Below are 144179 nucleotides of genomic sequence, written 5' to 3'. Positions count from 1 at the left end.
AGGGACATTTTAGCAAAAAATTACGAAATGTGCTCTTTGTAGGACGGTGGCCTGAAACAAGAATAAAACGGTGCTTGTGTTCGCGTGCGTGCACTCTTTTATTCTTGTTTCAGGCCACTGTCCTACAAAGAGCAAGGTGTGCCTTGTCAGGGTTCATTTCTGGAATTTCTTCTTAATGGGGCTGGGATCATCAGTTGTGTTGTGCAAAAGTCAAGTTGGCACACAGCTGACAGCCCTATTTGACAACTGTTAGAATTCATATTATAACAAGAACCAGTCACTTAAGAAAAGAGAAATAACAGTCCATCATCACTTTAAGAACTGAAGGTCAGTCAGTCTGGAAAAGTGCTAAAACTTTGAATATGTTCCCAAGTGCTGTCGCAAAAACCATCTAGTGTTAAACGACAAAACTAACTCACATGACTCATATGAGTGGCTCACCAGCCTCAGACATCGCAAGTTAACGGCACCTCAGATTAGAGCCCAGATAAATGCCACACAGAGGTCCAGTAGGTTCAGAGGAGACTTTGAGAATCAGGCCTTTATGGTCAAATAGCTGCTAAGAAACCACTGCAAAAGAAAAACAACAAGCAGTTGACATTTGTTTGGGCCAAGAAACACTGTGCTAGATGGTCTGGCCTCCACAGTCACCTGACCTAAACCCAATCAAGATGGTTCAGGATGAGATGGAATGCAGAGTAAGGGCAAAAGGGTCAACAAGGGCTCAGCATCTCTGGGAACGCCTTCAAGACTGTTGGAAAACCATTTCATGAAGCTCATCGAGAGAATGTATGCAAAACAGTAATCAAAGCAAAGGGTGGCTATTTTGAAGAATCTGATTACTACATAATTGCAAATGTGTTCATTCATACTTTTCATACTTTTGATGCCTTCAGTCAGACTCTACAATGTAAATAGTCATGAAAACAATGAAAAAACATTAAATGAGAAGGTGTGTCCAAACCTTTGACTGGTCGTGTATGTGTGTGCATGTGTGTGTTTATATATTTTAATTTAATTGAAACAATTTTGCTTTTTAGTCTTTAGTCAAAAACAAAACTGATGTTACTGTTTAGATATGATAATCATTACCTGCCAAGACAAACATGTTTTCATTTGATATATGTTAATTATAAGGCAGCTTTGACAACTTTACATTGGGATTTGCATGGTAAAAACTATTATGATAAATAGACAATTCTTCACTGAACAAAGCATCAAATAACATTAAAATTGCACCTCCTTATTTATAGCCCAAATACAACAGAATCATTATTCTGCCAGAAGGGGGTGCTGGTAGTTCTTCAGTGACCCAAGAAATTCCCTGATCAGGCACATTCATCTGCTACTTCAAGAAGTGGCACATTAGTGACACAAAAGAGTTTGTTTGTTTTTTAATACAGATGTTTCAAAAGTCTTTCTCACTTGGTAATTTTCATTTGGACCTCAATTTATAATAGCAGACAAGATTTAATAATGTGATTGTCTTCTAATGGAAATTTAGTATCCTAGCATCCTGACAATAGAATTAAATTAGTTTGCGGTTTTTAATTTATTTATTTATTAGAATGAAAACATTTTTCATAATCCATTCCCACTGTAAATGTAATCACTCAAATGCATTCATATTGCCCTTCCATCCAGTGGGACTATCATTCAGTTGAAATTCAGTGGTGTTTGCAACATTTCTATGTGTGAATTCAAAGAATGTAATACTACCATATCCTGTGATTGTTTTATTGCATCTTTTAATCAGTTTGACTTTTCTATTCTGACTTATAGTAATTAGGGGAAAAAAAGTGCTAGTCAAATGCACATTTCACTGAAATGAGAAATGTGTGACACATGTATCCAACACTGGAGACACACCATTTCATTGCAATGAATCTCACTGGACTGAGCTAATTAATGAATGCAATTAGTATTTAATGGTCAGGTCAGTGGCTGATCTTCTAAAGGACTTGAATGGACCATTATCAGCATGTGTATGGTCTTAGGAGGATGCTTCAATGTTGTCTCAAAGTGGTAATAATGCATTTTTATATATAAAAAACCCCATTAAGAACTCTCTATGAAATGAAGTTATGGTCAAAGCCCACAAAATTGTCCATGAAATCTAATCTAACAGCTCCTGAACAGCCTAAGATTTTCAATCGTGTTCGATTTTTTTCACAATAATTACTGGTCTTTGGCACCTTTTCTTTTCAGGCATATTCTGCCAGAACAAATAAAACACAAACTGTATTCATCTTTTGGCTGATTAGATCACCTTTCAGGACTGCGTGGTTGACGTCTTCTGTACTCTTAGTTTTTTACTGGTTTACACCAACACATCAATAAAATTATCTTATGTTATACTACTGATTGAAACACTCCGCTTTTCCTATTTGTTACAGTGGGGCAAAAAAGTATTTAGTCAGCCACCGATTGTGCAAGTTCCCCCACCTAAAATGATGATAGAGGTCAGTAATTTGCACCAGAGGTACACTTCAACTTTGAGAGACAGAATGTGAAAAAAAAAAAAATCCATGAATCCACATGGTAGGATTTGTAAAGAATTTATTCGTAAATCAGGGTGGAAAATAAGTATTTGGTCAATAACAAAAATACAACTCAATACTTTGTAACATAACCTTTGTTGGCAATAACAGAGGTCAAACGTTTACTATAGGTCTTTACCAGGTTTGCACACACAGTAGCTGGTATTTTGGCCCATTCCTCCATGCAGATCTTCTCGAGAGCAGTGATGTTTTGGGGCTGTCGCCGAGCAACACGGACTTTCAACTCCCGCCACAGATTTTCTATGGGGTTGAGGTCTGGAGACTGGCTAGGCCACTCCAGGACTTTCAAATGCTTCTTACAGAGCCACTCCTTTGTTGCCCGGGCGGTGTGTTTTGGATCATTGTCATGTTGGGAGACCCAGCCTCGTTTCATCTTCAAAGTTCTCACTGATGGAAGGAGGTTTTGGCTCAAAATCTCACGATACATGGCCCCATTCATTCTGTCCTTAACACGGATCAGTTGTCCTGTCCCCTTGGCAGAAAAACAGCCCCATAGCATGATGTTTCCACCCCCATGCTTCACAGTAGGTATGGTGTTCTTGGGATGCAACTCAGTATTCTTCTTCCTCCAAACACGACGAGTTGAGTTTATACCAAAAAGTTCTACTTTGGTTTCATCTGACCACATGACATTCTCCCAATCCTCTGCTGTATCATCCATGTGCTCTCTGGCAAACTTCAGACGGGCCTGGACATGCACTGGCTTCAGCAGCGGAACACGTCTGGCACTGCGGGATTTGATTCCCTGCTGTTGTAGTGTGTTACTGATGGTGACCTTTGTTACTTTGGTCCCAGCTCTCTGCAGGTCATTCACCAGGTCCCCCCGTGTGGTTCTGGGATCTTTGCTCAACGTTCTCATGATCATTTTGACCCCACGGGATGAGATCTTGCGTGGAGCCCCAGATCGAGGGAGATTATCAGTGGTCTTGTATGTCTTCCATTTTCTGATGATTGCTCCCACAGTTGATTTTTTCACACCAAGCTGCTTGCCTATTGTAGATTCACTCTTCCCAGTCTGGTGCAGGTCTACAATACTTTTCCTGGTGTCCTTCGAAAGCTCTTTGGTCTTGGCCATGGCGGAGTTTGGAGTCTGACTGTTTGAAGCTGTGGACAGGTGTCTTTTATACAGATGATGAGTTCAAACAGGTGCCATTCATACAGGTAACGAGTGGGGGACAGAAAAGCTTCTTACAGAAGACGTTACAGGTCTGTGAGAGCCAGAGATTTTCCTTGTTTGAGGTGACCAAATACTTATTTTCCACCCTGATTTACGAATAAATTCTTTACAAATCCTACCATGTGGATTCATGGATTTTTTTTTCCACATTCTGTCTCTCACAGTTGAAGTGTACCTCTGGTGCAAATTACTGACCTCTGTCATCATTTTAAGTGGGGGAACTTGCACAATCGGTGGCTGACTAAATACTTTTTTGCCCCACTGTATATTAGCAATGTTTATGTTAATAGGTGAGCATACATGTTTTTATTACTAATTTTAGAAATTAGCAGTGCCCATTTTACAGCTAATGCCATTTTGCAAATCAAACAAAAAAGAAATATAAGACATTTGAATGTAAATTGTATTCTTATAGATGCATTTTTATTTTTGTTGTTGAGTGTGCATGTGTTTGTATTTGTGTGTGAAAGTCTTCCCATGTGTTTATGGTTTCAAGTGACAGTTAAAAGGCAGAGTGAAGAGGCCCATCTGGAGAAGTGAAACATGAGCCATTATTTCACTCTCTTTGTCAATGTGTGTGAGTGTGTGTGTCAGCATGTGCATGAGCGACTGTCTGTTACTGACAATTCGGGTCAGTTATTGGCCAGTTAACATGTTGTCTTACACACTTAAGCAAAAACTGTATGAACACCTGCACAGCCTTACAAACATTTGCTTTGCTGCTCTACACCATAGACAAAGTTTCCATCCAAGTCTGAAGATGAAGAAAAACAGGCCATTCATCAGGAGACATGGGATATGGGACTGAGACATTGGTGAGCTCTGGAGACAGAGATGCATGATAAATGAAGAAAACCTGTTATATTATCTAACTATTAATATACCTTTGATAGGATATGTTCCTACCTGCTCATCCACGCTACTATCCTGAGGGGTTGGAAGATAATTATGTCTTACTGATGGACAATGTGATTGGGAGTGGAGGATCACATGAAAGAATATGGGGAGAGCACAGAAAAAGAAATTCAACCCTTTTGGGTATCGGGACATTAATGACTACTGTGGTCACTCAGAGCCAGATACCACTCTAATATAATGTAATCTACCTGGACACTAATCAGACTACGGTCTCATCATCAGTTGATGAGCCTGTCAGCATGAACTCTTAATGGAGTTGACCCAGAAAGGAAGAAATCTTTGTAGAACATCATTAACGGTGGATGAACAAAGTTTTGTAGTCTGGAGTTAAGTTTAGTTTCACACTTGTACATGTCATTTCTTCAAATTGTTAGTGGCATTTTTAACAGGCAAAAGTTTAACATCGTCTTGTGTGTGCACTGTCCAGTATCTGCAGTGGAATTACATTTCATTTTTACATGATAGCAGTATACTGCAATCTTCCAGTGTTACAAAATGTAATACAATAAAACAGCTCAGTCCACCATTTCAGTCCAACTGCTGCTTCATTGCCAGGCGATTTATGGTCTCCATCCAAATGATCCAGGTGATCTCTAAAATGCTGGTAAAATAAAAATTAAAAAAACTAAGGCAATATCAAAGTTCTTTTAAGTGCCACTTGACTGAAGGTCGGGTAGCTTAAGAGCAGAATTACTAAGTTAAAAAAAAAAAAGTTGAATGGCATTGGCTTCATACCAGTAGATATGGCTTCATCTCTTTGCAATCTCCTCCAAGACCATCAGTTACTGACCGACCAAATATGCACACAAGTACACTTATAAGGTTTTGGGGCTCTAGTGACAAGAAGTGCAGGTTAGTTATATATTTCCAAGGCCAGTATTTGCAATCAGCACATTTCTGATGTAAGCATGTGTGTTGAACAGATAACAGCACAATGCAACATCATCATTTATCACTATCCAGGTGTTTTCTGTCATCTGGGAAATGCCTGTCAGCTCTCTGGAGTATGATCACATTGTGCACAGACACAAAAGACCCAAAACCTCAATTATGAATCTTCTTAATTAGATGTGACCAAAAATAAGCTAATAAAATGTCTGTTGTCTGTTTTGCTGTTTATTTATATAGTTAGAACTGAATTAGGTGGTAAAGAAAGTTGTCTTTTAGTGCCTGAATTTGTAGCATGACTCAAAAACAGCCCATGGTGAATTATAAGTTGATTGGAGGCAAGCACCATCAACCCTGATTTGTGTGCGTGTGTAACACATTGTAAAGTGTTTTGAAGAACCACTGAGTTTAAAAAGGAGCTTTATATTACAACAACATTAATTTGAACAATGATAGGCAGAAAAAATATATTGTTAAAGTTCTGATGTAGAAGACAATAGAGAATATAAATGATGATGTTTTATATGCACATTATGCAGTTTAATGTGTCTTACATGGCATTTTCTATATACTGTATCAAACTTTGTCACCGTTTTTAACATATATAATTGGTGAACAAAACACTATTTTGTTATTTTGGCAAGACAGTGGCATGTATCAATAATGATGTGTCTTTTAAATAAAGAGCGTTTTTGAAAAAGAAAATACACAATAGAGAAGCAATTACATGCGGGTCCACTTCAGCTTTCCAGATAGTAAAAACACAAAGAAAAAGGCATTATTTCACTGTGACTGAGCATCTGTTATGGTGAATACAGGCCTATTTAATGAACACTGATCAGTGTCCAGAAGCAATTAACATGTTCCCAAAGAGAGATGGAGAGCCTTACACAGGATGGGGAAATTGAGAGCTCATAGGCAATTGCCAAGCCTGCAGAAGGAGGCAACACTCACCTGAGACACAGCACAACGTTCTATGGTGGAAATTCACAGTTTTCTTCACAGAAGCAGATAGAGAGGCAGGGACGGGGACAAAAAAGGATGAAACAAAGGGAGGAGAAATCGTCCCCAGATGGCAGGGCATACGGTGAGATGTGTAGAAGACAAAGCTGGCATGCTGATGTGACTTGGAGAGGAATAAAGGGACAAGGGATTTGTGTGTGTGTGTGTGTATATGTGTGTGAGTGTGTGCTGGTGATTTAATCACTCCTCAGAGAATCATTACTCGCTGTTGCACAATAAATGATGATCTCCACGGGAAGAAAAAAAAATCACACAGAGTTTACAATTACGAATAATGCATCTAAAAGGTATAATATATAATATCTGTTCAATTTATTGATGAAATAAACGGTGTAGAAGTTATAAATTTTCTTTTAAAGTGTTTATAGCAGCCTGTAGAGGGCAATCACAGTCTATTCTTTATACATTTGTTCAAACTGACAAATTCTTGCACATATAAAACTGAGAGGCAAGTGTTAAGGTGAAAGACTCAAACGTTTGTCTAGACAGTTCTCTAAATCAGCAATGTTTCCAGAGAAAAACCAGTGGAGAAAAGTCATGGACTGGAGATGTTATTATTCTTACTTTTCACCTTACAGTTTTCCTTTGTTGACCCAATTATTCTTCAGCCAGCAACCCTGTTTATTACCCACTCGTGCAGGATGTATTTATCAGTTGATGATGTCCTGCTGTTCTGTAAACAGAATATTTATAGACTGAACATTGATTTAACAACTGGGTAATTAATAACAGTGGTTGACTGCCGTGCTCTTAGGTGTTCTGGTTTGATAATTAGAAACAGATCTTGAGACCTGAAGAGAGAGGAATATTTATCATCACCAGATCCCCTACTTAGCTTAGTAAGACCTTTATCTAAATATAGGTCAGGTGTGTGTGAGGCCACTATTATCTGCCAGTCGAAAAAGGATACACGGCTCAATTTCCATGGTTCATACAAAATGTCTTGTGGTGTCAAAGAGGCCAGAAGACAATTAAAGTCAATTACTGATTAGCACAGGGAATTGGTAGAAATGTAGACACCCCAGACTGTGTTATGAAAAAAAAGATATGCACATTAGAAAAAGATAAGAGAGAACAGCTGTTTTGCTGTTTGTTTCTTGTATTGTTGACTTTAGTAGCAATGTTGCTCAGACACACAGTGACAGTAATGTCTGTAATGATTTGATGCTCTTAATGAGTAGCACTAACAACAAGTCTTGGTACCAACCCTCCAATTTGAGAGCTGTTTGTTTAACAAAATTGCACACCAGATGGAAGAACATGCGATTCACAGTGCAGGTCTCGCACACATATATTGCTGGTGCATATCAGCACGATAGTCCAACATCAGTCTACACTGGAAATGAGCAGAGAAAATTCCTAAAAGTCCCACTTGAAAATTTCAACCTATCGCATATTTCAGTTTGTGACTAATATGAACAGCGCTGAGATTCTGAACAGCTGTGCTTGCAGGCTGATGTAAAGCTAATATTTTTTGACAAACCCAGATGGTTTCACACCTGTTTCTGCAACCATGACAGATTTTATTTTCATGCCGTATTTGAATGGACAACACGTTGTAATTCTAATCTCAATATTAAACAAGCCCCAGTCAAGGTTTCATTTTTACAATGGGAAAGCAAAAGATGAGAAGACGGAATTTGATTGTTGATGTGGGCCACTGTACGTATGACATTAAAGTGTGGCTAGATGTGAAGATGTTTCCATAGGCAGAAAATCAACATGTATTCTGTCAAACTGAGCAGCTGTGAACATCATGCAAACTGTTCAAAGACATTTACAAATCATGAAGACCAGTATGTGAACAAAAATGGTGGGCAGGGGGTTTGTGGCTGTACAGTATTTGTGTTTCTGTTCAATTCATGAGACATCTGGCATCCCTAAACCCCCCACCCTCTAGTGCAACATACCACACACACACACACCAAGACCTGAATAATGAGGTGTCATGTCTCCCTCACACCCTGGGACCTCCATTCATGCCTCATCCATTCATGTCATCTTCCAAATCCGTCTCTTGTGCACCAACTCTTCCGTGTTATACACTCATTCTCTTCTTTTAACGCACATGCATACACACACACATACTCACAGTGTCAGGATGGAGGTCAGGTCATTGTGATGAGAGATGAGGCTTCTATTGAGAATAATTACAGTTGAGAGTTGGATGCTCCCTGGCCTCTTCAGTATGAACAGCTCCTATTGGTCAGTCTGGCCCATGTCTAGCCTACCAGCTGCCCTGTTTGTTTCGGGTGGTGGGAATGATTATTATGAATGATGAAGATATTATTTATCATAGCAGTTAATTTGACAGCAGGGCTGGCTCTGGCTGCTTTGCTACAATGGCTGACATTGTTGAGGTGGTCATTATTCATTTTGTTCATCTGTCTTTCAGTCTAGTATGAAAACACTGATGTGAAGTACAAATAATGCAGACTTGACAACAGTCATTTTGTCTTCTTGCTGCTCAAAAGTGATTTTTTTAGGCTTATTTTTACTTTCCACAGTTCAATAACAAGACATTTGTTAAGCAGACTGAGACAGCAATTAGAAATATATTATTTCTCTGTTGTATTAGAAGCTATTCCAAATATATATAGCCTTTTGTGACTGAATAACAAGCTGATGTGAATAAATCAGATACACTGTTGTACTAAATTGTGATGGAGAGACGTAAATGTATATCAATGAAATCTCATGTTCTGGTGTTTTATGACATATAATAAAATATAACTTTTAGAATGTAAAATGTAACTTTTAGAAAATGTTTGTGAGCAAAAATGTGTGAAAAATGTTGCAATAAACTTTTAGAATGGTGTTGAAAGTTTAAGCGTTTATCATAAACACAGAAAAGTTACATTATTAAAGGAATAAAGTGTCATCAAAACCCACAAAACCTGCTTTGACGCACGTCTCATTGCTACCTTCAGTGATTAAATATTCAGTTTTTTCAACATCAAAAATTCACAAAGAAAGCACAAATAATATATCAAAACTATGTCAACAGTGAGTAAGAAGCCATTAGATCTCAGCATTTTCTCCATCAGAAAGGGTTTTTTTTTTACCCATTTTCTTTTTAAGTATCAAAACTGTTTACGTTTAAGAGTTAAGACTTTGGCTCACTGACTAAGAAAGCCGAAGTGTGTGTGTGTGTGTGTCACAAGTGACACGGTGTCACTATAGTTAGGTCATCATGTTTAGGCTCATTCACTCCAAAATTATTTAGGCCAAATCTTTCAAATGGTGTCACTGCATACACATTTTCAATTCATTTCAATCACACAAATGCAGAAATAATTATTTGCAGTATTTTATCTGATTTATTATGAGAATGTCATGCCTTTGGTGCTTAACTTAAATGTACCAAAAAAATTTTTCCTGTTTTGCCTTCACAAGTCATTATATGTTTTGTCTATCCACATTCACTCTGATCCACATACTGAACACATAAAAGTGGTGAGCATACTGCATGCCTCGACTGTACATTTAATTCAGTTAGTTGTGAAGCTCAGATGAGCACAGACCTTTTAGATATTACATTCCTACTTCTTGAATACTATATTCAGCCACAGCTTCCACCTGGTGCATCTCTATTTTATATAGTTCTACAATATGACAACCTGCCAAAGTATCTTTGTCACTAGTTTGCTTGGAGTTATTTTTTTTCATTAAATCAAGCAAAAAAGGTTGTTTTCTTTACCCTCTTTGTTATGCCCTTTAGCTAAATATAGATATCTTTTTATTAGATACATATTCTTCAAATAATGCTCCCTTTCATAAAATTAGGATAATTTAAAAAACATGTATTATAGCTCTATTATGTAGAAAAAAACAAGTCTTCTTTCCAGTTGTTTGTTATTGCAAAACCAACATAACATTAGGGATGTTAGTGGAATTAATTTCTTAGTCGACTAAATGGGGTGGGGGGGTGGACTAACCAACTGGTAAAATAGTAAGTTAAATTTGAAAACAGTTAAAAAAAATATATATCCCCATTTCAAAATGTAATGTGATCTCATTGGCTTGCGCAGTGATGATGTCATAAGGACACCTTTAGAATCTTAAATCCTTTTAAGTTTTTGCATAAAGAGGAGTGAGAAGCAGCAATTTTTAATTCGTTTCTTCGCAGCAGTTGTGTTCGCAACCTTCAAACGTTCACCAGAGAAACATTTGGAAACCTTTTCAGAGTCATCGTATACAAACTCCAACATGTATCCAAGACAACCCGAACAAAGACAAAAAGATTATGCCACCTCTCCTTCCTGGCGTGGCTGGCCAATTTTCCCAAATGGCATCTTATCCCTCCAAAAGGCATTACAGGAAAGTAGGAAGGAAACTATCATCTCCAGAACAAAATTAAACAAACTGAAGACAAGAAACTTCAACTGGAGGAGAAGTGCAGACAAATCGAAAACCAAAATAAACACCTGGAAGAAAGACCGCAACACCAGCCTGACATTAAAATTATTAATGAGAGCTGGGGAATAAAGTTTGGTCAAGCCCGAGAGCAGATTGTGTTCCTGATTAAAGAAAACAAGCAAAAGAGCGCTGAACTAAAAGAAATGTCCGACCAGCTTCAAGACAGGAAAGCTACTATTGAAAGATCCAATGGGATCTCCAATACAGGGAGTGCAGAATTATTAGGCAAATGAGTATTTTGTCCACATCATCCTCTTCATGCATGTTGTCTTACTCCAAGCTGTATAGGCTCGAAAGCCTACTACCAATTAAGCATATTAGGTGATGTGCATCTCTGTAATGAGAAGGGGTGTGGTCTAATTACATCAACACCCTATATCAGGTGTGCATAATTATTAGGCAACGTCCTTTCCTTTGGCAAAATGGGTCAAAAGAAGGACTTGACAGGCTCAGAAAAGTCAAAAATAGTGAGATATCTTGCAGAGGGATGCAGCAGTCTCAAAATTGCAAAGCTTCTGAAGCGTGATCATCGAACAATCAAGCGTTTCATTCAAAATAGTCAACAGGGTCGCAAGAAGCGTGTGGAAAAACCAAGGCGCAAAATAACTGCCTATGAACTGAGAAAAGTCAAGCGTGCAGCTGCCAAGATGCCACTTGCCACTAGTTTGGCCATATTTCAGAGCTGCAACATCACTGGAGTGCCCAAAAGCACAAGGTGTGCAATACTCAGAGACATGGCCAAGGTAAGAAAGGCTGAAAGACGACCACCACTGAACAAGACACACAAGCTGAAAAGTCAAGACTGGGCCAAGAAATATCTCAAGACTGGTTTTTCTAAGGTTTTATGGGCTGATGAAATGAGAGTGAGTCTTGATGGGCCAGATGGATGGGCCCGTGGCTGGATTGGTAAAGGGCAGAGAGCTCCAGTCCGACTCAGACGCCAGCAAGGTGGAGGTGGAGTACTGGTTTGGGCTGGTATCATCAAAGATGAGCTTGTGGGGCCTTTTCGGGTTGAGGATGGAGTCAAGCTCAACTCCCAGTCCTACTGCCAGTTTCTGGAAGACACCTTCTTCAAGCAGTGGTACAGGAAGAAGTCTGCATCCTTCAAGAAAAACATGATTTTCATGCAGGACAATGCTCCATCACACGCGTCCAAGTACTCCATAGCGTGGCTGGCAAGAAAGGGTATAAAAGAAGAAAAACTAATGACATGGCCTCCTTGTTCACCTGATCTGAACCCCATTGAGAACCTGTGGTGCATCATCAAATGTGAGATTTACAAGGAGGGAAAACAGTACACCTCTCTGAACAGTGTCTGGGAGGCTGTGGTTGCTGCTGCACGCAATGTTGATGGTGAACAGATCAAAACACTGACAGAATCCATGGATGGCAGGCTTTTGAGTGTCCTTGCAAAGAAAGGTGGCTATATTGGTCGCTGATTTGTTTTTCTTTTGTTTTTGAATGTCAGAAATGTATATTTGTGAATGTGGAGATGTTATATTGGTTTCACTGGTAAAAATAAATAATTGAAATGGGTATATATTTGTTTTTTGTTAAGTTGCCTAATAATTATGCACAGTAGTGATGTGCGATACCACTGATTTCCTTTCCGATCCGATACCAAGTAAAATTCAGGGTGGTATCGGCGATACTGATCCGATACCGATACTCTGTACAAAAACTTAATGTTTCACTGCATTTCATAATACAATATATAATTTTATGATGTAATTGTAATAATAACATAACCATATTGCTTCATAATGATTAGAGGACATCAGACAACTTGTTTTTATTGCTTAATAATACAGAATAATCATATAGAAAAAAAAAAAAAAACTGAAGTTGTGCGCTATTTGAGCATGTTGCCTGCCTGCAGCACTAAAGGACTCTGCGAGAGACGTCTGTGTCCCTGTCCTCCTCTTCAGTTCGCCTCAACATAAGCTCATCATATTCTGTGATGTGATTTACTCCGAGGTGTTTGACGAGGTCAGTGGTGTTGCCACAACACCTCACTGTCTTGCCACATATATCACAAACCTGCGTCTGGGCTGTTTGTGGAGGTAAAACGCGTCCACACATGACTTTGTTTGCGCTCAGCCATTGTTGTGAGTGTGCAGGCCAGGGGCTGTGACACATTTATACAGCCGTATTTCACATATGACTATGAAAGGCGTAAGAGGAAGTAGTTCCTTCCAAATTAGACGATCCGAATGGTATAGTTTCTTTCCACTGCGTTCATTTTAATGGAAAAACTACAAATTTACCCCAGAGTACTAAAATATCGATATTATAATATGAGAATCGATTCTAGAACATAAATTGCTGGTATCGGAAGAATCGATATTTCAGTATCGATCCGCACACCACTAATGCACAGTAATAGTCACCTGCACACACAGATATTCCCTTAAAATAGCTAAAACTAAAAACAAACTAAAAACTACTTCCAAAAACATTCAGCTTTGATATTAATGAGTTTTTTGGCTTCATTGAGAACATGGTTGTTGTTCAATAATAAAATTATTCCTCAAAAATACAACTTGCCTAATAATTCTGCACTCCCTGTACATGGAACAAAAGAATCGAGTCCTCCAAGGAAAACTTGATGAAGCTGTGGAAAAAACTAAAGAGATCCTCCAACAGAAGGAAAAACAGTAGTGATGTGCGATACCACTGATTTTCTTTCCGATCCGATACCAAGTAATATTCAGGGTGGTATCGGCGATACTGATCCGATACCGATACTTTGTACAAAAACTTATTTTATTTATTGTATCTCAAATTATAGCATCATAATGATTACAGGACATCAGATTATTTGTTCTTATCACTTAATAACGCAGAGTTCATCATATAGAAATAAAAAAAAAGAAGTTGTGCTATTTGAACACCTTGCCTGCCTGCAGCACTAAAGGACTCAGTGAGAGACGTCTGTCTCGCCCTAGCAGCACCTGACTCTCTCCTCCTCTTCAGTTCACCTCAACATACGCTCGTCATATTCTGTGATATGATTTACTCTGAGGTCTTTGACAAGGTTAGTGATGTTGCCACAACCATACATGCCAACCCTCCCGATTTTTCTGAGAGAATACCGAATTTCAGTGCCCTCCCGAAAATCTCCCGGAGCCACCATTCTCCCGAATTTCGCCCGATTTTCAGGACAACAAAATTGAAAAATCATATTGCAGAATTCATAGCGCGGCCCAGCCAATTCCAGTTTCCAACAATGGCAGCAGCAACTTAGTTTTAATATTACTCTTATTTCTCTTTTTGGGTCGCAAAAAAACTTTTAACATATTTTCAGGTGAGAATGTAGCTGTGTAAACTTCAAATATCTGAGCCGACCGACACATCGTCTTCAAACCCCCCCGGTCTTTCGCTACTCGGGTTAAACATGATATATAAGTCACTTTGATAACTTAAAAATGTTATTGTTTGGCTTTTTCAGTGTTTTATTTGTTCGTGAGTAAATTGGTTTGGCTGAGATTAAAGTTATTAGATTTGATTAAATTAAATTTGACTTCATTAATCCTTCGGAAGGGTTCCTCCGGGGTTTTCACACAGCTGAATAAACGTCAAACAGAAAATGGTTAAACAGAAGTGTGAGACGGTCGAGAGTTTACGTCAGCGCCCGGTTATATTTTAGATAGAAAGGAGCAGACAGCAGAGTTTCACTCCACCAAGGGAGCTCGTGACGTACTACCCGGCTTTCTTTAGACCACAAAGGCCGGGTCCTCAGGTGGAAGCAGCCTCTGAATTTGGACACCCCCGCTGTTTCCGGGCCGGCCAATAATAACGGTGACATTTAACGTATTTTATCCGATAAATAAACCCTGTAAAATGTATTTACCCCCCCAACAGCCCTTTTTAATGTCTCCCTAGTATGGCCACAACACCTCACTCTTGGAGCACTTTTTTTGCCACATGTATCGCAAACCACGTCTCAGCTGTGTGTGGAGGTAAAATACGTCCGCACATGACTTCAATTACGCTCAGCTATTGTTGTGAGTGCGCACGCCAAGGGGCTGCGAGACATTTATACAGCCGTATTTCGCACATGACTATGAAAGGCGGAAGAGGAAGTAGTTCCTTTGAATGTAGACAATCCGAATGTTATAGTTTCTTTCCACTGTGTTCCTGTTAATGATAAACTACAAATTTACTCTAAATTACTAAAATATCGATATTTTAATGTGAGAATCGATTCTAGAACATAAATGATTGGTATCGGAGGAATCGATATTTCAGGATCGATCCGCACATCACTAAAAAACAGGATATCAAGCAAAGAGACATGCAGTGTCAAAAGCATGGAGGAAAAATACAAAATGCTGAAAATAAGGTTGGATTAAACAGTGCGCAAAAATCAAGACCTTCTTCAAGAGAAAGAGGAACAGCAAGAAAGACTGAAAGAAGAAGAACCTGTTCTCCAGAACTTTTTTATAGTAAAAATCTGAAACTGCAAGAATTTTGTAATGACTTGAAGAACAAAACAACTAAACTGGAAGGAGAAAAGGAAAAACTGGAAAAACGATGCTCACAGATGGAGAAAAGGATCAATCTAATGGCGAGAAACAACTCAGAGGTCATTAAGGGGATATTATTGTCCTTCAACAACTTGAAGCACGAACATACTGAAATGCAGGCGCAAAAGTAACAACAAGACAAAATACATGAAGACCTGCAGTGTACGCTCCAAGAAATCCAGAGAAGAAATCAGCAGTTAGAAGACATGCACAAAGAAGTACAACAGAGTAATGCAGACCTGCACAATGCAAAGCTAACACAGGAGGCAACATCCAAAGAACTGAAAGAAAAGCTTGAAGAAAAACGAGCAACATTAGAAGAAGTGGAACAACGATGCGAGAAACTTGAGAAGCAAAACGCAGAAACAATCGATGAGTTGAAAATCCTCATCCTGGAGAATAAAGCGCTCATATGAAAAAGAAGAAAAAATGCTTCCACTTGCTCCGGAGGAAGAACACTGCTGCTTCCTTACCTGATGTAGCCTCGTCTTCCTCCCCCTCTGTTCACCCCCCAACCAGTCCCGGCAGTTGACCGCCCCCTCCTGAGCCTGGTTCTGCCAGAGGTTTCTGCCTGTTTAAAGGAGTTAAACAGGACCAGTGTTGCCAACTCCTCAGTAAGGAAAATCGCTATTGGCTTTCCTAAAAGTCGCTAGAAGTCGCTAAATGACGTCATCGCCTAATTTGCATAATTGGTCATGCTAATCTAATTGTAACCTATGTTGTTGGAGAGAGAAATAACATCGTGGAAGAGACATAAAGTGAGTAAAAAAAGTTTTAAATGCATTTAGAGTTTATTTAGAACTACAAATTAAATTTCTTTTAGCAATTATTGTTTTTTTTAATGTCACAATTCCAACCCTGCTCCTTTACCCGGGCTTGGACCGGCAAGTGACCCAAAATAGGCACTCTGGTGGAGTTACTTTGTGTGTGTGTGTTTATAAGTAGTTTTAAACCTTGTGATCCACAAAACAGCATAAGAGTAAAAGAGTAAAAGAAGAACTAACTGCGTTACAGCACCCGCTGCTTGTTGAGAGTAAAAGAGATACGCGCTTTCACGTCTTTTTTTAGCGGGTCTGAAAACTCGCTAAATATAGCGACAAAGTCGCTAAGTTGGCAATACTGAACAGGACTGCTCCTCCCCACTGTCGCCTAGTGCTTGCTCAGAGAGGGATTGTTGGGGGTTTTGCTCCTCTTTCTCTTTTGGTTTTTACCTCATTTTACCTTGTTCCTCTATTTACTTGTTTCTTTGTTTAACTTTATTTTTTTCCAACTTATCTAACAAAATAATAAACCAACCTTAATTGATCTTTTGAGTATTGTGAGAAAACTCATAAATGGTGAACTAAAAACCCTGGAAAATGGTTTGAAACACAGAAATTGTTTCAGCTGAAACCGGCGAAGTCATACGTGCCTGCCTGTGCCTTTTGCTCATCAATAATAGCCATGCTTTTGGGTCCTTACCATGACAAGGACACGTGTGGACTCATATACACACCAGCACGTACAAGGTGCCATGTATCTTCTTTTCTATAACCTGGTTACCTGCTGGCTTCATATTGCTGATGACTGCTTTAGAACAGAACACTGCAAAGATCTCTCATCACTGTATGTGTCTCTTGCTCCATTACGGTCCATATTAGATCATAGGCTATAATCTAAAAAGTCTAGATTTTTGTTAATTTTTTTTATTTTAAACAGATAAAAAGCAAAATGGTGAAAATGGTAATAAAGACGGCAGGAAGTAGAATGTGCGAATGAAGATGTGAATTACAGATAAAGGGAAGAAGGCAGCAAATGCAGGTGTGGGAGGGTTCATAGCTCTGATGGCAACGATGAAATTTATTCAGTGAGTATGTAAATAGTGTGAAGTATAATGCTATTAGCTGTGATTATATTAGGCAGCTATTCCAGAACGAATTCGCACCCAGCTGCTATCACAGATGTTAGAGGAGAGTAGAGGAGACCTTTGACCAATCTTTTAATGAAAGTTTATTTACAGTTGCAGGGAGAAAAACTTAAATATGCTATAACATACAACTTACTTAACACTGTTGTACATTTTCATGACCTCACCCTATACCTGCCAGTAAACACTACAATAGAACCTTTCAGAACAAACTAGTGATGGGATTTCCAGCTCTTAAGCTTTAATTAATTTATTATTAACAACAATATAAAATTATGCACAAAAGGAATTACTAATGTAAAAAAAAGTGGCTTTATTTATATATGTTTATATATAAATATATACGGTGGCCCCTAGAGACAAAGCACGTACCAACTCCAAAACACATTTCTAGCGTTAACTGAACTTCCAAAACAGAGCTACCTAGATCACTTAAATTACACAATTGAAAGCATATGTGTATTGTTTGTGTATTTATACACAAGCATTCATTTATAGTCAAATAATTTTAAAAAAAATGTTCATTTACCTGTTACTACCACACACCAAATCCAGTCGTTGGTACTTCCTGGCTTGTGTAGCCACTAGGTAGCAAAAGCTCAACACTGGGCCTAGCATCCTGGAGCACTTCTGTTGTCTTTTATACGTGTTTTGGAGTTTGTACGTGCTTTGTCTCTAGGAGCCACCGTAAATATACTTTTATTTATTCACTCCACATAAAATGTAATAAATAAATCATATAATACAAAAACCAGCTATTCACATTTCAACTTTTAACTATTTAAATTTTCAGCTTTTTCCTTTTAAACAAATTTAAAGTGAAACAACACAAAACACTGCAAACCACAACACAATTAAATATAAATTCAAATATGAAAACAAAAAGAAGATGCACATTCTCTGTCATATGGGCCCGCATGAATAAACTTTCTGAATCCTTTATCATCCGCAACTGAAAATAGTTGTGGATGATTACTATACCTTTCTAATGTGACGTTGTTGTCCCTGGCTCGCTTTCTCTGTCTCTCCCTCCGGCTCTGTTCCTGTGCTACTGCGACTGTAACTACCGTCCTCCCCCTCTTCCCAGCGCAAGCACAAGGCTCACGTGCAGAGTGAAGCGGGGAAAAAAGTGCGAGAGGGAGGGTGAGAGAAAGAAAAAAAAAAACCCCACGGCTCGCGTCGTTCACGTCAAAGACCCGGCTCTAAGAGCCATTTCGTTCGCAACCGACACATCACAAGTCCAAACCAGTGGCTGAGTTTCTGCAGAACTTACAGTTAATGCTCACCAAAAGACACCGGGAATGCCAGCCATACCGTCAATTTTTTTGATCCCACAACCAGAGATGGGCAGTAACACGTTACAAGTAATGCGTTACTGTAATCAGATTACTTTTTTCAAGTAATGAGTAAAGTAAGGGATTATTATTGCAAAAAAGGTAATTAGATTACTGTTAATCTAATTATCCATCATACAAAATGATGGATAGCATAGCATAATCCATCATACAAAATGTAATCAAATGGAAAAGTCTCTTTTTAAAACTTGTTTTATCAGTTTTAATCTTTTAACTTTATGCATCAAGCAAAAATTTAATTATATGCAACATTCTCTGACTTGAAGAAATTAGTTTAACATTTAAACCTATTTTCTGCACATTCCAGCACATAAAATAAAATATTTTTTGTGTTTACACTCAGTCTTTCAAATAGATGCAAGTAAAACACAGCAGAAAAGAAATAACATCAAAGACTAGCGGTCCTTTTGCTCTATTTTCACCTGTAAAGCAGGAGTAGGGTAGGCGGAGGTTTACCCTGGTGCAGGTGTGCCGCAGCGGTCAGTGGAAGAATCCGTGAGTTTCTCTGTGAATTTCTCATTACGTCGTAGCGCACTCGGTGCTTGTTTAGGGTTTTTTTTTTCGCTGTACAAAGAAGTTTTCTTCCCACACACAACGGACACTAATGTTTTTGTCACTTTTTATGGAATCAAACAACGTCGCACTTGCTAACGTCATTGTCATGAGACATTCTCGCAAAAAAATCACGGTTTTAGTAACGCAGTAACGCAGCGTTCCTACGGGAAAGTAACGGTAATCTAATTACCGTTTTTGCAATAGTAATCCCTTACTTTACTCGTTACTTGAAAAAAGTAATCAGATTACAGTAACGCGTTACTGCCCATCTCTGCTAATAAGTACCACTCTGATTACAATTTACAGTTCATCAAGAAGCAGGTGTAAAGAATGAAAGTCAGAAAAAACATGCAGTCCAGATGTCCCAAGTCATCAGCTCCACACACTCACCAACAACCTTCATGCACTCACTCACATTCCCAGCATGCAGTGCAGTAAGGAGAGGAGAAGAGAGATTTATGTAACTTCCCATGCATGCGACCGAGGATTTATTAAAGTCAGATAAACCTCATGCAGAATGTATGAGTGTGAAAGTTTTTTATTGTGTCCATGCTACATAAAAACTGACTGTGTGCTTGCATCTCTTTGAAGAAAAGACGCTCTTCCCTATGGGTAACTGCATGTGTGTTTGCATCTTTGTTCTTATGTGTGTGTGTACTTAATGCAAACGCCCATCTTTTTATAACAAGAGCCTGTAAAATTGTATCCGCACATAAGTCTGCAGAGCCAGATTTGGTGTGTCTACGTGTGTGTGCATGTGCGTTGGTGCACCCTCACCACAGCTTCCATGCTCTCTTATCCCCCTCAGTTACTGCGTTGAGGTATCCTTGCTCTCTGTATTGTGATGTTTTTATCTGTGTGTGATTGCTACAGTTCCCCTCAGCCAAAACACACAGCTCTCTGTAGGCACACACAGTGCCAGCTTTAGCCGCCCTCTAAGGAGTTTACGTCAATAAAATATGAACTCCGCCATACACACAATCTAACAAACACTAACGCTAGCCCGACGACTGTACACACACCGAGGCATGCCTTAGCCTGTGCGTTTACACTGCTGTGAACATCAACACTAAGTGGAAGTTTGCACGCAAACATGGCGGCCACGGGAGTTACCTCAGGCCAGCTGCTCTGTCATCCGGTGAATCAAGCGGCCCTCTGTATTCACTGTCCATTATTATTCAATCCGATTTGGGTAGCTTTAATTAATGAGCAACGTTTCTTCTTTTATATCCTGCCCTGATCTTTTAAGACCTTTGCATCACTCCCAAGCAAGGAAGACAAAAGGGGAGGAATGAGGTAGAGGTATGGCTAGGAGGAGGGAGCGTTTTTCTTTTTTCACATGGGAATGAGGGTTGGTGTGGGAAATTTAGTGCATCAAGTTCACGCTTGATTATGTGAGCAAAGTTTTCCTAATATAAGTGTTATCAAATTGTTAAAGGGATCATTGTTTTCAGTGACTTGCAGTGATTAGGACTGCTCTGGTGACCTGTCCAGGGTGTACCCCACCTCTTGCCCCATGTCAACAAAAACAGGCTCCAGCTTCTGCTGGGACTCTAAATTAGATAAGAAGTTAAGAAAATTGATGGTTGGATGGATGCAAACATATGTGATCCTGTCAAAGAACAATGCCCCCGACTAAGCGGAGCTCCTAATTCTGTTCATTTTCACAAGATAGACTGTCTCAGAGGTCCTGCTGCATGAATCTCCAATGCTGGGATTACATTTGCTTACAGATGTACTGTAATGGGCTAAGTTTCCATTCAGCTTAAACACTCCCAAGAAAATCTCCAGGACTCAGACGATTGGATTCCAGAAGTTTTTACTGGGCACTTTTGTGAAACTGTAAACACAATACAATGAAATATACTGTAAACACAATACAATGAAATATATGAAATGTATTATAGATGCAATAAGCTCAAAGCATCTGGCTAATTATCACAGCTTGACAGCCTAGCCGCATAGCTTATATGAGACACAATAAAGTTAACCGAATAACAGACAACGGTTCAAAACGCTTCACCGCTTAATTGTACAAAATGAATTATACTCACAGACTATGCCTTAGCGAAGAGAAAAGGATTAATCCTGTAACGGCGGAGCTGGCGGTTGAATGAGCCCACACGCTAATATCCCGAGTCACACAGTAGATTCACTTCCTGACTCTCAGCGTAAACTGCTCTCGTGTTGTCATGGTTACGAAAATACACACACCGCTCTAAGCTACGATAGCGAGATAAAGAGAACACAAAGAACACATTTCTGGGGGCATAACACTCCCCGCTTGGGGTCTTTAAGAGCCCACATCAATTGGCAGAGTCAGACTTTGGAGAAAGAAGCAGAACTACTTCTGTAATGGGACGAGAGAATCCTCTTCTATTTCCATCTTTAACGACCTCCACTTCGACTCTCCGGACCAGACCGTCCTTCCCTGGAAAGGCTTTCGTGATGATGCCCATGGGCCACTCATTTCTCTCTGCCCGATCATCCTTTAAGAGAACTACGTCCCCTTCTTGAAGATTCGGCTGTTTCCCTTGCCACTTGTGTCGAAGTTGCAGTGTTTTGAGGTATTCACGCCTCCATCTGTTCCAAAACATGTCTGCCAGGCCCTGAACTTGTTTCCACTCCTCCCTGAAGAGATCTGCTTCCTCGAACTTGCCTGACGGCAAAGGAGGCGCGGAGCCTGTTTTGAGAGTCAGGAGCATGGCTGGTGTGAGGATGCAGGGCGACTCGGGGTCGGATGACACTGGAATGATCGGCCTTGCGTTCATAATTGCTGCTACCTCGGCCATAAGCGTGGTCAGAACCTCGTGCGTCAGGCGAGACTTTCTCTGTTCAAGCAGCATGCAGTCCAAGATACGGCGGGCAATGCCGATCATCCTCTCCCATGCGCCACCCATATGGGATGCATGGGGTGGGTTAAACACCCAGGTGCAGCTCTGTTTACTGAGGTACTTCTCCACCCTGTCGAATCCTGAGTTTTCCTTGTCCATCCCCAGCTCACGGGAAGCGCCAACGAAGTTAGTTCCGCAGTCCGAGCGTATCTGCTTCGCGGGGCCCCTGACCGCAAAGAATCTCCTCAAGGCGTTAATAAAGCTGCTGGCACTCATGGCTTCGATCACCTCAATGTGCACTGCCCTGGAACACATACACGAGAACATCACCGCCCATCGCTTGGAGTTCGAAACTCCTCCTCTTGTGCGGCGTGAAACGATGCCCCACGGTCCAAAGACATCGACACCTATGTAGGTGAAGGGAGGTGCTACTTGTAACCGTTCTGCCGGCAGGGCTGCCATCCGTTGATGTTCGGCCTTCCCTCGCAGCTTCTTACAAGTGATGCATCCGTAGAGCAGACTGCTGATACAGCGTTTGGCTCCCACGAGCCAAAAACCTGCGGCCCGAACGGCACCTTCAGTAAGATGTCTCCCCTGGTGTTTTACTGCTTCGTGATAGTGGGACACAAGCAGAGTTGCGAGGTGATGCCGGCCAGGAATGATGATGGGATGAGTCTCGTTCATGCCTAAGCCTGACTGCTCGATCCGACCTCCTACCGTGAGTAGTCGATCCTGGTCCATAATGGGATGCAATCTCCACAAGCTGCTGGAAGATGGTATGTCGACTCCAGAACCGATACACTTGAGCTCTTCCGCGTAGCACTCACCCTGGACACTCTTTACGATGCACACTTTGGCTTTCAGCAGCTCCTCTTCTGTAGGACGACAGATGTGCCAGCCTCGACATTCGCCCTGCGTCGAGCGAGCGAAGGAGCTAGCTACGTGGATCAAATGTGCAATGGCTGCATGGAGTGTGCTGAACTTGGAGAAGCGTTCAAAGCGTTGAGGGCGTACCACGCCTTTAGCAACATGGGTGAGTTTCGTTGTCACCTGTGGACGCACTTCGGCATCGATGTCGGGGTCGACAAGATTGTACGTCTCTTGAAGCTCGGATGGATGCCCTGATGCATCGCAAAGAAAGGCTGGTCCTTTGAGCCATGGTGTACTGCTGAGCAGGGCTGATGCTACAGCTCTTGACCCAACGTCAGCTGGGTTAAGATGCGTTGGAACGTACTTCCACTGGCCGGGACAGGGTGACTGAAGGATACGTTGGACCCTATTGTGTACGTAGACATAAAATCTCCTTGACTGGTTATGGATGTATCCCAGTACGACCTTACTGTCTGTGTAGTAGGTGATGTTGTCATACGTTGTGTCCATCTCTGCGACTATCATCTCGGCGATCTCGACGGCGAGCACAGCAGCACAAAGTTCAAGTCTAGGGACAGTTAGGCTAGGTTGGGGAGCCAACTTCGATTTCCCAAAGACAAACCCAATCTCAGTTTGTCCCTGCTTGCCAGTTACCCTGATGTAGGCTACGGCCGCTATTGCTCTGACGGATGCGTCGGCAAAGACGCAGAGTTCTCTCCTTAGGGCTCCTGTGGTGGAGAGGGACGTATAAGGCCGTGGTATTTGGAGCCCCTCCAGGTCTTGAAGAGACTGTTTCCATCTAGTCCACTCGGTCTCCATGTCTTTGGGAAGGGGTGCGTCCCAATCTTCCGCTTGCAAGGTGAGTTCTCTTAGGATCCGTCTTCCATCAACTGTGATGGGTGCTAGAAACCCTAGGGGGTCGTATAGACTGTTCACGGTCGAGAGTACCCCTCTGCGGGTGAACGGCTTCTGATCGATCTCGATCTGGAACGTGAAAGTGTCCGTGCGCATGTTCCAGAACAGTCCCAGGCTACGCTGGATAGGCAGATCATCGATGGAGAGATCCAGGCCATTGAAATCCTGAGAGCGATCCTGGGAGGGGAATGCTCTGATGACCGCGGAACAATTTGATGCAACCTTGTGCAGCCTGAGGTTGGAAGCCGCGAGCATCTTCTGCGCTCGCTGGAGAACTGCGATGCCTTCTTCCTCTGTACTGAAAGACTTTAAGGCATCGTCGACGTAGAAATCGCGGTCGACGAATCTCCTAGCATCGCTGCCGTAGTCGGCCTCTGCTGCCTTAGCCGCCCGCCGCAGGCAATACACTGCGACGGCAGGCGAGGGGCTGTTACCAAAGAGATGCACCCGCATCCTGTAATCCACGACGTCAGAGGTAGGGTCATTGTCTCTATACCACAGGAAGCGGAGAAAATCCCGGTGGTCTTCTTTCACGATGAAGCAGTGGAACATGTGCTCGATGTCGGCGGTGATCGCAACCTGTTCCTTCCTAAACCTCATAAGAACACCTAGTAGGCTGTTATTAAGATCGGGACCACTGAGTAAGACATCGTTGAGCGATACTCCCTCATAGGATGCACTGCTGTCGAAGACCACGCGGATCTTGTCCGGCTTCCAGGGGTGGTACACGCCGAACAGGGGCAAGTACCAACGCTCCTGACCGGGTTGCAAGGGAGGGGCAGCTTCTGCGTGCGCCTTCTTGAGCGTCTTCTCCATAAACTCTAGGAAGTCGGCTTTCATCCGTGGTCGTTTTTCCAGTGAGCGCCGAAGTGAGACGAGGCGTTCGAGAGCCTGTTTCCTGTTGTTAGGGAGTCGCTGCCTCGGTGACCTAAACGGCAAAGGTGCGACCCAACTGTTGGAGCTGTCTTGGCAACACTCGGCTTCCATTATCCTTAGAAACTCCAAATCTTCCCTGGATGGAGCAAGTTTGTGGTCGTTGGGAGTGCGAGCGAAGACGGTTTGCCCCAAATTGCCTCCGATTAGCGTCGTCGGGGTTCGCGCTGGATGTTGTTGATAGTCACGTGCTTGTTCAAACACCTCTGTTACTTTCATCTGGTTGTTACATGGCTGGAGATGGCTTGTACGACCGTTCCCTAGAACGGCTGTTTTGTAGCTTCTCACCTCCGGTGGTCTGTGAGCACCTCCGAGGCACACGTCTCCGACGATGACCCATCCCAGGTCAAGCCTTTGGGCGAAGGGAGCATCTCCTGGGCCGCTTATTTGCTCTCGGACCTTGTGGACCCGTAAGATATCTCTGCCCAGTAAGAGAAGAATGCTGGCGTCTGGGTCCGGAGGTGGTATCTTGTCAGCGATGCGTTTTAGGTGGGTATGATGATAGGCCACACCGGGGGTGGGAATCTCCGCGCGGATGTTGGGAATTTGGTTACACTCGAGGAGTGTAGGCAGAGAGATACTCAGTTTCTCGTCCAACGGCTCTACGGTGTAGCCGCTGGCTCTCCTTCCTGATGTCTCCGTACGTCCCGCGCAGGTCTTTAGTGTGTATGAGTACGAGCGCCCGGAGATCTTGAAGGCTTCGAAGAACTCTGACCGCGCGAGGGAGCGATTACTCTGCTCATCCAATATAGCGTACATTCTCTTGGCTTCCTCTCTTCGTCCGTTTGGGAACACCCTGACGAGACAGATCTTAGCACACGCTCTAGCACTCAGACCTTCCCCACATACCTGTGTGCACGTTGCGTTGACCTCCTGGTTATCAGCTTTGTCCTCCTCCCCGCTATCCTCTGAGATGGAGGGGAACGATTTAGATTTCCAGGTAGGTGGGTGAGGGTGGAGGGCTGTCACGTGGGCAGCGCTACCACACTCGGTGCATGTTATCTTGGCTGTGCAGTTCTTTGCAAAGTGTTCTGTTGACGAGCAACAGCGAAAGCAGACGTAGTGTTCTTTCAGAAGCTGTTTGCGATCATCTAAGCTCTTCTCGCGGAAACCTCTGCATTTCCTCAGAGGATGGGGTTTTTTGTGCAGGGGGCAATGTTTATTCGGGTCAATACGTTCCCTGCTTTCCTTAGACTCGAACTTGGCAGTGCCTGAGACTTGTGTTTTGTGGGTGTGAACGGACGTCTTCGTGGGCCTCTCCCATTTATTCATTCTCTCGTTTGGGGGGCTTGGCGTGAAGAGGTTGAAACTTGGGTCCGTACGTGCTTTCGTCTCGGTGCGGATGAAGTTCACCAACACGGAGAAAGGTGGGAAGCTGACGAAATGTTCTTGTTTGTATCTCGTCCCGTGGTATAGCCACTTTTCTTGTATGCTGTATGGAAGTTTCTCGATGATGGGCTTAATTCCTCTGGAGGTATCCAAGTACGACATGCCCGCGAGGTAGCCATCTTCTTTAGCGGCTTGTAGCTCTGACAACAGGTCGGCTAGATCCCGGAGTCTCCGTGGATCTTTTGTCGTGAGCTTTGGGAAGCTTTCTAGTTTGCTGAACAGAGCTTGTTCGACGGCTTCTGGGGAGCCATATAGTTCGTCGAGGCGCCCCCATGCTGAGCACAGTCCAATAGTTGGATTCCTGATGTTGACCGTTTTTATTCTTCTTACCTGCTCTGTTGACTCCTTTCCCAGGTGTCTGGTTAGGAGGTCGAGTTCTTCTGCAGCAGACAGGTCTAGATTGGCAATGGCGTTCTGGAATGATGTTTTCCAGGCCCAATAGTTTATTGGCTGGTCGTCATATGCGGTGAGACCTGAAGTCACCAAGTGGTTACGAGCGAGATATTTGATGAGGTCAGTGGTTGTAGAATGGTCGTAATCACCTCCGTAGAGTGTCCCATGGATGGGCTGATGCGTGGGAAACGTAGAATCTCGTTTGGGGTTCTGCTGTAGGAGTGGAGTTGGAGGGGGGTAGAAGGGTGACTTGGAGCTCTGTCGTGTTGGTGCGTCGCTTCTCCAGGGGCCCTGAAGAGCTTGGTGTGGCGTAATAGCAGCAGGAGCGGCAGCTTGGGTCTGAGCCGCGTTATGCGGGTGAGTGACTGGCTGAGAAGGGGGAAGGTTATTTTCTGTAGCCGATAGACCCTTGGCGCTCAGGCTGGCCTGTTCGGAGACAAAGGCGGCTACGCACTGGTCTTTGACAGACTGGCGGACCAGGCTGTTAACTTCGCTGCGTACTTCGAGACCCATATCCTGCAGACCAGCTACTAGGGAGTTCGCCTCAGCAACGGCGGCATCCCTTTCTTTTTCATCGATTAGTGCGTCGAGGCTGGCTTGAATACGTGCTTGCTCCACTTTAAGCTCGATTTCTCTTTTTGAATGTGCCGCTCTAGCTTGCGCGGCTTCAGCCTTTGCTTTTGCCATGGCAATGGCTATGCTGATTTTTGAGCCAGACGATGTACCAGATGAGCGACTGCTCCTTGAGCGCACACACTCTGACTGGTTGTCTCCATTTCCTTTGTCAGCATTGCTACGTTGTGACATTGCGTGTCGTTGGGTCTCCAGTATCGGGAGATGTCGGCTGCGGCGAAGTTTTCCGAGGCTATATTGGAGGCTGCTTATCTCTCGATAATGAGTAGCTCCGTACAGCGGCGATCCTCGTATCCCTATTAGCTGCGTTGCAGTCTTTTCACTGTAATGGGCTAAGTTTCCATTCAGCTTAAACACTCCCAAGAAAATCTCCAGGACTCAGACGATTGGATTCCAGAAGTTTTTACTGGGCACTTTTGTGAAACTGTAAACACAATACAATGAAATATACTGTAAACACAATACAATGAAATATATGAAATGTATTATAGATGCAATAAGCTCAAAGCATCTGGCTAATTATCACAGCTTGACAGCCTAGCCGCATAGCTTATATGAGACACAATAAAGTTAACCGAATAACAGACAACGGTTCAAAACGCTTCACCGCTTAATTGTACAAAATGAATTATACTCACAGACTATGCCTTAGCGAAGAGAAAAGGATTAATCCTGTAACGGCGGAGCTGGCGGTTGAATGAGCCCACACGCTAATATCCCGAGTCACACAGTAGATTCACTTCCTGACTCTCAGCGTAAACTGCTCTCGTGTTGTCATGGTTACGAAAATACACACACCGCTCTAAGCTACGATAGCGAGATAAAGAGAACACAAAGAACACATTTCTGGGGGCATAACATGTACACTGCTGAAGACACCACAGTAGTTCTTTTTTAAGGACCAAATACTAGCCTCTCACCCACCCTGTGATGATGAAATTTACATCACAGGGACTCAAGCAGACCATAACATACTCAAGGATATGGCAATGGTGAGAAGTCCAGGAGAAGATGAGAGGTTTTCTTTACAAATACAAATACTGCTGGGCTGATTACTCTACTGGTATACACATTAAACATACTTACTGCACAAGCATCAATGAATTTCAAATACAAATACAGAAGAACATGGTCCGCACAGTTGATTGTGTTTGCTTAGAACCCACGGCCAAGTCAGAACCCATGTGCGATATTTATTTTACACCTTAAACTTACAATCTGTCTTTCTCAGACCTATTTAAAGGAAACTTTAACGGCTCACACTTCACATGCATGACTGCGATCTGAAGGAGAATTTAAGGCTTCAAGTCAATTTTTTATGTATTAGAAAAACTGTGAATTTGATTTTGACTTCAAAGCATCTCTGAGTTTAAACTGATTTGTAAATAACACACCCAACACAACAAACTTTGAAGCACAGAAATACTTTGCCTTACTCAAGTTTGTGGTTCTTTGTCCTGTAACAATTCTGTCAAACTTTGCTAATTAGTATTGACAAAGAGAACTGGATTTGTATTAATGAAGGTGTTATCACTTCGGATCCAGACTATTGAGGTATTTAATGGTCTGGCTGGAGTGTCATGAAGCGTGGACTGACGTCATGTCGTGCATGCAGGCTTTTGTGAGGAACAGTTGTCCAGCTACATGTAAGATTTAATAAGACACTAAACTTTTTGCTCCTTAAAGTTATTATTGGTCAAGTTTTTAATAACAGCCACATTCCTTCGTACCTTCTCTTCCCTTCTCTTTTCTTTCTGTCTGTCTTTCTTTCTTTATTTCTTCCTCTGAATGGACAAGGGAGCTCATTAAAGCCATTCTTTATCATTTAATGAAGCCATTGGATTAGAGGTGATGCTTTGACCAGTCAAAGGGGAGAAATGAGGAGAGGTGAGGAGAGCAGAGAGTAAAAGAAAATCAATTGCTGGTAGAAACAATTCAACAAGCATTTGGCTGTGTATCAGTGTATTTACAGTTTCCAGATTATTTTAATCTTCATCATGTACGATTATTGCACTTCTTATTCCCCCATTATGTACAAAGTTCTTATTAACCTTCCTTACCACTTTTTTATGTACCATGATTATACTACACATTACATCCCTTTTGCCAAAATTATTCAAAACAAATTTCTTCAAATACACTTTAAATACTGTAGCATAATACACTGAATACAACTTACATTAATATATTGAGTAAAACTGTAACAGTTAAACAAAACTCTTACTTCCAAATACATCAAAGGTGAACTTTACTATATATATTAGAATCTCTCCTTTAGACATATGCTCAATCTTTAACATTGCAGATGAGGTGGAAAATTAGATCTTAATAGAAAGGACAGAGTTGTTGCTAGTTGCTTCTAAGGAGGTGAGGTAGAGGCCAGGTATCTGATCCGATTTTCATATTCAGGCCACATAAGAAAGAGTTTTAATATTCGGTTTGAAGAAGAGTGAGACTTCAGGCTTTGTCCTGATGTCGATCCTTGGAGGGATAAAAACATCAATGAGGTGTTCGAGCTTTAAAGTGTGGATGCAAGCTGCCTTATATCTTCCTGACTCCATCCAAGGAGACTGTTCTGTGTACACGTAGCTGTGTCAATATTGAGATATCTCAGCCTAAAGAAACAAGAGAGCAGGCAGACTCTAGCCTGCCCATGATTGCTTTCACTGTATTTTCTGCTATTTCATCTCTCATTTACTACCTTCTCTATCCATTCTTCTCTCTATTGCATTTTCAATCTGTGTCACTGTAGCTAACCCCATATCGCTGATCATTCTTCTTTCTGCCATTCTACACCCGAGCCTTTCCCCTTTTCTTTTTACTGGATTTTTTCCACTTCTGATTGTTTATGTCTGACATTCAACTCTTTCATGTTTTTTCTGGTGCACTCTGTTCTTGCCTGGCTTTCACTTTTTACTATTATCTTCCTTCCTCTGTTCTTTTCTGTTTTGTACAAGGAGATGCACAAGTTCATCATCCTACAAGTAACCTAAAATGATTTCTACAGAAATTGCTTGGATCCATTAGCAATCAAATTTCAGTGAGTTAGCTGAAACCAGTAGGTTTTGAACAAGCTCTTGCCAAAATTCAAGATAAAAGCGAAACAATCTTTTCTTTTCTTTTTTGCCTGTCCCGTTTGTATCTTTAGCCATCAGAATTGTTGTCTGAAGGCCAACAAAGATGCCAAGTGGATTTACTTTACCAAGTGGATCATCATGGCCTTGCCATGGAATTGTTATGGTTCGTTCGATTCAGGCAAGAGAAGAAAGCAAGCCCAGGCCGAAGTAGGTGTCAAAAAATAGTGATCTTTATTACACACTTTGCGCAGTCAGTGTGGGAAAGACAATTTGCAATACAATCCTTCGTCGACTGGACCGTCCCGTCTCCTTATATTGCCATCATGACATCACAGTTGGATCTTTACTGGAAATGATAACAATTGCCCTCCTCTTCAAAACCCTGTCCTTATATAGACATCAACTGCTACTCTTAAAGAAAAACAAGTGTGTATTACATTGTGCATTTTGTGAAAGTGTATCTATCAGAAAAACTATCCTCAGACGACCCTCCTATTATTACTAAGTGTGAGTGTAAACGTGCATGTGTTATATAAGTGCGTGCATGTGGTTACAGGCCGGCGTACGTGCAGAACTGAACGCAGACAGGCCGGTGTCCAAGTACTGATCATCTGTGTGCCTTAATATTTGGTCAAAGTAACATAGATGTGATTCAAAGATTATTCTGTCAACAGATTCAACAATGGTAAATGATTAATCAATGATAACTGATTATAAGAATACAAAATAAAATATCTCCTGATCACACTCCTCCTCTTTGGCCTTTAGAAAAAAAGGCCAACATTTAGAGATATTGTGTCACTCCTCCGTCCAAGCGGCTTCTCGCAACGGCATCATATGTTCCGGACCAGCTGACCCAGCTGAACCAGAAGCTATGGCCCTGCTCACCAGATTACCCAACACCTGCCTCACCAGAGGAATGAGACAACACCCGATCAGCAATAAACCTAGAAAAACTAAAAGAGAAAACATGGCAGACATAAACACACCCTTCCATTGCCCAAAAACAGATGTGATCCAGTCTCCCAGCCTCGAGTTCACGCCTGATTGCTCATGCATGGTTCTAGATAACGCTTTCAAATTCTCCAGCACCCGCGTGACCGTTCCGTCCGGAGCTGTATTGTTGGGAATAAAGGTGCAACATAAGTCCCCAAACATCGCGCACACGCCTCCCTTCTCAGCCAATAACATGTCCAGCGCCATTCGATTTTGGATTCCCATTAACGACGTCGGACCTAATTGTTCTGCAAGGCCTTCCACCGCGTCCCTAGTGAGATTAGAGAGTCTCAACACATTATAATGAACATAGTTAATGCGATCAACGTTTTTATTTGGAGTTACCCACAAAAACACACTTTCAAACCCGGCCGCTATCTGATCAACTAACTTATACTCATCTGGAACTCCTCTGGGAACTCCTATTGAGTCAATCCAGGTTGGCGAGTCCCGTCTTGGATCATACCTATGGATACCCCCTGTGGCTCTCCTTCGTCTGGCTGTAGACACATCCGCGCCTCGCTGTGGAACTGTCTCTAGCCTACTGCCTATGAGCATCAAAGGTGCAGCTAGGCGCACCAGAGCACACGTTCCCACACTCCCCAAGGGAACCTGCACCAAAAGGGTGTACTCCCCACAATAATAATATAGCCCACCTCTCGCCCAGGTGCCTATAATTGTGCTTGGGTCACTTACATCATTGGTAGTCCTACCTGTGATTGTCCTCTGACACCAGCTTGGATCAATCCTCCCTACCCTAAATCTCACTCTGTCTGTAGAGAACTCAAAACATGTATAATTATCTCGTTTTGGTGTGAATGAACCTGGTTGTGTACGTTTATCAATTGGCGGATATAAACCTGACAAAGTGGTGCAGTTACCTGTGTCCACCGCCTCTCTAGTTAATCTCAGCATGCAATTATAACCCCACTCATCCTCTGGATACAGAGGAGCGGGTTCAGTAAACAAATGAGGTCGAGCGGTAGCACAAGCAACACAATCAACCACTTCCTGCTCTTTAGCATTTTGAGCCACCCAATCTAACCAAAGATTCCTATCTCCGAAACCTGTGGCACGCTCTATCAACTCCTGAGGTTTTAACCTAGTATAATCAGTGGCAACAAACCATTTCTCTTCTGAGTCCTTGTAAGTAACTGTCTCTAAGGGATCCATTTGCTCCGTGAGATTCAGTGCTGAGTCATTCCCCAGCGGTTTAGACCTGGGATTAAATAAATTCACCCGAATTAACCCGAATGGATCTGTCCCTACTTTATCTACCCCTACTACTAAATAAAACGCACCTCCATCAAACCCAGGTTCAGGGAGTTCACTCCATGGTCCTAGGGAAAGAGTAATAGGGTTATTTGTAACAGAATAATCTCTCTGAATAGCTATTCCTTCAAGGGCCGGTGGCACTGTTGGCTGCCATCCTACCCCTGTCCACGCGACCACATCCTGCCAAGAACACTACTGATCCGTTACATAGGTGTAGATGTCACTATCCCATGATGGGCCCCACACCGACTTAGGGTAACACATCATTGGATGATAACAAACCCACACATTATATGTTCTCCAGCTATTCCCGTCACCCGAGCATTTAATTACCTCACACAAATCGAATGTGAACGCTGTCGTGGACCCATTAACATACCCAAACTCGACTCCGCCACTGGCTTTGAGACACCTATCATCCCCACCTGAACCAACCGCACGCTTGACTTTTTTCGACGATTTGATCGGTTCGGGCTCTGGAGCGGATAGACCTCTGCGTCTGGGCAATTCACCTGTCTGCCAAAAAACAAAGAAACACGTTATAACACTTATTAACCCCAACACCCCCGTTATTTTCCAATTTTCCCACAACTTCATGATGACTGTTCCCAGGCTCGTTTACTTTTACTCTGTACTAAGAAGATAAAGTTACAAAAAGAAGAGTATAAAGTTATGAGTATAAAAATATGCGATTAACATACAAAACTATTACGATTCCTTTAAACTATCAGATACTTTAGACTAGAGCCCTAGCCTATTTAAGAGCCTGGAATGGATTCCTCCTTGGCGCGTGACGCTCCTCTTCTTTCTTCGCCTCAACTCAGGTTAGACTACTGAGGAGGACCGTGGCACAGGGGGAGAGAGGATTATTCTGCCTCTATGTTCCCCCTGCGTCGATGGGGTGGAGGTTAGCTCCAGCAAGCTCTCGTCCGCGACTGCACACTGAGACCAATGGAACCAGGTCTCCCCTTTCCCCTTCAGACGGACAGCACTGGTGGTTCGGGCAGTTACTTCGAAGGGTCCGGTCCACCTCGGGTCTCTCCACTTTCGCTTAATGACCTTCAGCCACACCGCCTCGGCATCGGGGATGGACCTTTAAAAGATGGGACAGACATGACTGGGGGATAGGACAGGGAGAAAGAATGAAAGAAAGAGAGGGAGAGAAAGAAAACCAAAGGGGAGAAGAGACGGTGAGAAGGGGGGGAAGAAAGAAAGAAAAACAAAAAAAAAAAACACCTGGGTCACCTGTATGGAGAAAAAAAAAACAGAAGAGAAAGCAAACAACAAAGAGCAACATAATAAAAAAAACGGCACCATCACAATAAACTAGCTAGCAGTAGATATCAGTAGATACTAAATAATAAACGATATTGTGCAGCACGCAAGATAGACAGCGCACAATGTGCTTTGAGGCAGCAGCCAAGAAAGCTGTAGTCCGCGTCTGTGAATACCCGTGTGTACACCCGTGTGCATACCTGTGTGGATCAGCATGCTTGCATTCCAAAGGTTTCTCCATGTAACGATCTGCTAGGGAGTGTGGGGAGCCACAGCCCTGTCCTCTATGGTATCAAGCAGGTATGGAGGAGATCAAAACTCCAGACATCCAGAGGCCCCCAGAACACAAGAGACCAAGGAAGACCAACAGAGTGGCAGCCGCACCACTGTCCCAGTAAGAGCTGAGGAGAGTCCCAGATGAGGGCTCACTCAGCAGCCGCAGAGCAGAAGCCAGGGGCACCCCACCTCCGAAGTGGCCCGAGTGAGCCCCAGGCTCCAGGCCCCGATAAGCGGCCGCCAAGGAGTGAGCCCGGACGCCCACCCCCAGACACAAAGAGCCACCAACGCACCGACACCTGAGGGAGTCCGCCACTGGCAGGGGAAGTGGTGGTGGGTGGAGATAGGCCTCCAAACCTTGGAGGGCCTGAGATGTCCCCAGAGAGGTGGCGTCTGATACCCAACCTGACATATAGACACAGACATACAGGCACACACAGATACAAACATTCATTCCCGCCCTCATGCTCTCATATGCACTTACTCCACACTCAACCAACGTGGAGACAGACATAAAGAGACGCTGTACACACGATCACACTCCCCAAGCGTACTCTACGAACTGGGTCTAGGTACCCTTGCCCCTGGAGGGGGGAACTGCACCCAGACCCAGGTGGTGTTACCCTTTTCCCTGCGGTGGGGAGAGGCAGACCGCCCCGACTCCGCAGCAGTAGGGAGGCCCCACACTCCAGACCGCAGTCGGACGGCCAACTCCTCCTTGCCCCCCCGCTCCAGCAGGTCGCAGAGATAATAATAATTCTGCACTCCCTGTAGTCAACAGGGTCGCAAGAAGCGTGTGGAAAAACCAAGGCGCAAAATAACTGCCCATGAACTGAGAAAAGTCAAGCGTGCAGCTGCCAAGATGCCACTTGCCACCAGTTTGGCCATATTTCAGAGCTGCAACATCACTGGAGTGCCCAAAAGCACAAGGTGTGCAATACTCAGAGACATGGCCATGGTAAGAAAGGCTGAAAGACGACCACCACTGAACAAGACACACAAGCTGAAACGTCAAGACTGGGCCAAGAAATATCTCAAGACTGATTTTTCTAAGGTTTATGGACTGATGAAATGAGAGTGAGTCTTGATGGGCCAGATGGATGGGCCCGTGGCTGGATTGGTAAAGGGCAGAGAGCTCCAGTCCGACTCAGACGCCAGCAAGGTGGAGGTGGAGTACTGGTTTGGGCTGGTATCATCAAAGAGGAGCTTGTGGGGCCTTTTCGGGTTGAGGATGGAGTCAAGCTCAACTCCCAGTCCTACTGCCAGTTTCCAGAAGACACCTTCTTCAAGCAGTAGTACAGGAAGAAGTCTGCATCCTTCAAGAAAAACATGATTTTCATGCAGGACAATGCTCCATCACACGCGTCCAAGTACTCCACAGCGTGGCTGACAAGAAAGGATATAAAAGAAGAAAAACTAATGACATGGCCTCCTTGTTCACCTGATCTGAACCCCATTGAGAACCTGTGGTCCATCATCAAATGTAAGATTTACAAGGAGGGAAAACAGTACACCTCTCTGAACAGTGTCTGGGAGGCTGTGGTTGCTGCTGCACGCAATGTTGATGGTGAACAGATCAAAGCACTGACAGAATCCGTGGATGGCAGGCTTTTGAGTGTCCTTGCAAAGAAAGGTGGCTATATTGGTCGCTGATTTGTTTTTGTTTTGTTTTTGAATGTCAGAAATGTATATTTGTGAATGTGGAGATGTTATATTGGTGTCACTGGTAAAAATAAATAATTGAAATGGGTATATATTTGTTTTTTGTTAAGTTGCCTAATAATTATGCACAGTAATAGTCACCTGCACACACAGATATCCCCCTAAAATAGCTAAAACTAAAAACAAACTAAAAACTACTTCCAAAAACATTCAGCTTTGATATTAATGAGTTTTTTGGGTTCATTGAGAACATGGTTGTTGTTCAATAATAAAATTATTCCTCAAAAATACAACTTGCCTAATAATTCTGCACTCCCTGTATTTTGAATGAAACGCTTGATTGTTCGATGATCACGTTTCAGAAGCTTTGCAATTTTGAGACTGCTGCATCCCTCTGCAAGATATCTCACTATTTTTGACTTTTCTGAGCCTGTCAAGTCCTTCTTTTGACCCATTTTGCCAAAGGAAAGGAAGTTGCCTAATAATTATGCACACCTGATATAGGGTGTTGATGTCATTAGACCACACCCCTTCTCATTACAGAGATGCACATCACCTAATATGCTTAATTGGTAGTAGGCTTTCGAGCCTATACAGCTTGGAGTAAGACAACATGCATGAAGAGGATGATGTGGACAAAATACTCATTTGCCTAATAATTCTGCACTCCCTGTACAGGCACACACAGATACAAACATCCATTCCCACCCTCATGCTCTCATATGCAATTACTCAGCACTCACCCAACGTGGGGACAGACATAAAGAGACACTGTACATACATTCACACTCCCCAAGCGTACTCTAAGCCCCGGGTCTATGTACCCTTGCCCCTGGAGGGGGAAACTGCACCCAGACCCAGGTGGTGTTACCCTTTTCCCTGGGGTGGGGAGAAGCAGACCGCCCCGACTCGGCAGCAGCAGGGAGGCCCCACAGAGAACGGGGGTGTGTGAAGACTCCAAACCTCCCTCCGCCCGCTCTTATGTAATGTTGATGCATGTGTGTTCTAAGGTGCCTTTAAAACCCAGGAGGGCATGGAGCTACCTGCCAGAGAGCAGCAGGTAAGCGCATAGCCCCTCCTGATAGCCCTCAATGTCTACGTGTATTTAAAATTGAGAGGTGGGCAACGACGCCAGGGGTGAGGTGTCCACCCCCAAGATCCTATATGTATGTGTTATGAGAGTGTGAGTAATGTGAATGTCTAAGTTGTGGGATAAAATTGAGGCAGAGACAGCCAGAAGGGGACAGAGGGGGGGGGATGCCTCCCCTGCATCTTGGTGACACATCTTTACCCCAAGGCCCTGCATGTGTGGGTGATTGTGGTGGAGCGGGAAGGGGGAGGAAGCTGGAGATGGGGAGGGAAGGAAGGGAGGGGCAAGTGACCCCTCCCTGGGGCCAGCTCCCGCGCTGACCCCAGTAGGCACCCCCATACTCTGCAACCTGCCAGGGAAAAGGGGGCCCAGGCCCCTCCCGACCAGGACCCAGTACAGCAGTGCCGCCCGGCCCCACAGAGCCCGGGAGAGTCCACCCAACCCCACCACAGAGAAAACTGCACCCACCCCGTCATCCACTCATCTTCCAAACTGCACAAGACAATAGACGCCCAGGCTGAGATCTTCCTCCACCTCTCCTGTATCTCCCCCTCCTGCAGAGTGAGTTCCTGAAGAGAAGAGAGCTCCTGCAAGATGTAACAACCTCCCCCACCAGTAGAAGAGCCCCCCAGGTGGCTTGATGCACCGGCGGCACCCTGCGCCAGGACTGGGGCCCCATACACCCGCCCACAACCCCGGCAACACACCAACCAGGACCCAAGCCCCCGAGGCCCAGCCAGGGCCCCAGCCCAGAGACGGAGCACCCCCAGAACCCCGCCTGCCCTGGACACACCCAGAGACAGCCAGGCTCCCAGGTCAGTAACCCACGTCCGTCAGCACAGACCCTCCCCTAGCCCCGCTGCACGCAGCCACGAGGAAACCGTCACCTAAGAGCCAACAGAGCCCTTAACAGGCCATGACCGCAACCCCGGGTTGAGCCCTCCAAGGAAGACGCTTCTGGGGAATCCCCTGACGCCCCAAGCCTGTCCCTATCCCCACACCAATCACAACAGCGAAGGTGGGACCAAACTATGACCCCCCACCCCCACTAGGTGATGGAGCTGATCAAAGGAGCCCAGAGCAATTGATGTGGTGGCAGAGGCTGTATCAAGACTAATGTAATCTAATAGATAATTTCTATATTGACTGGAATCAAGATTATTTTTATTTTTCCAGTTCATGAGGACTGTTTTCTTGGCTATGCATAGGGCAGTGAAAACCAAATGGGCGATATTCTTTTCTGTAGTGACATTATCTAAGCTGCCCAACAAACACACTAAAGGGGAAGTTGGAATGTTACATTTCAGACACTTATCTCGCGCCAAAACTTCTGAACTGGTGGACAGAACCAAAGAGCGTGGATATAATTGTGAAACAATCTAAGGGAAATCTGTTTATGATGAAACTATTATCTCTGAGCACTTTGTTACATAAACAGCAAATTAATGCCTTCAGTGTTGCTATTAAGACACATTATAACTTTTAACAGCTTAAAAAATTTGAGTAAAACAAATGTTTTTTTTAAATAGTCCAAAAATGTCAAAGCAAACAAGCAGAATTTTAATCAAAACTAACCTACAGTTAAAACTATTTCTTACCACCTACAACAGAGAGATGTAAATTACACACTGACATGAGTTAGGTGGAATAGACTGATCATTGATTAAATTTTCACACCGCCCTTATGCAACAGTCTGGCTGCATAATATTAACTTGATAATGGCATGATCAACAGCACTCATGTGTCAGGAGCATAACTGAGAGCTGGGTATGACAATTTCTACCCTGTCTTGTTATCTTGCAAAGTGTGTCACAGCCACCATGTCACACCTCAAAGGGCCCAAACAGATGGACAGCTTAACATTTTTATACACATTCTCTCACCTTGTTTGACAATGTAATGACAACCCATACAACACATAGCTGCTTTCATGATCCCAGATATCTACAGTATGTGTGGCTGTCTGATTCTGTCCAATCTGCTATAATAAGGCTTTGCTGTGTTGTCTGATATTATTCCCTACAAAGTTAGGCTGCATGTCAAGGGACTATGATAGGAAGACTTATATACCATACAGTATGACCCTGGTTTCATCTGGGATAAGGTTAGTAAGATTTATCTCTTCTTTTTTTGGTCAGTATTGTTTAAGAAAATACTTTGCCACTGATGAACCCAAGATATATTATTTGTAATAAGGTTATGGCAGACATGGATAATACAAGCAAAGGCTAGAATGTAGGATCTTTTGGCAATGGGTCTGAAATTGTCCTTAATCCTTTTGGTTGAAGCTTGAGTCAGTATGTGTGTAAGACAAACAACCAAAAGACAAAAAAAACATAGGCCAATTTATTAGAGGCCCTATAGAAGGTCAGAGTACCCGCAGTGGTTGAAATTATGTGTGCCCTTCACTCTGGTGGATAATGAGTTCATACATTGATATTTTTAGTTATGTCACATCAAATGGTGTCGTCACAGAATGAAAAGTCAAATAACTGACAGGTAGAAAAGTGCAAATGTTAAAAAAAGAAGAAAATATCCTTAAATGATTATATGATCATTGTTCTCACCTCCCCTCTTTCTACTTCCTACCACTCCTGTTCGCCCTTCCTTTTTGCACTTTGGTTCTTCCCGCTGATCTACTTTTCTGTTTCTCCTCCCTTTCACTTCTCTCCCAAAGTCTGTGCTCTCTCTCTCCGCTCCTTCACTCCCCTTGAGTCTCCCTCTTTCTCCTCTCTACTGTCTTTCCTTTTTCACCCCCACCCCCAATCTATAGGGATAGAGACTCAGTAGAATTACCATCCTCTTGATCTATAATTACCACACAACTCTCTCTACCCCTGGCTCCCTTTCTCCTTGCTTACTTGCCAGACAGTCTCAGATTGTACACAGGATACATGCATCATTGTTGAGCATATGTATGACAAGTGTGTGATAGAATAACCAACATATTGAATAAACAAGAACGAATACATGATGTCTGCCATCACATCTTTTAATTTTCATAAAAGCTCACAAGGTAATGTTCTGTGCACAGGGAGCCTAATTGTCTAATTGCATATCCAACTGTGCAGGTCTTATATCTATGGCAATGTTTTGTGCCTTTTCCTTATTTAACTAACGACTTCTAATGATAGCTTGTTATCTTAGTGTAACTTTAGTTACTGCCCTTGGGGTATTGGGGAGATCATTGAGTAAAATTTTGAATGCACACTTACCTGCCATGGTGGTGTTTGTTCTAGAAAATATTTTTAAGAGAAATGTAGCCATTCACCCACAACCCAGAGAGACCAGGGAGCGCTACCACAACAAGAAGCTAGCTTGCCAAAAATGTCTTGTGGTGTGTGTGAAGTCCAGCTCTAATTCACTTTCTTTTTATAAGGGAGAGGACTTTAGTGTTTCAGTCATATAGTTTTGTCACAGCTGTATTGCCAAACTTCAAACATTCAGCAATACAGTGGCCTGGAGACCATAATATTGCCAAAATTATTGCAACCATGCAATAAACTTGCAGACTCATTGCCTTTCATTGCCAGTCATTTCATATCTTCAAAGCAGCGTTGGTGTTTTCACGCCGGTGGTTAAACAACAGTAAGTGCCATCAGTCTTTTATCAGTTTATGACTGAATAGAGTCAAGTTAGCACATACACACTATCTGCTTGGAATGATGATCCTTATAAAGTTGCCTTATAGTAGGCCACCTGTGCAATCGCCTTGTGGTCAAAAGCGGTAACTCGCAGATTGAGTGAGCAACATCTGGAAAAGTACTGTTGGCAGGTTAGATGCCACAACTACTTCCAAGAAAAACTAAATGCAATCACTGCTCAACTACTAATTTTCCTCAGTCACAAGGAGGTTGCCATCCTGTTTTTTCTCTAGTGTGACTAGGCCATAAAAACATCTGCAAAACCAAAAGTAAGCTATAAGTGAAGAAGCCAAACAGAAATAGAAGCAGCACACAAACCACTGGCTAGAGGTTCATACTGTTGATCTGCTTACTTGCCTATTTGTACATTGCCAATTTAAAATAATTCTCATGAATATCAGCTACAACTTTGTAAAGAATCAAAATTATGCTGAGAGATAACTTAAAAAAATCTACTAAACACTTAGTAAACATAACTGAGTCGTTATTGTCAATATTAAAAGAAATTTAGCAAATAAACTTTAATGAGCTAACAATGTGCCATTATTATGAAGTGTTACTATGTGTAGCATTTTGTTCTGTTTTAGACATATATAACCACTGCACTTTTGAAAATTGTGGTCATTAGGCCTGCAGACTCTCTGTTGGAGGACTTTATAATGCTCTCAACACTTAACACTAGTTGGTAGTGATGTGCGATACCACTGATTTCCTTTCCGATCCAATACCAAGTAAAATTCAGGGTGGTATCAACGATACTGATCCAATACCGATACTTTGTACAAAAACTTATTTTATTTACTGTATCTCAAATTTAAGTGCCATAATGATTAAAGGACAACAGATTACTTGTTCTTATCACTTAATAATGCAGAGTTCATCATATAGAAATAAAAAAACTGAAGTTGTGCGCTATTTGAACACCTTGCTTGCCTGCAGCACTAAAGGACTCCATGAGAGACGTCTGTCTCGCCCTAGCAGCACCTGTCCCTCTCCTCCTCTTCAGTTCGCCTCAACATAGGCTTTTCGTATTCTGTGATATGATTGACTCTGAGGTGTTTGACAAGGTTAGTGGTGTTGCCACAACACCTCACTTTTTTGCCACATGTATCGCAAACCAGCTCAGCTGTTTGTGGAGGTAAAATACATGACTCCAATTACGCTCAGCCATTGTTGTGAGTGCGCATGCCAAGGGGCTGCAGACATTTATGCAGCCGTATTTCGCACATTACTATGAAAGGCGGAAGAGGAAGTAGTTCCTTCGAATGTAGACAATCTGAATGATATGGTTACTTTCCACTGTGTTCATGTTAATGGTAAACTACAAATTTACCCTAAATTACTAAAATATCGATATTTTAATGTGAGAATCTATTCTAAAACATAAATGACTGGTATCGGAGGAATCGATATTTCAGGATCGATCCGCACATCACTACTAGTTGGTCTGGAATAGCACTTAATGTAGCAGACTCTCCATACAAGTGTGCAAACGGAGAGGGAGCGGGTTGGGGGAAGGCATGGGAATGCGTTGAGATTGAGTCTCTGTGTGCCTTTGATACCTAGTGAGATGGAACGTAATGGTGTCAGCCTAGTCTAAGTCCACATACAGAAGACTATATCTTTCATTCTGACAAGTCTGCAGTAAATGTTCACCTTTTCATCCACGATAGTGATGAACAGTGGGGATCACAGTGTTAGCTGGGCAATTCATTCATTCATTCATTCTATACCTATTACTATGTGGACTGAAATGTTTCTTGGGATGAAACTGTGTAAATCCCTGAAGTCAGAATCCTATTGACCCTACCGGTTCTCTGACTTTTACTTCACTAACATAATTAGGTAATTTTAAGCTGTCTTGTTTTATTGTTTTTTTTGTTTTGTTTGTTTTTTTTTCTCGTTCTTTAGCCGTCAGAATTGTTGTGTGAAGACCAACAAGGATACCCAATGGATTTGCTTTGCCAAATGGATCATCATGGCCTTGCCGTATAGGTCCATTTGATCAACCTTTGTTGTTATTATTTATTTTATTTTATTTTCAGTTGTTACAGACGGAACAGACATTACTGAGGGATAGGAAAGGGAGAAAGCAAGATGAAGGAAAAGAAAAACAGAAGGGAAGAGGGACAGTGAGAAAAGGCACTTAAAAAGAGAAAGAAGAGGGGAAAAAATCTCCTGGATCACCTGTTGAGAGAAAAAGAAGAGAAAACAAGCAAAAAAAAACTGAGCAACATACTAAACACAACACCATCACGTTAATCTAGCTAAGTGTAAACAGCAGTAAATACTAAATATTGAATGTTGTTGTGTAGCAAGCAGGACCAACAGCGCACAATGTGCTTGGAAATAGCAGCCAAGAAAGGTGTAGTTTATGTCTATGAACAGTGAACACCCGTGTGCACACCTGTGTGGATCAGCACACTTGTATTCAAAAGGTTTCCCCATGTAATGGTCTGCTAGAGCAGCGGTCTCCAACCTTTTTTGCGCCACGGACCGGTTTATGCCCGACAATATTTTCACGGACCGGCCTTTAAGGTGTCGCGGATAAATACAACAAAATAAAACTAGTACAGGTACCAAAAAAAAGAAGATTTATTTATAACACATGTTATAAACCCCCGGGCCTCGGACCGGTACCGGTCCGAGGCCCGGGGGTTGGGGACTGCTGTGCTAGAGGATGTAGAGATCCTGTCTTCTCTCGTTTTATTGTACTAATATTTTGTTTTTAAAAATTAATTAGAGTGTAAACCTTTTATTTATTTTTTTAGTGTATTTCTACCTTCTTTGAGTTTGAATACTGAAATATGCAGTAATAGTGGGAATGCCATGCAGTACAGGTTTCGTGCCATGCACCATAACCATTTTAATGGTAGTTATCAGCCATGACCAAAATCTTTTCCTTACCTTGAATGAACATTTTAGTTCCCCTGTCATAAATGTTATAATTTTATAATTATGTTTTTTCAAAACTGTCAAATATTTCTGTCCCATTACTATGAATGTGCATGAAGAAATTTAGACTTCTCACTCTCACTCACTCCTCATACGGATATACACTGAGACATTCAGCCAATATTTTAGGGAAGGAGAAAATGAGTAAACACAGGTTTGTCTGATATAATACTTAACTCTGCAACTGGTACTCGGAACACTGGGAATCACAGCATTAAATGGAATATAAACTCAACTGAATCAGTCAGTCCTTTATATGATGAAATCAAAGATGTGTGAAGCAGTGACCCAGTATACTAGCCCTACCATCTATAGCAGATTTGAGTGCATAGTGGGTTCCTGTTCTTAACTAGCATTAACAAGTCATCTAAAAAAGGAGTCAGTTATCCAGTTGTTTAACTATGATGAAATTAATAAGGCAGTAGATGAGGCAGTGAGGGTAAACACAGTTTGTAACCTACACTTCTATTCTCCTCAACATCTATTATTCATTGGCCAAGATGATTCTTTCATGAGGCAAGCTAGTTGCACATAATTCATAACGCAGGCTGTGGAAACTAGGACAGAGTGAGATACAGGCAAAGAGGGGGGAAATGGGTAGAGGAGGGGGGGAAGGATGAGAGGGCTGAGTGAGAAAGAGGGTGACGAAAAGGATGAAGACAGAGGGTGTCAGGATGAGGAGGTGAGAGAGAAGAAGAGAGGCAACAGGATCTGGGTTTACAGAAATGTGGGGAAACATGCCGCATAGCCTGTTCCAGTTCACCACAGAGAAAGAAAAAGATGGAATTTGGAAGATTGAAATACAGGAGAAGAAGAGCAACAGAGAGATAGGGATGAGGGGGGGGGGGGGAAGGAGGAAGAGAGCTTAAAAGAGGGGAGGAGGTTGCGTCTAGCTGATGTGACAGACATCTTTATCAGGCAAAGGGGGGGTGGAGCCTAGAGTAAAAAGAGAAGTTTATCATTGGTGCTTCGTTTTACCAAAGCAAAGGGGCAATACATTTGTTTGAGCTTAACTGCTGTGGTGGTGAGACAAATGGATTTCCTGTGGATTTTTCTCCACAGAATCTATACCAAGGAGAAGCCATCTTGTGATCTAATAGTCATGAAAACTCCATTATTATTCTTAACTTGACAATAGGTTGCTCAGGAGAAATTCTCCTTAATGCAGTTGCATTTAATTTTCGTCTTTAGAAAGCTTTGCTAGCAAAGCTTCTCTAACACATCTGACGTAAAACAGTTCAATCTTCCACTTGTGGTCAGTGCTGTCTGAATCTCCAAGAAAGAGGAAGATGAGAGACGTAAATGAAGAAAGAGACAGGTGTAATTATCTGATTGAAGAACGAGACGAAAGTTTAGCCCACTTCGCTTTGGTCTGGTATTAGGAGCAAAAAAAGATCAGAATTCAAACAGCCCTGTGTGTGTATGTGTGTTTGAGGAAGAGACGGATGACAGGCAAAAACAGAGAGAGAGGGAGATCACAGAGAGTGTGCACTTTTTCCCCTGCTATATAGCTCTGAGCCATGTACACAGCAGAAAGTCACGACCCCAAAGTACATGCATGATCTGAATTCCAATGACTTTTTAGACTGAGACAGAGCAGCTGTGACAGTGTGTGTGCATCTTTGCTTGTTGGGTGGAAGCACACCAGGAATAGTATTCTTGTTCAGAACCTACAAGAAGAATGCACTGAGGTGGTGGTGGGGGAACCACAGCACGACTAAGCAAACTGACGGACGCATTGCAGAGCATTTTTACTATACTGGAGGCTCGGTCATGTGTCACTTGAGAATTCCTAGAGGAGCTGAGGAAAAAGGAACAGAATGCTAAATTGTGGCAATGACATACCACCATGGTAGCATACACACACACACACACACACACACACACACACACACACACGGAAAGCTAATCACTGTGCAACCTTCTGCTTTATAAAGCAGAAAGTTGCACAGTGATTAGCAAAACAACTGGGGAAAAAAAATTGACTTTAGAAATTTACACAGACAGACATGCTAGAATATGTTTTTAAAATGAGTTTAGAAAACTATAGGAAACACCATTATGACGTGTTTTTGAGCCAGCTAAAATCTGTGTTTCAAATCCTTATTATCTTTCAAACACTGGTAAACTGAGTTATCTATGATTAAAGTCCTTCTACATGCAAATTTTACCACTTGGTACCTATCTTGGAAAGCATTCCAGGCACTTTTTATTATATTTAATTTTTTATTTTATTTGATGTCTAATGTATTAATTTTTTAATTTGTAGTCTTCTGCGGGTGTTATTTAGATAGTCCTTCTTTATTTACAAAACAAATGCACCGTTTTTATTGCTGCCTCCATGTGGCCAATAAAAAAATAATAAATAAGTACACAGTTTTCTAAACATCCTTCTTATTGTTAAATCTTATATTAACTTAGATGTTGTTCTGGGTTCTTTTGTGACTTCGTGGATGAGTCATCAGTCAATTTTGGAGTAATTTTGATAGGCTGGCCCCTCCAGGGAAGATCCACCACTGTTCCGTTTTCCATTTTTCCATTTGTGGATAATGGTTCTCACTGTGGTTCACTGCAGGCCCAAAGCCTTAGATGTCAATGGCTTTATTTTGCATCTGTTATTGAGTGTCTTTAGCATGTGGCATGATGTGTTTCTTTCCGATATCCTACTAGCCTACTTCACTTTGTCAGAAAGTTTCTATTTAACCCTTGTATGGTGTTCGGGTCTGTGAGACCCGTGTTCAGTTTCTTTCAAAAGAAAAATTAAACAATTAATTATTTTTTCACGTGTAAATGTGTTGTGTCTTTCCACTCACTCCACTTGATTATAACTGATTTATTTATAACATTTTATATAAAAGAAAAACGAGAAGCACATTAATTCATAAATGTGATCTAACAAAGGTAAAGGGAAAAAATTAACCATGTTTGCTGTTCATATGTCTTGTAATTGGGATGAAGTAAACATCTGTTGAGTAATTTAACATAAAATTGTTTGATAGTGTTAATTTGGAAAGCCAAAACTCTAGCGGGTCCACCAGACCCATGAACACTGGCTGAGTAACAAAAATACGAACACCACACAAGGGTTAAGCGATTTCTTGATTCAACAGGTTTGTCAAATAACAAAAAAATCGGGAAGAGGGCAAATACATTTTCACAGCACTGTATGTCAGTTTTCTACCTGTGTCAATGTATGTTAATAATGTTATGTTTTTTCCCCAATCCTAACCTAGTATGTCTATGTGAGAATAAACAAATACTCATTCATATATTTGATCACTGTTGTTTCTCTTTAATACAGTGATGTACTTTGTCTCTCATATTACAGTGTATGTTACACGCAAAGTAAATCTGTAAGGCCATCAACACATTGCAAAAAAAGAAAAATTACAATCAATACCCTTAAAGGCAGTGAAGTAATCTTTAAGCATGTAGAGTACTGAAAGCAGTTACATATTTTGATCAGAATCAGAATCAGAATCAGAATACTTTATTGATCCCTGGGGGAAATTATTTTTTGTTACAGTGCTCCATTTTAAACCAACATTAAGACAAGACAGACAATACGCTAACTAAGAATAGTACAATATATACATATATATATACATACATACATACATAAGTCACTTATAAATAAATATTTGGAAAAGAAACATGTGTAGTTGTAGCAGCAAACAGTGTGTTAAGTGGATGCGTTGTACAGGGAGATGGCCACAGGCAGGAATGATTTCCTGTGTCGTTCAGTGGTGCTTTTCGGTAATCTCAGTCTCTCACTGAACGAGCTCCTGTGACTGACCAACATGTCATGGAGTGGGTGGGAGGTGTTATCCAACATTGTCTTTATCTTGGACAGCATCCGCCTCTCCGACACCACCTTGAGGGAGTCCAGCTCCATCCCCACAACATTGCTGGCCTTACGGATCAGTTTATTAAGTCTGTTGGCATCTGCGACCCTCAGCCTGCTCCCCCAGCATGCAACAGCATAGAGGATCGCACTGGCCACCACAGACTCATAGAAAATCCTCAGCATTTTCTGGCAGATGTTGAAGGACCTCAGTCGCCTCAAAAAATAGAGACGACTCTGGCCCTTCCTGTAAAGTGCTGTGGTGTTTTTAGCCCAGTCCAGTTTATTGTCAATGTGTACTCCAAGGTATTTATAGTCCTCCACAATGTCAACACTGACCCCCTGGATTGAAACAGGGGTCAAGTGTTTCCTGGTCTTCCTGAAGTCCACGATCAGTTCCTTGGTCTTTGCCACGTTGAGCTGCAGATGATTCTGCTCACACCACGTGACAAAGGAGTCGACCACAGCCCGGTACTCTGTCTCATCATCCCTGCTGATGCATCCAACCACCGCAGAGTCATCAGAAAACTTCTGAAGATGGCAGGTCTCTGTGCAGTGGCTGAAGTCTGTGGTGTAGAGGGTGAAGAGGAAGGGGGAGAGGACAGTCCCCTGTGGTGCCCCTGTGTTGCTAATCACCTTGTCAGACACACACTGTGGGAGACGTACATATTGTGGTCTTCCTGTCAGGTAATCAACAATCCAGGACACCAGAGAAGCATCCACCTGCATCGCTGCTAACTTATCACCCAGGAGGGTCGGCCTGATGGTGTTGAAAGCACTGGAAAAGTCAAAAAACATGACCCTCACAGTGCTCGCCGGCTGGTCCAGATGGGTGTAGACACGATTGAGCAGGTAGATGATGGCGTCCTCTGTTCCGAGACGAGGCTGATAAGCGAACTGAAGGGGATCCAGATGTGGTCTTACTATGGGTCGCAGCTGGTCCAGGATGAGCCTTTCCAGGGTCTTCATGATGTGGGAGGTCAGTGCCACGGGCCTGTAATCCTGGGGGCCACTGGGATACGCTCCAATCTGAAGTAAAAAGCAGTGATTTTATTGAAAGTCAAAAAAAGGTCTGGCAGGAGTGATGTAATGCCCGTTGGTGTGTCATTTACTTGGATATGTATACTTACCATTTATAAAAAAAGTAATTTACTCTAATTCACAGTTCATCTATAAGAGAGGTAGAAAGGGTCATCTTGCGTCGCAGATCATTGGAAAGCGGGGTCACCCAAGGTCAGAAGCAAAATATATTCCAATTTGATTTCTTAAGTATGTTATTTAAGAAGTAATATTTCTTTTTCACTTCACCTAAAACCCCTGGATAAGCACTCAGCAGAAACTTTAGAAGGCCTTGGATAGGAACACACCCATCTGAAATCAATAGTGTGAGACAGTGCCACCTTTAAAGATCAATAGTATCACTTAATGGAAGTGTTGGGTTTTGTCATTGTATTTTGTAATTTCTCATTATATGCAAAGAAAAAAGAATATGCCCCTAAAATTTTAGTAGGTCAAAATGATGCAAAACTATCAGAGACTTATTTCTTTTAGGTAGAACAATTAATTGCTGTCTGTCTGATATATTTGATATATACAGTTTTTGAGACTTCTACATCATTAGTGGGATTGTTTTCCCCAAAATCCTAATTAAATTGCACAAAACATTTTTAGGCAATTTAGGCTAAAAATTGCTACATCTAGCTTTTAGGCAAAGCCAGATGTAGCTAATATGTTGCAAATAAATTTTTTTTTAAACAAATTTGTCAGATGGTTAATATATATATTTAAAATATATATACATATATGTTTCTGACAGTTATTTTATACTTCAGGCTTTAAGGTGTTAAGAAAAAAGACAGATAGACAAATAGTGAGCTCACCTGGATTTAAAAATTGCATTGTCCATTACACTTTCTGTGGCCAACATCTAATAATACCAAAGTTCACTTAGATTAATTTAACGATGTGTTAGATGATATTGGCTGACTTCCAAAACCAGGTCATGTCTTCAACTTGAGGGAACACTTTTAATGCCACATCCCATGTCAACAGAAGGTATTTACAGAACCTTGAGCACTTTTGTGTAAACTAATTTGCAAATATATTTACAAGCTGATAGTAAATACAGTGCATGATTAGGTTGTTCGAGAGTTAAAAGATTCATGGAATGAATGTTGTAAATTACAATTCCAGAAAAATAGAAAATCCCAGTCAGAACCCCCCTTTTATCCATACCTCAGAGAAATGACACACTGGTATTGATTTTCTGCAGAAAGGAAAAAGAGGATATGGCAAATCACAATATAATATTTAAAGCTCCAGAAGAGTTGATTCGCTTGTTTTTACCACAGAATCTTATTCTGCAGCTATAAATAAATAGCAAAAACACATTTTGGTGTTGCTGGGGTGTGATTTGTCCAGTCGGTAGCAAGCAGCTAATAGATCTTTAGAGTCAACATGATTTTTTCAAACTGAAAAAAAAAACCCCAACAAAAAGATGTAGAAATAATCATATACTCTTCTGTCTTCCTCATAAGACTAGAAAAGATTCTCACATTGTTCTCACTTTATGTCTACAGCAATGCACACACAGTAATAATTTAGAACTCATTTATTTGACAGGTTTGAGTTTAACTTGTGGCATTGTCTGCTTGTTTCCTCCGTCTTTAATGTCTCGGTCTCTTCTTTTTTTAACACTGTGAGGCGGTAGGTTGACAGCCCCTGTAAGAAAATGCCATGTAGCATTTCAAATGATTGCTTAGTTATTGGAAATACCTGTCTGTCTCTGTATGTGTCTTTGAAAGCGGCATGGGTATTATGCATATGTCAATGAGTGCATGTAAATGTATCTGTGTGTCTAAGCGTGCTAATTGTAATTAGTCGTTTCCTGTATCAGGCTGTTTGCAGTTTGAAGCTCAGGCTCTGCCAAGTGCCCCAAGGGTGTGTGTGTGTGAGTGTGTGAGTGTGTGTTTGTGTGTGAGTGTGTGCGCGTGAATGTATTTGACACTGGTGGGTCTTTGTTTGTATTGGGGTCAACTGACATCACACTTCCTCTGCACTAGTATTCCCTGTCTGGCAGTCTGTGCTTCTGTGTGAGTTTGTGTAGATATTACCACTGGCAGAGTCACAAAACCCTTAATAAAGCTGTCACCAACCCAGTGACTTCCCCCCTCCTTGCTACTTTGCACTACTTTGCTGTATGATTCTTTTATGTCTTCTTTCTCTTGAAATGAATCACAAAACCGAAATTGTGTTCTCTTGCACTTCCCCCACCCCTTTCTGTCTTCTTATATGTTTATTTATTTTTGTCTTTGTTTTTTAAGTTGTTACATCTCTCTTTCTCCATTGTTGAATTTTCCTAGTGATTTCCTCCCCTTATCTTTTTTTCTTTCCTTCACCTCTTTTTAGGAATGGAGGGTTTGCAGAGTTTAAAATGTGTGTTGTTAGGAACAGGGCCTGTCTGTGTACCACTGGTTAAAAGCCTCTTCCCCCCAAATGGTGAGCGAGAGCTGCCTCACCAGGATAAACAGCATTTAGCTACCAGACTGTAAATGGCATTTAAGGGAACCTGCTGTATATACATGTAGCTATACATGTACATAGGGTTGGGAATTAGTAAGAATTTAGTGATTCCAGTTCCATTATCGATATCACATATCAATTCAATTTCTTATCGGTTCAATTCTGTTATTTAATTACTCTCAGGAAAAAGTAATTAATTATACTATTCTTTACATTAGTTTTGTGTTACCTGTTGAAGTTCAGGATCTAGCTGCCGTGCTAAGATTAGCATTCCCTCGGCTTTGATATTAGTATGGATTCTTGGCTAGCTTAGCATTTGCATGCCGTCTGCACACATGCTTGCAAAGAGCCTAAGCTGTGTTAGCAGAATAATGCTGCACCGTCCTTTTGTGGAATAAAAATATGTCCATATCCACGCTGTAGACTGCTCTGCTGTTGCCCTACTCTGACACACTAACTGAAATCAGCTGATTGTAGCTGAAGTGCAAGTAGAATCCATAAGCGGTATTGATACTCAGGCACAGGGACGTGCAGAGAGGTTTAAAGGGACGGGTGCTCAAAGTTAAAAAGGGGCACATTGAACCAGGCTGAATAACAACAACACACATTCATCAAGAATCTAATATGGGAAGGGCAGGGCTGTGTTGATCTGAGACTGTAGACATTAAAAAGTCCACAGGAGAGATGGTAGCTGATTAAACAAGTGTCATGAGATAATAACAAAATGCAAAGATTGGTGACAGCGCTTGGAACCATAAGGCAACGAAAAACTGTGACATAAACTCGGCTCTGCCTGTGAATCACTCTTTGCTTCTCTTCTTCCTTCCTTCCCATCATTTCATATATCACTCTCCACTTGCTGTCTATCTGAGAACAAGGCACAACTTGCTATTGCAATAAACTATAATCTAATTATCCACACCTAACAACTCTTGCACTTAATCTATAATAAAATGATGACAGAAAAATGTTATAGCCCTGCCTTTAGTAGCCTCATACAGCTCCTACTGTTTCCTCCTCATGTCCTTACCAGCCATGTCTGGACAATGTTATATCATGAGTAATATTTTTTTAAATCCAGCTAAATAAAACACACACATGCACACACAGTGACATTTTAGACCTTCTTCAGAATACTGTATATACTATGGGCATCCTTACATTATTATTCATTACTAGAGCTACAATAATAAAGCAATGAGGAGCAATATGAAATAATGTATTTATGATGATTCCATTTGTTTCACTATCCACTCTGTGCAGGGCAAAGCTTATTACATTTTTAAACTGTAGAGATACAATCATTTTACTGCTGTAAAATCCAACTTTTGTCTTATTTAAAATATAAATCTAATATAATCTGCTTCTTAATGTATGTTCTTTAAAATACAGCGTGTTTTTTAATATATTATAATTATAATAATTATTATGTGGACATGCATATTAGATCGTTTTTTAGTGAAATATAATCCCTCCAGAAAGGCAGGAAATGCCCAGAAACTTACTTTAAAACTAAATATGTTCCCTAAAACGGTGACAGAGCTACAGACCCATGACTGCCAGGTAGCCAGCAGCTGTGACCAGCACTACTTGTGCAGTTAATAAAAGGACAGGTAATGTTTGTCACGCTGTTGCACACACAGCACGCTCGTTTGTTTCAGTTAGTCAAACTGCCACAAGACAACTTACCAACGTGTACGTAATAAGCCAATACTCCTGGGTGCTACACACTACAGTGCACGCTGTACACCTACTTACTGGTTTTGTCGCATCAGTCTGTCTCTGAGTTAACTTGTGTTTCTCCTACAGCTCTGGACCGCAAAAAATGCGCGTGCTCTTTGTGAGCTCGTTCCCGGCTCGTAACCAGCGCGTTCTGCCGTCGAGGGCGATCATTGGTTAAATGTGATCATGTGACTGATGCAAGCCAGATCCTTTTATTTAGCAAAACTATGATTAATAGTTAAATATTATTGTTGAGGGGCACAGACAGGACTCCGCACGCACACACACATAAAAAAAATAAAAAATAAAAAAATTTTTTTTTAAAGTTGCCTCAACAAAAGGGCACTTTGGGCACTCATCAGGAAAGGGGCGGGTGCTCAAGCCCCTCTAGCCCCCCCCCCCTCTGCACGTCCCTGCTCAGGCAGATCGATGCCTCAGAATTTGACTACTGGGAACTGATTCTCTACAAGAGTCAGTCCTCGATTCCCATAACTGCCCATAACTATTCACTGAAATAAACCAAAATATACATAAACACCTTCCCACACAGAAATATCTAACAGAGCTGTCATAGTGCTGGAACTAAGTAGATGAGGCAACTACCAGGGGTGCTTTGTGCCACAGAAGGAGGTTCTGCTCTCTTTCTTTTTAGCCTATACTTCTTTGAAGTTCCAGTTTCCCTCTCCTCATGTTTACTAGTTGTGTATGCTGTATGTGAGAGAGGAAAACACAAGAAATTCAAGCAGTAAATGTCGTGATATTCATTATGTTACAGTTAAAGTCTCAACTCATCTAATGCAGTACTTTCCCAGCCAATAAAATGCATATATACTTTGTAAACAGGCACTGGACTACAGAAAGTAGACTTTTTTAAACTGACGTTCCAAAGAACTGTGGATATAAAGCAAAGATACTGCCTTTATGATGTCTAATGGAAATTTGAATACTGATCTTTATGAGATTCTTTTATGCAATAAGAGGACTTCAAATTAAAAAGCTAGCACTTTGGAATTTGTGTATTTTCGCTCAAATTATGATGTAATTATATTTACCTTCAAAAACTTACCAGGCGATACACTAGAATTAGGGAATAAGAAATAACTGCAGTGTAAATAGTTTTAAGTATTGTGGATTGTGATGTTTTTATGATTTATTCTGGGGGAAAGGATTGGAAAAACAAGCTTATAAGCCACTTCTTTTATGTAAGTATTAGCTGGATATCAGGCACAGGTCCCTAAAGATTTGCAAAAAGCGTGTTAAAACTTGATTCTATTGTGCATTATACAGTTTTTTTTAGAACAAGTACTCCATCACTTTGTGGAAGGAGGAGACAACTTTAATTTTTTTTTTCCGTTCTTCAATTTTTTTATATGATGTTATTTTTAATATATTTTAATTATTTTCAAATTGTATATATTTCAAAAAAAATTACCATATTATGAGTCTTATCAATTTGCGATTGTCTGCTTCAAAAACCATTGACATTTATAAGGTTTTATCAGTGTACAATCAGAAATCTGTCGCTTCAGCATTTTTTGGCCACAGTGCCTGCAGTACATGAAAAACACATAAAGCCATCAGGTCTTTTTTTACGTCTCTTTTTATTGCTATATATGTCTGTCTGCAAGCTGGTCTCCCAGCTCCACTGTAGTGTTGCCAGCTGTGCAATTGCTCCCCTGACAGGTAAATCATGAGGCCTGATGAAACAAGCTAGCAATGTAATGTCAGCTTTTTAAATAAAAAATGTGTTTTGCCTCCCAAATTCTTGCTCTTCACATAAAATATGAGTACTGTAATGTGTTATGACCATGGCACAGACAACATCAACCATGAGATTTCTTATGGTGTTGACCTTCAGGAATCCTTGGCATGGTCAATAAACCAGACATTCAACACAATAGACATTTAGTGTTTTCACCTTAGAGGATACTGTAATAACTCTCACTTTATATGTAATACGTATTAAGTTTAATATGAAAAATGCTGCCAGATTTTGGCTTCTGAAATAACTTTTTTTGATCCCTAACAGTTTGTTCAACTACTGGATTCATTATAAAGCCAGTCCTTGCCAAAGGATGTAAATTTGAGGGTAATAAACGAGCTATTAACCAAAACTGATTTATTTTTGCATCGTTACACTATGAAGATCAAGTGAGCCCATCTACAAGATGTTATTTAGAGAACCTCTGCAGTGTCTACCAGCTGTGCCAGCTCTTTCCTGGCAGGCAGCATATTCACAAAACCATCTGTGTATGCAGGCATCAGAGAGCAACACCAGCGGAGTATATATGTCCTCCTTTAAAGTGACATTGTACCTCTGCTTTATCCACAGATATGAAGAGCAAATGCTTTAATCATGCTTCTCAAAGAAGTTATCTGGTGATACACTGAACCCATCCATCTATATTTTATTTTCCTTTTTTAAAGAACAGATATTTTAACATCATTTTATGAAATAACGTGCAGTCAACGGGAATAAAATACAGCCATTCTCCTTCTTTCTTATTTCTAGCAATGCAAGGTTGGCTAAAACATGCAAAACTGTAAGACAAAAGATTTTTTTCTTTTTCTTTTCTTTTTCTTTTTTAATAGCAAGGTAGGAAGTGATTCTGCTGAGAAAGATTGCCCCTGACCTGGCTATAGTGCCCTTAATTACTAGCATTTTATACTGCATAGACGCACAAAGAATCATTTCTGCAAAGTATGGAAAAATATTGGTCCCTTGTGAAAATGAGGGACACCCTGGATATAAGACCATAGTAAAATCCCAAAGTGTGACAAATTGTAGTCAGTTGCACTAGGGGGGAGTCTCTAGTCTGAATAGCACAACCACATACCTTGTCAAATTTGTATTTTAAAGAAAATTTCATGGGTTACTTCTTCTCAGAAAGATTTGTTGTAAAAGCATTTTATTCATATACGTACAAATGCAAAATACAGTGTTATTATTAACTGCAAGACACCACAGTCACTGAAGAGCTCTGGCTCTAACCCCATTTCTGCTGGTAAAAAAAATGTATATTTTGTGTAGTGTATTTAATGCTCATATGCCTCACTTCAAAAAAAAAAAAAGGGGGGGGGGGGGGAATAGGCATTAAACAGGCGTTTGAAGTTTATTGGTAATCAGTAATTTTTTTCTGTTTGGTTGATTCAGTTTTTTCTTTTCTTTTTATCGTTTTGTGCTTCGTTTATGTTTTTTTTTTAATATATATATATAAATCTTACCAGCTGTTTAGGTTATATTAAAGACATTTTAATTCAACAGCCATTTTCAAGAGTCTAGACCATATATATCAAATATAGATATTTAAGTCTACATGTATAAGATTTATTTCATTTATTAAATGTAACAGGAAAGCAGGAGTAATATATGGTAATTCTCCAGGGAACGTCTTTCATGTTACCTCATTTATATGCATCTACGCATGCCAGCAAGTTTATTTCTGCTCTATAGGGGCTCATTCCTGAAACATTCAGATTTAACATTACGTGTACATGTGTAACCAAGGGGTTGATACTTGTTTCTGTCTTAGTTGGTGGTAGTAGAACGGAAGCAGTACAAATGTGAATATTCTAGTGAACCTTTGTGATCCAATCCCACATGTGACTGACACTAGCTGGAGCAAAGCCATAAATGTTTCCCATTACCAATTGTTAGAATATTAACTTCTGGTTAGAGGGTCGGAATGAATCTGCTATTAATGCAGATATTATTCATAATTAATGAAAATGCTAATAGCAATCTCTGCAGTTCCATTTAACTGTGCTCTTATTTAAGGCCTGTGTCAATGTAGTTACCCAAAATTCAAATTAATAATTAGTCATTGAAAAACAAGTCAGGAAACCAGGACCATGGCACGTGCTGTATTGATGGTGTTGCCATAATCCCCTTCCATATTGGACATAACCCCACTAACACCTGCTGACATCTGGTTTCTGTTGTCGTGGGGAAGAGAACAGTCAGCATTCTTTCCCAGGTCAATTGATTCTTCTGTGGTCAAAGGTATTCATGGGCTACGCCCCCAATAAGCAATAATGGAAACATAAAATTAGGGTCGACACAATTTCCACCCCTATTCCAGTGTAACGCTGTGATGCAATTTCAAGAGGCGACTCTCTGTATTCTCATTTACCCTTTTGAAGCTCATTTGAGAGTGATTTGTTGCTTTCTGTTCGCTATCACTTCCACACTGCACTATTTCATCTGTCTGGTATGGCAAAAGAAAAGAAGCAGCATCATTTTTTTGGTTTTTTTTTTAGTGTTTTGTATTATTGTAGGGTCTACCTTACAATATAAAGCACCTTGAGGTGACTGTTGTTATGATTTGGCGCTGCATAAATGAAATAAAATTCAACTGAATCATTTTCAGAAATTCATTCACAATTAATCTTTAATCTACTCAAGTTTTTAAAACTGGCATTAGTTATTTTTAAGTTTGTACAATATAAACATAAAACACACCCATGATAGGATATGGGAATATACGTAATATACGTACGTATAAGAGGTTTGCTGAACACATTTTTGTTGTCTTATTGTTGTTCCGTAGATGGATCAATGCTATTAATACTGCAGTATGGGAACCCAGTGGCAATTGTCTGAAAACGCAGCCTGTGGGCATAACAGTTAAAGCTTTGGGGCTTCTGATGAAAACAGTGGATGTCTGGATAATGGATAACTGATATCCGGGGCAGCACTTCCTGTTCCGTGCACTGCTTCCTGCCTGTGATTTAAAGGTTGCATTCACGCCAATGCATTACATTAATGTTTGCCTGAATGCAGCTTATTCCCTCTCAGACATGCCTGGATACTTCTACATGCCTAAAAGCTAACAGCAAATTAAAAGAGAGAAAGAAAGAACTTGTCCTATGGGTACTGTAATGCTAGCGCCTCTGACTTCATATTGTTTAAACAGCAGCATTCAGTCATGAACACACGTTTTGTCACTGATATAATGTTCAAATATATGATCGCACATGATTCTGTTAGTGGGCAAGATTTTCTGTGTGTTTCTATATCAGAAAATCTGACCCTCAGGTAGCAGCTGATAAATTGTGTACATTGTATTTTGGTGGAAATGTGCAAAAGGAACAGAGATAAGAGATGGACATAAAATGAAAGAGAGACGGCAGCCTTTTGTTAACGCCACTGAGCTGGACTTACAATTGATTGGATTACCCTGGATTCTGTGTGTGTGTGTGTGTGTGTGTGTGTGTGTGTGTGTGTGTGTGTGTGTGTGTGTGTGTGTGTGTGTGTGTGTGTGTGTGTGTGTGTGAGCCTACATCATCTATACTTCTGAAGGCTTCATGTCTATGCAAAGCTCAAACAATGGGGTGCGATTTAGAATTTATTTACTTTTTACATTTCCCGTTTCTTTCAGAAGTAATTGAATTTCTATATCTTTGGTCTTGCTTTCATAATTCTAAATTCTTAACTGATTACAGAAACACAGAGGTTTCGAGACATTGCTTATGGTTATGTTTTTTAATAGAATCTTTGGAGGACCACGTTTGAAGTGTGGTGATATGACAATGAAGTGTAGGAAGGGAAAAGAAGTGAGAAAGTTTACCACCAGAACAAAGTAAAGAGAAAGAGAGTAAGAGTATAACATAGGATGTATTGGAGAAAAAGCTGTGGGAGAGGAAAGCAAAGTGACAGAAAAGTGCATGGACTGATGTGGGGTAAGACTGACTGAAAAGAGAGGGAAAGAGGGGGTAGACTGGAAAAGACAAAAAGGATGAAATAGATAAAAGAGGATAGGGGAGCTGGGTGTGCCTCTGGGAAATGGAGAAAAGCCATAGTAAAAATATACCAAAATACTGAGGGGTGAGGGAGTGGGGGTTGTGTTATGTAACTTCAAAATGGTAGCTCTGATTTTTAAAATAATCTGAATTCTGAAGCACCCTCATGTATCCTCCAAGCTGATTTTTGTATAATCAGAACAAAGACACTGTGTCCTGTGACTTAGACTGCATGAAGTTGAGGTGAACTGAAGCCTCCCAAAATTTAAGGGTAAAAACAAATGAAGAAACAAACAAACAACAAAAGGAACCTTCACAATGAAATCTTTTACCATCTACTGCTTCTGACTGCTTTATGGAACGTGGTACACAATAACTTGTATGTATTACATAATGCACATGTTTTATATTCATACCACATTATGCATCTGGCCACTTCTCCCAGCATTCGTTCCCTGTATGCAGCCAGAAGGACTCACCCGCACTACGGCCTGACCACTCTTGCTTTGCATCTGCTCTGGAAGCGATTGGGAATGACATCTACTCAGCCACCAAGTGGTAGGCCATCACAGAGCGGGGTCAGTGGATGCTGAGGCTCACTGTGTGCCTGCAAAGTCAGTGCAGACCTCAAAACTTAATGTGGCCTTCAGATTAGCTCAAGAAGAGTAAGAACAATAGTAAAAACCTCACCAGAGAGAATGCTGTGAAAGTATTTCTCAAAGTGTGGCTGGTTGCTAATTTCCTCCTGTGCATTAGCCCTGGTAGTTTGGAGGACAATGCCGTAGCTCCCACCTCCTTCTGTCTCCTGTGCTTTTTCGGCAATACGGGTGTTTCCAGAGTACTCCAGACTTTGGAAAATCTCTCTGAACTTCAAAGTTTTGCTCCCCTCCATCCCGTGATCATTTGCTTCATCAAGCTTCACCTGTAAACACAGGATAAATAACATAGACATATATAATGATTGCTGTGAAATCAAGTCTTACATAGGTTATATTTTTTCAACATACAGTGTTGTTGCTTTCCTTTTTTGTTTCACTTTTAGTCTTACTGCATTGTAAGACTTACACCAATACCAAGACCATAAATCAAAGTACTGTCTTTATTTAGTGTTTATGCAACAGCTCATCTTACAGTAAATCCTTGAGCCCTTTTTTCTCTTCAGTCTTCACTAGGAATAAGTTCTTCCTCAGCCTCTACATACACTTTTTAATATAAAGTATATATTCTGTAGGTCCTGAGTTAGGAGATAAAAAAGTGTGAAAAGAGAGCAGTAGGATTTGGAGCAGCATGCAGAGGGGAGCAGCCAAAATAGAGGGAGAATATCAGCAGCCCTGCCTGCCAGCCTCACTGAGCTGCTAAGCAGGGCTTAACGATGCCCAGGGGGTTGTGCATGTGTGCGTATGTGCATGTCAGTGTGAGTGTGTGTGTGTACATTTTTTGTGCGCTTTCCTTCTTTATAAGCCCAAACAAGAGCTCCATGTTTCGGGGTCAAAGAGAGGCCAGAGAATTTGAAATGTATAACTTTGTTTGAGGGCAGATAACTACTCAAGCAGTTAGTAAACTATGAAAGGCAATGTAGGTTGTTTTATTTGCATCAAAAGTGCAGAAAGAAGAAGCTCTGTTATTCCTTATTCCTCCCTACACTGGAGTCCATTTGTGGTGCTTGAAGGTCGCTTGACAGTTGGATACTTAACTGTCTTTTAGACAGCACGGTGCCATAAGGAAACATCTGTCAGACCTGCCCGCTCTTTCTACAGAGTCATGATGATGTTGTCAGCTTCTTTTTCTTACCTGACAGCAAGGAGGTTCACCGTGAGAGTTGAACAACTAATGATGTTGACACTATCTCCCAGATTGTTTGTCCTCTCCTGAATGAACAGTCAACCTGAGCAACCCGTTGGAGCTACCAGTGCATCAGTTAGGACAGGTCTCTTCCTCTATGGAACCTGTAGCAGACCTGGGGGTGTAATATGAAAAAAGATTAATGGGTTAGGGAGCTATGGTGAGACTAAACCCAGAATATTCTCTTTTCACATGACTCCAGCAGTAATGTATGTTGTACCTCACCTGTTCAGGTGGAGGTTATTTTCAGTTTTAAAATTAATTCAACAGTAAAACGTGCCAACTTTAGAAAATTATATTTGCAAGCCTGTTGAGTTGTACATTTGTGAGGCCGTAAATGGAAGTAATACAATTACAGCAGTGCAAATGTGTGTTTGACAGGGGAATTAACATGCATTCAGTAGATGAACAGAATAAATATTTCTGATTGGTCTGCACTGTGCTGATGTTCCACATTAGAAAACTGATACATATTAGTTAAGTTGTAGAAGTAAATCTAGCCATTTTCTTAACAACTGATCCAACTTCAGATTGTAGGCAAGCCACCAGGCTATTGCAGGGCTAACACAGAGACACAAACAACCATTCACACTTGCATTCACACATATGGCCAATTTAGAATTACCGGTTAAACTAACGTGTATGTTTTTGGACTATGAGAGTATCCAGAGTTTTCAGACTGAACCCGAGCAGACACAGGGAAAACATCAAACTCCACACAGAACAGCCCAAGCTGGACTCAAACCCAGGACATTCTTGCTATAAAACATTGCTAACCACTTCTCAGAAGCAACAGAAAACCAACTTCCAAATTTACAACATTTTTTTTCCAGCCCTGTGACCAATTCCTCAGAGGTTGATCAGTCCATATTGTGCAGAGGACAATAACATAAAAAAATACCTTGGTTAACAAATAAATTGCGGATTCACCATTGTAACTATAACTTTGGGATCTAATTTACTTACTTACTACTTTGTTGAGCCAGCTAATGCAAAGAAAACCTGTCTATTTTCAGCTTGCTTAGCAGTGTACCCTTCTGCAGTTGGGAAAGACAAAGTTTAGCTGTTAACATGATGGTGCCTCTTTTTCATGGTAGGTGCTCGAGTGTGCCAGCATGCACAACAGAAGGCCTCTGGAACTTTGCCAAAAAAGGCAGCCAAAATTCATGATAGTAACTAGAAATACTCTTGCTGTTGTGAAAAGTAAAAATGTTCATCATTCTCTTCTTGAGCCCTAAACAGAAACATTTCTATTCTCTTACAGTTTCTACACATCATGGTGGGAATGTTCTAGAAGGAATACTGTAATAAAGTTGAAATATCCCTTTAAAGCCAAATGTGTTGTAGTGTTTCACTATTTAATGTCATGGTATTCTGAAAAATCCCAGAGTTCCCTTCAACAAGGGGCCAGCTGGTCAAGTCCAAAAGCTGATTATTTGGGGAACTGGGTGATAATACTGTATGTGTGTGCATGAATCTTTGTGTTGGGGTTAAAATACACAGTAATGTCATGTTTGTATATAACGTGCATGCATTTATAAACTTATTTTTTTATGGTTACACCCTGGGAAAAACACATCAACATTATATGTTCTTCATATTAGTAATATGGCGAGAATAAAAGAAATCACTGCAATTATAGGACTGCATGTTCATATGGGTAAAAGGCATTTGGTTACATACGGACAGCTTAAAAGGTTGAAAAGCTTAGATTCCTTCCAACCGGATTACTGTAAATACTAGAAATATTATGCCAAATGGTCCGGCAGTAAATATGTACAAAAAAGAAGACATGCTAGAGTCAGCTATTTAGTTGTAAAGTGAGATCTTCTCAGCTGGAAGGCCAGGCCAGTCTCGACTCCCTAGGCTTGCAACAAAGGTGTTTAATGTGCACTGTGCCAACAAGACGCTCACTGCAACAAGTGTGTGTGTGTGTGTGTGTGTGTGTGTGTGTGTGTGTGTGTGTGTGTGTGTGTGTGTGTGTGTGTTGCACTGACCCTCTCTGACCTTGCTTTCCCTTTCCCTCCCCTACTGTCATGAGTGAGCAGACACAAAATCCCAGCTGACTATTCAGCCCCCAAGGTACCATCACATCTGATTGCACCAAGCCACTGGTTTTGGAAAATGCTTCATGGTGCTCTACCATGTAGTGATAAAAAAGACATTCTGCCACCAATGAACAAAATGGGAAATGGTTGTGGTTTTCAGATGAATGGCATGCCTATTTATTTATTTATTTTAGCATGTGTATTTACTAATATGTGTAATTTGAACTTACTGGCCATACTGTTATTAAAGAAAACTTCACAAGACATCAAAAGGACAATATCTGCAATTTGTTGTGAAGCAGTATTGTCTTTTTCTATATCTTTAACTGGCCATATATACATTTGCTAATAGGAAAAGCACAGATACTCAGAGTCACATAGAGAGTTATTACTCTGCCATGCAGAGCCCAGCCTGTCACAGGCCGCAAAACAGCTCTGATGAACTGTACACTGCCTGTCTGGCACGAAATGGAAGACACACAGAGTCAACAAATGGATGGTGAACTTAGTGGTGTATTTAGCAACTAAAAGGACAGAGCTAGTAGAGACCCACAAAACATAAATGTTGGAATGAATGCTGCATCCCCCAAAAGAAAAAAAATATATACAAATTCTTTTTTATTATTATTATTATTTTCATGGCTAATCTAATCTTGTTTGAGGATCTTAGTCTGAGTGCAGCTGTTGTATCCTAAAACTGATACATCTGGAGAATGCCTACCACTTCCTGCATCGTCTATTTTAGGGAATTCCACCTGTCCATCCTTGCTTTTATATAACTCCATTATTGCTGACCTAAAAATATCTAAAAGTGAAACCTCACTCTTTCCACCCATTTACCAAACAGGCGTAGAACAACAAAAATGCATTCTCAACCAACAAAAATGAGAAGATTCATCTGATGGTAAGGCTCCTTGCGGGGTGAATTTTTCTTACACTTTCCTCCGCAGACCTTTTATAGAATTAAACCGACACCTCTAGGAGACAACAACAGTTTCTGGCATCCCAGAACCACCTCCACACCCGCTGTCACTGCTGATCAGACCCCTACACGTCTACAATACACTACCACCTTGGAATTACACCTACAGTTGCATTTGTGCTTGGCAAACAATTTTTTCACATATTTAAAAGGATGCAATATTTAAAATCCGAGGTTGTTCAATTTCTGTAGCAAAAACAAAACGTGGGGCCCTGTGCGCCTATCAGCGAGGTCACTGAGTATCTTGATGTGTTTCCAAGTTGGGGTGAGAGAGAAATCAATACCTGTGTCTATCCATGTGTTATATATGCGTAGATCTGTGTGCATACACAAGGAATGTAGGAGGTGTCAGCAGGGTAACACATGTGAATAACACCACGAATTGCTTAGTGATTAAAGAATGTAATTTCACCACAGAGAACGAGAGAGAGGAAGAAAAAGTGAAAAGCAAAACACATACAGAAAACACAAATAAGTAACAGAGATAAAAATACAAAGAGATACGGCATTAATTGGTCTAAATGGATAAAGGTAACAGAGAAAATGTAGAAGATGGTCACAAAGGAAAGGAAAGCTCACATCACAGAATCAACATACAACTTCTTAAAGTCTCACATTCAAAAATTATGAACTGATTTTAGGCAGTTTGAGGAATTATAATCTTACAACACAGATTATAAGAAACTAAAACTCAAATACACCAAAGCACATTTAACTGGAAAGCAAGACAATTGTACCGAGATGGCTGATGGTGCACTTTTTTTGTTTGTGTGTTTTTAGTTGGAGCAAATAAACTCAATAAAAAATATTATGAAAAATGAAAAAAGTATTTGGAGACTGTTCCAGTTTGTCTTAGTACACTGAATTGACATTAAAAGATAAGATAAAAGATAAAAGTAAACTGAAAGCCTTGAATTAAACCTCTTAAGAAAGAAGTCTTCATCTAGATGGGATAATCAGTGATTACACAATTAGTATACCTGTAGACTCATACTTTAGGTTTATGTAAAACTAAGTTGTATATTTCTATTAAAAATCAGGGTTACAAAGTAGTTTCTTTCTTCTTTTTTAAAAAAATATTTAATTAATTTTTTTTTTACTGCTAAAAGCGTTGCAGAACACAGAAGAAATAAGAAGAAGACAGGGGTGAGAAACCATCAGTTAAAGAACCCTCAACATTGATGGATACAACATAGATGTATAGCTCTTTGTCAAGAACTGTGTTGCATGCCAAGCATGAAAAAAAATATAGTGTTAAAAATATTTTCTTCCGCCGATCCAATCCAGAGTCAACGAGTGTGGGGGATCCTATCCCAGCTATCACAGGACTAGAAGCAGTCACTGGTCTAACACAGGGCTACCACAGAGCGAGACAGACCATCATTGTCAGCTGTCTGTAGCCTGAAAATGATCTATAAAGTCCACAAACCACAGTGATTATATGAGACACAGGGGCTGGAAATGCTGCCCAGAGGCAATATTTATTGGAAATCCACATCCTGTTCACTACTACAGAAGATGTTAATACTACAATAACTGTATTACCAGTAAATTATCCTACTAAATAAGGGTTGCTTTTGCTTTTACAGTCTGTTGTTCCCTGACGTGATACACCAAGAACTACTGACAGATTATAAAGCAAACACTGCTGCAGCAGCAGTCAAATAATGCGTCTTTAAACATTCTCTCAGTAGTTAAAACGGCAGTTGTTGCGTTATAAACATGTTGTCAAAAACTGAATACAAGCACTGATAACCCACATAACTGAAAGCAATGCAGCTGGACTGAAACAACGGGGATATGTTTTTTTTTTCTTTTTAAAAAACACCTCAAAGTACCTGTGTTCTTTACAAATCCAATTTTGTAGCAAGTCTCAATCGTGCAGAAACGCAGAGCAGGAGAGGGCAACTTAATACGAACGGTAAGTAATGCTTTTACGGTCAACAGAGGTAATGAGTGAGGGGTAATCGATTATTGGAGAAATGAGTTCAGCGGCAGTGGGGTTCACCTGTGGAGGGTCTGTGATTGGAGAGACTGAGCTTCACTCCGCCTCCCGACGCGCTGCCCGCCTTCCCAAAACCAGAGCGCACTCGGCTCCTCATTGCCTCCTTCTTGCCGCCGCATAACATGATCCTCATCTTTCTGAGCGGACTCATAACCCGACAGATGGTTTCACTACGCTTTCCCCTTCTGTTCTGACCGAAACTGCTGTTGTTTAAGAAAAAAATCTTGTTGCTGGTTTTGGGTTTTTTTGGATGCGCCATGCAATCTCGTTGGTGGAGTTGTGGCATTCGGTTGGTGACATGGACATGGATTTGGAGCCTGGCATTTCTTGGAGCGTGGTGCATTCCCGCAAACGAAGGTAAACTAAAACAGGAAGGATTTAGGGTTACTGACAGCGCTGTTTGGTTAGGCTTTAACGGGCGCCGAAAAGCGGTTAAAGGTCTGCTCGTACCACAGCTGGTGCCCAGACCATCGGTCTCAGACTCCTTGGCTGGTCTATTCGTTTCTGGAGCCGTTTGACGGCAGAAAGAGGTCGTATATAATATTAATACAAACAGATTATCTTTATGACAGCTGTGTGCCCCGTGTGTGCAATGACTCTGTGTTCCCAAACTGTAAAGGGTCGAATAAAAAAAGACCTTTGGACAGAACATGTCTCTTTCTGATAACCATTCCTCTGAGGACATGGCAGCGCCAACAGACGCACAGTGCGCTGCAAAAATCTCCGTATCACTCTTTAGCATTTTTGTCTTTAGCGTGTAAGGTGCTCACCATAGACTGGACGAAGAATGCAAATTCACATTTTTATTTTTGTATTTATTTATTTTCTCTCTCGGTAGTTACTGTAAAACGACTCTAAAATTAAATTGACCGCTTGGCTTCCCACTTATTAAAATGCTGACGTTTAGGTGTGACAATAACTTAATTTCCCTGAAAACTCATTTAGTTTGGGCTTGCCTTGTTCCTTTATAGGTTTGTTCATGTTTGGTTCTTTCAGCACTTATCATGTCAGATTAATCTGTGACCGCTCATAAATTTCCTCAGTTCCACAGTATATTGCAAAATACCTGCAATATTCTTATCATCTGAACAAATGCACACCTACACTGTCCTACTAAATGTGAAAAGTGGGCAACTGTAAAGTGGCATAAAATAAGGATAAATATTTGACAATGTAGGCACAAAAAACTGAGTAAGAAGTGTAAAATAGTCTGCCAAATACTGTTCCCACGCCATTGTCTGCATGAGCAGCATTTTAATAGCTCCAGATGAATACCATTGTTTGGAGCTATTAGACAGCATTATCCGGGAAAGAGAGCACATTCATCAAGCAGCATATTCTCCACATGGCAGATTTATTTGGTAAAAGTTTATATTCACCAAAGTTCTCAATATTTGGCCACAGGACACTGAGGGGTCCTGGAGCGTTTAGCAGGGCGTCATTGGCCAGCACATGAAAAGTTCACAAAGATTGTTTATATTATATCTTTCTTTCTTTTCTTTCTTTTTTATTGAATCCAGGAAATCATGATGTTTCGTGTTCAATTTATGAATATATCCTTAATGTGATAAGGTGCACTGTTCCATTAAATAATGAAAATATGCATGTGGTTAAAATACACCTACATTTATTCGTCATTAGTATCAAAACCTGCTGTCAAAATACTTGAATACCCCCCTTTTTTAAGCCAAAGCCTTTTTAAAGCCAAGCTTCAGGATGGAGTCAATGAAGTGAGTGAAGGGGAAATAAAAAAAACATGCCAGCATTTGATCTTTCACATCTGGCATATACGCAGACATTTGTTTTCTTTGTCTTCAACTATCAAGTTAAAACCTGTTCATCTCATTCTAATTTGCAGAGAAAAGATATTAAACTTTTACTTAACCAAACACCAGAAATGAAGCTGTTCAACACCCAGCCAGTCAAGAACCATTTACCAGAGGTTAACCATTTAAAACCAACGTTAGATTCATTTGACAGATATTTGCATTGCAAAGGATAATCACCATAGCACTGCATGCATAATTGGAGAGGTGAGTGAAGCCCATAATTAAACTAGCCTCTTCTCTCATTTGACTAATTAATTGTAATTAGTTAAAAAAAAAATACAATTAAGGAATTTATTTTTTGCTTGTGTAGACAAATTTGAAAAATATTTGGGTATTTTGGCCACTTGCCCATCTCAGGTTTTGTTTTGAAAAAGAGGAAGTTCTTATCTGACAGCATGCTACTAACCTCATGTAAATGTTTGGTTTTCACTTATTCGCCAGTCTCACTAAGTACATTTAAATGACTTACTTACTAAATCAGGATACAATTGTTCAAAAATTAAAATAAATAAAAAGGAAGTTGTGCACACATTACCATATTGAAAATTCCGTCTCTTGAAACTAATCAGCTCATTTTTTAAAAACTAATGAAATTCAGAGTACATCCCAGAGCCTCACATCTGTTACATTATTACTGTGTTTGATTAATCATGATGTGTGACACGAGGAAGATATGGGGTTTTGGGAGCCTAAACGGATTTTAAAAGCTTTCACTTTACTTTTTGTTGGCTGTGGCATTGATCAAATGGAAATGGTGAATCTGGAGTAATTACACCAAATGGCTTGAAAGAAAGAATATTTGTCTGCCTCTCTCTGTGTGGGAGGAGAAAACAGACCATTAATCCCAGAGAACTCTGAGCTAACACGTAAATTGTCAAAATCAAACATCACAAGGTACACACAGCGAAAAAAGAAAAAAAGATGAGGGGACTGCATTAATTAAAATTGCGCATTTCATATGTGCAGGTAAAAGTAACAGGTAAGATATGGTTACACACGAGACTGTTAAAGATAACTTAGGTCAAGGAGTAAAACTGCATAGTTTCAGTGTAACTGAAAATAAATGTCCTTTGTCTAACAGCAACAACACTTAACTTGAGGAGAATTTTATCAGTATTTCCAATGTTAAAAATCCGCATCCTTCAAAGGATTTAAAATATGTATCCTTGAAGTAATGTCACTCAAGACTTTAAATCACTACATTCATTTAGCTGAGATGACTTTTAATAATAAGTGCTATAGATCATTGTCATAGCCGAGCTCTAACTTGTTAGGTGGTTTAATCCTTAGAGAGAACAAGAGAGGGAAAGAGGTAACATATCCCTTATGATCTAGTTCAGTATCACTTATCTCTTCTTTATGGCCTAATTAGTTGTCTAATCGCCTCCTAAGGACATCTTTTATTATTCTCTGTAGAACAGTGAAGACAGTAAGACAGGAGGTGTGTCTACGTCTGTGTGTTTGTGTGGTGCTCGGGGTTGCAGAACGTCTGTGTCTGAGATATTGAGCAACGCTGCATACACCAGTACACCTTGTGATGCAGATTATTTATGGATGCCTATCATTTTGTTTACATTAGGGCAGGGTTCATGTGTAGTTTGGTTGTTTTATGACAGCACATGTAACTGTAAATGTTACACTCAACAGCTGGTCAGAAAGTCACCAATGTTTCTGAAATTGTGTTTTTGGATAGTTGGCTGATATTTTTTTTTTTTTTACATACATTAATGGTTGGTTTGTGTAAATGTTACATGTGAAAACCTGTTTTAAAGAACAGCAGAAGTTTTACCTTATCCAAGATTTTTAGGAGGTTAAGTCTTAAAGATTTGTTTTTACCAACCTGGCTAAGCTGTGATGGGTTAAAGAAAAATGTCTCCTAATGCATAGTGTGTCCACCAGTCCCCTGCTAGACTCAAATGCAATTTCTGTTTTTCACTTCCAGTCTTATTTTTTGTTGTTCATCATCAGATTTCATGTTTACAACATAGATGCAAAAAGATTTCTTATGAAGTTAAACATGTGACAGAGCTTAACCAAAATAGAATAAAGGCTTCAATTTAGACATGAACTACTTAGTCATAAAAACAGGTAGAGAGACGCGGCAAGGAGAAGTATCCCCTTTGTCTGCTGTTGTAGGTAGATACAGATAATGTTTGCTTCAGTTAGCAATATTTTCTAATGTCTATCTCTTAATCTGCTTCAAGTATAAAAGCTTGTCTATGGGTCACTTGGTTGGACTTTTCTTTTATTGTTTGAGTACACATTGTATCAAACAAAGAACAAGCTAAATGTTATCGTAGAGGAGATAAAGAAAACTGAACTCTGCTTTAACAGAATATGAGCTCAGTTTATGACAGCATACGGTGTTGTAAACTGTGTCACATCATTAATATACTACGTGTTAACCTGCTTTGTTCTCGCCCAGTCATGTGGCCACAATGATTTAGTCAGATTCTGCACCTGGGTGTTAACATCTGCCTATCTCAGCCATATCCAGTATGTTTATAATGAGAGCTTAGGTTCAGTAAACATCTAATATTTTCCAGATGTTGACATGTGCTTTTGTTGAGATAAAACTAACAAGCCACTAAAGAGAATATTGTTTAGTGCCTCCAAATATGTCAAAAAACTGAGATGACAATTGCCTTCACGAGAGGCTCTCTTGTCAAGACCTGTTGTGCATTTGATGCGGAAGAAGCATGTGAAGGCACACACGCAACTTGCGAGATTCCGCTGTTACCAGTCTTGCACAAGAGTTGATGGAAACACACTTTAAGGATTTGAAGTGATCAAGTAATTGCACTTGACAGCTTTCAGCCGGGAAGCTGAGCAGGGAGGTTTTCCTTTTTTTTAATGGATTAGTTTGAGTTTGAGTTATGTTGCAGACACTGAATTGTGCGTACAAAGTTGTGTGGGAGTTTTTGGTTAGCAAGATCCCACATTCTCATTCACGCACACATTCTAATTCAATAGATTTTATATGTGGAATTATTTTTGACAAATGAATGTGGATAGAAATCCTTTGACTTGGGCAAATATTTGCTCTGATGAATGAATCTGTAATAGGTATAATGTCTGGCTTCTATTTTCTTAAGCATTTCTTTGTGACTAAGGTGTCATCAGTTCTTAGCACATCCAGTTGAGTCTATTCACCAATCAGGCTTTGTGATGCAGCAAGCCCTGGCCTTCATTAGCTGAATATGTGTAAATCATTTTATCTTGGTGACTTGGTATAATAAGGGAGGGGTAAACAAAGTGAGGATTTATATTTCTTCTTCCTTTTGCATTTCTAATGAATCAGCTTGTTGCTCATCTTTACTAACAATTCTTTGTATTCCCAACCTTCAACAGTGAACCTGCTGGATTCCCGCTCTGTGATGGGAGACCTGGGATGGGTGGCCTACCCTAAGAATGGGGTGAGTATACCTCTTTCTAAGATGTATCGAAAAGGTGTTGATTTATAAAAGTGTGGGTGAGATTAGACAAATACTAAATCTCCATTTTTACAGATGCTGCAGTCAGCTGTTAGCAATTATGATGTTTTTGATTCATGATTAGTGATCTTTTTTTTCTTACCCATTAGGAAAGTAAACTCATTTGTGTGTAAATCAAAAGACACTTATAATTATAGTTTACACTGAAGCATACTGTAAGTTATTCTTTTGTTTTATCAAGGTGAAAGATCATTTTATTTCCAAGAACTTTCAGTTCATTATCAGGGTAAATTGAATTCATGAATAATATATCGAAAGTCACCATGGAATATTTTATTCTCAAGCCAGGAGTTGACTTTCCATTTCCAAGTATTCCCAAGGTGAAGGCTAATTAGAGAATGACTTACTAGACTTACTAAATTGTTATTTCATGGTATTATATAGTGTATTTTAATGAGGAAAAATGGTGCTTTAAAAATGATTAATGTCTTTTCGATTTTCAATACTACCTTAGAACATCAGACATTAAGCTACAACTGAGTCTGTCATACTTACGTGAAAAATGGAAGTGTGGAACATCTGGGGGTTTACAGTGCCGTGGCTTATTTAAACAGAAATGTTTTGTGCATCGATTTGATCCACATTAAAAATCTCCTACTGGCAAATCTTCTCTGAAAAGATGCAGCTATACACACCGTACCAATAGTGCTGACCATAGCATTTTCTTAGCTTTGAGTATTCAAATCACAGCCCACTCTGTGGCGGTATGTAGATGGGAAAGATAGTGCTGACAAAAGCAGCCGTATGTGCAATCATATTAATGAAGATTTCATTATGGCGTGCGGGTTTTTAACAGTACAGCTGCATAAATAACTACGTTTAGGGGAGATGGAGAGAGGAAATAAAGGACTTCATTAGACAATCCAAGGATCCCTTAACGATGTCTTAATTAGTTGTTATGTTTATATTCAGCTGCTTTTTAAGACGACTCGTTTTGGGGGGTTGTCTAACAAAGACACACCAAACATGTCTTTATTTCCCAGTTGGCCATTATAACGTGTTCAGTGTTGGTACAACAGCACACTATTTGCAGTCTTGGACTTTTTTTCACACAAGCACACACTTTCACACTTCAAATTTTGGCTAAATAAGTACTTGAAAAGGCACGAAAGTTATTTATTTAATGATTTTTTTTAAGTCTCATGTTCCAGATGGCTTGATTTATTCCTGGTTTTCTCCTTTTCCCTTCATCCCCATCATTGCCTTTACTTCCATTCTTCCATGTCCCTGAACATGTGCAAGACTCCTCATCTCCAATTTCTTCTTATTCTTGTCCTCTACTTGCCTTTGACTCTTACTCTTCTCTTTGCTTCCTTTGGCATTGTTTTTTTTTAAAGTAAAGATTTGACAGTTTTTTAAACTTGAATTTAAACAAAAGGGATTAAAGTAAGAGCTTTAAATGTGTCTTAAAATGTGATGGATGACCTTGAAAAACTTGGACAGATTTCAGAGAATGCAGTAACACCAAACACAGCATAATTACTGTAACAGATAAATGTCTTGAAGTAGGAGAGGGAAACACTCTAGTGATTTACATGGTAGCTTGAAATTGGATACTTGGAGTGGAAAATCATGAATACTGTGTTATAAAATCCTGTTTCTAAAAGCTGGTTTGTGTTTACGATGAGTTCCTTGAACTTTGTTGTTTAGAGTTGTTGTTTCTTCGCTTCTTTATCCACATCTTTTCTCTATACACAAGCTCAACATTAACCGAAGTTTAAAAAGACCTCTGGAAGTTGCTGTTTCTAATCTAATTTGGAAGTCTAAGTGGAAAAAAATCACCAGGCCTCGCTGGCTGGTACCCAGAGTTATTTTTGTTTATTGAGACTTGGATCTTTATTCTGGCAATATGGAAAGAGAAGTAGGGAGAACTGGATATATAGAACGATAAAATGGGATTTTTCCAGATGAAGATATGCATGAGAAGCATGAGAAACCAGTATTTCTTTGATCTCGAGAACAGAATGCTTTCATCTTAAACTATTTTTGATAGAGGAGAAAGTTCCCGAAATAAGGACAATAGCAATTGGAAATTGGAAATCTAAAAGGTAAAATATAGTAGCTTTATTTTCACTGGGATGTAATCATAGGTAGAGAGCGGATGATAAGGCAATTATTGAACTTGTTGTGGTGTTGTGTGTTCATGTGAATGGGGGAAAGACCAAAACAGCTTTTTAAAACAGGCTGTAAACATGCTACTTTTTTCTGCTTATTTTACCCTAAGTTCTATTAGGATTGACTTGAGGCCAAGCCTCATCTGGCCAGTGAAGAAACTGCACTATTTGGTTTCATTTTTCAGCACCAGAGACTGACAATTGTTTGCACATGAAAAGACTGAGCAAGAAATGCTGTCGTAATTGAGGCTAAACATGGAGGAGTTTTGATTCATCAACATTTGAACTTTTTTTCAATGTTGATATCAACTGTATATCTCCCTATTGCCAGTGGAGGAGCATTTACTGATAGTTTGGATATGACTTTTATGTTTAATTAATTATGTTTAGATGTTTAGGGTCATATAATAAATTCTAGTTATGTGCTCTACATTAAAAAAGACCACCACGCACAGTGCTGTTCAAATATCTTGGGCCACCAATTCTTTATGTTTTGCTAGGAAAATGGGGAGTGTGTGCAGGGTTTTATTGAAATGTGCAAACATACATGCATTATATATAATGCAAAAGCAGAGTTTGTACAATTCTAATGAGCTGGAAAGTCAATATTTAGTATGACCACCTTTATTCTTCAATACAGCCTCAGGCAAGTTCCCTTGTAATTTCTTTAAGTAGTCTGCAAGAATAGTTCTTCTGGGTTCTTGAAGGACATTTTAAAAGTCCTCTCATGCTTTCCAGATAGAATTGATATTTCTTTGTTGATAATTCCACACAATTTTGACAAGATCTCCAACACCGCTGGCAGAAATGCAGCCTCAAACTATGACAGAGCTTCCACCATGTTAGACACTCACTGTTGTACCTCTCTTCTGACCTCGTTCTTACGTGTTGACTGTGATTTGAGTCATTTTTTTATAATTTGGATTCATCACTCCATCAGACCCATTTCTACGTAATTCAGCCCAGTTCCTTTGTAATTTAGCATTCTTCAACCATTTCTCCCTGTTTCCCTTCCTTAAGAATGGCTTCTCTACAGCCACCCCCGGGAAGGGCCTTGTTCCATATTTCTTAAGGACTTTCAAATACTGTTCATCTGCTGTTGTTTCCTCTAGTTCTTGTTTTACTGTTACTATTTTATGCCTGTCAGACTGTGTTATTGTTGACATTTTTCATAGCTTTAACTAAATAAATTAGAAATTTGTGTGTTTTTGCAACAGGGTGCTTGTAAGAAAGTGTCTAAAGGTAGAATTTAAAGTTAATTCTTTGCTAAATGATCTGTTATGTGTGGACAAAACACTGGTCTATTCCTCCAGATAGGGACCTTTTTTGCCTGAATGATTCATAGGTGAGATTTAAGTGGCTAAAAAAAACCAACAACAGAAAAAAATCTCTGACAGTGGTTAAATACAAGAACTGGACTGAAAATGTGTGAAAAGGTATCCATTTTCCAAATAAAAACTTTCAGAAAGCCTGGAGAACAATTGCTCAAGACCACTTTAAAAAAATTACAAGAACCTCAGACTCCTTGGAAGCAAAATATAAAGGCAGGAGGGGTGGTTTCAGACTTTTGAATAGGACTGTAACTTTGGCACATAATAATTAGAGAAACTGGCCAAGATATTTGTGGTATCCTCGACATAATTAACTGCTATTTAAGTATATTTATTACACCCAAAATTACTGATACCTTTTATAATTGGCTTGTTATAGTGACAAAATACTTCATTTGTTTATGTGTTTTGCAGTCTTATGAAATTATAAACAGCTTCAGTACTTGGAACTCTGAAGTTCATGATTCAGAACTTTTCAGTTTCTAACAACACACTGTACAATTAATCTTTTACGTTTAACTGCTCACTGATTAGGTAATCAGAGAGTCATTCAACTCTACCATACAGTTTCATTTATGAGGTGAAATTTAAAAAAAGCAAAACCAGACTAAATTGATGTAATCACTGATTCCCTTGGCTGAACAGCCAGTTAGAGAGCTCTTTTTCATCAGCTGTATCCACTGATTCACTGTGCTCAATTGACCGAAGATAAAGACAGGCTAACGCCAAAAGTACCGAACAGACTTCAAGAACTGTGGCTGAGCACAGATGCTAAATGATATCCCAATGACAGCTTACAGCAGGCTTGTTTTGTGCAGCAGATTATATACTATTTAGCTGATTTTCTTTCCAGTTACAGTAGAAAGATGAAAGGAAGACAAGGTGAGTTAGAAAGAAAAGAAAGCGGACAAGTTGAAGTGAATGGGGAAGCCAAATAAGTGTTGCAGTGTTGCAAGAAAGACAAAGTAGTTTGAAAAAATTAGAGAGGTTAACTGAAATCAGGGAAATATTGGAAGATGAGAAGTCAGAGGAGGAAGAAGGCAACCTGCATTCACTTTGTTAGACTTTAAGATTGTATAATTAAAGTAAGAATAAAGGACACAAAGGGAAAACGATGATAGACATGGGTGAAAAAAAATAAATCAGGGGAATGAGAGAGGAGGCCATAGATGGAAAGAGGTGTGTGTGTGTGTGTGTGTGTGTGTGTGTGTGTGTGTGTGTGTGTGTGTGTGTGTGTGTGTGTGTGTGTGTGTGTGTGTGTGGGGAGTAGTGGCACTGGTAGTGTTAAGAAGAAAAAGGGCCAGTTCTATTACAGTGTCATGATGGTCAGCAGTAATGGGTGATAATAATAAGTTGGTTACAGCGTTGTAGACTTGCAGCCGGAAAGGCACTCAGCACAACCACAGGGGGTCTTCAGACTAGATGTGACACACAAAAATACACATATAACAGTCCAAAAACCCCCAAAACTAAACACACACACACTAATGAGGAGCTAGAAGGATGCCTATAGGGGAGTTGGTTTTTTTTTAGTTTGGAGCAAAGTGGAGATGAAATGACACACAAATGAAAGAGATCTTAATCTCTTTAGACTGAGTGTTGGGACCATTTGCACTCCTACAGGAATAGCAGCTTTTCCAAATTGGCAAAAAAATTCCAAGTCATGCAGATAGTTGTGCTTTAGTGTGACAAAGTAATGACATATATGTGCTTCTCAAAACCCTGCTGCTTGACAAAATATATTGTTGTTAGCTTACCATTAGCTTTGTGAAAATAGATTGAAAACCAATGTAACATAAAGTTGTCCTGATTGATGTAATTGGTCACAGTTGTTTCTGAGGTACTAGGATATTGTCTAAGTCTTCTGAAAAACATGACCTGGTAAATCCACTAGTTTACTGTCGGTGGGGATAGAAAATCATTCCCCTTTCACATCATGAAGAGGCAGTCTGCACACAAAGTTAGGTCTATGCACTGAATCGAGAGGTTATTTCTGGAGTGATTGAGAAGGAAGAAAGTAAAGTTGAAATAGATCTAGCATTAGGTGAGTTTATTGTGTGATTAACTTTTAGACTGACTGTTTCAATACATTCCCTCACATTATGAATGTGGTTCTGCAACTGCAACCTTACTGCTGTGCTGTTCTGTGCACAGATCAAAGTGTGTTCCTCCAGTAGGTGCAACTAAAAAGTCTTAGAGCAGTCTGTTTCTACATCAGCGGCATTTTTTGGAAAGCCAAAGGATGAACCTTGGTAACATTTTGTTACTCATTTTAGTGGCTGTTTGCTTGTAAATGGGTTATGCTAAATAATTGTTTGATTATTCACTTTAAAGTGTTAGCTCAAGTATCATATCCTATTTACATTAGTAATTAAACTCTATAAATACAGTTGAGCTACAAAGTGGGAGGACTCCCAATTGCAACAATGGCAACACCACTTCCAAGCACACATGCCGAACCAATTTGTTCAAGGCAGAGTGAGAGGAGGTCGTCTGTTCAACTCCCCGCTGGGATACCAATAATGACGCTGTGTGGCTCTGTGTGTGTGTGTATGTGTTAAGCTGTGTAAATCTCAGAGCAGGCTTGTGGATCTGTGCGATCTAACAAGTAAGAGGCTTAATGTCTGTACTGGGACTGACTGGGCTGAGGTCTGGTGGAGATGGGGACTGGCACACAATTAAAAACAGATATCTTTGAATAGTTTGCACTCCATATATGTGAAGACCCTCATTAGCATAATACACTCAAACCACCAATCAAGACCTAGGTCTAAGCCGAACTCAGGAACAAAGTTTAAATCCTCAAACAGCGTTTTAGTAAATCGCATAAGATGATTCGCTTTCCAACAATTTCAGGAAGACTAAAAGTGAAATTGCTTGTTACAAAGATAAAGGTGCAAGACTATTAACACACTGCGTGTGCACACAATATCTATAAATACTTAAATGTCTGCATCCATTATCAAATGATTCTGAAACTGAATAATTACAATCAGAAAACAAAAGAGACAAAACAAAAGAGACACACTTAATCAGGGAAAGTGTAAAAAAAAAAAGACAGCTGGAGAACGAGACAGGGAGAAGAGAGCGAAAAGATAAAGACAGAGGGTTGTATACAATGGATCAGCAAGGATTGATTAATATGGGCTATTAAGCCATAACACCAGATCATAGTCTGGTCCCTCTGGCCATATTACAGTGACATGATGAAGCGCCTATATTAGTCATGAGAGAGGGCTAGTGATGCAGATAATAGCCATCTCCCACGAGACCTGCAGAGGGAATTAATGCTGCTGTCTGACACACGCACACATGCATGGATGCATATGCTCACACACACTTGAATGCTGACAAGGTAATTTGCATATATGCACATGCAGAAATGGATTCACACAGACACACACATTCTCCTTTAGAGATATGGTGCTACAGATGAACACACAGGTGCAGGTTAAATCCTCTTTTTTTTTTTTTTTGCTGACAAGAACGCCACCCCTCACTCATGGTAAATGCATATGTACCCTTTAACACGATCTCATTCCTTTCTCTCTATTGCAGTAGGAGGAAATGAGGTGGAAGTGATGAGGATTATTTTGCTATCTATACCTTGACACACACACACTAACATGCATGCACACACACACAAACACACCGTTAAAATTTCCACACCAGCGTTAATCCTTTCAGAAAAGCATTTCTGTTGCTCATTCTTAAAGTATTACCACGGTGTCAGATTCTCTGTATGAGTATAATTTCACATTTTTAAACAATACAGGCAACATACTAGAATTTACTGTTTACTTCATTGTTATATGTAGAATTATAAGCATGCTTAATTAGACAAGTTTGTCCTAGTAGACTGAAAATGTTATGATGTAATACTGTAAGTGTGTTACTAAGGATGACTTATGGTTTTGAAAAAAAAATGTGTTTTATACTTTATACATTTTGGTAATATTGTACTGTGTGTTACACTCTTACATTTTTAGAATAAGATGGTACATTATTAATATTAATATTAAGTTTAAGTTTAAGACTAAACTGTAGTTGGGCTGACTGTTGGTAACTGTTAATGGATTAATTTAAAAAATCAGAATGCTAAAAACTACCGATATAAATTTGAGTTTTAAAATACGATTATCCCCACACACCTATTAAATTGATGTTGTGACTCTTTGGAGGTTCAAGCAGTGACCATAGTAAAGTAATATTCACACATTGATGCATTAGCTACTAAATATTCTTGTATATAACAAATTTAAAGCCATTTCATCAAAACATTTTTCTGTACTTTAAGCATGTTGTAAAATTGACTTTAGTGATGTTTTGAATGCAGGATGTGCATGGGAATATTAAGCATTTAATCATTTGAAAGGAACAAGGTCTTTCCACTAATATTTTGGGTTTTTTTTTTCTTTTTCAGTGGGAGGAGATTGGGGAAGTAGACGAGAACTATGCTCCCATCCACACCTACCAAGTATGCCGTGTGATGGAGCAAAACCAGAACAACTGGCTCCACACCAACTGGATCCTGACTGAGGGTGCCCAGCGGGTATTTATTGAGCTCAAGTTCACCCTGAGAGACTGCAACAGCCTGCCAGGGGGTGTCGGGACCTGCAAGGAGACTTTTAATATGTATTACTATGAAACAGATGGGGACGAAGAAGAGATGGAGGAAGGAGAGATGAGAGATGGTACCGGGATGACAGAAGAGGAAGACAGGGCAATGAAGGAGAGCAGGTACATCAAAATTGATACCATAGCAGCTGATGAGAGCTTCACTGAGCTGGACCTTGGGGATCGTGTGATGAAGCTTAACACTGAAGTCCGCGATTTAGGTCCTCTGACCCGGAAAGGCTTCTACTTGGCATTTCAGGATTTAGGGGCCTGCATTGCTTTAGTCTCAGTGAGGGTTTTCTACAAACGCTGCCCATTCTTGGTGAAGAGCTTGGCTGAGTTCCCTGACACAATCCCAGGCTCAGAAGCCTCACAGCTGGTAGAGGTAGTGGGCCGCTGTGTCAATAACTCCCTGCCTTTATACGAGCCTCCCAGGATGCATTGCAGCACAGAGGGAGAGTGGCTGGTGCCCATTGGGAAGTGTGTTTGCCAGCCGGGATTTGAGGAAATCAACGGATCTTGTCAAGGTGAGAGGGTAAAGTTTGTTGTGAAATTGAGCTAATAAGATCATTTTGAATAAATCAGCAGCTTTTAAGATGATTAATTGAAGTTAAAGATCCAGTTTCTTAATCTGTCTAGTCATCACATTATTTTGTTACCTTTTTAGGGCTGTGGGTGCACATACATGTTTGTTTGTTTTGGTTGCTGTCTTCATCCTGTGTGTATTTTCATATCCATGCACATGTTTATTTTTAGTATAGTGTGCTTGAGTGTGTGCATGGATCTGTTTATTCTTTTAGCAAGAGTGCTTCTTACGCTGTTGCTGCGTGAGTCTGTGAGTGTTTCTTTCTAGCTTAGTGGAGGGTATTCCCCTGTGGCCTGCAGCACTTTGCTGCTCTCATACTGTTCTGCTCCAGCTCGTGCCCAAACATTCCCACCACTGACCTTAACTGCTATTTCCATGGGTACCTAGGGTCTATGTATTTTTCTCTCCTTTCAACCTCTTCAGTCTTCCCCTACGCTGCCTTTAAATTACTCAATTATTTGCACGCTAAACTCCACTTATGCAACTGAGAGTAGCTTTGAACGGCATGGTGGACTTTAAGAAGAAGAAATTTCAGAGAACATTCGTTACAATGGCACGACGCTATGTGATACAGTAAAGTGAAATGTGTGATTTGGTCACTCTTTGTGCTTTTTATTTTCACACAGTCTTCTCCCAAGTAAGTACCAGTCTCTAGTGATTAAATACATGATTTGTTTGTGAGCTACTGATGTGGAAGTTTTATTCTTTAGCTTTTCTGATTTAGATATGTGCATGTGGAAACTGGATTGAATGTTAAAGGAGGGTGATTGGCAGATGACAATATGTGAAAGAGGTCTAATAGTAGGGTTTTTTTTCTTTCAGAACCAAAAGAGAACTAAGCTTTGATTAGTTCTCAATAATCAAATGGTAAAAAAAGTGAACCATCTCTCCAGTAGCTCTACAGTAGCTTCACTTTGTCAGATATGAAATATCTGTGGGGAGATCATTAGGAAATAGCTGTCAGTAGACCACTGGCCTGCCTGAAGTCATTCTCCCACAGACTGTACAGACAGCCAGACTACTGTTACGGTTACAGGCTGAGAAGGCAAAAAAAAAAAAAAAAGTTCCAGAACAGCATTTTTGTGATCATGAATATTAAGAACCAATTACTGTCTCAGTATTATTAAAATAAAAGGATCATCTTTGAAGCTATACTGCTGTGTACTACTGCATGAATACTGACTGGAATGCACATGCAAAAGATAAAAGAATGGCTCTACAGTACTGTGATTACCACTCATTAGCTTGCCACCTAATTATACACAGCTAATTATGCTTTACAGACTTCTGCCATTTGATAACTTTTGATTTGACCACTTGTGTCAGCTGAAGCCTGGAGAATATTCAAAATTACTGTACACTGTAAGTACAGCAGTTTCGCTGAAAAATGACGCAGACTTTTTGTGACTTCTTGTGCCTCGTTAACATATTTTACATGTTTTGATGCTTGACTCAAGGACTTAAATTTTTTAACACCTACTTGCACATTTACTTCTGTTTTCGTTGTTGGTCACGCTAACGCTTTTAGTTTATTAAACAGACTGCAGCTGTGTTTTTGCATGCTAACAATGCTGCTGTTGGCATTCAAGTCGGTTCTAAAAACTTGATGGATTGTTAAATAATGATGTGAAGACTTGACTCAGGATCTGCTGAGTGGTGTAGTCTTGATTCCTTAGTACCGTCTATAGGCAAATATTAGCATGCTAACATGCTAAACTAAGAAAGAAACATTATAAGCCTTGGGCTAAACAGGCCCTCACCAAACATGAGCTTGTACTTATTTTGTCTTGTGAGGTCTCTGGTACGAGGCCTGGCTACAAAGGGTTTGTCATCAAAGTACTTTGCTGCACCTTATGCTGGAGGGAAGCTCCCAAACTTCTGTAGCCTTGTGCACTTTCTCTACATGCTATGCATATTCACATTCATCATTCTGCAAGTAAAACAAAATGCAAAACAAAGGAAAACTTTTTTGATGACTTTTTTAAAGTAACAGGACAGTGACATCATTACAGAGTATTAAAATACAAAAAAAAAAAAAAGAAAGAAAGAAAGAAATCTATGAATTCCAAAAGGTTTCCACCCAAAATGGCTTGGCAAGCATATAACTGCAAAGGGATTTGCAAATGCATGAAGCTTGCCTGGACAGCACAAAAGATTAAAACGGTACTTCGGTGGTGTAGACTGAGCTATAAAGAGAACAGTCAAAAAGCAGCACTCCCTTTGTGCACTTTTGTAAAGGGTTGTGAGGTGTTATTTTGATGTCACTGTAATAAAATCTGACCCTGCCTTGTCTTGCAGCTAACTGCCTCCACGGGCTCTTTCTTTCTGCCTTCTTGTGCCAGAACAAAGTTACAGGGTTTACCTGGTTTTCATGGTGTCTTTCCAAGCTCCAAGGAGTGTTCTGAATTCTTAGGAGATGAAGTTGTGTGATATGCAAATTTTTGCCATTAGTTAAACCTTCTGGAATAAAAACAAATCTCGGGAGCTCGCAGTAATATCATTTATCTCTTTTTTTTCGCAAATTGTAGTCCATATTTACAGCAAGCTGAAGTGAAGTGAGTAGAAAAGATTCCTCACTATTAATTAGGCTACAGGGGGATGTTTTTCGTCTTTACAGTTTTGTATACAGATGAAACTGTTAGAGTGACACGTACCCTTTGAAAATGTCTACAGAGAGAAACATGGCAGGGTTTCCTCAGTAGCAGGTTTGTAACCATATGTGTTCTCTGCCTTAGTAAACACTTTTTCATGTGTATTTCAGTCAGTCACATTGGAGTGTAAAGTGTTGATTTCTGTTTTTCAGACACTGAAAGAATTCCTGGACTCCATACTGCTAGAAGTCATATTTGGTGTCTTTTTATGGACAGCACAGGAGTAGTTTCTAGCTAAGAAATGGTTGTCGTACAGATCTGTTGAGCTGGATTTTTAGAACCTTAATTTTAATTGTATGCTCTTTCAGTGGATATGTGCTATTAAAAACGAATAGCACTTTTTAAAGAGAGATGCCTCATTGGTAAAAACTACATTTTATGTGTAGACAGTGAATCAATGGATTGAAGGTCAGAGGACACTACAGTGAGTGAGAAGATGTGTAAACCCTGGCTGTATTGGCAGTGTGTGTGCTGCTTAGTAGAGCATGATTTAATGTTGCCTTTGTGAATGTAGGACAAAACTCATTATGGACAGCTCTTCATCCTCCTTTTTGTCTTTATCTTTCTCACCTCTCTTGCTCTATCTCATTCACACGTCCATTTTTTTCTCACTCCTTTGGTGTGTGTCTTTCTCTGTACCTTGGTTTGTCCATTACCCGGTCATTTTGCTCTTGCATTTCTTAAACCCTTCATATGTCTGCTTCTTTTTCTTCTTTGACTGCCTATCATTCATTGTTTCTCCATCCTACTTTTTTCTTTTTCAGGTTCTGCTATCCAGTGCATTTGCACTCTCCTGCTCTTGCAGCTGTCTTTGACTCTTCCCTCACTTTTTTCCTCAGTTTAAAAGATCTGCCTCTTTCACTATCAACACATCACACAACTGTCTTTACTCTGCATCTGGGAGATACATACACACAGCACCCACACATATACTTTTCTCTCAAAAGTTCATCTCTATTTGTGGAAATAACTCAGTCACCAAACAATTGTAGCATGTAAAGGAGAATCTGAGCTCTTAGGGATTTATGAAAATGGTGCATCATCCCTGTGGAGCAGCAACTGTGTGGCCATACATATAAAAATACATATAAATACATATATATATATATATATATATATATATATATATATATATATATATATATATATATATATATATATATATATATATATATATATGTGTGTATACACTCTATAAATAAATGTCTTGTAAAAGAACAAATTTTGTCAGATACTCATACATATGGTATATCATAATAAATATGAATGTACATTCAGCCTTTTTGCTGCTATCCTGCAGCTTTGTAAGCCTAATAGGACTGAAGGGAGGAGGGCAGCACATCCATGGGTAGATGGTTTGATGGATAGACAGAGTGATGAGAAGAGTACAGAGAGAAGTGAAGGCAAAACAAGGGGACACAAGATAAATTGGAGATTTCTCACCACAGGGTGTGAGGGCATGGAGACAAAGAGATGGATGAGTGTTGTTCCAGGGGTGATGGGGATAGAGAATGGATAACTGTGGATAGAAATGGCAGATGGATGAAGAGAGAGAAAAGAAGGAAGAGGGTGTAGACTGACTTAGTCTTTGAAATGAGGCCTGTTTGATTGAATACTAGAGAGAATAGAAAGAAACACTGGAAGAATGCTTGAATTAAGGGTTAACTAAATAAGAGCTAAATAGAAAGGCAAATATATTAGCTTTGTCAGGACATGTCACACAAATCGGGTTAGTAAAATTAACATTTTCCTTTTTTACATCAACTCAGCCCTCAGATGGGTTAAGAATAAACCCAATTTATATTTAAATTATTTAGTCTACAAAATGTCAGAAAACAAAAATTACAAAAAAGTTACACAACCTTAGAGTCTGCGGTCTTGTTTACAAAAGATACTATTTTATATGAGAGTAACCATACAAAAAAGAGGAGGCATTAAATTCTCACATTTGAGCCGGTTGGCTATTGGAATATACAATGTAGCAAAATATTTTTGATGTGCATTAACAATGTTTAACATTGAAAACGTTACATAAACAAATGTTTAAATTGGTGCATTAATGGCCTTGTCTTGCTGCATTACCATATTGAAATGGCAATGGAAACTGAATTTATTTTTCAGAACAAGTCCCAAGAAAGTTTGACATCATCAGAACAGTTTGAGAAGCCTCCATGCTAAACCACTATCAGAGCAAAGGCCTGCAGAGGCTAATTGGACGGCCTCAACCTAAATATGTAGATATGTTGGCATAACTTATTGATCTGTCAGTCTTATATAAGATTTGTTTATTTGTTTATTTATAAGGAACCCCATTAGCTTCCACAACAGTGGTTGCTAGTCTTCCTGGGGCCCAAGCCATCAAATATCTCCAAATAAAATGTTACAACAATTAGATCTACAGTAAAGTTTTACAATACTGAAATGTAAACATGTGAATATTAAAAATTATATAAAAGCAGAAAACCAAAACAAAACACTCAAACAAAATACACAATTTCCATTACAAGTGATATTACCCTCTACAATTTTTACAAATACATTAAAAACTGCCTAAATAGGCTTTTAGGTGATTTTTAAAATTATGAATTGAAGCCAATTCTCTTATTGCCTCAGGCAACTTATTCCACTGAAACGATGCTCTGAATATAACAGAGTTTTTCAAAAAGTTACTTTTAACACGAGGAATTACTAAATTGTGGTTGGTTGAGAATCGTGTGGCATGATTATGAATTTCATCTGGATACTGCAACTGAGCACAAAAAAAGTGTGGTGTGTTTAACAGTATTGTTTTCTTTAAAAATACAAGTAAGCCATAGTATAATTTAGCTTGTACAGAAAGCCAAGAAAGATGATCAAAAGTCCAGTCACCAATATGGTGGACACATACTTGAAAACACAATCATGATTGAATTGTTGATGAGAGATGTTGAAATGGTGGAATAAGGCCTGAAATATATTTGAATAAATTGTTTTTGGAGTGAAATTCATATAGGAAGAAATTCATCTACAGCTGCAATGATTAGAGATTGACTGGAATGTTGGCTGCATTGAAAGTAAATAATGGAATAATGGTATATGTGAGAGTAAAATGATGAAGTGGAATGATGCAATAAATATTGAAAGAAGCGTGCAGTGATAGAATAAGGGCTAGATTCAATGTGGAGAAAAGGGAATTCAGGATGACCAGGATGTTGGATGTTGAAAAAAAAAGAGCTAAATGCTTTGGATTCAGAATGAGGGGAAAAAGGTGGACTGAAGCAGGATTGAGCCTTTGTGATGTTTGGATTTGGGCTACACTGATTTCACATGACAAAAGAAGAAAGACTTAGAGGTACAATACGGGCAGCAATGTTGGGGGAGAGAGAAAGGGATGTCGGGGGAGGGGATGAGGAGAAAGACAGCAGATACGGGATGCAAATTAAAACAAGTGTGACTACTGGTATCCTTAATTAACAGAATTACTTGTAATAAAGAAAAAAAACCTGGTTGTGACTGGAAGGATATTGCATCTTCAGGATACATCTCAACATTTTTTAATATTTTGTTTGGAGATAGTTGTCTAAGTGTCAGGGGTAGAGTTGGATTTCCCTTGACGATTCTTTGTTTCAGTGCCATGGCTCCCCTGATGTTCCTCTGTGTTTGCCTGCCTGTCAGACGTCACTGCAGCATATGTCAAACTTGATCTGGCCACAGTCGTGATGCTGCCATCAAAAACAGTCTCACTGGCGTAGTAATGTGAAGAAGCTTTCTGCCTTCTCCCTCTAGGGATTTATGGGGATAGTGAACAAGCAGCTCACACTTACAGTGTGAGGCTTGTGGTTGATGCTGTGGTGACAAGGGTATTACAGTCTCTTGCATAACACAGAGATACACACATGATCATGAAGCATCTGTCATTTTAGTAGAATTACCATCATGTGCCGATAAGGATCTGAGTGTGACATGAATACTCTGAGTGTTTTATTTTTTTCTGTGTATTTTCAAAATTGTTCAGTACATTACATTTTTTCCACTATATACAGGGAGTGCAGAATTATTAGGCAAGTTGTATTTTTGAGGAATAATTTTATTATTGAACAACAACCATGTTCTCAATGAAGCCAAAAAACTCATTAATATCAAAGCTGAATGTTTTTGGAAGTAGTTTTTAGTTTGTTTTTAGTTTTAGCTATTTTAGGGGGATATCTGTGTGTGCAGGTGACTATTACTGTGCATAATTATTAGGCAACTTAACAAAAAACAAATATATACCCATTTCAATTATTTATTTTTACCAGTGAAACCAATATAACATCTCCACATTCACAAATATACATTTCTGACATTCAAAAACAAAACAAAAACAAATCAGCGACCAATATAGCCACCTTTCTTTGCAAGGACACTCAAAAGCCTGCCATCCATGGATTCTGTCAGTGTTTTGATCTGTTCACCATCAACATTGCGTGCAGCAGCAACCACAGCCTCCCAGACACTGTTCAGAGAAGTGTACTGTTTTCCCTCCTTGTAAATCTCACATTTGATGATGGACCACAGGTTCTCAATGGGGTTCAGATCAGGTGAACAAGGTGGCCATGTCATTAGTTTTTCTTCTTTTATACCCTTTCTTGCCAGCCACGCTGTGGAGTACTTGGACGCGTGTGATGGAGCATTGTCCTGCATGGAAATCATGTTTTTCTTGAAGGATGCAGACTTCTTCCTGTACCACTGCTTGAAGAAGGTGTCTTCCAGAAACTGGCAGTAGGACTGGGAGTTGAGCTTGACTCCATCCTCAACCCGAAAAGGCCCCACAAGCTCATCTTTGATGATACCAGCCCAAACCAGTACTCCACCTCCACCTTGCTGGCGTCTGAGTCGGACTGGAGCTCTCTGCCCTTTACCAATCCAGCCACAGGCCCATCCATCTGGCCCATCAAGACTCACTCTCATTTCATCAGTCCATAAAACCTTAGAAAAACCAGTCTTGAGATATTTCTTGGCCCAGTCTTGACGTTTCAGCTTGTGTGTCTTGTTCAGTGGTGGTCGTCTTTCAGCCTTTCTTACCTTGGCCATGTCTCTGAGTATTGCACACCTTGTGCTTTTGGGCACTCCAGTGATGTTGCAGCTCTGAAATATGGCCAAACTGGTGGCAAGTGGCACCTTGGCAGCTGCACGCTTGACTTTTCTCAGTTCATGGGCAGTTATTTTGTGCCTTGGTTTTTCCACACGCTTCTTGTTGACTATTTTGAATGAAACGCTTGATTGTTCGATGATCACGCTTCAGAAGCTTTGCAATTTTGAGACTGCTGCATCCCTCTGCAAGATATCTCACTATTTTTGACTTTTCTGAGCCTGTCAAGTCCTTCTTTTGACCCATTTTGCCAAAGGAAAGGAAGTTGCCTAATAATTATGCACACCTGATATAGGGTGTTGATGTCATTAGACCACACCCCTTCTCATTACAGAGATGCACGTCACCTAATATGCTTAATTGGTAGTAGGCTTTCAAGCCTATACAGCTTGGAGTAAGACAACATGCATGAAGAGGATGATGTGGACAAAATACTCATTTGCCTAATAATTCTGCACTCCCTGTAATGCATAGACCTACATCCTAAAAGGAGAGGAGAACATTTTCTTTCATCTCCCATGCCATTTCAAGTAGTACTTTTTTTCTCTTAATGGTAAGATTATAAGAAAAAAAAACTACAGGAGAAGAGGGAATGCTACTAGCAACACATTGCTTGTACTAAGTTGGTCCCGCTATTGCATCAAAACTACCTTAATTTTTCATAACAGAAATTCAAGCAAATGCTTGAAATATCCTTCAGAGATTTTGGTCTATATTGGCATGATAGCATCATGCAGCTGATGCATATTTATTGGTGCACATCAATTATATGAATCACTGCTGTATCCTTAATTAAGATCTGGTGACCGTGGAGGTCATTTCACTATAGTGAACTCATTTTCAAGTTCAAGACAGTTTGAGATTATTTGAGGTTTGTGACACGGCACGTTATTCTTCTGGAAACAGCCATCAGAAGATGAGTACACTGGTAATAACCAGATGGACGTGGTCATCAACAATACTCATTTAGGCTGTACTCAGTTGGTACTAACAGGTCCAAAGTTTAACCAGGAAAGATCCTGCACATCATTACACCATCCACCACCACCAGCTAGAACCCTTTATACATTGATGGTAGGATTGGCCTTACTTAGGTGCTTTCATGTTGTTTACACCAGATTCTGATGACAGACAACATTTTTCTTAACTTCTGTTGTCCATTTTTGATCACTATATCAGAATTCACTGGACCCAAAACATCCAGTAGTTCAAGTAAGATACTTTCCAGCCTGTATCTATGTCTTTTTAATTCATGTCATATGAGTTTAGAGTATTCAGATTCCCATACAGAAATGTTCTGCCATCCCTCATCACAGTCAAAGATAAAGAGTGCAAATATCAAGTGGCAGGAAACCATCATCCCCTAAACTATGAATTGACTAGATTCATCAAGGAAAGAGCCACCATTATTCCTTTTAGATCCTGCTCAACTGGAATCTGCTAATGGCTTCTTTCATTGAACTCTTTCCTCCTGCATCATGCTCTCTCTCCAGCTTTCTCCCCACCCCCTTCCCCCCATCATCTCCACGTGGTGATGCTGTCATGACAACTAAAGTGCTTCCTGAGTGCTTGTTGGGTAAACTGACTTTCCCAGAAGAGTTTCCTCTCTTTTACCCTTGCCCCTGTTAACATGCATACACACCCACATGGTTTTATCTATACTTGTGAAGACCTTAATTGACTCATTGTCATTACCATACCTCTGACCCGAGCCATAACCAGCATAGCAAGTTGCATAATCCCATTTGTTACACTAACAGACAAATGCATCATCCTCACTCAGACAATACCCCTAAAAGAAAATCTCTTTGAAGAAAATGGGCCAGCCATTTGTCCTCACAAAGATGGAAGAGCAAACGCTCATGCACCCACACAGACACGCAGAAACACACGCACGCATTCCTGCAGTTGCTGAAATATTCATAAAATGCTTCATTCAGCAGCAAGGTTCTTTCCATGAAAGCCTGGCCATCTCCAGAGTCCGAGCCAGTGGAAGCTTAGTACTGATCATTTTGGCACTATATTACCCATAATGCATTTAAGAAAGTTGATGAGTTTCACCCGTTTTATAAAACCATCATAGCTCTACAGCAATGATGCAATGCAGGCATGCTATTTTTTGTGTTGAGTCAGGTGGATTATACCATACATGCAAATTTGTGAATTAAAAGTCATAAGAAATTCACAACCTAATTTTATACACATCACATATCACTGTCCTATCCCCTTTTTGCAAGAGCATGGTTGTACAACTGAGATCCCGACCTTTGTACACCTAGTTTGTGGATCTGTGCAATTTTTCTTCATGCTTGTTGGTCCATTGATGGAGTCTAATATTTGGAAGTAAATTAATGTCAGCTAAATGGTGAAAGGGCACTATAGTATGTTTTATGGCTAGTTAAATTGTTTTCCCAAGACATCCAGTCAGCATATTATGATTTATCACACATTTCTTATATTTACTCTTTTTCTCTAGACACTTACTGAGCCAATACATTGGGTTTGGTTCGAAAGCTATTGTGACCTGGATGCTTGACCTTTGGGTTCCTGCTCGTGGTCTGATTGTGAGAATAAATGAGTTGTGAACAATGGCCTCCTCTGTCAACCAACAGAAAGGAAAACCCCATTCACTCGATTGTGTATTATTACGGTATTATCATCCTTCTTTGTTTGTGTTCACATAGAAACATGCACAAATATGAGCATGCATTGGCACATGCACACAAGCAGAGGCACACAAACACAGCAATACAAAAATAATAAAGGTATGAAACATCTCATGCATGCACACCCTGAAACACGTGTTTATGATTGTTAGGCCAGTAGTTTGCTGTGGGACAAACACAGGAACAGGATATTTACTGTGTTTCCTCAGCTGGTTTATTAGTTCACAATAGTATCTGCTAACAATATAGGCAGTGCATTGAAATTCAGCCTCGTGAGTATTTGGATTTCTTCAGTCAAAGTTTACTTTTTGGTCAGTCCTGCTGACTGTGTGTGCTGTTGGAAGAGTGACGGGAAAGATGGAAACGTAAGTGGTTGTCACAGAATGGTGTGAGCCATTTGTGTTTCCATCCTCATTTCATCTTTTTATGGCTGTTTGGTGGTTCAGTGGTGCAACATAACTGCAGTAAAAACAACTACAACAGCTACATATACAATTTACTGTGTAGTCCGGTATGCAGTGTTCTCCAGCAATCTGATGCATTGGTATGATCAGTAATAATCCATTAACATACTATGTAATTATACATAAGAGATCTTTTTTTTAATATATTTGCATCCATACAGTTTTCTAAGCCCATATAAATGAATTTAAATCCAGTGTTCAGACACAGTATGTGGTCCTTAACTTTAAATTCTCTTTCATTTTAGTCCTTATCTCAGTACGTCTCCTTCTCTCTGCCTTAATCACTTACTCGCTCTAATCCCACCAAACGACAGACAGTCATATAAATCAACATGTTTACAGTGAAATGTTTCCAATTAAAGAGGACGTTCGTTAAGAAGCATCAACGGATACCGCTGGATCCTTAATTGCCTGGGATGCCAGTGTATGATGCATATTAATTACGTATTAACCTTACAGTCAAACACACACAAATGCACATTAGTGTGTATTGCATATTAATTACCTATTACCCTTTGTTCTGTGCATTAAGAGCTGCGTGGCATCAGAAAGACAGCTTGCCCAAGGGCAACACATACTCGTACACACGTACATTAATACCACCAACGCCGTCTATTCAGGTTGCATTCACAATGAGGAATGAGCTATTTCAGTCAGCCAGGCATGACCATAACTAATCTCACTGCAGGAAGTGTGTCTGTTAGTGTGTATACATATGTGTTTTCGGTTATTTGCGCATTTAAGATGGTTAAAGAATTAAAGCACCTCATCCGAATCCAGCTGCCTGCATGTCCCTCGCTATTGTTGTGGAAATACAAAAGGTGAGTTGGTCAAAAACAGACAGTAAATGCAATGTAAAATAAATGAAGTGAAAAAAAAATCACTTAAAAATAGCACTTATTTTTTAATAAACCTTTAGTAATCAAGCTGCCATGTAAAGTTAATGTAGACCGCTTGCATGTTATGCAGTCCTATCTAGACAGTTGTACTGTGGATCTTAAGGCTGCCCCTCAGCTGTTTCTTGCTCTCAGTGTTCTTAAATTTACTCTCTGTGGCTTTTTAAGCACTTAATCCTATTTCCAACCTCCAGTTTGCTTCTCTGACCTTCACAAACCTTTGCATTCAAATCCTTTAACACATAATTAAGTGAAGAGAGTGATATTGATATGTAGTCATGATATATGTTGTCAGCTGTACTCATACAATTCAAAAAACGCATCTATAGACTTAATTTCTCTGCATGTTCTTTGTTCATTTGCATGTAGAGCATGGGTAATCTATTTATCCTAAATGGAAATGGAAATGAAGTAGAATTAATGATAATAAATACCTTAACAAGTAGTGATTAGTCAACTAGAATTGACTTTTATTAAAGTGGCATCCAATGGATTTTTTTTCATGCCAGTTTGCACATTTTAATTGCAAATGTTTATATCATTTTCATAATCATTTACAACTTCAAGGGGAAAGACATTTCCATACATTAATTTAATTTAATCAGAGCGCATCATCTCGCCTTTGACGCCACACTGGGAGCAAAAGTCTATCAGTCTATCAAACGTGGAATAGGAAAAATACATCTATTTTTCAGCTAACAAATAGATTTATTTTGCATAAGCAGTAAATGTCAAAGTAACAATGATTTATTTGATTTTCATTATGGTAGAGTGGTTTAACTATTTCCCAACAATTAGAGATCATATATGTGTGTATTCTCTTGAGTGACAGCTGGCCACAACGGTGGCCAACAGACAAATTAAGAAGAAAGAAAGAAAAAACCATCCAGAATGTCAAAACGAGTTGAACAGGAAATCCAAGTAGGGAGCCATCATAGTACCACACTGTGCCCACACCATACTGTTTGACTGACAGGTGATCTTTGGGGAGCGCCACATACACGCACACAAAGTTACAGACACGCACGCCTGATGATGAGAGCTTACCAAATCAAAAAGAGATGAAAAATAAATAAAGATAATCCATCATCTTGGCATTATACCTGAATGTAGTATCAGAAATTATTAAAGAAGTTTTTCTTTTCTTTTTTTTCATTTATTTATTTTCTGCTTTGACTCTCCTCTCCAACACTCTATTTCACTGTTTGGGCACAAATATGCTTGTCTATGTATGTGAAATGAGCTGCCATCCCATTTTTATTGATTTGACCATGGGGGTTTGGAGGATGAAGCCAAGGAGAGCTAGAGACCAGACAATGGCAATAAATCTATATGCAACCACAAGTGTGTAGGTGTGTGTGTGGTAACAGGCTCACAAAAAGATTAGGTGTGTCCTACTGCCCTGGCTCGCACACCCATGTTGAGGGTAGTACATCATTGGCCTAACAAAGCACATTAAGTAAGGGAGTAACCATCAGTACAGAAGCTGAAACATTAAAATGCTTCATGAAACAAAAATACACAAAAATGTAGCTCATGGAATAACTTTCTTAAACACCTGAATGAAACAAGCCATACAAAGGCAGTTAAGCATAGAGAATGTCACCAGATGTAATCCTGTCCTGAAGCTTCGCCAGCTTCATAAATGTGTCAAAAACATTATCTTGAGCCCCAACTTATAATTACAGTATGTGAGGCATTCGAAATGCCAAACAGATTTTATAAAAGGCCTGTTTCCGTGTGTGTGTGTGTGTATGTGTGCGTGTGTGCGTGTGCGTGTGTGTGTGTGTCTGTGTGTGTGTGTGTCTGTGTGTGTGCGCGAAGCAAAGGTGAGACTTAGAGTGATCCAGGGCAGAGGGAGAATTTTTCAGGCCTAATGTTCCATGACAACAGACCAAGGTTCCGTCAAGGTGAATCAGAGCCACTGCTGCCTAACGACTGAAACACACACACACACGCACACGCACACGCACACACACACACACACGCACACACACACGCACACGCACACGCACACACACACACAGACATACACACAAACCATCCCACCAGTCTTCCTTTGTCTCGTCCTTTCTTCTCTTCTTTCTCCTTGTCTCATCCTTGTAAGCTTGGCTTTTCTCCTCCTATCATTTCCTTTTCTCACCTTATCTCTGTTTTTAACCATCACGTATTGTTTCCGTTTCCTAGTTTTTGTCCTCCTGTCCTCCTACCTGAGGTTTAATTATGTAGTTCTTAATAATAGCTGTGATCTGAGTGGGCTTCACAATAACTGGGGAAACACCAGCTCCTAAATTTAGAGGACAAGTCTTTTTTTCCTCAATTCTCCCCCTTGTCCTGCTTAGTGATATAGAAATATGCCACTGACTTTGCAATAACTTATAGAACTCCACTTATCAGAACTTATCTGGATGACAACAGCCAACTTGTTAAGCTGGTTTGTGAGACTGTTGATGTATGAGTACCATTTAACATTCACAGTGCATCAGCATCCCGTCTACCTGCCCCACTTAGATCAGCCTGAGATCTGTCTGTGTGTTTGTTTGTGTGGGAGGAAAGTAAATTTTGCCTGTTTGCCTTGTCGTATTTGTTTGTAAATGCTGCACATATGGCACCGATATTGGGAAGCAGATGCAAGTCCAAACTTAATCAGGTGCTGGTTATAAATCATTGAACTGAAGATAATACAAGAAGGGAAATCCTTCAATGAGGAAAACTTTTTGATTAAACAGTGAAACATGAAAAGCAAGGTTATACAGGTTGACTAAAAGAAATAAGCCCCGGAGAGATACAGTGGGGCAAAAAAGTATTTAGTCAGCCACCGATTGTGCAAGTTCCCCCACTTAAAATGATGACAGAGGTCAGTAATTTGCACCAGAGGTACACTTCAACTGTGAGAGACAGAATGTGAAAAAAAAATCCATGAATCCACATGGTAGGATTTGTAAAGAATTTATTCGTAAATCAGGGTGGAAAATAAGTATTTGGTCACCTCAAACAAGGAAAATCTCTTGCTCTCACAGACCTGTAACGTCTTCTGTAAGAAGCTTTTCTGTCCCCCACTCGTTACCTGTATGAATGGCACCTGTTTGAACTCATCATCTGTATAAAAGACACCTGTCCACAGCCTCAAACGGTCAGACTCCAAACTCCGCCATGGCCAAGACCAAAGAGGTTTCGAAGGACACCAGGAAAAGTATTGTAGACCTGCACCAGACTGGGAAGAGTGAATCTACAATAGGCAAGCAGCTTGGTGTGAAAAAATCAACTGTGGGAGCAATCATCAGAAAATGGAAGACATACAAGACCACTGATAATCTCCCTCGATCTGGGGCTCCACGCAAGATCTCATCCCGTGGGGTCAAAATGATCATGAGAACGGTGAGCAAAGATCCCAGAACCACACGGGGGGACCTGGTGAATGACCTGCAGAGAGCTGGGACCAAAGTAACAAAGGTCACCATCAGTAACACACTACAACGGCAGGGAATCAAATCCCGCAGTGCCAGACGTGTTCCGCTGCTGAAGCCAGTGCATGTCCAGGCCCGTCTGAAGTTTGCCACAGAGCACATGGATGATACAGCAGAGGATTGGGAGAATGTCATGTGGTCAGATGAAACCAAAGTAGAACTTTTTGGTATAAACTCAACTCGTCGTGTTTGGAGGACGAAGAATACTGAGTTGCATCCCAAGAACACCATACCTACTGTGAAGCATGGGGGTGGAAACATCATGCTATGGGGCTGTTTTTCTGCCAAGGGGACAGGACGACTGATCCGTGTTAAGGACAGAATGAATGGGGCCATGTATCGTGAGATTTTGAGCCAAAACCTCCTTCCATCAGTGAGAACTTTGAAGATGAAACGAGGCTGGGTCTTCCAACATGACAATGATCCAAAACACACCGCCCGGGCAACAAAGGAGTGGCTCCGTAAGAAGCATTTGAAAGTCCTGGAGTGGCCTAGCCAGTCTCCAGACCTCAACCCCATAGAAAATCTGTGGCGGGAGTTGAAAGTCCGTGTTGCTCGGTGACAGCCCCAAAACATCACTGCTCTCGAGAAGATCTGCATGGAGGAATGGGCCAAAATACCAGCTACTGTGTGTGCAAACCTGGTAAAGACCTATAGTAAACGTTTGACCTCTGTTATTGCCAACAAAGGTTATGTTACAAAGTTTTGAGTTGTATTTTTGTTATTGACCAAATACTTATTTTCCACCCTGATTTACCAATAAATTCTTTACAAATCCTACCATGTGGATTCATGGATTTTTTTTTCACATTCTGTCTCTCACAGTTGAAGTGTACCTCTGGTGCAAATTACTGACCTCTGTCATCATTTTAAGTGGGGGAACTTGCACAATCAGTGGCTGACTAAATACTTTTTTGCCCCACTGTATAAGAAGAAATCAGACTTCAAAAGAAACAATATAAGTGTGCCAAATGCTTCTTTTAATTTCAACTATGAAACTGCTGTATATCTCTGATGAGGAACCTCAAAACAACCGCAACCACCCAGGGAAAATTTCCTACCAGTGTGATGCTGACCTCCTTTTTTTTCAAAAGAAATAACCATGTCTTTTTCTCCCCCACTTTTTTTTGTATTTGTACCTCTCTCTGTGACCCCTTTTCTCCTTTCTATTTATATGTCCACTTTTATCATCTCCCTATCCACCCCCAAACATCCTCTCTCCTCCCTGTCTTTCAGTCTGCAAAGTGGGGTTTTACCGCTCGCTGCTGGAGTCTTTGGCCTGTAGTAAATGTCCACCTCACAGTGTGGCCAGACAGATGGGAGCCACTGCTTGCAGCTGTGAAGACGGATACTTTAAGCTAGACTCTGACCCTTCTAATATGGCGTGCACACGTGAGGATATAACCCCTTTATATTTGCTCATGCTCACTTTCAAGGCTTTTGTTTATCCAAATGCTTCTTTGTATTTCTAGCTGTATCTTCTTCTAAGCCCTTTTCATCTCCCTCAGGCCCTCCATCTGCTCCTCGTAATGCTATTTCTAATGTCAACGAGACCAGCGTCTTCTTGGAGTGGTCCATTCCTATGGATACAGGTGGCAGGAAGGATGTGCGCTATAACGTCATCTGTAGACAGGTCCTGCCAGACGGAAGGGGCTTGGAAGAGTGCGGTCCCAATGTACGTTTTCTGCCACGCCGCACTGGCCTGTCGAACACCTCAGTGATGGTGGCTGACCTGCAATCACACACCAACTACAGCTTCTTATTGGAAGCCGTCAACGGAGTGTCAGACCTAGCCAAAGGCCATGCAAAGCAGTATGTGTCACTTAATGTGACAACCAATCAGGCAGGTATGTTCCGCCAGATTTGACTCATCATCACATTCACCATACCTGTCCACTCCTCCATTTGAACTTATCCTGAATTCTCCAGCAAAAGTCAAATGTTTTGTCATAACTGCTTCTTCTCCACGCTTATTTAAAATGCCACAGACCAACTGGCATGCCAGATTCATCGCATGACAATCTGGGTTTGATAACAAAGACACCAGATGATCAAATTATCACAGTATTTGTCCAACAAATCTGTTGCTGTATTAATTTTCACTTATGCATTATCCCTGCAGCGAAGGAGAGAACATGACACAGTGGACAGCCTTTTTTTTTGTTTTTGCATCCAGCTATGTCATCGAAAAAGCAGCTTGGTCCTCTCAATTAGGCGCATCAATGAGATTCACAGGAATCTGTGGCATAATGAAAGCTCTGTTATGTGTATGGGCTGTCGTGCGTGGCAGCAGGTGTTATTCTGCATGTCTATCAACAGTGATGGATCATGCTGATGCCATACAAGTTTACATTTGAATTTTAGGTTGGTGAGGGCTATGTTTGCTCAAGTGTGAACAAAAAAACAAAACCTAGGCTGGTGTGATGTTCAGCATTCATCATTTTTGGGAGTATGCATTATATGTGATGCCAGAGCAGCTTAGCAGATCTTTGTAACCATGAAGTCAGCTTAAGCACCAAATGAAAACCACTAAAGTGGCCAAACACATATTGGATAATGAAAGAGTCCAGCTACTTCACATAGCTGTAAATACTGGATGCTTTGTTAGCTTCCTTTTAAATGAAGATTAGGATTCACACTCCACTGGGAACCTATTTTTTATGGGTTAAGAGTTATGTGCTTTTGTTAGTTTTAGTTTTATTTGCTTGTAATGAAATGGGTAGCGCAAAGCATAATGCAATGAGAAAAATGCAAAATTACTACTCTCTTCCCCAAGGCTTCTGTCAGGAGAAAAGGCAAGAGGGGGGAAAAAAAGCTATGTCGAAAGAATGTGTTTGTTCCATCCAAACAGATGGTTTACTGGCAGCCAAAGAATAGCAGTTATTATTAGTAGTATCAATGGGAGGAGCTGTACAAGTAATCAGGAAGGTACAGTTTGTGTTTAGGAGGACAGGAAAAAGAGCGAGGCAGATGGCTGTCTAACAGTCAAGACTACTGGCAGTCCTCTAAATGTGTTGTCACTGTGGCTGTCAGCACACTGAGTGGATTACACCAGACTACACAACTCAAATGCAGTTTATTTCAGTTGTAGCTGGATTAAAGTTAGGCAGTCACTGGACCAAGTGGAGATTAGGGATTACGTTAGATTACACATGGCTGACAGAGTCACAGACCAATAAAGTCTGCTGTACTTTGGCTTGTATCTGGTACATGCTACTGTAAGTGAGGGTGTTTTTTTAACATTACCTTGAAAACAGAATCGTGTGAGCATACTGAGAGCAGCTTGGTGGTTAACAGTTCTAATTAGTACAAATATAAACAAGCATGCATGTACAACCTGGCCGTGCCATCTGAAATGCACTCTAAATGCCTTACTCTGTGTAAAAAAAAAATAGTAGAAAGTAGAAAATAGTAGATATAACACCTCTTTCCAGTGTTATTATTCAGCTAATTATTATCTAGATTCATTAGCCAACATAGCAACATCCTATTCTGAAAGGTGGCTCAAGCGTGAACTTGTGCTTTCCCAGCATGTGTAGGGTTTTCCATTTGAAGTAGTATTTAAAGGTGCTGGGAAAAATAAAAAAATGAGGAAACTAGTAGGCTAGTAAAGAGAGATGGCCCTAATGCTATAGATGTCACCAAGACTCACGTATACCATTAACTGTGCAAAGGTTATAACCCAATCTTCATTTAATATTTTTCTAGGGAAAAAAAGAAAAACGGTGCAACAAATTATTGAAGCATGTGTAAACATACATAGAAATACAATATATTAGGCAAAAGGCAAGGCAGTTTTTCTTTTTAATGTCCTGGCTGAAATTCAACCCCATTCACTTTTATATTTCCCCCCTGACCTCCTTACATCTTAGACAAAGACGTGAACCAAAGATTTCATACAATCAGACCTGTTGCCACTGCATTTCAGTCCAATTCTTGTGTAATTTGGCATACCGCAGCCTTTTCCCCCTGTTTTCTATCCTTAAGAATAAGACCATTTCTGATGAGTGTCCAAAGACCTTCAGAAAGCCTAGGGAACTACTACACTACAATAAACATTACAAGAAAGGAAGAACTCTGCTTGGAAGCAAAAATATTAAAAAAAAATAAAGAAAGAACTTTTGTCTTTTGATTGACAAGTAACAGGTCTGTGTTAGTGAAAGAATTTTAGTTTTAGGTAAGAATCCACTTAGAAAGCCATCTTTGTTTATGTAATACAGTGTATGATGCTAAACACTGTGAAACTGTGCTTTAAATATTGCATTTTGGATTCATTTACAACGTTTTTCAATGTCATGATAATGACACAGCCACTTGTGTAATTGTGCTATGTCATTGTACTTGTGTAAAATAATAACAGCAGTGAATGTTGCCTGCAGCTGCTTTGGCTGATTTTATGTAGATTATATTGACTTAGGAGTGAAAACTTTCTAACATCTTCTAGATGTTGCATCTGCTTTTAAAACCAAAATTATTTGTGAATCATTTCACAACAAATGAACTTAAGAGTACTAAAGTTAGAAGTAAGTCCACCCCTAGGAATAAGAGATCCTTTTAGCCCAAGGATGTTTTTTGAATACAGCTCCTAGCTCTTTGTAGCAGTGTGCACCAACCGCTGTTTGTGTAATGCGACTCACAAAACCAACAAAGTGAGCACTTCAACTACTGGAAGGCTGTGTATCAAGTGACTAACATTATTTGGAACAATCATTTTCACAATAATCCTGAGGCAGTAATTGTAATGACTGATTTAAAATGTTCTGATCCATCTGCTCTTTAGTGACAGATGTAATTACTAAGTGAAAACCTCAATCAGCAGTTTAACCACCTGCATTTTTGTTGTGCTCGTATGTGACTGGTCTAGAGTGTGCTTCTGCTCTCTGACAGTAAAAACAAGGTACTGAGACAAAACTACTGCTAAGGCTTAGGCAGGGAGAGAGATAGAGTCAGAGGATCTGCTGTTTGATGTGTGAAAAGTGTCACACACGATAAGTTATCCGTGAAATAGGTGATTTCACAGTGTCCCTGCGAAACCCTGCTGAATAATAAAGTGTTGGTTGTTGGGAAGAGGAGATCAGGAGAGGTGAAAAACGGGAGAAATGTACGACAGAGAACGAGAGAACAACAGGGCAGAGGGGGCAAAATGTGGAGGGAAAATGATAGGATGCTTGTGATAAGGAAAGAAAAGGTTACAGCAAGAAGCTGTAACAGCAGGAAAGATAAGCAGAGGACGGAAGTAAAGAGACAATAGTGAGAGTCTGGACATTAACTGCTTGTATACATTCAAAAATACAAAGAGCACTGTTGGAGCATGGAAGCCCACATATTTTTCACTGCTTTGATGTTCCTTGACACACTGGTATATACATTTGATAAGGTGGCTTGCTAGCACCTGCCTTTATGAGGTAGAAATTAATTTTGAAAAGAAAAGTAAGCCACCAAAATGCTCATACAAGTTTCCCTGCAACCCAGTGATTGTTTCCCATATGTTACATTTTAAGCTCTGTATTTGCTCAGACATTGATGAGTGTTTGAGTGGAAACAATTAGCATATTGCTCTTTCTACACACTCAAAAAGGAAGCTTTGAAATCTAAATAGTTTCTTTTTGTATTTAATAAGCACAAGTTTTACAGCTTTGTTTTATTAGGATAGCTCTGTCTGTTTTAAAATATCTTATTTCAGGTTATTTGTTCCTGCTGTAGGCACATTGAGTGCCACTTGCACAGTAAATGCTCCCAAATACGTTTTTTCTGCTATTGGCTATTAATCAAATGTACCATGATACATTAGCTTGCGTGTGGTAAAAATGTGCTGCCTGCCACTGCAGCTATTTATTTTACTTTGATGTGGAGCGTGCAATACTGTGCAAAAGTCTTGAACCACCTTTCATTTCTTTAGATGTTTCTAACAGGGAGACAGACTTCCCATTCAGTCCTTGTGCATGACTATTTTCATATGAATATCGTTTTTGTTTGTAAGCCACTTACACTGACCTATGAGTCATTCAATTATCAAAAAACACCCAACTCAAGGTATGAGCCAGTGCGTTTTCTCTACACATAACTTTAAATTGTATCTTTAATCACTTTGTTCCGAACACTTTGTTGCAAAAACACATCATTTGTTTCTATTTCTTTAGTTGAAACTATGATTAATGCCATAGATCACACTGTTTGACAGGTATAACATAGTATTTCTTCACCCAACATTGTGGCTCCCAACAATCCCAACACTATCTTAGCAAAGAGGTTATATTGTTGGTAGCATTGCATTCTTTCTGTCTGTATACATGATAGCTCAAAAAGTACTAAATGAATTTAGATAAAAGATTTGTAGGGTTGTAGAGTGTGTTTATTTTAACAATCCATTCAAATTGGCTAACATCCACCAAGGTCGTGAAGGTTAACTCAAGGATTTAGTGGTTTAAAAGGAACAAAAAGCCTTCTAACATATAACTTAGGAAACTGAATCTTATAAGTGTGGTGTGTATTGTCAAAATATAGAAAGGCACCAATAGCTCAGTTGTTTGTGCATTAATTTTCATTTACTTCCTCTAATTTAAAAAAAAAAACCATTTATATCCTAATTAATCCAGCAACAATAAATAAATGTTATAAAATAAAGGGAGAGTGATGGGAATGGTACAAATGCAAATTCTGTAAATACACCAAATTGGAGCAGTTTATGGTCACAGCATTAAATCTCCAAGCCACAATTAAAATATTCCAGCTATTATATTTTTTTGTCAATATTGATGTGCTGATAGGGAAGTGGATTGTGGCAAGATGCTGGATTGGTGCAAAGCCACTAATCGAATGTATTGCATCAAAAGAAAAGGCAGATTAAAGTTTTAAAGTTCCTCACAAAATAGATGATAGCAGTTTTTGTACTTTGCAACCCTAGTGAAGACATCTCTGTCCCCTATCTCCAATTCATTCTGTCTCAATCTATCTATCAGTCATTCCGAGAGGGTAGTTATAAGATAAAAACGAGATCGTTGAAAGCCGGTATTGATTTTGGTGATGTGCAGACAGATAGTGGTCTGGGAGATTTATGTTTAGCACTGTGATAATGTTGCTTTTATTTGTTACATTGGATAGCTGTATTCCTCCAGTGAATGGGTTTTACCTTTTCTAAACTCACTCTTTGTAGAAAAAAAAAGTATCAGACGGATAGCAAATAGAGCATTACCAGCCACCAGGCATAAACACCAGGAGTTCATCTTCATTTGCGTTTTCATTGGCATACTGTATGTGCTCATTAGCAGTTATAACACGCAGTGGAAGTGTTTAAAGCTAGAAGTGTCATTACACTGTTTACCCCGTTGTTAAAATAAAAGTGTTGCTGGGTCCCGTCTACACTCTTTCAACATGTCTCCTCCTCGTCTTTCATTTTTCACTTTTTTTTGCCTCTTGCATTCCCTCCTCCTCCCCGTCTCTCTCTTCTATTACCTCTCCTTCTGTCTCGATTGAAAATCTGGGTTTTAAAGCACTTGTTTGAGTGTGAGTGCTATTTTGGTATATACAGATATTGTATATATCTGTATTTGGTGATAAGGAAGAGACAGAACCAAGTGAGCCAAAAAGTGTTTAATCGCTGTGTTTGCCGCAGACCAACATTTCCTGTTTTTATGTGTGCTTCAAATGTAAACCGACTTTGCATTAAGTAAAGCAACAGCTCAGTGAAAGCATGTAAAGTAGCTTGCACATACTTCCAACTAACTAAAATAGGAATGGCTATAGTTTGGATTATAGTCTAGAAAAAGTCAACAGTTTTAGTTTGTCTAAATTGACAGAAAAATTATTTTTTAAGAATTACGAGTTTGCAACCTTGTCGTGGTGGAGGCATTTGTGTGTCCCAGTAATCTCAGGGGCTATGTTGACAAGGGGCTTTCATCCCCTGGTAGGCTCTCCCATGGGAAATTAGTCCTGGGTGAGGGACCAGAAAAAGAGTCATTCAAAAATCCCTATGATTGAAAGATCTAGGAAACAGTTCACCCTGGCTGGGATAGGGTTACCGAGGCCTGCCCTGGAGCCCTGGAGCCAGGTCCATTAAGGGTGCCCAACTGTGAGTGCCTGGTGCCTGGGCCTTAGTCCATGGGGCGCGGCGAGGCACAACCCGAAAAAGAGACATGGGTCCACCCTCTTGTAGGCTCACCACCCAGATGAGCCACTTATGTGCCAAAGGACAATACAGAGTACCCAGCCATCTTGGAGTCCCTCGGTGGGGTACTTGAGGGTACTCCCCCTGTGGACTCTGTCGCCTTATTGGGAGACTTCAAAGCTCATGTGGGCAATGACAGTGAGACCTGGAGTGGCGTGATTGGGAGGAACGGGTTTCTGACAAGGATGTCTCCTAGATGCCTCCTGGGTATGGTGTTCCAGGCATGTCCCGCTGGGAGTAGGCCCCGGGGCAGATCCAGGAAATGCTGGAGAGATTATATCTCTCAGCTGGCCTGGGAACGTCTTGGTGTTCCCCCAGACAAGCTGGAGGAGGTGGCTAAAGAGAGGGAGGTCTGGGCTTCTCTGCTGAGGCTGCTTCCACCACGACCCTGCCACAGATAAGTGGAAGAAAATGGAAGGATGGATGGATTATGATGATAAATAAAGATTTTAAAGGCATTAAAGGAACGTAACCTCTATAATTAGTGTCCTTATTGTTTCTTTGTGAAAAATAATGTTTGACAACATTTTTGATGACAATTTTGAGACAAAATCCCTACTTCAAATCTAAGAATGATTTATATAACCCTAAAAATCACTAGCTTTGGTAAAAGGCTGTACCCTCTTTACAAATCCTTTTCAAAACATTTGATTAAATATAGAATGGAAAACTGCATCCATTTTTGGAGGGTGTAAACTTAGATTTTGGTGTATTGTTACCCATAAAGCTGCTGGGAAAATAAACCCTCTCTCTCATCATTGAATCCAGGCTTTATACCATTTAAGCATTGAGTGTGTGTATGTGTGTGAGTTTCGGTCTCTGGTTTCAGGCTTTTAAGATATTCCAGATAACACTTCTGTGCAACCATCCACTCAAGATACAGTTACTGTGTTTGTAGCGATGATTTATTCTCTGTGGACTTCTGCTGAGGCCATTGAAACCTAAACGGTGTTTAGCATTTGCAGTAGCCACACATGCACATCCACGCGCATCAACATTCACACACACACAGGCTATAGGGATGTTGCCTGAGGGAGCATTTTGCCTAGTTAAAAGCTCTTTATGTGTCAGAGACTCTCCAATTGTCCCTCTGAGAGATGAACCAATAGATCAGGTTACACCAGGATGGCTTTGCAATTGATGTAAACTTGCAGAACAAAGCTCACTTCAAAACTGAAAGGATAAATGACAGAAAAAAGACATAAATGAAAATATAAGCTTTAAAGAAATACAAAGAAAAGAACGAAATACACAAATATCTTGTGCATAAAAGTGACACATTTATGTCGTTATTTTGTTGTTTGTGTTGATTCTACATTAGAAGAGTTTTACAGTGTATTTCGTAACCTTTAATGTGTGCCAAATTTGGTACACTAGACACTCAAATGTGAAGACTTAAACAGTTGAATTCATATGCTTCTCTGGCAGCACATGCTCAGCCAGCAGCAAGACATAAAGGGATGGTTTAATTAGACACAGGTGCACCTTGTTGCTAAATTGCAAACATGCTTCTGAGGCAGAGCTGCTTGGTAACCAAAAATAACATTTTTTGAGCTGGAGCTTGACAGACAAAAGCAAACAACCTCAGAGAGGAGCCTAAATTCCAAACATGAAACTCATAAGAAAAAACATGGCAAATGATGTCTTTGAAAGAAATCACCAAACAGCAAAGATAGATATCCGTTACTGTGTAAGTTGTTACATGAAAAACCTCTTCCTATTGTCGCCAAATTTAAAATCCTCTTTAGGTTTTTTAATCTACAGTTAAATTTTTCATGATTTACAGCAATCACAGCATGCATGACAATTAGTTATGTGCATGTAAACATCAATGGATGAGGTGTCCTCAAAAGAATGATGTCTTGTGAATGCTGATGGGATCCAGCAGATTTTACAACATTGGCACACTTTGCCACGTGCCTTTGTGCCACGGTTTATTAGAGTTTTTATGCCTGTGTTATTTAGTTTTAATAATGTGAAATACAGTGAGAAGTGCAATGGGTTGCATCATATTTAACTGCTGGATTGTGCTATTTATGTTGATACTTCAAACCGTACTATTTTCTTTGAATCTTTGTTTCTGCAGCACCGTCCCCTGTGAGTGTGGTGAGGAAAGGTCATACAGGGAAGAGCAGCATTGCCCTTTCTTGGGCAGAGCCTGATCGTCCCAACGGCATCATCCTAGAGTATGAGATCAAGTATTTTGAAAAGGTAAAAATCTTTTCACAAAGCTGTGTACCTTTGTCTACTGCCCTTGGGCCAGCTGTGTTTTCCTAGTACCTCCCTGAACCTCTCGTACAGTAGAGGTTTCAGTTTTAAAAGCACTGGTTTTCCAGTTTAGTGTTTTAATGTATACAGTTTTGAACAATATGTACTATGAAATTAAATGTACTATACAACAGAAAACTCATTTGTAGGGCTATTCTTGTTCAAGCTTTTGCTTTTAGTTGTACAATAGATATCATATTGACTTTAGTCCACAGACACACGCACATCATATAAACATTTCTGTTGATAAATGTCATTTTCAAAGTACATAGCTAGTGACACTGGTTGTATCTGGCCTTTTTAAAGAGTATATATATATATATATATATATATATATATATATATATATATATAAGAAACTGACCATATATAAGAAACTGACCATGCTTGAACAACCTCTAGCAGCACTTCCCCTTTGCCCTGTATAACACACCTAATTTGTTACAGCTACAGATGTGTGTATCTGACTTCAAAAGTCTTTGTAACAGCATAATAGCTTTTTTCCCCCCCTTTTTTTGTTAAGTTGGACTTAAGTAGGGACAGCAATTTGATGCTTCTGTGCAGATCATTGTTCCTGTGCCCTTCCTCTTTTCTGCCTGTAATCCTCTGATGTCTTCTTTTCTAAGGTCACAATAAAGGTACATTGGAGAGCAGGGTAGGGTTTGTGGTCAGTGGTGAGCTAATGGCATCTGGCTAATGGAGGCAGCATTTAGCTGAGTTAAAACCTGATGTGGTTACAGTTGGAAAAGTGATCCCTACACACAGGCATTTAGACACACTCATGCTCGCATATACCACAGGTAGCTGCGGAGAGAAAGCAGCAATAAGCTATATGCATACAATTTGGCAATACAATTATTGGGGCAACACATTTTTGACAATCAAAAGTACAAAAATGTTAGTAGAACACATGAATAAATTAAGCTAACATTCTCTTTCTTCAACTAAAGGAACAGGACTCCAGTTACACAATAATAAAATCCAAGGATACTGAAATGGTGGTGGAAGGCCTGAAGCCCTCTTCAGCTTACATCTTCCAGGTCAGAAATGGGTTTCACAAATTAAGAGAATGATAATGGAACTGGATGACAAAAGGGAAGGAAAAAATATTTAAATATGTAGCAATGACAAAATAGTTTGTCAGTATTGCCTAAGATCAAGCAAATCCAAATGAATTAAATTGAAGTATGGTGCATGAATGATATGATGCATTACAGGTACGAGCCAGGACCTCAGCAGGCTATGGTGCATTTAGCCGGCGCTTTGAATTCCAGACCAGCCCTTACTGTGAGTACACCAAAGAGAAGGAGAGAATGACAATACAATGAAGTTTAACTTGTACACAACTCCCACCTGTGTTCTGGGGCTGTATCAACAACAGATGCCAGGTGTGGTTTTGTGTTTGTGTACTGTGTGTAATCCCATGTCTTGTCTTTGGCAGTAACTGCTACTAGTGAGCGTGCTCAAGCTTCGATAGTAGCGGTGGCCATCACACTGGCTCTGGTCCTGCTGGCAGTGGTTGCTGGATTCCTGCTCAGTGGGCGGTAAGGCATAACCTATATACCTGCAAAAGAAAATATGATATAAAAGTATATCCATGTGCATGTGCGTGTATATCACCAATATACACGCACATGCACATGGCAATAAAAACAAATACAAAATATTAGCATGAGAGTGCTACTGTGTTACTTTTAATAATGTTCCTGTTACTGGAAATATTGAATTAAAGTTACGGTCTGTAAAATCTAACCAGTAGATGTCAGTAGATTGCAGTCAACGGAGTTCTGTTTTCTTCCCAATTTACCTGCATAATCCTAACTACGGTGGTCACTGTAGGACAAACAGCTCTGGACTTGAGGTGGCTGTAAAATTTAGGGATAGGAGTCCGACAGCAGTTGATGAGTCAGCGAAGCTCGCTGTTGTCTGATGACAGGGATATTTTGTTGAGTTGTTGAGGATATCCTGAACTTTTCTGGTGGCAAGTGCTGGTGTTTTTGACGGTGTTGGCTCCTGTCAGTGGCATTAGTAAAACTTTTTTGGAGTGGCTCAAACATTGTTGAATAAAATGTGAGAAGGCAATCAAACTGTTTATCAGCATGAAAGTGTGATATTTTTGACACTCGAGCCTAAAATTATCTGGCATGGTGTTAACTTATTACCAGCTGTTGTTGATTAGACGGGAAAGTCACATGTCAGTAATTAATTGTGATATCAGGAATAAATAAGTATGTTTACGTACATTATGCATGTTTTCATGTGTTTGAGCCCTGAGTTGGGTTCAGAAGATGAGGCTTGGACATTTTCTAGGACATTTTCTCCAGATGCCAGTTGGATTGTATGTTTCATTCACATTTTTGCTTCTTTCATGAAGAAGCATAGGTATGATCTTTCATTTCATTTTAATTTTAAGGGACAGCTTAGATTGAGCAGTTTGGAGACAAAGTTAGAGAAGCAAGGCTGAGATCGCCTGAACGTGAGGAGGAAGGATAGTGGATATTAGGCGAAGGATGCTGAATATGGAGCTCCCAAGCAGGGGGAAAAGGAAGACCACAGAGAGATTTGATGGATCTAGTGAAGAAGGACATGCAAAGGGTTGGAATGGTACAGGAAGCTTATGGGATTGGGTCAAATGTAGGCAGATGTTCCACTGCGCTAAGCCCTAGATGGAGAAGTTTAATGCTGAGGTTAAGTTTGTTGTTACTGGACTATGAAAGTGCAGTTTAAGAATTTGAAATGTTCAATGGAAGAAGAAAAAAAGAGGTCCAAGAGGTCAAAGACAATTTTTTCTTATTTTCTCCTTATTTAAAAAAAAATAAAATAAAGCAGATAATAGTGCATATTCTTCTCTGTTTATTTTATGTACAATATTGTACGTTAGTTCAGTAATGGTCCCTCATCACTTTATCCATTTCTGACCTTATGCTGAGTAAATCTCGTTTCTGTCCCAGATATTTCTCTGTGGTTGAGCAGCATTATGGGATTAGACACATAGCTTGAAGTAAGACTTTTGTGATAGGTCAGGATTAAGGGTTGCTTTTTAGGTTATAACTACAGGCTGGATTCATATCAGTCAAGTGGATTTTCCTCACATCTTGTAGCACAACCTTGCTCATAAGCATTTACCATTTTTCAGTCTACAAGTCTGTCACATTCGCATGCCCCCATGTGCATATGACCTTCACTTTATCAGTAAAGTCAAATTTTTTTAATTATGAAAGAATGTTCCCCACGTGCAGACACAAAACTGCAGACGGAGTGATAATAGACAGTAGAGAAAATAGTCAAAGCCAGAGTAAAAAATCATTAGAACTCGTGTATTCCTCTGTTTCTTCAGGGTAGTTAAGTCAAAGCTCACATTTCAGTTTCTCTACTATATTTTGAGGTTTTCTAAGAATGAAAATACATGTTCGTTTTTCTCCCAGATGCATATTGTTGCTTCATTTACGAAATTTTCTTCTCTCCTTCAGTATTAGGTCATCATTTAAACAGTTTAGGTTTGGTAAATGCACAATTTTAAAAAACTGTATTTAATGTTGAACATAAAATTATGATGTTGGAAAGAATTCAGAAACAAATCAGAACGATACAGAGTTGATTTCTGGTTTAGCCGAACAGAGATGAGGATTGCGGATCATTCCAGGGTTTTGTGTGTGGGGGAGGAGAGATGGAAGAATGCCAAATTTTCCAACGATGGATTTAGGGCACAAGCACCACAACCCCCTCCCACCAATGCATCTCCCACACACCCACTCATACATGACTCTCCAGACTACACATGCGTGCACAGAACACATGTGTGGAGCCTAGCACATACGCACTGGTGTATGCATGGGTTAACACACATGTACGCACACACGCAAACACATGCATGAAGTTGGAGGGCATGCTCAAACCCCTTGACTCAACAAATCCAGCAAACTAAACACCCTCCAGGCAGACACACAAAACACGCACACGCACAAATACAGACACACAGAGTCAACCCTCTCCAGCTGCCCATACAAACCCCTCTAGCCAAGCCTGGTTACCCTACAGAGAGGTCTGATGGGAAAGACTTGGACATGGCCCCGCTGTGTGTGTGTGCGTGTCTTCATCTGTCTTCAAGAACTAAAAGATAGGAAAAATTCTACCATCAAAAATACTTGTTTGACAAATGACTAAAATAAAACAGTAAATTTACATTGCAGATATTTTAATTAGTTACTCTGTATCTGTTTGTTGCGTGGTGTGTTTTTGTGTTTGCATATAGGATCAAGTTTAAATTCATTACACATGTTTAATCTGGGTTATCTGTGATTATCTCTGATGCCAGTTGTAAAAATATTGACTTATAGAAGCGTTTTAAGCACAAACACACAAACATACAAATGAATGTCGGTTTAATCCACCAGGCTTACACAGACATAATGGAAAAGAATATGATATAGACATAAACATAAGCCTTGCGGCTTCAAAAGTTCTGTTTTCAGTCTGGCCTTTCTTAAAAAGTGACAGATCTCTTTTTCCTGTTGCAAAAGTCAGAGTTGATATGTCGAGAAGGGCTTTCTTGGTTATTGATATTTTGTGGAAACTGCATTCCTTTGCTGACATCTTTTCTTTTCAGCAATATTTTTGAACACCTTAAAAGATGGGTTAGCAGATTCAGTGAGAAAATATAAAGCTTATTTTGCACTTAGATTCTTGGGGGAGGTGGCAGGGTTTGCTTTTCTTTGCTTGGGCTATTTTGTGAGATCACTATTCAAAAAGTATATTTTCCTGTGTTTTTGTACTAGTTTGTACTAGGAAATAGTTGCCAAATGATATCACTTTGAGAGGAAACCACAGGGATCATTTCTTTTTTACTGCCTTCATCTCAAACTGCATTAATGCTGGAATTCATTCAGTCTACCTTGGAGACGGTGATAAATGTTAAAATACTTGCGCTCTTTCAAAATAAAAGTCAGATTCTGAGAAATATCATCAGATTTAGTTATTCCCCCTCAGTGTATGTGTCATTGAGACAAGTATCATTTGACAACATTGCTTAGTCGCTGACTTTACATGTGTGTATTTAACAGCACTTTGACATGACATTGACACTAATGTTTTTGGATCACTTCTTCCTTAGGCGCTGTGGCTATAGCAAAGCAAAGCAAGATCCCGAAGAGGAAAAGATGCACTTCCACAATGGCCACAGTAGGTTAAAGCCCAGACTCGTTCTGTATGTGTCTATGTATGTGGGCTTAAGTTCATCCAAAGTTTACAGTACATGTACAGTACAGGGTTCACACAGCGGTCATGTCTGGTCATGCTATCTCCTTTGGCATGTGCGTACTATAAGTACAGTTGACAGTGTTTTGCTAGAGTAGCTATTCACTGAATGGCACTGCCACAAACCAGGCTCATAGCTACCAGCAAACACACAGTTGGCAGACAACACATAGAGCTATGATGACTTATAGATTGTGACAGCTTAATATATTTGTCCACATTTTTGGCATGACACCCTCTATCCATCTTTTGGTATGGAATCAAAGCCAACTGTGATTGGTATATCAACTCCAGAGTAGTCAGGAAAATAATACCATGTGGGATAGTGTTATATTGATTTGGACTGTGAAATAAAATGTTTAAAATTAGCGTTTATTATCTGCATGCCAAATTTGCAGGATGGATGAAAAGATGGTTGTCTTCTGGGAATAATTAATGGCACTAATTAATACATGTATCTTTTTTTTAGGCGTATGAATCTATTGTACTCAAATAATAATGTTGCTCTGTGTGTGCTTCTGCAGTAAAATTTCCAGGGGTGCGTACTTATATCGATCCCCTCACCTATGAAGATCCCAACCAGGCAGTGCATGAATTTGCCCAGGAGATTGACGTTTCATACATCTCCATTGAAAGGATCATTGGTGCTGGTGGGTAAAAAATAATGTCTGCATCTGTGTGTGTACACCTTGGAGAGCCACTGTTTCATATTTGGAGCATCAGTTTAAGCCTGTCTGTGTTATCCTTAATTCAGAACCACAAAGGTAAACCTGTTTAATCGGTGCCCTGAAACAGCTTAACGTCACAAAATGCCTTATTAAAACACATAGACTAATAGCATAATGACTCGAGCCTAATTCTGCCTTCTGTAGTGTTGAAACATTTTCTCATTAACACTACTGCAGTGTATCGTATTTTCTACAACCTTCATAAACCTGTCACATTCATAATTGCATAAGCTTACATAAGCATAAGTTAAGAGTGTGCTTAAAAGCAACATTGTGCACAGACATAAATAATGTTTCCACTGACAAAAATTTTGACTGACCACATTTATTAGCTTCAAGCGCTTTAGCCAATTTCAAGATTGGCCCCTTAAAGTAAAGAATATAAGCTGTACGAACACAGTGTGTCAGGCACAAAATTTCAGCTTTACTTAAAGAAAATCTATCTGTATCTTCAAGGTTGATTTGCCATTTCATAATAGTTTTTACAGGTCAGGTTTAACTGAAATGTTGATGCCACTCTTAATGTCTACCTTTTTTTCCCTCAGGGGAATTTGGTGAAGTGTGCAGTGGACCGCTGAGGCTGCCCGGGAAACGAGAGATCCAGGTTGCCATTAAGACCTTGAAAGCAGGCTACACAGAGCAGCAAAGACGTGACTTTCTTTGGGAGGCGTCAATCATGGGCCAGTTTAACCACCCAAACATCATCCGTCTGGAGGGTGTGGTTACTAAGAGTGAGTTATCAGCATGTGTATCACTATTTAAGTTTAATACACTGTGTTTTGTGTGAAACTGCATCCTGTAGGATCTAGCACATATTGGATGTCACAATGTAAGTAAAACTCACAGCAGTTGTTTGGTGTAGATATATAGGAATCTTAAGCCTTGCTATGTCATTTTAAACTTGCATGCTGTACTTAATCAGTCCTGTAGTTTAACAGGTTTTCCTTTTCAACTTTTTTTCTGACTTACACTTAGTTAATGTCATAGTCTGCTTGTCAAGTTCAACAGTATCTAATATATTAACTTTTGAAAGCAACTGGAAAGCTGACAATTCAATTTCAACCCTATAATCTGTTTTACCTTCATGAAGATTAACATATTTCTTTCTTCTTCTTTTTTCTTTTTTGCATAACTGAGTGTTGATCTAGCTGCTAAGTTTATGGTGGCCCCGAGAAGCCAAACAGGCAACTTAAGAAAACACCAGCAATAAGAAAAATGATGCAAAAGCACACAAAACACAACGGAGATAGGGGAAAAAAACAGAAAAGGAAAAACGAAAATGGAAATAGGAGAAAACAGATTTCCAAAAGCACAAGGGAAGTGTTTCTGGGGAGACAGAGTGTGTGTTTTAATCTCATGATTCATATAATACTAATGATGGATTTTTAGGCTAATAGTTAGGCTAACACACTTACCTCTCATCTTTTCTTTCCTCACAAAACCGATAGATCCTCCACTTCTTTTAAGTGTCTCCCAGCACAATTCTTTTTTTTTTTTTTTTTTTTTCTTTTTTTTTTAAATGACATCAGAAACAGCAGTATGCGACATTACGTGATGGCAGAGCTTCAGTTCATCCTTTGTCATTTTTTTTTTTTTTTTTTTAATAAATAGGACAGGGGGAATGAATGAGAGAAAGAGGGGGAGAGAAAGAAAGAAAACCAAAGGGGAGAAGAGACGGTGAGAAGGGGGGGGAAGAGAGAGAAGAAAAAAAAAAGAACTCCTGGGTCACCTGTATGGAGAAAAAAAACAAACAAACAAAAAAAACAAACAGAGGAGACAGCAAACAACAAAGAGTAACATAATAATAGAGAAAACAAAGCACCATCACAATAAACTAGCTAGTCATAGATATCAATATTTACTAAATAATAAACGATATTGTGCAGCACGCAAGATAGACAGCGCACAGTGTGCTTTGAGGCAGCAGCCAAGAAAGCTTTAGTCCGCGTCTGTGAATACCCATGTGTGCATACCTGTGTGGATCAGCATGCTTGCATTCCAAAGGTTTCTCCATGTAATGATCTGCTAGGGAGTGTGGGGGGGCCACAGCCCCGTCCTCCAGGGTGTGAAGCGTGTGAACCTCCCCATCTCCCAGCACAATTCTTAGCATATTTTGGTTCCTGCACCTGGTCCATCAGATTATTGTCTCCCCAGAAACACTTCCCTTGCGCTTTTGGAAATCAGTTTTTTTCTATTTCTGTTTTTGTTTTTTTCTATTTGTGTTTTCTTTTTTCCAGTTTCCGTTTTCGTTTTTTCTATTTCCATTGTGTTTTGTGTGCTTTTGCAGTGTTTTTCTTATTGCTGGTGTTTTCTGCAGTCCGTTTGGCCTCTCAGGGCCACCGTATAAGTTGCTGTTAAGGGTTGTTCTCATGCGTACAAATGTTTACATCTCAGTTTAAATTTTGGAAAATTGCATGCACAAAGTCAGATAAAGAATTGATTATTTTAACTGAGAAGTAAGCCATATTTCAAGCAAAAACTGGCACACATGATATGTCCTTATTCTATTTTTTTGTTTTGTTTGTATATAATATAAACTTTGGAATTAGATCATTAGAGGATATTTTATTTTGTGTTGCTATCTAGATAAATGGTAAAAACAAAATCTTATGTCAAAACTATGATTTCAAAATATTTGCTTATTAACGTGAAGTATTTTATTGTTGATTTTGTTTTTTCTTCTTCTCAGGCAAGCCGGTGATGATCATCACAGAATACATGGAGAATGGCTCATTGGACACTTTTCTCAAGGTAAACTATACAGGAGAAGGGTCTGAGGGAAGAAATACTTAAAAAACGACCCTGGATAAAATACAAACCCACTCTGATTCTCCAAAAATCTCCAAAAAGTTTTTTAAGCAGAATTCGTAGCTTCATTAACAAGAAATTATATCATCTCAGTTTTAGTGTTGTCTGTAACATCTCAATGGACTGAAGGATGCTGGAAACAGACAGTGGTGCACACATTGAGACAACAGTGGTTCATAACAGAAAGATGGCAGTTAAAGCAGGTTTTATAACAGCTTTTAAGCAGAAAACAGATACAGATGTGTTCAGGCGATGAAAGTAATATTTCCTACTAATAGTAATGTATTTTGTATAGCACTTTTCAAAACATAGAGTTAAAAAGCGCTTCACAGTTCAAATAAAAGCCACAAATTGAAGATAAGTATACATGTTCAAACATGCAGACACAGGCATACGGTCAGGATTTCATTTCAACATACATGCAAAAAGTCGCAAATTATGGCAAAAAATTAAAGGGTAAAATTAAAGGAACGCTAACCTATACACAGTTTTCAGTAGTCATTTTAAACAAATAAGAGTCGCCTGACCTGACTGACTGAGGAAGTCTGTTTCACAGTTTGGGTGCAACAACCTCAAAAGCACGGTCAGCTGGTTTTAAAATCAGAATGAGAGACAGTTAGGAGACCCTGGTTAGACAATTGGAGAGGCCAGCTGCATTGATAAGGTCAAGGAAGGAAGATAACATGATGAGAAACACAAAATAGTAGTGAATAATCAGAGAATCTGAGTTCATCTGCATGGGGCAGATTTAAGGCACATTTAAATATTGAAATGCTTTCTCACCTTTACTATGACACAGATCACCTCACCAGAATATATAAAGTCACTAAGCCTTCAGAGTTGGAATAATGCCTTTCCTGCGTTAATGAAAGTACTGCCTTCATCGCGAGTAGAATGTGGAATTTAATGAAGAGGCAGGCTGAAATAAATATTCCCTCTTCAGACCACTTAACAGTCTGTTCACTGCCTACAGTGGCACAACGCTCAGGTAGCAGACAAGTCTAATTCTTGCATGAGAAAAACTATAAATTTCTTCAAGAGTCTTGCTAATGAAGAGATGAAATACATAAGATTCAATCAGGATTCAGCACTGAAGAGAGTTAAAGTGTTTTTTTAAAAACAAAAAAACAACAACAACGGAGACGGAGGAAAGGGGAGAGTAAAATGCTTCTGGTTTGAGGTGTCGGTTTACTTGCTTGAAAGGCATTGCAGACAGGAACAATCAGAAATCTCATCTGAAGGGAATGATCTCATTTTGGCTGCATGGAAAAGGGGGATGCTGTGAGACAAAAAATACAGATAAGTGTGTGTTACAGAGCTGTGGTGAGTGAAAACTGCTGATATGACTGTCCTGTGTGTCATGGGGAATAAACCTGAATGGCAAAGTGGAAGCAGGGAAGATGGGCCACCAGCAGACGGTGCAGCACAGAAAACCCTTAGAAGTAATTACATGGATGGCTGGTGTACTGAGGCCAGTATAAATGACACAGCTATTTGAAAACCAGAGGCTGAACTGGGTCCTGGATTAGCTGTCACAGCTATGGACAATGTACTGTGAGGCTGCTAACTCACATCTTTGGCTTAACATCTCATTTCACATGTAAGTGGGATGTTCTGCTGCGAGTGGATAGAAAAAACTATTTGTTGAAACTGTGAGCTGCATGTCTGCTGTCAAAATGTGAAGAGTGGATGAGGGGAATGTTGATAGTTTACATTTGGATTGGAAGGAGCAAAAGCTTAAACTAACAATGAGAGCCTACCAATGAGAGGGGAAAAAGCTAAGAGGAAATCTAGTGAAAGAGTCTTCCATACCAGGGAAAAAGCCATCACTGTGTATGCAGTTTTCAATATTAGCTTAATTACTAAGTGGTAATACCTTACCACTTAGTAATTAAGCTAATATTGTCATCCAATGCTGTTGCTTGAATTAATTATTTCTTTGGCAAAAAGCATGCTTCATTTTTCTCAAATCTTGAACAACCGATTTAGCATCATTCTTCTATACAGATTGGGAGAGTACCAGAAAGGTTAAGTCGGGTATTGCAGGGAGGAAGGGGAAAGATGAATTACTTGGGGAGACACGCGTCTGTACAGGAGACAGTCATTTCATAAAACATGATGTGATTCAAGGCAGCCGGGTGACACTGAACTCTGGGCAGGATTCATGGAAATATTAATGCTTTAGGTCATTTCATAGAGCAGGAGGTCTGACTTGAAGTGCATAGTTGATTGGATGACCATCACTGACACTTATAGAGGGAAAATGGTGAGCTCCAGAGCTAAATACTAGAAATATATAAATGTAAATTAAGTGTATTTTCAGAGTAAAGTGCTTATGGATATTCTCTATAATTATCACATAAAACTAGAGCATTAGGGTTAGATAAGCTGACTTGCCTTGCTGACACAATAGGCTAATCAGATCTGTATTGATCAGTGATTATGTGGCTACAACCAAACCAATACTGGAGAATATATTTCAGCTTTTAATCTTTCTTCCTGCTTCACGATCCACAACCTGTGCTGTTGGTTGGTAGGTGTTAGAGAAAAACAGAAAAAGTAATCCCAACATTTGCTGCAGTGGCACCATAACAGCCATTGACAAAATCCAGGGGGAGAAGTTGAAAAGGAGCCTTTTCCCATCTTTCTTTATATTATCTTGTAATTGGCCCAGGTCTGCAGGTTTACACGGTTTAAAATCAACAGAACATATACGGGGTTGACCAGTAGTTAAGTGCTAAAGTTCGATACAACATGGGTAAATAATTTGTGCAGATGCTGCCTGGGTAGCATTTGCTAAATGTCATCCCCCCCTGTGCTTACTTCTGCCATTCTTCCCACTGTCCCTATCAAAATAAAGTCAGAAATGTTCACATGTTTTATTATTATTATTATGTGGTGCATATATAGAGTTGTCCCTCTTGGGGGGATACTCCCACTGGGTTTAAATCTGGGACTCTCCACCATTTGACCCTAGAACTGAAGAAGCTTCTCGGATGAGAGGTGAAACGTCTTCAAGCAACTTCCAGACGCTTTTCTTTCCAAGCTCCTTAGACTGCGATGACCTGGATGACTGAGAACCTTCACAGACATATATAGAGTTACACTATCCTGTCCTGTCTGGCAGCTTTTATAAGGCCAGCTCTATAAACTCTCTATAGGCCCCATTTTTTAAGGTTTATCTGTTTATGTCTTCATTTCTATTCGTGTTATTTTTTGTTAATACATATGTGGTACATCGTATGTGATACATTATAGACTCGATTTATTTACACTATATTCAATTGTTTAGATAAAGATACCAAAGCAAAATATTAAGATTGTCTTTCCACCTTTGTCCCTTCTTTCTACATAGAAAAATGATGGCCAGTTTACTGTAATCCAGCTGGTTGGTATGCTGCGTGGGATTGCATCTGGCATGAGGTATAAAGAAAACCAACAAACACACTGTGTTTTCGAACTCATTAACGTGCAGTGTTTGTGTTTAACCCTTCTTCCCTTTGTGTTGACAAATGTAGATACCTGTCTGACATGGGCTATGTCCACCGTGATCTAGCGGCTCGTAACATCCTGGTCAACAGTAACCTTGTGTGTAAAGTGTCTGATTTTGGTCTATCCCGAGTCCTGGAAGATGATCCGGAGGCTGCATATACCACGCGGGTAAAGCTGCACAAATTTCTGAAGCCAGTGGTTATTACATATCTTAAAGTTGTTTGTCAGGCTAACTGCCCAAAGTCTGTTCAATTTAAATTACATAAGACTGTAATATATATCAGAGCAAAGATATTTAAAAGGTGCATGCAAGCGAGTAGCATTCACTTAACTTTCTTTTGATCAACTAATAAATTAATCACCTGACTGCCTCGGTGTGGGTGTTAGGGAAGAGGGCAGCACACTGTTGTCTTTAAAGTTATTTACATTTAATATGGGTTGTGTCAGAGCATGACTCTGCCTTATCAAACTTTGGATTAAGTGAAAAACTGACACACAGAATAGTCTTCCCACTAAATACACACCTAGACACTTTAACTAACACACACTGACACACACACACACACAGACAACAGCAGCAGGCCTTAAATTGAGCTGTATATCCCAGGCTGAGTGGCGTTCTGTCAGCCAGAGATGGCCTGCTTCCTGCTGGAGGAGGTCCAATTAGTACTCAGCTCAGTCTCTGCAACACTCAATTAGCACTGAGTCTTGCTGCCTTAGTGCCAAATATCCTGTCACTCACCTCTCACTGCCAGGCTACATCTCTTCTTGCTCTCTCTCTCTATCACTGTCTGGGTCTCCTTCCCTGACAGAGCAGTGAGAATAACATAATTCACACCCTTCAAATAATCAGAGCTTGAGATATCCTGCTGCTGTGTTCATCAATACTGCATCAAGCTAATTTCACTACTCATCAGCTGAAAACACACTTTCCTGTGGAACTCAGCAGTCTTTCTGTGAACTTTTTTTTTTATCTTTGCAATGAAAGCATGATAATGAAGATGAGTAAAAAATAGAGGAATCACAGGGCCCCCGACAGTTAGGATAGGGAATTTGTATAAGAAAGTGAAACTTGGTATCATGAATGTGTTCCTAAATTGGTATCCATTAGGGGAAATTTGGATTGGACCACATGCGGAAGAAGTGTCTCAATTAAGGTCTGTTCTTGGTTTCCATCCTCATGACACAAAAGATGAAAATGTTGAATGACGGCAGCTGTATTTACTGCTGTAGCTCTGGACAAGCGTAGCTCGAGTCTATTTATTTATGTGAACATATCAGATTTCTTCATAATAAAGCAGCACAACACACGAAAATTTGAGGTTCTATTTTCCAAGCCCCAGGTTCCGTTAAATGCTTCAATGTGTTTGGATCATCTGGTAAACACTGCATTTTGTTACAGGGCGGAAAGATTCCCATTCGCTGGACGGCTCCAGAAGCAATTGCATACAGGAAGTTCACCTCGGCTAGCGATGTGTGGAGTTATGGGATTGTCATGTGGGAAGTGATGTCATACGGAGAGAGGCCCTACTGGGAGATGTCCAATCAAGACGTAAGTTTTAAAGACATTTTAAGGAAAAGTTAGTTTTCTTTAATCTTGTGAGTAACGCATGTAGTATTTGCTGGATTTTACAACTGCAGTCGTATCAGATGGTGATGCGTGAGCTTGCAGTACTTGATTCATCACCACACACATGCATCAATTTCCCACCCACCCACTCACACAGGCAACATATGCACGCACAGCCCTCCAGTGACCTCTCCAACTCCTACTTCAGACTCCACCCTCCTTTTGGTTGTTAGGCTGTCTGTCTCGAATCTAGAGAGGGGAAGGAGAGGAGGATGAGAAGGAGAGGAGAGGAGAAGACGTTTGATGTTTAATTGAAAGCGTTATGCTGGATTTTCTCTGATCTGCACAAGAAAGTGCAGGCTCTCACACTCTCTTTCGCTCAGCTATCACCTTCTGTTGCCCACTGTCTCCTCTTCCTTCTCACTTCTTTCTCTTGTCCCTTTTTTTGTCTCTACAAAATGCACTTTTTTGCGTCTTGTCCGCCCTCTCTTTCTTCCCCCACTTCGTCTCTCATTCCCTTCCTCTGATCTTTCCTCCCTGCCAGTCAGTTTTTCTACCCCCTCAGCACGCAGTGATTTGCTGCTGTGCTTCTCTCTTATGCTAGAGTGCAAGAGTACATATGCATGCGCTTTAATACATGCAAGCGTATTGGAGTGCCATCACATCTGTCTTCTGTGTGAATTTGACACAAGTAAAGGCTGTCATAAACTCAACAAATCAGTTCCCTGTAGTGTCTTGCACTGGCAGAACTAGGCTGAAAACTGCAGCCTGCTTTCCACTGCAGGGTCTAACGGAGGGAGCTAAGGTTTATTTATTATTCATCCAATTCAATTTCCCCCACCAAAACATTTCTGTGATTCAGTACTGCATCCTGTTACTTGCAGAAATGATTAACGGGGTTATGAGGCATGTGAAATAAACAAAGTTGTGTTAATGTTGTGTTATTTTGCTGGATTCACACAGGCCATTGGTGTTGGGTTGCTAACTTCATGGATATTTGAGTATAAGGTCGGGTAGAGAGCAAGTATCAGAATTCAGGATCTTGCTCAGGAGAACTCAATTTGAAAGTAATCTTGCCTTGCTGAAGTGTGTCATGGTTCTGCCTTTAAAAAAATATTGCAGGATACACCAAACAGGATGTACCCTCTGCATACTTCAATATATATCCATGTTATAGATTTTCATTTTATAGTCGCTTTGGAGTCTTATTTCCTCGGGGACAGCATACCAGAATCTTTTGAACAAACCTGATTATGGTGTTTTGAAATTATTGTGTCTTTTACATGCTCAGTGCAATAAGAACAGAAACTGAGAGCATAAATGTCACGATCCTGGGTCTTAGGACCCAGTGTTTTGAGTTTTAGTTCATTTTGATGTTTATAGATGTTTAGCTCATTAGGCCTCCTATGTTGATTTGCTTATTAGTTCCCCCTTGTGTTTCAACCCATGTTAAGTCTCCCCTGCCCTTCATGTCTCTCTGTGCCCCCTCTGTTCTGTTTATGGTGTGTCTTTGCATGTTGGAGTTTCTTGTTTTCTGTCACCCTGCATTGTGCATTATGTTCTCATGGTTGGTCTTTTGTTACTCCCTCTAGTCTAGTCTCTTGTGTTCAAAGCTGAGTATTTCCCTCTGTGTATTTTGGTTCTTAGACCTCTGCCTTATGGTTTGTCTCTGTTTCTTAGTTGCTGTCTCCACTGTGTCTAGTTCGCGTCTCTGTGTGATACTTCCTGTTTTACTTTGAAGGTCCATGCCTCATGTGAGTGTTTCTAGTTTTGCGTCTCTGTCTCGTCCAGTCCTGATTTCTCCCAGCTGTGCCCTCCTTCTGTGTCTCATTCCCTCGTTATCCCTCTGTGTATTTAAGCCCTGTGTTTCTCTTTGTCAGTGTCGTAGTCTCCATCATAGCTGTGTGATTTTTCCCTGTGGCTCCTTGTGCTTTAGTTTTCCCAGTTTAGTTTATTTTGTATTGTTTTTCGTGTCCCACTCCACGCCAGCAATAAAGCTGTGTTTTTTGAGTTTACCTTTTGTCTCTGTGAGTTTGCGTTTGGGTCCTACTTTTGCCTGCACACAGCCGTACTGTGACAATAAAAACAGCAAACTAAATCTCAGTTACTAAAAATAAAGACACAAAGACAAAAGTTTGACATATAAACACAAATAAAAGTATCAGCAGCAGTACAGGAGTGCGCATAGGCACAAAGTGGAACAGTGTTAATTATATTAATGCCATCAGCAAATGCAGTAAGTGATAACAGAGAATAAATTACAAGTGATACTATGGTAGTAATACTAATCCTTCCATCTCGTAAAGAACAGATGAGAAGGTATAAAATTATAGTATTATAGAGTGTTAATGTTGTTAATGTGTAGTTGTTCTTTTTCACTTTTTTTGCTCTTTTTGGGGTATTTTCAGTGTTTGAACTATCAAAACAGATGGGAGTTGGATAATCTAATAGCCACAGGTAGAAAGGATCTGCTGTAGTGCTCAGTCCTGCACCTTGGGGCAATGAGCCTTTTCCTGTGTGTGCTGTGGTGAGCAATCAGAGAGGAATGTATAGTGGGATGGATTGTACATAATGCTGAGCAGTTTCTTTAGCAACCTCCTTTCAGACACCTGACATCAGCTGTTTTCACCCTGCTGCCCCAACACACTGCCATATAGTCATATGTCCAACCTTAGAGTAACAAAACATAGACAGCATGGGCATTTGGCATTGCAGGACCTGAGCCTCCTAAGAAGATACAGGCAACTCTGGACCCTTCTTAAAGACAATATCTGTGTTCCTGTACAAGTCGAGTTAGCTGTTTATGTGTAGTCCTAGGGATTCATCCGTCACCCCAACATCTGTTCCCCTGATGATGATAGGGGAGGAGGAAGAAACTGCTTCCTAAACTCTACAATCAGACAATAATCATGAAGTTAAAGCAACCTTTAGCTATGCTACTCGCATAGATGATTGAAATTTATCTTTTGCTCTTACAGTATAACTGTTTGTACATTATACACAGGTTTGTTTTTTGTTTGTTTGCTTTTGTAAAGCTAACCTGCCTGTCTTTCTTCATCTCTCTATCTGAAGGTAATAAAAGCAGTGGAGGAAAGCTATAGGTTGCCAGGTCCTATGGACTGTCCTGAGGCCCTGTACCATCTTATGATGGACTGCTGGCAGCGAGAACGCAGCAACCGTCCCAAGTTTGATGAGATTGTTTGCCTGCTAGACAAATTCATCCGGAACCCCAGCTCGTTAAAAAAGTTTGTCAACTCCTCACACAGGTAGGATGTAACACTGTACTTTGCACACCATTTAAAATATATATTAGTTATAGTTTATTCCACAAGCACACACACATACAGATGATATCATCTAAATGGCTGGTGTTATTGTCTTTGTTAAGAAATGATGTTAGCTTTCTGTTAAACATTTCTAAACACTTATTGATGATGCTTCTGCTTCTTGGCTCTTAAAAATGAATGTGTATTCATTTACACATTCATTTTTAAGCAAATTAGGCTCAGCACTCTAAGCTAATAGACTTCATCTTTCAAGATAAAATGTAAATAGAGTCTTACTGAAGTCCTGTGTAGCAGCATAGTTAAAATGTAGTCTTTGGCTGCTGCACACTAGCAATAAAGAGCAGAGAAATAAAGTGGCTTAATTTTCTTAGAATGAAGCATTAGTCTGAAATGTAGTCAGTGGGGTGTCCTTTGATTGTCGTAACATTTGAACATTCAGTTAGTATTTCCTCTCCATGTATGTGCAGTGCATTAGTACATAATGGTATGAAATGGCAATAATTGCTCTGAAGCAGACATTTATGCAGACACTTCATTATGTTATTTTCTTTGCGGAGATAATGAAATAATGGTAGATCTTTTGTTTTCCTCTTTCTTTTTGTACACACACACACGCACACACACACACACACACACACACACACACACACACACACACACACACACACACACACACACACACCGGAACGCATTTAATAAAGCAACACCTTATCTAACAGCCATACAATGACATATGACGGGCGTCAAGATTAAAATGACTCAAGCTATGCTTGTCCTTTTCTCACACCACACGCCTCTTCTAGTTATAGTGTGGAGAATGTTGTTAGTTGGCATAAATATTTCTGTTTGATAAGAGAGAGCCTTATTTGTAAGCATGAAGAGTGAGCCAAATGACAAAGACTTTTGAGTGGACAACATTTGCAGTTGTGTAATGGTGCATAAATAGCTTCATGAAGACTCATGTTCAAACATTTTGCTTTCTCTTTACCTGTTTTCCCACGTTCCAGAGTTTCCAACCTGTTAGTGGAGCATGCCAGCGTAGAAGGGAACTGTAGCACTCGAAGCCAGACTGTAGGAGAGTGGCTTGACTCCATCAAGATGGGACGTTACACTGAACTGTTTATGGAAGGAGGTTACTCTTCACTGGAAACAGTGGCTCAGATGACATCAGAGTAAGAGTCTTATGCACATGCACACATACATATAAATGCATAGGTGATAGGACGTCTACCTTAAGGTTTAGTTTCATTCCCCCTGGTTTTAATATAAATCATTTGTAAGGCATTAACATGGGTTTTATCGCTGTCCACTGGGTATTTACAAGTGGACACTTCAGAGTATGTCAGTTCATCTACAGGATTAGAATGTATCTTTGAGTTACATCAGTGACCAATTGTCATTGAATCTAATATATCTGTCATTTGTATCCAGTTGTTTCTTTACTGGTGAGAAGCAGCAAAGCACTTCATGTGCCTATTCTGCTATAGTTGTAAGTTATAAGAAGAAAACAAGATTAGGTCTATTCATTGGCATGTTTCAGGAAAAACCCAGTCAAACATGCCAAACATGCTTGAAACACATCTTGGTGATATATGTCTGTTTACACTTGAGTAGTACGCCAGTAGTGCATAAACAATTACCTACAGATTGTGCTTACACAGAAGACACTGTGGTCCAGTACTGAGCCCAGTCCAAATCCCATATTGTTTGAGCGATCTGATTTGAATGCATTGTCAGTGTATACTGGGTCTATTCACTCATGTCCTTAGCTGACATGTTAATGCCAGGTTTAAACAGCATCACAGATGTTTTTTCCGTAGACCATTTAATGTAATGAACACTCTAATGAACACACAAAGTGGTGTGAAGGTTATCTACAGTGCTTAACAACTTTATTAGACCATCACCCAATGTAAGTTTTATTCCAGTGCTGCCCTAAATGAAAGGTATTCATAATTACCCACATTTTTGTATGTTTCTATGCAGAAGCTCTTTAATCAAAATTATATTTTTAATGCTAAGCTATAATTATTGTTGTTTTCCATTCATTTTCAAATTTAGTGTAAAGCATATTATAGTAAAGCCAAATTACAGTTCTTTACTTGCATTCCTGAACAGGAAAGTCTATTTTCAGCACTTGAATTTTAGACTTGGTTAATTTCTGACCTCTCAGAGAAAAGTTTGCCGGTTCAAATTTGGATAAAAAAATGTGAGTTCAGTTTGTTATTTGCCTAAAACTTTTTTTTAAACATGTTTTTGATAGATTTCTAAAATATTTGTGTTTTCTCATTTTTATTACAGGGGGTCTAATAAATTTGGTAAGCACTGCATTACAAGATTGCAAGTCTGTGCAAATACTTCAAAATGTTTTTTCTCTTCATTGAACTAAGAGTTCATATAAAGATAATATAACTACAGAACATTGGTAAAAATGTCATATATAACTCGAGGACGATTGAGAAATTGGTTTAACAGCAAAATCTCTTTAGTCAGTGTGTATCCAAAAGCCCAAACACACAATAATTTCTAACTTACAAAAAAGACTGGTTATCACATTCATTAAAAATGAATTTATTTATGTAAGTAATCCAAAATGCAGGCTTATTTTTAACAACTTTCTCATGCATTGCCTTATTTGTTAGCAGAATGCTTAAATATAGTGCCCTGTTTTCTGTGTGCTGTTTTTCAGGGATTTGCGAAGAGTAGGCGTGAACTTGGCTGGACACCAGAAAAAAATTATTACTAGCATTCAGGAGATGAGGGTCCATATGAACAGCACCAACTCTACTGTAAACATATGATGTGAAATACAAACATACAGACACATGCACACTCGTACACGCGCACACAAACACAGAAATACAATATATGGACCTACTATCTACTGGACCTAGAGTGGCTTAGCACTTTCTGTGGACGAGGATACCCAGTGTTCTACCGATCTAAACTGGAGGATCCACATGTTGTTGGTTCCTGTGTGTGGAGTTTGCGTTGGTGTCATTGGGAATATTGGATATTGCAGCACTAAAACCAAACTGAACTGGACTGAGTGGTGCTACTTGGAGGGATGATGATGGTGAGCTCAATATGAACTTAAGTAATGGTTTTACTTTAATTATTCAATTATATGACTCTGGGGATCCTCTTGGCACTGTTTTGGATACCTAAATCACAGACAGCAGATCTAACTCTGAGAGCAACCATAAAGTTTTTGGCTGTATCACAGATGTGAGTTTATACACTGGGCTCGAAGGGAACCTTTTCAACCTGTCTCAGGTGAGCTGAGCCCCGTGGAACAAAAAAAGTACTTGCTGATTCTTTGGCAACTTTCTCCATCGAGATTACCGTTCCATCAGGTTTCACTGAATTAATTTCCATATATTGAACCATTATCATTATTTAAATTAATGTCAATATTTGCTTTGACATGCTGATGTGCTTGTGGTTTTGATTTTTACCCATTTCTACCACATCTTCATGTGCAAAACTGAAGCTAAAATCTATTTTAATCGTCCATATTCATATTCACTGTCATTTACTTAATTGTCTTCCAAAGCAATGAAAGACAAGAATAGATACTTGACCTTTGCTGTTTTAAAATACTAGATCTTAAGAATGGTTCTTACAGAGCCTAAAAAAGAGAAGTGAAAACAAACAAATAAAGACATGAAGATTTACACTTAAATATACTCTCTACAGCTGTTCTTCTGGGTGAATGTATAGCACTGCTACAATGTGGCAATAAAACCATTCTAGTCCTTAAAACCAGCTTCTGAATGAGGCCACTGATTGTATGTTATTCAGCTGGCTTTGCTCTATGTGTAAGACCTTTCACTTACAGTGAAGTTACTACAAAGCAATGCATATTTTAATTGTAAACTGTTCTATTAGCTGAAAAATTCACACATATTTTAGTGAAATATTCACTCAGATTGCAGGCAAGCAGCACATGGAACACTGAAATCGCTTAAAAACCTTCACTTCAAAGTCTAGGAGAAGATTTTGCTGAGATTCAAAAGAAGCATTTGCTTATGAGTAAATCTTTCATCCAGATTCCAAATAACCTTAAGGTAGGATCCACACTGGAACTGGACATTTTTAATTTGACATCCATTCATCGATCACGCATTTTCAAATTAAACTCCACTTCATGTTTAAATGTGGTTCCAGTAGAATACAACTGGAACAAACTGACACTCGTCAAAGGTTCATTCAATCCTGATGGAACATTTGTTCATGTAATAATGGAACTGCCATTCAGATTCTCATGGAAGGGATCACAAAGATTCCAACAAGACTGTTTACTGGTATTCTAATGGAACATTTTCCTCAGATTTTAAGGGAACTTCTACAAGGATTTCAATGCAGCCTTCTCTCAAGAGTGCACTCGGATCTTCATCAAGCCTTCACTTAGAACCAACAAACTTCAGGTACCGCAGAAACCCATCAGCACTCTGTTCAGTTTACCATGCCGCGGAGAATCTCTCACACGCATGTCTGCAACACCACAATAAACCTCACTCTAACAGGACTGCTGAAAATAAGGAGGCAATATTCATCTACTTGATAATCGTTTATTTATTTCTACTTGTTTGAAAAAAGAGCAAAAGTTATGTGGACAGTTTGTGTTTTATAATAATACTCTCTCGGACTACTGAGCAGCTTTGCCTACATGTCTTTCATGTATATAATGTATTATATATTTAAAGCAGGGAGCATTGTTCTTCTGTCTGCTATCATGTGGACAAGTGGATATTGACCAGTCATCTCAGAGTAGAACACATTAGTAAATAGTGACAGATATTCTGAATCGGCATTCCTGCTACATAGACCTGGGCCGCTATCGAGTGGGGGCAACCAGCACAACTGTCCCCAGATAAGGGTCCCCAGAAGGGTATGCAAAAGAGCAAATATTTATCTTATGTTGTTGGTGATTATGTTTCATTTTACATTTTTTTTGGTGCAAGACCTAGAAATATTTTTCAGTGGCCCTAAATGAGAGCAGCAAGAAAAGCTTTGTTGACACTAGAAGTAGATGAGAATTATGAACAGGGACTGATGAATTTCTGGTGTATTGTATGGTATAAACATATACAATGATGTCAATGATCAAGCCCTTGCTTTACTTCTCTTTGGTATGGTATGTTATACGTAGATTGCTACTCAGTGCTTTATTGCTAAAACGTGACCTTTTTTCACTGCATTGTTCACCTAAAGAGAAGCTACGTTCTCACATTATATCTGTGCTCTCTGCAGATAACATGCTTATATTTGTATCAGTTAGTGTGCTGCTAGTGTTGGGGTATACAGATGGAAATGCAATGAGATTGTAGAAGTAGGGTTTCTTTTTTTTTGGGGGGGGGGGGGGGTTCAAGAGGTGTTATCACCTGATTGTATGAAAGGTATAGAAAAGCACACAAGAAGAATGTAAAGGTTTTAAAGGGGCATTTCACTTTTTCAAAGAACATGCTTTCACTTTGAAACACTCAGACCCCCCACAGAGTTCAAGATGAGTAAAAGGGATAAGTCCTTAATGGTGGTAAGGACCCTCTTAGGTAATGGCATTTAAGCTTTTCCACCTGCTGCCAAGATCAAACTTCTTGACTGCTTCCATAAAAGATTGTAAAGTGGGGAATGGTCACAGGTTAATATTCTATATTATTATGTGTTTCTGAAAGTCATAGTGTTCTAACAGAGTGAAAGTCTGGTACAAGATAAATATCTGCATAGCCTCTTTAGTCTATGGCTTGTACATTGATAAACTATGTTGCTATGTTGCATATTATTGGGGAACTGTATGCATTTAGTGATGTCAAGCATTTAACAGCAGGCAACATTTGGCAGTAAAACTGGCATCCATGCCTATGTAGATTATTGTGGCTGTGCAGGTATTTCATTCAGCAGGGGAAGGCATCAGTAACATGGTGCAAAATATAAGGCATGTACTGTACAGCAAAAGCAGTTGTGTTGGGCAGTTTTTATTTACGACCCAGCGAGTCATAAGGCTTCCTCAGTCTCACGAATACTGCTTTTAGTTTGGGTTTCGCAGTGTTTTGACCCTCCCTAGTTGTCATGTTATTGGCTTTTTACAACCACCCTTTCAGCTTACTGGAATTTTCAAACTAAAATTTATGCTTGGGGCATGAAAAATTAGTGAATACGACACCCTTATAAGTGCCTCTCATCTTTTGAGCACCGTTATTTACTCCCCTGCCAAAATGCTATGCCCCAGCTGTTCAACTTTCTATACATGTTTGCCAACAACGTCTACAGGCAATAAGAAGAATGTCAGATAATATGCTTGTTGGAACTAATTTAATTTGCACTTTATGAGAATTCTGTTGCCCTTTGTTTGACTAAAATATTGATAGGTGACTGACATGTTACTGTCAGCAAGTGTATCCTTATTATTTACTATTTAATTATTAAAATTACTGTGTTCCCTTCACACTCCCATTGGTCCCCATGGCATAATTTTTTTACAGTTAAGCACAAGAATTAATCATATTTGTAATACAAATCAAAGTTATATGAGCATCATTGATGTAGAGCACCATATTTTCGAGTGTATGGCACAACAATACACTTTCATGATGTAAACACAGGGTTTGACAGGCATCTTTTAGAATAAAGGTGAATTATTGGCTTTTTAACAAGAAGTCAACAGAGCACTAATCCTTGATGTCAAGGCCTCAGCCAGTCTTGACAGCTTTTTAGCATCAACACTGTTAATTCCAAAAGTGTGAGAACAGGTATTGATTTCTTGGCATTGCAAACCATAGTAAATATACAGTCAAGCTAATTATATGCTCTGCTCAGATTATCAAATCATCAATTCAAATACTTTATTCTCAGCACTTTTTCCAATAGCATGACTTTATCTTTTGCTCACATTTAGCCAAGAAAAAAAAAGAAAGCACAACAAACCAGCAAATACTAAAGATTTATGTGGTTTTACTCTTCAGTAACTGTCAGCTGAAACTCCGTCAGCCATGCAGTGTTTATGCAGGAGACAAAATTGTTGCGTCAAATTACATAAGACAACCGGTCTTATGTAACATCTTTGTTGTTTGAGTTTGAGAAGATGTAATCTAAGTTAGTCACACTGGTCCAGGCAGAAATGTCCATTAGAAGTTGTTGCACTCATACATGAGTTTTTGGGGGGTTTATTCCAAAATTACAGCACCGCATAAACCAGTAGATACCAGTTTGACTGGATTCTATGAAAGACCCAAAAGCAATATGTGACCTGACATTATTTGCAAAAATAATTTTTGCATACACAAATGCATGGAAATGTAACAACAACAAAAGGTTGCACTAACTGATTAAGTTTTTTGGGGGGGGTTGTCAGACGTGAACATACTGAAAATAGGTTTAGGAGTCCTTGAAAGTGAGTTGAATTGTATCAGGGCCCACAGTTCTAGCATTCTTCCATTACTACTATTAATATTAATATTACTACTATTTTTGATTAGTCGTTTCAGCATTTCTTATACTTTGGAGCAACTGTGCAAATAAAGTCAAAGACTTTGTACAACTTATTTTTGGTTTAAAAGATGTTTGGAATAAGCTTGAACTTATTCCACTTCTTTAGTGGGCAGCTTCATCTTAGCAACAGCTGATGAAGTGCATAGGATTTGTATTTTGTGCCATATAGAAAACCACACTGACGGGGGAAAAATGTTTCCTAAAGACTAATGTGGGTCAATAAAATTACAATTGTAATTCGAGACCACGGCATTTGCCTGTTGAGTAACATTTTTGAGAAAAAGCAATTCTTCAAATGCATATTTGCAGTGGGACAAACACTGTTTCCAACGGCACTGTCTACTTGCATTTGTGTTTTTAACTTCTCAGGAAGTGGAAAATAGGTACATTTATTTGATTATCACGTATTTGATCTTAGAAATGATGTGCAGCTTTCACAAAGTGTTAACATACAAAACAAGTATGTGATTAATCAATTGTCCCCAGCTCAAATGTAATTATTTTATCAGTTCACACATACAGTTTTAAGCGACTGAGTAACAAATTCATTGTGATTTATTGAAAGCACAGTAAAAATACTCAGCTACTGATGTGCTATTGGTTTGTTTTTGAGACTGTCATGTATTATGTTTGTGTTGATGTTTTTGTAGTGTGTTATCAAATCTATATTTTTGCAATAAAACATGAGTAACATCAACTCTTGTTGTAACAATCATTATCTGTTGACCACACACAGGCACTACACATTACAATAATTATTAATAATTGTTTTATGTTTTATGCTTTGCTCCTGCACTGCAGTGATTTGTTTGTGACCTCACAGGAAAAAGCAGTGCCATCATATTATGTTACTTTCAGTCATTCTGAAGGTGTAACTGTAGCAATATCATCCAAGGAAAATTTTTGAATTTTGGAACTGAGTTTTTAGATTGTGCATAACTTTAGTGAACAATGAGGCCAAAATTTTAATATACAGTGATGTGCAAAAGTAAGTACACAACACTTGTAGAAACGCCTTCAGCAGTAATAACTTAAAGTAATCTTTTCTGTATGACTTCTGTCACATCGTTGTATGAGGTTCACAGATATTCATTTATTCAGCTCTCAAAGAATCAAGCCAGTTATGAAGGCAATAATGGATATAACCTGGTGCTAGCAAGGTAAAAGGTGGTGTCCAGTGAGAATATAAATCTTTCATATTATCTCGTTTTATATTTTTCAATTTTGACTAGAGATGGACCGATTCGATACTGACCTAAATTACTGGATCGAATATCAGAGAGAAATAAAAAATGTAATCCGATCCATTAAATATCACAAAAGCAACTCACAAAACTTGCGACATGGCGTAACTCAGCTCATAACCTTAGCCGTTGGAGCAGTATGCTTCACGTGATAGAGCGGCTGTGGCGTGCAAGACCTGTTGGGGGTCTGGTTGAGCATTTGTAGCCTCGCTACCAAACCGGCATTTCATCTCAGAGAAAGGTTTCCCATAGAGAAGTAAAGCAAGTGTGTAAGTTCATCTCTGAATGTTTATAAAGCATTCCCACGTTAAGCTTAACGACCGATATATGGAGTGACTGCCTCTTCTCTCTCCCTCCCTCTCCTGCTGCTACTTCAATCATGAATCTAATCAATGATCAGCTGATCAGCCGATCAGCACCAGGATCCTTTTCTAAGTAGCTGATGGCTGGTAACTGTGCGGGGGCGGGTCTAGCAAGATTTTGCCAGGGGGCCAGGTAGGGCATTAACAGGGAAAGGGGGGCAAAAAGACATACATTCTTTCTAATTGTCATGTCTAGCTTTTAATAAACAATTATCTGAATCTTTTTTTTTGTGTCCCGTTTGGATCTTTAGCCATCAGAATTGTTGTCTTAAGGCCAAGAAAGATGCCAGGCGGATTTATTTTACCAAGTGGATCATCATGGCCTTGCCATATTGGTCCATTTGATTTACCTTTATTATAATTATGAATTTATTTTATTTTCAGTTGCTACAAACGGGACAGACATGACTGGGGGACAGGACAGGGAGAAAGAATGAAAGAAAGAGAGGGAGAGAAAGAAAACCAAAGGGGAGAAGAGACGGTGAGAAGGGGGGGAAGAAAGAAAGAAAAACAAACAAAAAAAACACCTGGGTCACTTGTATGGAGAAAAAAAACAGAAGAGAAAGCAAACAACAAAGAGCAACATAATAAAAAAAACAGCACCATCACAATAAACTAGCTAGCAGTAGATATCAGTAGATACTAAATAATAAACGATATTGTGCAGCACGCAAGATAGACAGCGCACAATGTGCTTTGAGGCAGCAGCCAAGAAAGCTTTAGTCCGCGTCTGTGATAATTATCTGAATCTTACAACCAAAGTTTTCATCTGATGTCAAATGTATAGAAGTCCATTATTGTATATCAGAACTATTAAGTCAAATTTATAACATAGTAAGCTATAACACTTTTTCCTTTGGGAAGATACCATCTGTGCAGTCTGCAATTCAGTTGAAGAAAGATATAGAATCTATTTAATTATTGTAGAAAAATAATTGATTTCTGTGCTTTTTTTTTTCTTTACACGTGCATTAAATTAAGGTTGATTACGTCAATTAAGCATTGTGAGGCGGAGGGCAGGGGTTGGTTCCCTATTTTTTTTCTTTTTGCTAGGAGTTGGCAACCCTATTAGTTAGGTTGCTTAATATTTCTACTAAGTACTCTTTAAAATACCACAATAGGAAGGATGGTGTAGGTTTAAGTTTATTAGATTGATCAGTGTTGCTGAACCATGAAATATTTTGGGTGCAGTGTATTTTTTGCACAAGGTATAACAGAATAGCTTTAGTTTTATTTTGTTTTTTTAAACTTGAGTATGAACTTATACAAAATGCAGCAAGATATTTAAAAAAAAACGTTTTATTGATTATAAAATACCCTATATATAAATATTTATATCGGCAGATATCCAAATTTCTGATATCGGTATTGCACATAAAAAAGTGATATCGTGCCATCTCTAATTTTGACACAGCATGTCAGACAGCATGAGATCTGGACTTTGACTACACCACTGCAATATGTTTATTTTTTTTCCTTTCAGCTATTCTGTTGTAGAGTTCCTGATACATGACATAGTCATACATCATTATCCTGTTGCGTGACACAGTTGTGGCCAAGCTTTAGCTTTTGGACATATAGACTCACATTTGACTGTGAATGCTTTTTGGTATTCAGAGGAAGTCCTGGTTGACTCGGTGAGATACCGTAGTCACATGTCTACAAAAGAAAACCAAATCATCAAAACAGCAAAAAGTGCCACCCTTTGATCTCACCAGATATTTGTCTAAGTCAAGATATTACAATTTAGTATTCCCCCTATTAAATACAGAAATGTCTCAATGAGTATTTAGTTCATAGGTTATTGCAAAATGTCATCATTAATTTAAATGGTTAATTCTCTGCACTTTCGTAACAAATCCCACAAAATAGGAAACAGAAAACGCAGCATAAAGAAAACTCCTCCAAAAATATGAAATTTAAATTGTTAGCACCATGCTGTATCCTCCTGTTGCCTTCATGACCATCCTGATTCATTGTGCATAGATTCAACAGCATGCTGGAAATATTCCTCAGAGATTTTGTTCCATTTTGACACAATAGCATTGCATGGTTGCTGCAGATTTGTCATCCGTCCCTGATGTGAATCTCCCATTTCAATACATACCAAAGATGATTGACTGGACTGACATCTGGTGACTGTCGAGGTCACTTAAGTTCAGGGAACTCATTGTTTGTTCAAGAAGCCAGTTTGATGTGATTGTGAGTTTGATAGCATTGTGATATGCGGTGTTACCTTGCTGGAAGCAGCCATCAGAAGATGGGTACAGTGTGACGATAAAGGGTGATTGGTATGGTGAGCAACCATAATAAGGCAGGCTGTGGCACGTGAACAATGCTCAGTTGGTACTAAGTGTGACAAGAAAATAGTCCCTACACCAGATATCAAGAGTCAACAAAGCCAGACATTGTTTTTCATCCTCCATTGTCCAGTTTTAGTGACTTTTAATCTCAATTCTCTGTTTTTAGCTAACAGGAGTGGCACCTGGTGTGGTCTTCTGCTGTTGTAGCCCATCGGTGAGACCCCAGAGACTGTAAATATATTACCATGCAGTTTGTGAGGTTACCCCAAGGAAAGTGGCAAACTGCATATAAAAACAGTCAGCAGCAATAAATGAAACACGTTTCTCTTACTAATTAAATCACAAGGATGTCACTGCGTGTTTCCTAATTGTATTATAGTTGATATTGACCAGTTAAATTGACCAAATTGCATTTACTGCAATGTACTCTGTTTTTGTCTGTGTTTTCATCGCTTGCTGGTTTGATTGTAATGGGCTACTTTCAGCGGACATGTAATTACTCCAAGATGTTTCCCAGCAATGCAATTAGACATGCTTTATTTGTTAAGATACCAACTGACAGGGTAACAAGGGAGCTAGTTACCAGTTTTTTTCTCTTTGTCTAGGTGGAGTGTGGGGGGTAGAAACAGATGGATAAATGAATACATAGACAGTTGCTGATCCAAGGAGAAAATCAAACACTGCCCAAGTAAAGACAGGCATCCTAAAAAAATCACACCTGCAGTCTTTGTACTAAGCTATTGACAATGCTACATCGTAGGCTGGGGAAAGAATCCAGCAAAATGCAGGTCATTGCCAGGTTACAGTGATAATGAGCTGTGAGGTTCTGTAAAATGTATTGTGTTTTTAAAGCATGATGATGCAAGCCTTGGTAATGATGTGTCTGTTAGATGCAGTGAAATTAGCTGCTGATGTCAGCAACTCGTTTTATTGTGTGATTACTCTCACACAAAGCAGACAATGATATGAAAGCCTTGCCAGCAATTAACATAGTGAAATTATTCAGTAAGCATACCTGTTTGCATGAGAATGTTTTATCCTCAAAAGTCTACTGTAGACACAATGGTTATTTAATTTAATTAACACTTGAGGTCAATTCTTCGGTAACACAAGCTTTTTTTGGAGAAACTGTGAAATTAAAGATAGAACCTAAAGACAGGTAATAGCTCAATATCCTAATCCCCAACAACAGATATTGTAAAACATCCCTCATACGCCTACGCACTATTAATAATTTTTGTGATAACCTTGCATGGCGTGTGAAGGTGATTCTCAGTTCTAACAAAGCCACGCTAGTTTATATGTTAATATCCGCACTAAAGTGTTGTGTATGTGTGTGCATGTGAGGTGTGTTATGTCAAATCAAACCGAGCTGATCTCTGGGGGAATCCACTACCTGCATGGCTCAAGGTGATTATCACACGCACACACACACACCAAACGCATGAAGGTGAAATTAGCCATCACACCATCAGCATGGCTATTACCAAAACCTCTGTATCAGCGGCTTGAAGAAAAGAGCTGCAGGGTGTGTGTGAGCGTATGAGTGTGTGCTGGGATTGAACTGGGGCTATATTCCCACTGGTGCTGACTGGGATTGTTCTCGGACTGGATGGATGGGTTTCTGGCTTTGGGCTAGTCCAGGCTGTCTCTTACGTCTTTGTATGAATGCATGTCTTCACATACTTGCCCTTGTGTTTGTCTGTCCCCCCTCTGTGTTCTTACCAGCTCAAGCTTACCCACCACTACACCCCTACACATTTTCATATCATTCATGACATTATGTGCATGACTCTGTGTGACTCTCCCTGTGTTTTCATTTGGCTTTACGTTTTTTCCTCCAGTCTGCTCTTAAATGCTTATATGTCTGTTAGACTGTCACTGTGTCAGTCTAAATTCAGGTGTCCCAGGGCACGATAAAGTAATTTTCTCTTGAAGAGGTGTCAATGGTCACAGTGTCCCAAGGGTCATTTAAAAATCATTGCAGAGATGCCTCTTTAATCATTATGAATGACCTTCAGCAGAACCTTAGCTGTCAGCGTAGGTGTGATTGCATGTGTCTGTGAATGTATCTGTCTAAGTATGTAGCAATGTAGGCATGTCTGAGGGTATATGCATATATTTCTATTTAGTCTGTAAGAGGGTCTAAATGTGTCTGTTTCTGTGTTGGATATTTCATTGAAGGTGATGTTCCCTTTCCCCAAAGGGTCTAATCCTCAGAACTGAAACCTAACTACTTGAAGTTTTTTCTTTGTTAAAGACTTTGACATGTTCATTTTATATTTATTCCCAAATAATATGTGTGTGCTGTATTTGTAAACATTATTATTGTGGGGTCTTTCTATTTTACCTTACAATTGAAAGCATCTCAGAGAATTGAATGGAATTAAACAGCAGACTGACGGGGGCACAGATACAGCTGAATGCAAAAATGAATGATATGTATAATATATTTCTTGGTGGTTAAAACTTTTTTTTAAACCACTTCCCAGGCACATAAAAACACACACTGTGTTGTATATATGTGGACAGATAAAGCTGCTCTCCTCCATGTAGCAGCCACCCTCAACACCTATTAAACTGTTACTGGAGGTCTGACCCTGACCAAATAAGATGCTGGTAAATAGCCTTATCCATTCTGCTACTGATCCGAGAAGCCTGCCACGAGAGGGCTGTGTGATGTCAAGTGGCTGGCAAGGACACACATTTTACATGCACACACACACACACCTACACAAGCACACACAAAAACCTTGCCAGTGGTAGCCGTCTGGCAAGTCTTTGTGTAGCACTGGAGATAATGCACCACACACACACACGCACACACACACACACACACACAGATCTCTTTCTCTCTACCTCTCTCTTTTTCTCTCTTGCTCCATCACACATCCACACACACACACACACACACATCCACACACACACACACACACACACACACACACACACACACACACACACACACACACACACACACACACAGTGTGTGTCTCCTTCATACAAAGGCAGCCAGGGGGGCATATTTGTCACTCACCCAGATGTTTTTCCAAGGTCCCTTATTCAAAGTAGTCAATCATATGAGCAGAAATGTCCCTAACGTGAGCTCCCTTTGGAGTACTGTCTGTGCTCAAATTTGTGTATGTTCACCCATGCATGTGTGTGCAAGGTCAGTAAAGGACACGATATGAAAGTGTTGTTAACCTAAGACACATGGAGGTAATGTATTAATAACAACTACAATACCACACATGCACAGCAGCCACAACAAAGGCAGAAGCCATTTTCCAGGTCTAATAAAGTCCGTCACTCAAACAAACTCAATTTAACTGCTCACAAACTTTCTGAATCTTTAAAAAAAGGTTTATTGACAAGTCTCTTAGAAGCACATAAATTCTATGGGAAAGGATGACACTGACTGCAATACGTTAACCAAAATACTGTATAATAAAAGAAAATCTACTTATCTGTATTTTTTTGTTAAATTATCTTATCTAGTTGATTGGTATTAACCAGACGCATGTTTTTGTTTGTTTTTTAAATGATACCCTCTTTAAATTGCAAGGTTTTATATCTCAGTACAGTAAACCATACAGGTACAATACAAATAAACTGGTACTTAACTTGTCTTACAATTAGTTAAATACAGCCTTAGAAAACTAACAAAACATGAAATATTTGTGTTATTTATTTAGCAAATATTAAGCCAAACTGCAGAAGCCGTGTGTGAAAAATTAAGTACACCCTTACTGATTGCTTAAGTATTAAGAGCGTAAATAGCACATAATTAACTGATCATCAGCAAATGTGAGCGCATGTATAAAGAAGACAGTTCTGGAGCCAATGCAAAGGAGGTTAGACATCAGCAATGATCCTTAAAAAGGCAATTGTTGGAGCTGTGTGGTATTAAGGCCATTTTCAAACAGTTTGAAGTCCAAAATTCTGCAGTAAGAAAGATTGTTCACAGGCTGAAAACATTCGAGACAGTTGACCATCTTCTGAAAGTGGCCATCCCAGAAAATTCACCCCAAAGACAGATCGTGTTTATGCTTAAAAAAAACAAAGCAAAACAAAACCAAGAGCTGCATCTCAGATTCTACAGGCCTCAGTTGGGATGTTAGATTTTAAAGTTCGTGACCGTATACAATTAGCAAAAGACTGAACAAGTATGGCTTGTTGGAAAGGTGTGCCTCCTCTCTCTAAAAAAACCCATAACAGCATGGCTAGCTTTGCAAAATTGTATATGACCCAACCACAAGAGTTCTCATTTGTCATTTGAACCAAACGTGGTCCAAATGACTCATCACAATAATTAGTGTCATGTTTGGTGGAAACCAAACACAGCATATCAGCACAAACACCTCATACCAACTGTCAAACGCAGTGATGGAGTTGTAATGAGTTGGGCTGGTTTTGCTGTCAACTGAGCACCTTGCAGTCAACCATGAACTCCTCTGTATACCAAAATTTATTTGGTTTTTTAAACATATAAATACAGCGTGTAATATGCAATGCGTTGTTGTTCATGTCAGACCAAATTTATTTTATTTTCTAAGACCCAAGAACTGACCAAGGGTGTACTTTCTTTTCACCATGACTGTACATTCCCATGTGCTATTCTTTTTCTTCTCACCCTCATCCCATTCTGGTCCACATTATTTAGTGAGTTGGTCATATAAGAGAGGTGTATTTAAAAAAAACATTAAAAATGAAAAAGATTTAGAAAGTTACATGTTGGACCTTGTATAGTGTATACTACTACATTTGGAGGTTGTTAGCCTCCTCAACCTTACTCTATAATGAAGAGGTGCTGCCTGCCTACTGAGCTGTCTCGTCTGATAATTATTTTGACATTACCTGCTGAGAGCTGGAAGGGAATTATCCTCCACAGCGTCTGCTTGCCATACATTTTCCATGTAAATGACCTTAGTCACTTTCTTTTTTACTGTAATAACAGTAGAGTTAAGTTAAGTTGATCTGTATGACTGCATCCATCACAATTTTGCAAGCACTGATTTAATAAAAAACTTAAAGAGATGAATGGATCTGTTATTATTTTGTCAGTTTCTCTTGCCTGATTAGTTGATCTAGGGACTACAGTTAGCCTAACAGTTTAATTGGAATATCATGAGAATTTTTCACTAAACAGTGTAAGGCAGTTCCTTCCTGTTGTAATCAGGGCATGCATGATTTTTGTATATAGAGATTATCAATAAAGTGCAATAACTGCACATTTGTGTATCAGTTTCTTACTTTAAATAAGTATATTAAAGTGTTGTTCTTTTTTTTTAAATTGACCAGGTTTATATCTGGTCATTAAAAACAATCAGATTGCTCTAATGTGCCCTATCATTTTTTTTCCAGAAGTTTTTGGTAAGCTCAGTTAGAGTTCACAATTCAGAACTCGCATTCAATATATAAAAAAGAAGAAAAGAAAAGTCTACAACAACAGTAGCAAACTTGCACTGCACCAAAACCCTTTATAGTACATAATATGGAAATTTGTGATTTTTCTTGGATATGTATAAACTGGAGTAAATGAGTGTGAGAATGCCTTAGTTTGGGTGAAAAACAACCCATCTGTCTTAATATTCCCCATGCTCAGCACAGACAGACTAATGACTATAATGCATCACCTGGAAATTGTATTTCAATAAAAAGTAAGTGCACATGTGTGTGTCTCCCATTTCTGTTTGGAACAGTTTTTCCCTCACTCTGTTTATCCGTATGGCAACAGCTGTTAATTTAACATGCTCTACACGCCACGCGTCATATATGTCTAATGAATTTGCTCTCTTTCCAATCCTGTCTCTTTAATGCTCATACAGTGAATTTGATGGGTGGGGTACGTTCACTTCAATTGCCGTTAAATTTCCATTAAAAACATGTAGATAACACCAGCAGTGCAGTGTGGCACACTGTAGTGGATGGAAGAATGGATAGGTAGATAAATTGAACCATCCAAAGGTTTTCACTTGAACCACCTTAGGTAGAGGTTTGTATTTCATCTTAAAATTTAAGATGGAATTGACGTTACTTCATCCAATACAAATAATGATTACAAAGAAAACAAACAAAAAAACGATTGTCCTTATTTTTACTGCCACATGCTTACTGTTTACACTCACTGTACACTTTATTAGGTACATCTTGCTAATAATTGTTTGGACCTCCTGGGGTTTTGCATTCAGTGATGCTCTTGATTGTAACAACTGTTTATTTGAGTTACTGTTGCTGTAGTTAGAGTTTAGAAGTATTCTGGACATTCTCCTCTGATCTCGGTCATCAACAAGGCACACTTTCTCTGAAGTGGCTGGTGAGTGTATATTGCATTGTTGTGCTCATCTTGACTGACACAGAGCCAGTCATTCCAACCATGGATTCAGGAGTCAGTCTCAGCTAGTTTGCCATTCCAGGTGCTTAAACATGATTACTTTATCTTCTTTAACTATATTTTTAACAAATTTCCAAAGAATTTGAAAAGGTTAACAGCGAGCATGTTTGAAACAAAGGTTTTCTTCAGTTTCCAAGAATAATGGCTAGTACAAGTCACATATGAGCATAAATCTAAAAGAAGTGCTTGTTCAGTCTTTGACCTTAATTCAACTACTACTCACTACAGTGTGCAATAAGTCATTATTAAGTCATGTTTCTAAAATGACTATTGATTTTCTCACACAGCAAGTGCTAGCCAAGAGCAATGACAAAATGCAGAAGCAGAGATAAGAGTGAAGTTTCTATGAGATCAGTCCCTGCAGACGATTAGTTATTATCCACAGCTGCTGATGAATCGCTCATCGCTGTGCTGCTTTGATCACTTTGCTCAAGGTAATTTCCTCTTATTTTGTAGTATCCCTGGCAGAAAAATCAATGACTGTTTGAATTACTTTGAATGGCTGAATTTGTATGAATAGATAAGTAATGACTGAATGATTTATAAGCTTTAATGGGGGGGGCGCTTTCTGGGCACACAATTCAAATGTCTTCGTGAGGTTTAACAGCTTGAACTGAAATACGAGAATCCCAACTTCCTGGCTGCTTGACCTCATCTGCCGCCGTGGCAGATTCCACGCCACGTTGTTGAATGTTACTACTGTCACATTTTAAATACAGTTATTAAAAACACATATTGTGTGCATGTTTGTGCATGTGTATGAAAACCAATTAATCTCTATGTCAGAACATCTGGAAGTCTATGCGTTCGAGTCCATTAATGCCTCAGAATAGAAGAGAATCCGAAAGAGGAAAGATACTCGTCCATGCATGCACACGCCCATGCACGCACACACGCAGAGCGCTGTATGTCTCTGATAGCTTCTATTATCTAGGTCTCCCTCCTGGCTGCACATCAAACATGGATGAGCTCCAGCCATAAAAGGCTCCATTTTCCTTTGATTTATACAAGGAATAAAAATCGGAAAGGTGAAAAGTCCAAACCATGCATATTTTATCAGCTCACTGACACCAAAGGCAAGACAGACCAAAAAATTTAACATATAGCTAAACCCAAAATAGACCATGATAGGACCAAAGACAGGAACTGCAATACTGAACCCCATTGATCTCAGTGACCAAACACCTTCTAACCTGATGTGTTACAGACTAAACTGGTAATCAAATTTGATCAACATGGAGATGAAGTAGATGATATGTTTTATATTTGTTCTAAATTATGATGGAGATGGAGTGAACAGATACTGTGTTAGGATCAATAAACCATTCCTCTGGGTCCTGTTTGTCTTATATCTTGTTAAAAGACACCAGTGATACCATCAGTACTGTGCCAAAGAGGGGCTTTATCTAGGTGTCCCTGTGGTTTTAGTTGTTATGAGAGAGAGGGTGAGGGGTTGTGAGGAATGAGTTTGTGTGTGTAGGTGGGGCTGGTGGGGGCTTGTGTGTACTGATAGAGTTTTGGTCACAATGAACATTATTATTATATTTTGTTTCATTGTCGGCCTTAGCAATGGTGGTATATTTGCAGCAGTATCTAGTATCTAAGACAGTTGTTGAAGTGGTTAGCATTGTTGCCTCACTCGTCATTTGGAAACTGTCCTTTGTGACCGTGACATTGAATGGTTGGCTGTCTCTCTGTCTTGGCCCAGTAATGGACTGGTGATTGGCTGGGAAATGCTCCTGCTCCTCTGTGACTTTGGTTAAGCGGTTAAAAAATGAATGTATGTTGAATAAAATTGTACACATGACATTGGACATCTCTGCTTAGACTGCTGTCCCATGTGGCCAAGACCTAGGTAAGGGTTAGAAAATGGATGGATGTTTGACTATAGACAGTCGTCAGAGACAATTCCATCTCCTTTCTTTTTGTTGGTTGAGGTCTTAAATATCTGTTAGCCCTATCACAAGCTATATGTATCTATGCTCCTTCCTTCCACCAGTCTATTTTCATATCTAAATTGCTGCACACCTAGCCCTGCTCCCATTCCCTCCTTCTCCTCTCATCCTTCCTTCCTGTCTCCTCTTGTTCCTACTTCCCATCTTCTCCCCTTCCCCTTCTTTCTCCGTTAGCCATCCTGTCTGAATAATGCAGTGGCCACACAGCTGCACTACCATTGTTCCAGCTTCAATGTTAATGTTGTGTCCTTGTCACAATTATTAGGTCACTATCATCCATCAACGCTAATCATTGTCATACAGATACGAACAAACAAAACACATTATGGAGAACAAAGGCACACACATGTAGAGAACAAAGGCTTGTATGGAGCAAAGAACCACGTTGTTGTTTATGACACTCGTGTTAAATTAAATGATGCACTTTGAAAAGGCAAACACAACAGGCACTTTATCATCAGAGAGAAATGAAAAAAGGAAATTAATTTCTGTATGAAACCTTGATCTGAATTTAATGGCAGCATCAAGTCTCAAAAATGCTGGGATGGGGCACCAAAAGAACAGGACAACATTAGCAACTGGTTTCCTCAGTTCCCAGAGGTTTACACTCTGTTGCTAAAATAAGGTGACCATGTCCCAACCTTTTGAGACATTCTGTGTCATGGATGGCTGTGTGGCAGGCAGGGAAGCAGGAGTGGTGGATCCAAAATGCAGGACTCAGACACAGAAGTACAACTTAAAGCGCAGCTTTATTGCTGGGAAAACCTCTTACTAAACTAAACTCACCAAAAGACAAACAAAAACGCTGGTGGACTAAAACACTGTAGCAGAAATACTGAACTGGCACTGGAGACAAAACACACACAGCTTGTTGAGGGTGAACAGACATTAACGACGCAACGCTGACACAAAGACACACTGGGCTTAAATACACTGAGGGAGTCATCAAGGAATTAGAGACAGAAGGGGGACACAGCTGGGAGAAATAAGACCTAACGAGACAGGGAGAGCAAAGCCGGAACACTGACATCAGACGGGAACAAGAACCTTCAAAGTAAAACAGGAAACAAAACACACTTTACTAAGACACGGACTAGACAGAGAGAGACAGACTTGACACTGACCAAAGTCTACTAAATAATCATCATAATCAAAACAGTATCACTGATAAATCATAATCTAGAAAAACACCAAAGCATGAAAAACAGAAAGCTGGGTCAACATGACCCAGAACCGTGACATTCTGCCTTCTGTTTTTATTGACACTTTGCAATGTATCCCAGCTATTCTATTATTGGGGATTAACAATGACAATGTTTGCTGCCACACAAGCAGACTGGGTGAGAATGGGAATTTGAGAGCATTTTATCAATAATAAAACTTCCGCATCTTCTGTGTCGATCACATCGTTGGGGTCTGGTTTTGCTTTAAATTTCTGGATTTCAAGAATGGAGAATGCTTGGGACTGAGCATGGCTCTTTTGCAGGGTCATTTGTTCATCAGACAAATCCTTTTTCCTTAAAGGGTTATGTATAGATTTGGCCCACTACAGGGCTGAGGATGAAGGCTAATATGGATTAGGTTAAATAAGCCCGTTGAAACATGAAAGGCTGCTGATAGCTGATGTGGGAGTATCAGACATCTACTTGTAGAGACCTGAGGCTTTGGGGTATTGGCCGAGTGTGTGTGTTTCTGTGTGTCTGAGTGCTGCAAATGAATCGATAGCGATTAGAGCAGGCTGGGTTCTATTGCCTATTTAATTATCCTCCATCAACCAAACACGGTAGCATGTTAAGATCACTTGGGCTGCAGTTCTTCACATACACACACCCTCACAGAGAGAGGGCAGCAGTCAATTTTATTTTTCAAATAGAAAAAAAAATGAGAGGATCAAGGTCACCAGCAGAGAAGGACAACGGCCCTTAACCCCTGTTCTCTGTTAGGGGGAAATCTTTAAAAAGGTAATCAGCGAGGCTAGTTGGCAAGATAGAATTGAATATGAATTAAGTAAGAAGAATCTGATTTCTCTGGGTTTACTTGATAAGAGTCAGTGTTAGTGTCTTTCCTTTTGGAACTGGAAACTTGGGCAATTGATCTTACGTACTGTTCATCAGCTCAGCCTCATCATACATAAAGCTTTGTCTGTTTTAAAGCATCTGAGCTGTTGTGGTCTACTGCCACCATCTGACTGCATGAATAATAAAGAATGGCAACATGTCAACGTAAAAACAAAACAAGCCATTTGGATGTCACAGCTTGGAAAGAGCAACATGGCCCCTGTCAGCGTCTGACAGACAGCTGTGAGAAGTGTGTGGTGTCTGATTAGTGCCTCTTTCTGTTTCTCTCTCTCTCTCTCTCTTTGGCATGATTACATAACAG

General features: G+C 39.8%; 1 protein-coding gene across 1 annotated transcript; it reads left to right on the top strand.

Moving 5' to 3' along the window:
• Positions 1 to 65375: 65375 nt before the first annotated feature.
• epha5 (EPH receptor A5) lies at positions 65376 to 130171 on the top strand. The gene is made up of 19 exons (XM_085413622.1): positions 65376 to 65613; positions 70437 to 70501; positions 78448 to 79168; positions 95718 to 95873; positions 95990 to 96328; positions 104732 to 104856; positions 105864 to 105953; positions 106131 to 106200; positions 106355 to 106457; positions 110024 to 110091; positions 110691 to 110816; positions 111440 to 111625; positions 113584 to 113645; positions 117058 to 117125; positions 117221 to 117362; positions 118597 to 118746; positions 121837 to 122030; positions 123059 to 123223; positions 124741 to 130171. The coding sequence occupies exons 1-19, from the start codon at positions 65514 to 65516 to the stop codon at positions 124850 to 124852; spliced, it is 3042 nt and encodes a 1013-aa protein (XP_085269748.1). The 5' UTR covers positions 65376 to 65513; the 3' UTR covers positions 124853 to 130171.
• Positions 130172 to 144179: the final 14008 nt, after the last annotated feature.

The sequence above is a fragment of the Rhamphochromis longiceps genome, linkage group LG7, assembly GCF_057381845.1.
Source record: "Rhamphochromis longiceps isolate RC_006_pf linkage group LG7, R_longiceps_female_GT1.1, whole genome shotgun sequence".
NCBI lineage: Eukaryota > Metazoa > Chordata > Actinopteri > Cichliformes > Cichlidae > Rhamphochromis > Rhamphochromis longiceps.
The sequence above is the reverse complement of the archived record's forward strand: the minus strand, read 5'-3'. Positions and strand labels throughout refer to the sequence as shown.

Excerpts from the sequence above, each read along its gene's own strand:
- epha5 (XM_085413622.1), top strand. The coding sequence starts at position 65,514 with ATGCAATCTCGTTGGTGGAGTTGTGGCATTCGGTTGGTGACATGGACA. Across the intron at positions 110,092-110,690 it reads GCACTTCCACAATGGCCACA|TAAAATTTCCAGGGGTGCGT; the intron begins GTAGGTTAAAGC and ends GTGCTTCTGCAG. Across the intron at positions 113,646-117,057 it reads CATTGGACACTTTTCTCAAG|AAAAATGATGGCCAGTTTAC; the intron begins GTAAACTATACA and ends CTTTCTACATAG.